At 34.7% G+C, this 129830-nt stretch overlaps 13 protein-coding genes and 1 long non-coding RNA gene across 20 annotated transcripts in view; 8 read left to right on the top strand and 6 right to left on the bottom strand.

Annotated features, from left to right (window-relative positions):
- The window catches only part of LOC126695652 (putative disease resistance protein RGA1), a 39015-nt gene extending 30758 nt beyond the window's left edge, over positions 1-8257 (top strand). The window contains exon 2 of the mRNA XM_050392480.1: positions 6874-8257. Coding sequence (XP_050248437.1) covers positions 6874-7875 — 1002 coding nt within the window. The 3' untranslated portion in view covers positions 7876-8257. The remainder of the gene's footprint in view (positions 1-6873) is intronic.
- Positions 1-28835, top strand: part of LOC126695651 (putative disease resistance protein RGA4) — a 46986-nt gene extending 18151 nt beyond the window's left edge. Inside the window, exon 2 of the mRNA XM_050392479.1 lies at positions 28515-28835. The gene's annotated coding sequence lies outside the window, so the exon portion shown is untranslated. The remainder of the gene's footprint in view (positions 1-28514) is intronic.
- On the top strand, positions 18909-20712 carry LOC126695653 (uncharacterized). Its single transcript, XM_050392481.1, has 3 exons — positions 18909-19451; positions 19540-20018; positions 20096-20712. The coding sequence occupies exons 2-3, from the start codon at positions 19551-19553 to the stop codon at positions 20540-20542; spliced, it is 915 nt and encodes a 304-aa protein (XP_050248438.1). The 5' UTR covers positions 18909-19451; positions 19540-19550; the 3' UTR covers positions 20543-20712.
- Positions 28836-31686: 2851 nt separating the features above from the next.
- Positions 31687-35540, top strand: LOC126695650 (putative disease resistance protein RGA1). The gene is made up of 2 exons (XM_050392478.1): positions 31687-34428; positions 35130-35540. Exon 1 carries the CDS (start codon positions 31889-31891, stop codon positions 34325-34327), a length of 2439 nt encoding a protein of 812 aa, XP_050248435.1. The 5' UTR covers positions 31687-31888; the 3' UTR covers positions 34328-34428; positions 35130-35540.
- Positions 35541-55457: 19917 nt separating this feature from the next.
- On the top strand, positions 55458-62231 carry LOC126695649 (glutamate receptor 2.5-like). Its single transcript, XM_050392477.1, has 5 exons — positions 55458-56612; positions 58232-59529; positions 59961-60273; positions 60810-61207; positions 61750-62231. Exons 1-5 carry the CDS (start codon positions 56336-56338, stop codon positions 62086-62088), a joined length of 2625 nt encoding a protein of 874 aa, XP_050248434.1. The 5' UTR covers positions 55458-56335; the 3' UTR covers positions 62089-62231.
- A 4428-nt stretch (positions 62232-66659) lies between these two features.
- Positions 66660-68835, top strand: LOC126696336 (uncharacterized). Its single transcript, XM_050393094.1, has 4 exons — positions 66660-67190; positions 67327-68292; positions 68404-68616; positions 68728-68835. Exons 1-4 carry the CDS (start codon positions 66660-66662, stop codon positions 68833-68835), a joined length of 1818 nt encoding a protein of 605 aa, XP_050249051.1.
- Positions 68836-69532: 697 nt separating this feature from the next.
- Positions 69533-71106, bottom strand: LOC126695648 (uncharacterized). The gene is made up of 2 exons (XR_007646063.1): positions 70032-71106; positions 69533-69928 (listed from the first exon to the last, which is right to left on the bottom strand). It is a non-coding gene; the product is annotated as an uncharacterized LOC126695648 (long non-coding RNA).
- Positions 71107-78880: 7774 nt separating this feature from the next.
- LOC126695646 (basic leucine zipper 61-like) lies at positions 78881-82611 on the bottom strand. Its single transcript, XM_050392474.1, has 4 exons — positions 81507-82611; positions 80957-81047; positions 80745-80871; positions 78881-79633 (listed from the first exon to the last, which is right to left on the bottom strand). The coding sequence occupies exons 1-4, from the start codon at positions 82088-82090 to the stop codon at positions 79482-79484; spliced, it is 954 nt and encodes a 317-aa protein (XP_050248431.1). The 5' UTR covers positions 82091-82611; the 3' UTR covers positions 78881-79481.
- Positions 82612-89272: 6661 nt separating this feature from the next.
- LOC126695647 (ervatamin-B) lies at positions 89273-90693 on the top strand. Its single transcript, XM_050392475.1, has 2 exons — positions 89273-89727; positions 90104-90693. The coding sequence occupies exons 1-2, from the start codon at positions 89289-89291 to the stop codon at positions 90691-90693; spliced, it is 1029 nt and encodes a 342-aa protein (XP_050248432.1). The 5' UTR covers positions 89273-89288.
- A 182-nt stretch (positions 90694-90875) lies between these two features.
- On the bottom strand, positions 90876-94888 carry LOC126695644 (pentatricopeptide repeat-containing protein At1g06270). Of its 2 annotated transcripts, XR_007646062.1 has the most exons (3): positions 94673-94888; positions 92540-93860; positions 90876-91436 (listed from the first exon to the last, which is right to left on the bottom strand). XR_007646062.1 is itself a non-coding variant. In XM_050392473.1 (2 exons), the coding sequence occupies exon 2, from the start codon at positions 93797-93799 to the stop codon at positions 92771-92773; it is 1029 nt and encodes a 342-aa protein (XP_050248430.1). In that variant the 5' UTR covers positions 93800-93860; positions 94673-94888; the 3' UTR covers positions 92413-92770. The 2 variants fall into 2 exon arrangements, 1 of the variants encoding a protein (XP_050248430.1); XM_050392473.1 differs by lacking the exon at positions 90876-91436 and having other exon boundaries at positions 92413-93860.
- A 1459-nt stretch (positions 94889-96347) lies between these two features.
- On the bottom strand, positions 96348-100386 carry LOC126695643 (glucosidase 2 subunit beta). Of its 6 annotated transcripts, none has more exons than XM_050392472.1 (6): positions 99989-100386; positions 99700-99813; positions 98368-98463; positions 97228-97410; positions 96974-97091; positions 96348-96897 (listed from the first exon to the last, which is right to left on the bottom strand). In XM_050392472.1, exons 1-5 carry the CDS (start codon positions 100101-100103, stop codon positions 97039-97041), a joined length of 561 nt encoding a protein of 186 aa, XP_050248429.1. In that variant the 5' UTR covers positions 100104-100386; the 3' UTR covers positions 96348-96897; positions 96974-97038. The 6 variants fall into 6 exon arrangements, with proteins under 6 accessions (XP_050248429.1, XP_050248428.1, XP_050248427.1 ...); XM_050392471.1 differs by having other exon boundaries at positions 96348-96806; XM_050392470.1 differs by having other exon boundaries at positions 96348-96787; positions 99989-100385.
- A 5493-nt stretch (positions 100387-105879) lies between these two features.
- Positions 105880-106536, bottom strand: LOC126696334 (LOB domain-containing protein 2). The gene has a single exon (XM_050393093.1). It carries the CDS (start codon positions 106534-106536, stop codon positions 105880-105882), a length of 657 nt encoding a protein of 218 aa, XP_050249050.1.
- A 7187-nt stretch (positions 106537-113723) lies between these two features.
- On the top strand, positions 113724-116530 carry LOC126695642 (rac-like GTP-binding protein RAC2). The gene is made up of 7 exons (XM_050392466.1): positions 113724-114058; positions 114189-114276; positions 114507-114616; positions 114715-114778; positions 114897-114961; positions 115084-115149; positions 116129-116530. The coding sequence occupies exons 1-7, from the start codon at positions 113960-113962 to the stop codon at positions 116225-116227; spliced, it is 591 nt and encodes a 196-aa protein (XP_050248423.1). The 5' UTR covers positions 113724-113959; the 3' UTR covers positions 116228-116530.
- An 11166-nt stretch (positions 116531-127696) lies between these two features.
- LOC126696333 (uncharacterized) lies at positions 127697-128305 on the bottom strand. Its single transcript, XM_050393092.1, has one exon. The coding sequence runs from the start codon at positions 128303-128305 to the stop codon at positions 127697-127699; it is 609 nt and encodes a 202-aa protein (XP_050249049.1).
- Between the last annotated feature and the right edge of the window lie 1525 nt (positions 128306-129830).

Raw genomic sequence — 129830 nt, 5'->3', positions numbered from 1 at the left:
ATTGCCACAGGCCCCAAACTGGATGGGAATACCTTGCACATCAAGGCCTCATTTTTGAAGTGTATGGCCATCCTCTAGTTGAAGTGGCTTACATGTTCCACAGGGTCCGTACGGCCATTGTACATGGTAAATGTTGGCTGAGTGAAGTGCCGAGGAAATTTTCCTCCTTCAATCCTGCATGTGAAAGGTGATTTGGAAATTTGGTTCAACGCCTACTCATCACGTCGTTTCCCAGACCTTTGCAGGATGGGCTTTTACCCCTGCGCCTACGGTGGTGATCTTTATCGCATAAGAAAGACTCACTAGGGGGAGTCCTCGATCTGGGCCTGTAACTGCCATCTCCTTCCCCATCAGAGGAAGAATCAGAACTTGAAGGAGTTCTCTTTTGTCGTTCGCAGCGCAGCTTCCTCCACAAATGATCAATCTCCAGCTGCATGTTTCTAGCATTTTCCTCATGAAAGATGTGGCTCCCACTTTGAGATTGGATCCTACTAGTATGGGTGGTATGCACGCTTCCCTCGCGGTCCCTCCTTTGTTTAAGATGGAGGAAATGATCTTGACGTTAGGACCCCATAGATTCCGTCTGGTTTAGACCTGAACCTACCATAATTGAACATTAAACTCACTACAACACTAGAATTTCCCACAGACGGCGCCAATCGTAAGGACTCAATTTAGTTTCCAAGCCCAAAGGATGGATGGATTTAGGCCTAAAAAGCCTAATACAATGAATTTGTAGAGAGTGAGTTGGAAAACTAGGCCCTGATGGGTTAAAACAACAATTAAAATGGATCCAGATGACAAGGAAACAAAGATAAAATGGTTTTTTCCTAAGGAAAGTCGTCCTCGGCACAGTCCGAGGAGATTAATTCTAGCATATCTTTCTTTGAATTTTGATTACAAGTTTAGTTCTTGTTGCTACAGTGTTTTTCTCTCAAATCTCCGATCCCCCCTTCCTAAGGGACTCCCTTCTATTTTATACTATCTTCTTTCTTTCATCTCCACTCTCCACGTGTGGATTGGATTGCTGGTGTTGATCCTTGTCCCATTAGCCTCTTCCTGAAGTCTTTGGGAGTAGCTGTAAGGCTAAAAATTACTGTTCAGGTATCACTTCCTCATTAATGTGGCCAAAGAGTTAGATATAGAGCATTCAATGCAGTGGTAGCAGCTTTTTCTTAGATATTTATAACTTTCCTTTGTCCTGTGCATCCATGATGTATATCCTTATTAATAGAATCTCCTGAAACATTACTTTTAGGCAGCAAACCGCACCTTCTGACTTCTACTTTACTCAGCCGAGGAAGCATCCCTTTTCGGATCATCTTCTCAGACCACCATGGCCAAATACCTTTCTTTATTCACTAATGCCGACTTCCATAACAACGTTTACCCGTTCTCGGACTACTAGATGTCCTTGGATTGGGCCTATCACCCCTATAGTAACACCTACCTACCCTAGCAATAAATAATGACAACTGTAATTTCAAAATTTGAAAACTCTTAGAATGAAATTGTAAAGGCTCATATATTTGCGGTTTTTTTGTCAATAACTCGATATATTGAAATTCATCTTTTATTAAATTTAATTTAATTTAAGTTTTTTAATGACCCCCTAAAAGAATTCCTAGATCCATTGAGATTACAATTATGTTGTATTGCCTCCTTTCACATTATTGTGGGTTCCATCAATTGAATTCATGGTAATTCAACCAAAAAAAAAAAAAAAATTTAATTTATGTTAGGATCTAACATTCATATGAAATGAGAGAATACCATGTAACTAAGATCTAGGAGTATCCAAAAGTATTCTCTATACTGTGTATACTTGAGATCCAATTCCAACTCATTATAGCTTCATAATCTTTTATAGGGGTGTGCATGGGTTGAGTTAAGGGATTTTTTTAATCCAATCCACTATATTTAGGTTGAAACAAACTCAATCCAACCCAATCTATCATAGAGTTCAACCCAATCCACGTGGATCGGATTGGACATTTAAAATAACAACATATTTACTAATTAAACCTGAGCAGAGCACCAAACTAACACAAACTATATGATTAGTGCATCAAACTAACACAAATAAAAGAAAATTTATATCTTATAATTATGTTGGTATTTCATCAAACCAAAAGAGTAAATAATAAAATCATATAATATATATTTTAAATAAATATCAAATATAGGTAGGTCAGGTTAGGTTAGGCGAATTTGTAAATTTGCTAACCCGCATTCAACCCAACTCACTATAAAATAAAATTTGGCAACCCAACCCAACCCACCAACTCCTAAATATCGACCCAACTAGTGGGTTGGGTTGGATTGGATTGGTTTTAGCGGATTAGTGGGTTAGCTGCACACCCTACTTTTTGACTTACTATACTGATGTATGTGTATACTCCTTTGACTAGAATTTTTGGCTATAAGATAGTTTCAGTAACCCTGTCCATGAGTATAATATAGCTATGATCTGGATTATGTCATATAGAGGGGGTTGTGCAAATTCATAATGTGATTATGTTGATGATAATTTTGATAGTAGAGATATATTTCATTGACCCAAACCTTGAAGATAATAATGTGACCATATCTAATGGAGCAATACACAAGACACGCAATTTTAGATTATCAAACTTGTGATATGTTTATTAAGTATAATTTATCTCTTGAGTGTCATTTCCATTATATAAAACAAGATCTTGCTCTCTTTTGACTTGTCTCTGATTTCTACGCTATTACCCAGTGAGTCTTTTGACATTTTTGAACTCATTGTGAAACCAATAATATTTTTCTCACCTCTACTATTCTATTTACACTTTGTTTCAATACGAATCTTATAGTTCTATTTTTACCTCTAGATGTTAGAGCGCGATTTATCACTTACAATGTTTATTTAGCGCCTTATTTGTCGTTTCAATATTTTTTGTAGATTAGCTGATTGTGTTTACAGTTTTACAAGATCATTAAGGACGCGATGTTTTGAGCTTCAAGTGGACTATCATTGAAATCTTGAGTGCATTGTTAGTTTCAGAGATTTTCTTTTTGTATTTGAAATTCAATCTTTTTTTTCTTTTTTTTGGGAGTTTACTCTATCATGAGTTATTTGAAATTTTTATCTATGTTTTATCATTAGAAGTTGGATTATAATGTTATTTTGGAGTTTATGAATATTAAATCTTATTTTTCTAACGGTAAGCTTAGCCTGACATGTGAGACAATGAGAATATTTTGATTTTAAGACGCACAATGTTATGGCATTACATATTTAATGCCTTTAAATCTAGAACATGTATAATATCTATGGATTGCTCATACACTAGAGTAGTGCCTATGGCTTGCTCATGACTCATGAGGCTCGACGAGAAGGAGAACTAATGGGTATGGAGTTTAGTTAACATCATCTGGCCAGGTAATGAAGAACACATCCATTCGGCTTGATAACTAGTATTCTTAAAGGACCTCTGAGTTTTTGACAATGGTTTGAGAACTTTTGTCTCATGATTTTGTTCTATATAATGCTAATGTCTTTAAGCTCAATGATTGGTTGTGTCCAGCAAGTTACAATGATTTTATATATTTATTGCAAACAATGTTGGTTCCTTCTAAGCACATCCTAATTTATTTAATTTATTTGTTTTTATGCTACTTAATATCCTTAAAGTAATTCACCAAAAAAGAGTAGAGGCGGTTAATCCTCTCAAAATGAAAAAAAAAAAAAAACAAAAAAACAAAAAAAAAAAAGAAGAAGAAGAAGAGAAATACCGGGCCATGAAACACAAATCAATAAGAAAGAATAAGAAATACCAGGCCCAAGATCCTTCTGGCCTCACAACCTCTGGTCCAGTGACATAGAAAAGGGCCAATGTGTCTGTCACAATGCATGACTAGGATGCCTATAATGTTGCTGATAAATAGTATGGATGTTCCATGCAACAAGACTTAGACCCTCAAATCAACTGCAAATCGACTTGTTTCATAGAGTGAACATTGGGTGTCTTCCTACTAAAGCTAATCTTCATGATCATCAATCATCATATTCTCCTTGATGATTTTTATTTTTTATTTTTATAATCAGAATGTTGCGTACATTTTCAATAAGTTTGAAAGGAAGTATTTTACAACTAATAATCCTCGTCTGAGCCCATGTTTTCTCGGGCCCAAATGGATGCCTTCCTTTCTTAGGTCACCATTGTTTTTGTTCAAAATGCAAAAGCTATTACACGAACATAGCAATTTAGGCCTATCAACAATCCGGGCTCATATTAGACAAGATTTTTTTAATCCAAATTCATTTTTAGGTAAATTAAATTTTTAGTCTTTAGCATTTTCACCGTGTCAATTCGATCCCTAACATTTCAAATATGTCATTTCAATCCTCAACCTTTTGGTATTGTGTTTGTGTCAAAATTTTAAAATAGTTTCTATCGTTAAGTGATTGATGAAAAATACTGATACTATGAGGCTTTTATATATATATAAATTAAATAAAATACCCAAAAAGAAGGTAGGCGACATGTCTAAAGGTGGTGGTCACTCGAGAGTAGAGCTTGAAGGTCACTAATAGTTTTAATTTTTTTATAAGAAAAATTAAGGTCACATGGCAGCCCATGTGGCATTACACATGGTATAAAAATAATATTTTAATATCTTAATTAACCACATTAGTATCTTCTATTTGTCACTTAACGGTTTTGACTCAATATCAAAATGTTAGGAACTAAAGTGACACATTTGATATGTATGGACCAAATTGACACAGAGAATAAAGGATAAATACCAAAAATATAATTTACCCTAATATGGCAAAATTAGCATTGTTGGGATTGCGTGTCCGCTGATTTGGAGTCAACCTTAGCATGCACCCTCATCCTTAGGTTAATAAGCGAATACTTATGTTGAAAAAAAAAAAGGACAAGCTTAACGTGCATATCAAACAAGATTTTAATCCAAATTCAATTTTATATATAGGACTTGAATTCAAATTCGAATACCATGAACATAGAAATCGTAATTGAGTTCAGAACTTAAATCAAAATAAGAGCTTGTAAATGCCAAAAGCTTTTAATTCCTTTTTAATATTTTTTATATAAATATATTATATGATGGGATTTTAGCTTATGACATTTAGTAAATGATGATTCATATTTATCATCATCATAGAGTGGTAAGCATTTCCATATTTATAGTGATTATGCAAACACATGCATGCCTAATTGTCACTCAATTAATTGAAACCCAGTCATCATTTCTTCAAAGCGCCCAGTTATGCACCCAGAGCCCTACTAAATGCTAAGGGAAGTATGAGAAAATACTAAATGAACTAAAAGTATTTTTGTCTCTGTCAAATCTGTCACTTACAACTGATTCTTCAAGGTTGCGCTTGCTAACAGTTACCCAGCATCCCCACAGTAATATAAGAAATATAACAGAACTTCCAGCCAGTTAGCCCATCCCGACTAAAAACTAACTTTGAGCATTTTTCCTTTGTCTCAGTTAGCCCTAATCTATAGGGGAAAAAAAAAGGTTCATTAGCATTAGTCAATTTTGATTTAGTGCAGTTCACTATAACAAGTGTTGAATTCACGGATATTTTATTGAACAAATTGATTCAGATGGCAAGATTTGACATTAAAACAGCAATAGGTCAGAAGCTTCCAAGTGACCTGAGTGCCAATCATCATTTACAAGCTACATTTCTTGCATTTTAGAGCAACAATAAGGAAAGATTTTGCCTTTTGTAGCAGGAAACAGACAATTAAAACTCATACAACAATTTTTACATTCAGATTGAAAGTTAAGACAAGAACTTTTTGGTTTGGAATACAATTCTCATGACTGAAGTAAAAGGTTTGATGTAGTACATAATTGATGTCCAATAATGCAAATGTGAGCAACGTAATACCTACCGAGTGCTTAATTTAAACAATGCCAATAGAATGAGTGCAAACTTATTGAGTATGACAATAGTATTTAGAACTGAGTTGAATATGGGCAAGAAGTAATCGCCAATTATCCCCCGTCCAAGGAATTTCAATTCAAGCAAAATCAATCAAGATTATGCACAGTAATCACATACAAGAAAAGAAATGCATTTCCTAGGATAGAGTTCTTGCAAGGCACAGCACCATAGCACCATGTGTTTAGCCAAAAAAAAAGGCATAGCCCCATGTGTCCGATAATAATATCAACCGGCCAACATTTTTTTTTCTCCCCAAAAATAATCAACCAGTCAACATGAAGAAAAGTTGGTAGCTGAACATGTTGACTCTCTGTTTGTGAGTTGGCTCCAGCACGTGTAAAATAGACTAAAAGCAAAAAAAAAAAAGTGGGTCCACTTGGAGCTTGTGCGTTAATGTAAAGCCAAGATTCCCTCTCGATCTGAAATCCCTAGACTTTCCTAATCTCCTCTCTCACTTTCATTCTATTACCCATTTCAATCTCTCTCTCTAGAAAACTCCATTTCTCTCTCTAAAAATGGCAGTAGAGACATTTGTGTTTAACATCGCAGGCAAATTGCTTGGGGAATTAGCGTCCCCGGCTTTCCAAGAAGCTTGCTTGGTATGGGGTGTGGAAAGCGATCTGAGAAGACTTGAAAACACCCTATCTAACGTCAAAGCTGTGTTGTTGGATGCAGAAGACCAGCAGGTTCATAATCAGGAGCTGACCGTCTGGCTTGGGCAGCTCAGAGAAGTGTTTTATGATGCTCAAGATGTCATTGATGAGTTCGAGTGTGAAGCGCTGCGAAAGCAAGTGGTGGAAATGCAGGGGAGCACCACCAGGAAGGTACGCCGTTTCTTTTCTTCCTCTAATCCACTTGTATTCCGAACCAAGATGGCTCACAAAGTCAAAGAAATTAGAGCACGTTTAGATGAGGTTGCAGCCGATAGGGCTAAGTTTCATCTCTCTCCACGGTCGGGTGATAGGCATGTGGTGCGTGGAAGGGAGATGAGTTACTCCTTTGTCCAGCCTTCAGATGTGATAGGAAGAGACAAAGACAAAGAAAAAATTGTGGAGCATCTAATGGATCCTAGTGATGATCAATCCATCTCTGTTGTTCCTGTAGTTGGGATTGGAGGTCTTGGCAAGACTGCGTTAGCTAAACTGGTGTTTAATGATGAAAGAGTGAAAGAGCATTTTGAGTTGAAGTGTTGGGTGTGCGTGTCTGACGAATTCGTTTTAAAACAACTACTGGTTAAAATTATCAAATCAATAACTAGTGAAAATCGTAGCGATTTGGATGAAGAGCAGTTGCAAGTGCTACTTCGAAATAATTTGGAAGGCAAGAAATTCTTTCTTGTCTTGGACGACGTATGGAACGAGGACAGGGGAAAATGGATTGAGTTGAGGAATTTGTTGATGGGGGGTGACAATGGAAGTAAGATTCTTGTGACTACACGCAGCCCAACAATTGCTTCCATGATGGGCACCATGTCCCCATACAACTTGGAAGGTCTTTTGCATCAAGATTGTCTGTCCCTATTTATCAAATGGGCATTTGATGAAGGAAAAGAGAGGCAGCACACAAACCTCGTGGAAATTGGGGATGCGATTGTGAAGAAATGCAAAGGGGTTCCCTTGGTAGTGAAATCGTTAGGAAGCCTACTATATTCAAAGCTTGATGAACGTGATTGGCTATTCGTAAGAGATAATGAATTGTGGAAATTGAATAGAAAAGAAGGGGATATTTTGTCGGTCTTGCAATTGAGTTACAATCAGATGCCATCTTACTTGAAACAATGTTTTGCATTTCTTTCACTTTTTCCAAAAGATTATGAATTCGATACTTTTGATTTAATTCCATTTTGGATGGCAAATGGGCTTCTTCAATCACCAAGTGACAACAAGAGCCGGAAGATATTGGCAACCAATATATAGATGAGCTCTATTCAAGATGTTTCCTTGAAGATTATATTGATATTGGTTACGTGCGAGAATTCAAAGTACATGATCTTGCACATGACCTAGCACTATCATCAGCCCAAAGTGAGTGCTTAATTATTAATCGTCAGATTCAAAAAATCTCTAAAAAGGTTTGGCATTTGTCATATACTGACAATACTTGGCAGAATGAAAATGTTTTCAAATGTTTACAAAAATCAAAGAGTTTACGAACCATTCTTTCTCCGGTGGATGGAGTTGGACCTTCTACTAAATCCTTTGTTGATTCATGTCTCTCAAAATTTAGATACCTGCGATTTCTAGATTTAAGTGACTCAAGTTTTGAGGTGTTACCCAGCTTCATTGGTACCTTGAAGCATTTAAGGCTGTTGGATGTGAGTAGAAATTGTAGAATTCATAAACTCCCAAACTCCATTTGCAAGCTTCAAAATTTGGAAGCTTTAGGACTTGATGAATGTGAAAAACTAGAAGAAATACCAAAAGATATAAGATACCTGATCAGACTCAGAGCCTTGGCATTGACAACCAAACAGAAGTGTCTACCTGGGTGCTCTAATTCCCTGCGACTTTTGTTATTAGCTAATTGTGTCAATATAGAATCTTTGGTTGAAACGATGCAAGTCTGTACAAGCCTTCGGTTGTTGCGCATTAACAATTGTGGGGGTCTGATCTCTTTGCTTCCTACCCTAAAATTCCTAACCATGTTAGAGGCCTTGATTATTGAGAATTGTGAAAAGCTTGATCTGACTGAAATGGAAGACAATCAAGATGATTTCCCAACGAACCTTCGAGTATTAGGCTTTACTGGATTACCACAGTTGGTGGCTATGCCCGATTGGATTAAACGCTTTGCAAAATATTTACAAGTCCTTGTTATTAATAGCTGTCCTAACTTGACAGCATTGCCAGAGTGGCTGGGGAATCTTGAATCGCTTAGACGACTTGAACTTTGGGATTGCCCCAAATTGTCTTCTCTAGCGGAGGGGAAGCTTTGTCTCCCAGCTCTAAGATCTTTCCAAATTGCGAACTGTCCCGAATTAATTAGAAGATTCCAACCGAAAATCGGAGAAGATTGGCACAAGATTGCTCATGCCTCAGATATTTATCTTGACCGCAAGCGGATTAAATAAGTTGATAGTTAGGTATGGAATAATCGCTCTCCCTCTCTTTTATTTATTCTTTCTTCCAAGAGTTTAACATTTATAAAATATTATTCTATTTCTGGTGGTGTGATCATTGCAAATCAATATATACATTAATACATATAAATATGCATAATATGTCCACTGTACATTAGTTTGGTCAAAGTTGGAATTCTTGTTATGTTAATTAGATGTTGAAATTGGAAGTATTAATGGACTAATGGAGATATTATTGATTTGTTAAATTGCTTAATCTGTACAAGTGCACTTAATTGGTGGAGATACTTATAGACTATATTATAGAGTAATTATACAAGTGCTCTTTTCTATCATTTAATAAGGGTCCATTTGGTTTGGTTGGAGGGGTTGAAAAGTGGGATGATAGAAGATGGGGAAGGGATAGAAAATTGTGAGGATAGAAGAGATTTAATTTTCTTTTATATATGTTTGGTTGGTAGGATGGAAAATGAAGTTGCTATAAATTTACAATTATATCCCTATTAAATTTATTGACGCTTCAATTAATATAAAAAAGACCACGGGCCAAAAGATCCAAAACAGATGAGAAAAAAAAAAAGGTGGGGAAAAAAAAATGAGAATGTATGAAATGGATAAAAGCAAAAAGAAGAAAAAGACAAAAAATGAATTTTGTGAGTGTGTCTGATACTAATTTAAGATACTTATAGAGTATATTATTGAGTAATTATCAGTGGCGGCTCTACATGCAAGTCAGGTGCTCACAAGACCACCCTAGCTTGCAAAAAAAATGTATATATACACTTGCCAAAAAAAATATTATATGCTAAACTAATCTATTGTGACCACCTTAATAAAAATTTTGAACACCCTAACTTGAGAATTACAAAAATTTAGGTTCAACAAAAATAATAGTGCTACTACATTCACAACATTTTCACAATAATTTTACAACAAATCTAACGTAGCAAACTGTTACTGATTCTAATTTGGGCCAAATACTAATATTATTTTTTTACCCACCAATAATAGCTTTTTGCATAAAATTTATTGTAAAAATGTTGTGGACGTAGGATTGCTCCAAAATTAATTCTTAATCCCTATTTTTTTTTAAATTTAAATAAAAATAATAAATATTAGCTCAAATAACAACAAACATAAACCAAACAAAAACAAGATAAGACCAAACAATAAGCGAAAAAATTATTCAACAAAAATCCTATTATAAAACAAAAGATAAAATTTGTAGCTTGTTCAACCTATTCAATAAAAATAATTTCTAATTTCATTTTTCTTTAAAACATGGTACTAAGAAAAATATTGTGGTAATTTAAATTTCTTAGTGACCTCCCTAAAAAAAATGGCTAGAGCCGCCATTGGTAATTATACGAGTGCTCTTTTCTATCCTCTAATAAGAGTCCGTTTGGTTGGAGGGATTGAAAAGTGGGAGGATAGAAAATGAGGAAGTGATAGAAAATTGCAAGGATAGAAGAGATTGAATTTTCTTTTATATATGTTTGGTTGGAAGGATGGAAAATGAAGTTGTTATAAATTTACAATTATATTCCTGTTAAATTTATGGGCACTTCAATTAATATAAAAAAGACCACAAGCCAAAAGATCCAAAACAGATGAGGGGGAAAAAAAATGAGAATGTAAGAAATGGATAAAAGCAAAAAGAAGAAAAAGACAAAAAATGAATTGTGTGAGTGTGTGTCTGACACTAATTGTACGCATTATTTTTATTTTTATTATATTGTTATTTGTGTGCATGTACTGTATAAATATAATTTAACTTTATATAATTTAATAATTATGAAATATAGATGATTTGTTCACTGTATATGTATTTTTATCATGTTATAATAATTTTTTGTTATAAAGTTAAAGATTCAAGAAAAAAAATAGTAAAGCTAGTGATTGTTTAAGCATTTGATTGGTTAAGTAGACATTTAGTATATTATTTATGTATGGATGAGTGTGGCTGTGTAGGTCAATAATTAATACAGTGTTAGAAGGTTTTGTCATTTAATTTAAAATATTTTTATAAAAACAATGACGAATAGATAATGACAACTGCATAAAAATAAAAATATTATTTAAACTTAACAAAATAAAATAGTAACACCTACCTACACTAGCAATAGATAATGTCAATTGCGATTTCAAAATTTGAAGACTCTTGGAATGAAATTGTAAAAGTTTATATATTTGCGGTTTTTTTTTCAATAACTCGATATTCTAAAATTCATCTTTTATTAAATTTAAATTTTTTAATGACCCCCTAAAAGAATTCCTGGATCCACACATTGAGAGTACAGTTATGTTGTATTGCCTCTTTTCACATTATTGTGGGTTCCATTAATTGAATTCATGGTGATTCAACCAAAATAATAATTGTGGGGCCCAGCAAATTATGGGCCGGGCCCACTTATTCATGGGGAGCCCTAAGGCCCAAGCCGAAGAAGGTTATAGTCCAAACTCAATAACGTAAAGCACAAATTGGCCCGGAGAAGCAGCCGAGAACAGTGCAGTCCTCGGCTGACCCAAAGCTCCACCAAGAAGAGGGGCAAAAACGGTATAGGGACAAACTTGAAAGAAAATCTAAAATATCTAGGAAAGGCTGCCCTTACTACCTTCCCCATACCTAGCTCTGCACCTAACAGAGCCGTATGATTTAGCTTTATCAACCACTCCCAACGACTTTGGTCTTGGACTGACGGGACAAGTATCAGTGTTGGAAAGGTTGACTCTACACGTAGACGAAGGAAAGTGAACGCAGGCTAATATAAAAGAAAAAATAAGTAATCTGGAGAGGGGGGCGGGAAGACTGGCCAAAAAGGAAGGGCCTCCCAGTCCACCTCCAGGAGAAAGACTCCAAGGGCGAAGACACCTCAATCACATATGAGCACCACAAAAACTCACCGCTGGGTAGCCGAGGCCTAGCCTTTCGAACCCACTCTCTACAAATGATATTGTCTGGGCCCATTCACGTGCGAACCCAACACTATTGCGGTTCGTTGCGGAACGTGTCCCCACAATTGGCGCCGTCTGTGGGAAAGGTTTGCGCGTTAGCTCGAGCGGCGGTGGAGTTGAGTTTCTGTCGAACAAGGGTCTACGACGATGCCTTTATGACCGGCGATACATTGTTGTTATTCCGACACAATTTCCTACTAGGGGCTACGCCTCGTAATGCCAGTGGCATGGCAAGTCTAGGGGCTTTAAACATCAAGCTAGTTTCCCCCACCTTATTCGAGGAGCTAACCTTAAGGAAGTAGATAAATTAAGAAACAGAATACAAGTTTTGGACAGAACCAAGGCCTTGTATGGTCCTCGGACCCAAGCCTCTGGGGAAACCAACTACTTACCAAGAAAATACAAGTTTTGGACAGAATCAAGGCCTTGTATGGTCCTCGGACCCAAGCCTCTGGGGAAACCAACTACTTACAAAGAGAATACAAGTTTTGGACAGAACCAAGGCCTTGTATGGTCCTCGGACCCAAGCCTCTGGGGAAACCAACTACTTACAAAGAGAATACAAGTTTTGGACAGAACCAAGGCCTTGTATGGTCCTCGGACCCAAGCCTCTGGGGAAACCAACTACTTACCAAGAAAATACAAGTTTTGGACAGAACCAAGGCCTTATATGGTCCTCGGACCCAAGCCTCTGGGGAAACCAACTACTTACAAAGAGAATACAAGTTTTGGACAGAACCAAGGCCTTGTATGGTCCTCGGACCCAAGCCTCTGGGGAAACCAACTACTTACAAAGAGAATACAAGTTTTGGACAGAACCAAGGCCTTGTATGGTCCTCGGACCCAAGCCTCTGGGGAAACCAACTACTTACAAAGAGAATACAAGTTTTGGACAGAACCAAGGCCTTGTATGGTGCTCGGACCCAAGCCTCTGGGGAAACCAACTACTTACCAAGAAAATACAAGTTTTGGACAGAACCAAGGCCTTGTATGGTCCTCGGACCCAAGCCTCTGGGGAAACCAACTACTTATAAAGAAAATACAAGTTTTGGACAGAACCAAGATCTTGTATGGTCCTCGGACCCAAGCCTTTGGGGAAACCAACTACTTACAAAGAGAATACAAGTTTTGGACAGAACCAAGGCCTTGTATGGTCCTCGGACCCAAGCCTCTGGGGAAACCAACTACTTACAAAGAGAGTACAAGTTTTGGACAGAACCAAGGCCTTGTATGGTCCTCGGACCCAAGCCTCTGGGGAAACCAACTGCTTAAAAGGAAAAACTACGTTACGTGGACCTTAGAATCTCCCCGAGGAAAACTCTCCATTAACAATTGGGTTAATTCCTGAACTACATGGATTCTCTAGTTTGCCCTCGGATCCTCAACACCAAAGGGACCAGTACAGAATGGAGCAACGTGTTTCCAAAAGCATAATCGAAGTCATTCAATGCTCGGTCACCCCCTCGGATGAATTATTTAGAATTTGTCGTTCTCAGACAGTATTCTTGCACTTATTACAGAACGTTCAACCGTTATCTCGGTTAGTTTCCTAAGTTCAACTTACTATGAATTATTATTATTATACCTGGTAGTGTCGGTAAATTAGAATGAGTTGGATTGTGTTTCAAGGGTTCTTGCTCTAAATATCGCTGAGGAGAAACACACACATGGAGCACACCCACTCACAAAGTGGTGTTGCCAAAAGAACAGTATTCAAAACAAGTAAATAAATTTCTATTTTTACTAAAACAAAGAAATAGTACAGCATACAATGAAAAGCTGGAATCAGCTTATGTCAGAGCTCACTACATAATTGAAAAGGAAGATACAAGAGAATAAAACAAAGCCGAGGAAGCGGCACAGAGGAGAGGTTGGCTACTGCTCCAAGACCTTGTTCTTCCTCAATGCTTTTACATGCCCACAACTCAGGCAGCAAAAGAAACCCAACTTGAGCCTCACACCGCTGAAGGAAAGGTGCAGAGAGCCGGAAGTTGAGGAGCTTTCACCAAAAATTTGCCTGCGACAGGGCAGAGGCGATGATGGCGGAGAATCTTTCTTCTGACACACCAAAATTCTGGCATGAATAGAACCTGCTTCGGATTTTGACTAAAAGAGGGAGAAACACCCTTTCCCCTCTGTCGAAGCGGAATATTTTCTTGAATTTATGCTTCCTTTGCTCGTACCTCACTATTCTGAGACTCAGGAGGACACGGCGCCTCTGTGGCAGAGAGAGTTCCTTCTCCCCAACCCTCGCCTCAAACATGTTATGCTAAGGGGGGATAGCACTGGATGTGGGAGTTGTGATCTGGGAGGAAACCGAAGGATTGATGCATAGGCGAAGCAACTTTCTCTCCTATTTATTTAAAAAGATAAGGTGGTGGCATTTAATTCACGCAACGTCCCAAGGAACGCTACAGACAAAATGGCTCCGGCTCAATCTCCAACGCCACCTGCAACCATGGGATTAATGGAGTCTCGGGAAGGTGCACCTCGAACATTGGGACGCCAAAAAGTACCGCGTGACCAAAGACTACAGAAATACCTCTTAACTTGTGGGCCTAGTGAATTCGCAGCCCAGGCCCATTCTGCATGGGGGCCCAGGGACAACGGCCCACGCCGAGGAATAGCCGTTGCCGAGGACAACCTCCTGCTCGGCACCTCGCGAAATACCTAAGGAAAGGGAGAAACTGAACTACAGCCTTCAGACTCAAGCCTATGGGGAAACCAACTACCTGGATGACAAAACTAGGTTTTGGACAGAACCAAGGCGTTGCGAAGTCCTCGAACTCAAGCCTATTGGGACGCCCACTACTCGGATGGGGAAAGCCCTCGGCTCTAATACTGTAAAAAGTTAAGGCCGATAAAAGTGTTAGGATGATGGCGAGACACCCCACTATTCGGTAGCCTATGGGGGCTGTTCATTCTTGCGAGAGATATGTCTTCGGATGATTACCTCCTACACTGCATAGAGCATCCAATTCTGATCTCGGCATTGTTTTGGGTAAGTATCGTTATTCACAGATAGGCATTGCTGTGTCAAATAATTCTGTTAAAGTTATGGTGACATCTTTTTATTAGCAAGTGTTTTGGCCATAGTTGTCATTGGTTCAAATGCTATATTATTGTGCCGAGCAGCGCTTGTAAACTTGTAAAAACATAGAAATAGAACATGCGAAATAAAATAACAACAATTTTTATTAATATGAAAAATTATTACAACGTACAAAGAGGGGCTTAAATAAGCCTATACAAAAGGTAAACTGCCGAAGCAACAATACCATCCGCAATACAGATAAGTAAACAGTCAGGTGTCTTTTAAACTCGTCTTCAAAGTCTCTCCAATCTCTGCCTTAGTACTGCTCATATTGAGAGAAGAACCTTCTTTAGAAAAAGATGAAGGAGAAGGTAGAAGAAGATGAAGGAGAAGGAAGAAGAGGATGGAGGAGATGAATGAGGAAGATGGAGGAGATGAATGAAGAAGATGGAGGACATGAGTAAAAGAAGGAGGAGAAGAAGAGGGAAAAGATGAGAAGGAAGAAAGAGAGGCAAAAGGAGGCGCCAGTGAACGAAGAGAGGAAGAAGCAGGGGCACTTAGTCCCTGCCCCAGTCCTGACTCCTAACACACTGGTGCCATATTAGATATACTCATGAGAGAGCGGGTAGTACTGATGATGTGTGTCCTCGGCTCAGTCACGCCGAAAGTGTGACGTGACGAGTCCCTACTTCGGATTTTGGCTGAAAGAAAGGCGAGACAAGTCTTGAGTCTCCGCCATCCTTGCCCTGACCGAGCCATTTCGAGCTTCGTTAGAACATGGTGTTTCTGGGAGGGGAATGGTTTTTTCATTGCTTATTACTATGGTGAGTATATTTCAGGTTAGGGAATAACCAGAGAGTAAAAGTAAACTCCGGAAGGAATTTGAGGGTTTCAAATTTTGGTGGGATTAAAGGGATTCATCTGTGGGAGAAACAATTCTTGTTTCTTCTCTTTATATAGGGGACAAAGAGGAGAGTACTTAATGTGTTCAGATCTCCAAGGAAATCTACAAACATGAATACGCCCGTTTCATTCCCCCACGCCATCAAAAACCGTTAAATCTGGGAGGTCTCGTAAAGGGAAGATATTAAAGACGCGCTTCAGATAACCAAACGGCATAAACGCATCGTGCGCAAATCAAGGGGAACATCTTGTAGACCGGTACATTCCCTGGGCAGGTGAAGAGTCGTCAGCGTCAGTCAAGGGCTGAATTAAATGAGCCATAATAAAGGCTCGGTGTTACCAAAACCCCCCTCTCCAACCAGGAAGTCGGACAGCAGGGTTTTGAGGGGCTATTGTGGGGCCTAGCAATTTATGGGCCGGGCCCACTTATTCATGGGGAGCCCTAAGGCCCAAGCCGAAGAAGGTTATAGTCCAAACTCAATAACGTAAAGTACAAATTGGCCCGGAGAAGCAGCCGAGGACAGTGCAGTCCTCGGCTGACCCAAAGCTCCACCAAGAAGAGGGGCAAAAACGGTATAGGGACAAACTTGAAAGAAAATCTAAAATATCTAGGAAAGGCTGCCCTTACTACCTTCCCCATACCTAGCTCTGCACCTAACAGAGCCGTATGCTTTAGCTTTATCAACCACTCCCAACGACTTTGGTCTTGGACTGACGGGACAAGTATCAATGTTGGAAAGGTTGACCCTACACGTGGACGAAGGAAAGTGAACGCAGGCTAGTATAAAAGAAAAAATAAGTAATCTGGAGAGGGGGGCGGGAAGACTGGCCAAAAAGGAAGGGCCTCCTAGTCCACCTCCAGGAGAAAGACTCCAAGGGCGAAGACACCTCAATCACATATGAGCACCACAAAAACCCACCGCTGGGTAGTCGAGGCCTAGCCTTTCGAACCCACTCTCTACAAATGATATTGTCTGGGCCCATTCACGTGCGAACCCAACACTATTGCGGTTCGTTGCGGAACGTGTCCCCACAATAATAATAATAAATTTATGGTAGGATCTAACATTCATATGAAACGAGAGAATACCGTGTAACTAAGATCTAGGAGTATCCAAAAGTGTTCTCTATACTGTATATTCATGAGATCCAATTCCAACTCATTATAGCTTCATAATCTTTTATATGGGTGTGCATGGGTTGAGTTAAGGGATTTTTCAATCCGATCCACTATATTCGGGTTGAAAAAAACACTCAATCCAACCCAATCCATCATAGGGTTCAACCCAACCCACGTGGATTGGATTGGACATTTAAAATAACAATATATTTTCTAATTAAACCTGAGCATAGCATCAAACTAACACAAACTACATGATTAGTGCATCAAACCAACACAAATAAAAGCAAATTTATATCTTATAATTATGTTGGTATTTCATCAAACCAAAAGAGTAAATAATAAAACCATATAATATATGATAGTGTTCGAAATCAGTAAGGTAGAATGGCCTGGCTTCGGTGGGCTGTTCAAGCGGTTGATGGCCTGCAAGGAAGAGAATGCTATCAAAAGAGGAGACCGGAGAAGACCGGTCGAACCCCCTCTGATGAAGAAGTTAGATTTGTAGGAGAATAAGTTCCAAGTGTTTTGGAAATGTGTCTGAGAGAAAAGACTTACCTCTGTCGGGTCCAGACCGGTCTCTTATATAGGGAGCCAGGGGCGGTTATTTGTTCGATAACCTCCCCAGGTTTTGTGGAATCCAACAACTCCGGAGTAACCTCCCTCAACGGATATAAAATGGTAACTGCTAAATGGAGGTTAATTTATTCGAAGGGTTTGTCGAGATAGTTGAGGGTTGCTGAAAATCTAAGTGTTGAGGTTTCGTCCGTCTGGTGTAGGGTGGTTTAGTCGTCCAAGGATATTTGACGACTTCTCATGGACGAACCTCATGGACGATCTTTTCGTCCATGGGAGACTTAAACTTATGGAGTGGTGCTATTATTTAATGGACGTCTCTCCTTCTTCTGGGTTGACTCTTGGATCAATCTGCGCTGTAGGCTCTGGACGAACCCTTTGGACGAGTTGGAGATGGATTATTTTCCGCTTCTCTATCAGTTGCCCCTTTGTTCAAAGGGTCGTCCAGGACATCGTTGTGATTTTGGCTAAATTTCACTTTTTCGTACGCCACGTGTCGCGAGACTGTTGGTTGGCCAGTCCTGTCGATCTCGTTTCCCAAAAGAATCGCCACGTGTCTGTCTCTGAGTGGCGAACGTCGTTTCGTTGACCCTGTTGCTGGGGCCTATAAATAGTACATTCTCTTTCATGCCCCTCACTTTTTTCCTCATTCTCTCTTCTGCCAATTCGTCCAAGATTCTCGTCTAGCTCTCGTCCTAGTTTCATCAGGTATTTCTTCTTTTCTTTTCTTTTTTTAGGCTCTCATTTTAAGTCTTCTACATTCCAAACATGTCTTCATCGTCTAGTTTAGAGAGAGAGATAGACGACTACCTGGACGGCTCTGAGAGTGAGGGTAGTATAGGTAGTTCGTCCTGTAGTGATTCCTCAGACGAGCATTACTCGTCTGGGGTTCCTGGCATTCCTTTAGAGGAATTTCAGGAGCAACGACGTAGGGCAGCTTCTGGATCTAAGGCTAGTTCGTCCAGAGAGCCATCTAGTCCTCCTCAAGACGAGGAGGAGGACGAAGAGGATGTAATCTATAGTTGTGCCCCAGAGGTAGTATCCACCTTAGACGGCACTAAGTTAAAAACTCTTGTAGATAGATACCAAATCCCTAAAGAGCTTAACCCTCGTCTACCCCAGCCTGGTGAATGGTGTTGTTCCCCTTCCTCTGGCTTAGGGGTATATACTTCTTACCTATTAGCTGGCCTTAGGTTTCCCTTAAACTCTTTCTGCAGAGAACTCCTCCAAAGATTGGGTATTGGGCCAAACCAGCTCAACCCCAATGGCTGGAGGACGATTGTTGCCATGCAAGTATTATGGCGTGAGGCATTGGAAGGGAACCGTCCAATTACAGTGGACGAGTTCCTTTACTGCTATAAGCCCTCAGAGATCAAAAAATCTGCTGGGTTCTACCAGTTTTCGTCCAGAGGTACATATTACAGTTTAATAACGGGCCGTAGTTCGTCTGACCGGCTTTGGAAAAAGAATTTTTTATTATTTCTGGAAATTGGGCTGGGGACCCAGCTGATGTGGGTATTCCCCTCTTCCCACCTTTTACCAGCCCTCTAGGTCGTCTTCGTCCTGAGGGTATGTCTTTCTTTCCATTTTACCCTGTTTGTCCCTTAAAATTTCTTATCTGTTACTCGTCTAACCATTTATCTTGGTGATGCAGCTGTTGTTCGTCCACGCTTGGACAAGTTTTCCTTGGACCGGATAGACGTGGTTCGCACCTTTCCAGGAAGGACTTTCCACGACTTAGTTACTCTTAGTCGTCTAGCAACTTGGGGACTTGGTCCACTTCCTACGGCTGAGAACCTAAGTCACGAGGAGGTCACTCGTCGAAGTAAGTGTCGTCCATTATATTCTATTATTTCAGCTCTCTTTTCTTTTCTTTTTTTTTTAATTTTTCTGATTAATTTTTCTCGTCATAGGGATAAGCACAATGAGGGAAAACAAGGAAAAAACAGTGGCTAGCGGGGACGAGGATGTTGCTGCTCCAACTCCCAAAGTGGCTTCCGTCCAGGCTGGGAAGAGGAAGTCCAAGGGTATTTCAAGCAATGTGGACCTGGACGACCTTCCCAGTCGTCGTGGCCACAAGAAGCAAAAACCAAGTAAGACTTCCCTTCCCAAGGTTCCAAAGTTCGTACCACCAACAGTGAACTTGGACGAGCCTGTGGACGTGGAGCCCGTCCAAATAGTTCATCCTGTCCAGTCTGATCCTCCCCCTGCTCCCAAAACTTCTTACAAGCCTAGCCCGTATGAGCCCTCTGATCGTCCCTCTAATTTGGTTCTGGACGAGGGTTATGCATGGAGGACGTTCAAAGGGATCGTCACTGATCATGAAGTTAACGAATGTTACAACATGTCAGTGAAGGAGTTTGAGCGTTCTGGCATCCATGACCTTTTCAAGGTAAGTTTCTTCCTCGTCCTTGTGTGTAAACATTTAACTTTGAATGAAATGTCTAACTCCTTTTCGTCCAAATGCAGGCTATGTCAAAGTTTTATACAGCGACTTGCCAGGCCAAGGAGCTTGCTACAGAGGCCAAGACTGCCAAGGATAAGGCTAAGGAGCTAAGCCATGAGGTCTTATCCAAGAAGGGGGAGGTCATTAGGTTGACCGAGGACTTTAATCGTCTGCTGGGAAGCGAGACGAAGCTGAAGAACGATGTTGAGGAGCTCAAAGCTGACAACTTAGAGAAGGATACCCGCATCGTCCATCTAGAAGGACAAGTTGCAGAGCTTACCTCGTCCTTGGAGAAGGCACGTGAAGAAGCAATTGCTGCTTTTAAGAAGTCTGACGAGTATAAGAATCGTCTAGACAGTCATTATGCAGCTGGTTATGAAGACTTCCGTGCTGATGCCAAAGACGCGTATCCTGATTTGGACTTTAACTCGTTCAAGCTTCCTCTTGCTACAGAGAGTTCTGTGTTGTAGACGAGTTCCGAGGACGTCAACATCATGGACGATGCTAACACTGAAGTTACTCAGGACGAACCCAAGTGAAGTCTATTTCCTTAGAGAATTTGTTTTTATTTGCTTTTCATGGAAGTGCCCGTTGTTTTGGGCTTTTTACTTCTTTTTTTTTTTTTTTTTTTTAAAGCTCATGCAAGTACAATCATCTCGTCCAGGATTGTGGACGAGCTTTATATACATATTCAAAACTAAATGGGTTTTTGGACGTTGGTCGTCCACCCTTTAAATGAAAGAAATGAATAATTCTATTTTCACTTCCATTGTTGTTTGAATATATATGTTTTCAGCTTTATGTATGAACTTTTTATTATCATATCAGCAATGTGGTTCGTCCATCTAGGAATTCAGTTCACCTCGTCTTGGTCATGGGGGTGAATTTTATTACATCACCAAGATAAAGTATGTTGATTCCTTTGGCTAGATTTTCCATCATTCCGAAATTATGGACGATCATTTTGTCGTCCTGGATGATTAGACTTTTAGCGTTTCTCGTCCAAGGTAATGGATTGTTAAGCTAATTTTGAAGTCTTGGCTCGTCTGCGTTTCGGACGAATACTTTTGGGAATTCATCTCGTCTTGGGGTCTAGACGAGTATGCCCTTTTCATCTCGTCCCATGTTCTGGACGGATGAATCATGCTTTATTTTTCGCTTGGGTTTCATCTCGTCCTGTGTTCTGGACGGATGGACCTCTGTATTTGGGTTTCATCTTCGTCCTATGTTCTGGACGGATGGACCTCCGTATTTTAGCTTGGGTTTCATCTCGTCCTATGTTCTGGACGGATGAAACTTAGTTTCATTTTCAGGTTAGGTTTCACCTCGTCCCATGTTCTGGACGGATGTACCTTTTCATCTTTCCTTTGGAGAAAGGTTTATGGACGATATATCCTTGCGTCCAAGGATTTCATTCGTCCATGCTTACTTTCTTTTTGCGGATCAATCTGAATGAACATATAAGGATTCCAATAATATATTTGAAAACAATATATATATATTTGAAAACCCAAACTTATGTAATCATTCGTCCACAGGCATGGCACATGCTTATTAGCTAGTGCCTTATTGAATTTAAAAATACAAACCAATTCGTCCATGAATAGCACAAAAGTGAAAACACTAATGTACTTTCTAGGGGATTATTAAAATACTTAAAAACACTTAACAGTAGTAAAATACTTCTTCTCGTCCATACATCTCGTCCAAGGACATCGGTGAAGAGTCAGCACTTATTGATGGTACTTCCTGAGGTGCTCAACATTCCAAGGGTGTTCCAGCCTCCGCCCATCCAAAGCTTCCAAATAGTAGGATCCTTGCCTTTTGCAGTTGACAACCCTATAAGGTCCTTCCCAATTTGGGCCAAGTTTCCCGTAGGCTGGGTTTCTTGTTGCCAAGGTAACCCTCTTCAAGACGAGATCTCCAATGTTGAAACGCCTAGGCTTTACCATAGCATCATATTGTCTTGCCATGAGATTCTTGTACCTTGCTGTCCTTTGTTCTGCATCCATCCTGACCTCGTCCATAAGGTCAAGGTTAAGACGGAGCTGTTCGTCATTTTCTTCAGTTTGGTACTTTCTGACCCTGTGGCTCGTCATGTGTACTTCTGCTGGTATAACTGCCTCGCTTCCGTAGGCTAGCTTAAAAGGAGTTTCTCCTGTTGGAGTTCTCGCTGTCGTTCTATAAGCCCATAAAACACCTGGTAATTCATCCGGCCATATCCCCTTTGCCCCTTCGAGCCGAGTCTTGATGATCTTCAGCAAGGATCGGTTCGCTACTTCTGCCTGGCCATTGGCCTGTGGGTGGGAGGGTGAGGAGTAATGGTTCTTCATTCCCAGTTGTTCACAAAAATCCCTGAAGGGTGTGTTGTCAAACTGTCGTCCATTGTCAGACACTAGTACTCTAGGTACTCCGAATCTGCATACAATGTTCTTCCAGACGAAGTTCTTGACATTCTGCTGTGTAATTTTGGCTAAGGGTTCGGCTTCCACCCATTTTGTGAAGTAATCTATTCCCACCACCAGAAACTTCATTTGCCGAGTTCCAGTCGGAAAGGGCCCCAAAATATCTAGTCCCCATTGTGCGAAAGGCCAAGGGGCCATCATTGGCGTGAGATATTCTGCTGGCTGTCTGGGAATGTTGCTAAAGCGTTGGCATTGATCACAGACTTTGACATATGCTTTAGCATCAGTTTGGATGGTTGGCCAATAGAATCCACTTCGGATGACTTTATGGACGAGTGATCTGGCTCCCGAATGGTTCCCGCATGCTCCTTCGTGAACCTCCCTCAACATGTAATTCGCCTCGTCCGGAGCCAAACATCTTAAGAGAGGCTGAGAAAAACCTCTCTTATATAACACCTCGTCCATAAGCACATACTTGGCTAACTTGACCCTGAGCTTCCTAGCTTCGTCCTTCTCTTCTGGAAGCCTTCCGTCCTTTAAGTATGACACTATCGGGGTCATCCAATTTCCTTCTCCCTCTATCTGCATCAGTTCTGGAAGGTCTATGCTTGGCATGTAGTGTACATCATTCATCTCGTCCAAGGCCTCATTCGCAGATGCTTCCTTCGCCAGAGTATCTGCCTCCACATTCTCTTCTCTTGGGATTTGAACAAAATCTGCTTTTTTGAATTTCTTCACAAGGCGTACTACCTTCCTTAGATATTTCTTCATTCTGTCTTCCTTGGCTTCACATGTCCCATTGACTTGGCCTATGACCAGTTGAGAATCTCCCAGGACAAGTATTGAGTCTGCTTCTACGGACTTGGCCAATTCCAACCCCTTTAAAAGGGCTTCATACTCCGCTTCATTGTTAGTAGTCTGGTATTGCAGACGGGCCTTGTATTTCAATTTGTCCCCTTCTGGCGACTGCAAAACAACTCCTATTCCTCCAGCATATAATGTAGACGATCCATCAACATGGACGACCCATTTGTTGTTGTCATCACCTTCCCCCAGGTCTTCATAACATGGAGTGAACTCCGCAATGAAATCTGCCAAGGCTTGAGCCTTTATTGCACTTCTCGGTTGATACCGAATGTCGAATTCACTAAGTTCAACTGCCCATTGAACGAGTCGTCCTGCGGCTTCCAGCTTGTTCATTGCCTTCTTAAGCGGATGGTCCGTCATGACATTAATGATATGAACTTGGAAGTAATGTCTTAACTTCCTAGAAGCCGTTATTAGTGCGAAAGCCAATTTCTCCATGAGCGGATATCTTCCCTCTGCTCCTCTGAGTGCCCGGCTAGTGTAGTACACCGGCTTTTGTATTTTCCCTTCCTCTCTGATTAAAGCTGAACTTACGGCATGTGGGGACACCGCTAAGTATAGGTACAGTTCTTCTCCTTGCACAGATGGACTTAATAATGGGGCCGTTGTAAGATAATCTTTCAGGTCTTGGAAGGCCCTTTGGCATTCGTCCGTCCACTCAAATGCCTTCCTGAGGACTTTAAAGAAAGGTAAACACTTATTTGTGGCTTTCGAAACAAACCTGTTCAAAGCGGCAACTCGTCCTGTGAGGGATTGGACTTCCTTGATACCCTTCGGTGGCTCCATGTTCAATATAGCCTGGATCTTATCCGGATTTGCTTCAATTCCCCTTTGCGAGACCATGAACCCCAGAAACTTTCCCGACGACACTCCGAATGCACACTTGCTTGGGTTCAACTTCATCTTATATCGCCGAAGTGTTTCAAAGGTTTCCTGTAGGTCATCTAGATGGCTTCCTTCGTCTATGCTTTTCACAAGCATGTCGTCGACATAAACCTCCACATTCCGTCCTATCTGTGGACGAAACATGTGATTCACTAACCTCTGATAAGTTGCCCCTGCGTTCTTCAAGCCGAAGGGCATTACTTTGTAGCAAAACAGGCCTTGGCTGGTAATGAAGGAAGTTTTCTCCTGATCAGCTTCATCCATCTTGATTTGATTATATCCTGAGAAGGCATCCATAAAACTCAGCAACTGATGGCCGGCAGTAGAGTCCACCAATTGATCAATGCGTGGTAGAGGATAACTATCCTTGGGACATGCTTTGTTCAAGTCCGTGAAGTCTACGCACATTCTCCACTTTCCATTAGCTTTCTTCACCATCACCACATTGGCTAACCAATCCGGGTAATAGACTTCCTTGATGAACTTTGCTGTGGTCAGTTTTTGAACCTCTTCCTTGATTGCTTTGTCCCTCTCGGGAGCGAATACCCTCTTCTTCTGACGGATGGGCTTAAAAAAGGGGTATACATTCAACCGATGAGTGATCACACTTGGGTCGATTCCTGGCATGTCGTCATGACTCCATGCAAAAACGTCGATACTTTTTCTCAGGAACTGGATGAGGTCTTCTCTTGCCTTCTCCTTCATACATGTTCCAATTCTGGTAAATTTCTCTGGATCATCTTCCTGCAAGATAACATCTTCCAACACTTCCGTGGGCTCTGCAATAACTCTTCTTTCTTCGATGCTCATTGTCTGCACCTGTTCGTCCAAAGCCACCATGGCTAAGTAGCATTCTCTAGCTGCCAACTGATCTCCTTGTGCTTGTCCTATCCCGTACTCCGTAGGGAATTTGACTGATAGATGGTAGGTCGAAGTTACCGCCTTCCAACTATTAAGAGTGGGCCTTCCAATAATGGCGTTGTATGAAGATGCACAATCTACCACAAGGAAATTGACTTCCTTGGTTATCTGCTGCGGGTACGACCCTACCACAACTGGTAATGTAATGGTACCCACAGGCTGCACCTTCATTCCTCCAAATCCTATCAGTGGCGAGCATACTGGACGAAGTTGATCTCGTCCAAGCCTCATCTGTTGGAAGGCGGGGTAATACAATATGTCTGCTGAACTTCCGTTGTCAACTAACACTCTCCTGGTTGTATAATCTGCAATGAGCAGTGTAATGACGATCGCATCATCATGCGGGTGATGGATCCTCTCAGCATCTTCGTCGGTGAAGGAAATGGTTGGCTCGTCCATTGATCTCGTCCTTGGTGATCGTCCAGAGAGCTGGACGCTTTGTACCGCTTTGAGATACGTCTTCTTTGACTTGGAAGACTGCCCCGTCGAGTTCCCTCCAACGATAATCCTTATTTCTCCTAGTGGGGGCCGGGATGATTCCTCCATTTTGCCTTTCAGCTTCTCATCTGTACGATCCCTTCCAACAAAGTGCTTCAACTTTCCTTGTCTGATAAGGTTCTCTATTTGCTGTTTTAGGTCATAACACTCATCCGTGTCATGCCCATGGTCCCTGTGAAAGCGACAATATTTGTTCTTATTGCGCTTGTTGGGATCCCCTTTCATCTTCTCTGGCCATTTTAAAGCAGGATCGTCTTTGATTTGCATGAGCACCTGATTAAGTGGAGCATTCAGGGGCGTATAGTTCTGGCTTCTTCCCGAGGGACCTGTCTTCCTGCCATCTCGTTCCTTCCTATCTTCCGTCCGTCCCTTCTTTGGACGAGGGGCTTGTTCTGAGTGTCGAGTTGGGTGCGCTTCCATCCTTTCAGCTCTTTTCCTCTTCTTGGCTATGATTGCATCTTCTGCATTCATGAAGTTCTGAGCCGAATGGACGAGCTCGGCCATGGTTTGAGGCTCCTTCTCATATAACTTGTGGATAAATAAATCCGAATTAATCCCGTTGTGGAAGGCTGCCAGTAGAAGCTTGTCGTCCACCTCGTCCACACTAAGGGCTTCTCTGTTGAAGCGAGTGATGAATGACCGCAGGCTTTCGTTCTCCCCTTGTTCTATGGTCAGTAAGCTGGACGAAGAGCGCTTGTGCCTCTGTCCCCCGATGAAATTGTTAACAAACAATTTGCTTAACTCTTCAAAAGAACTTACGGAACTTGGGGGGATTTTACTGAACCAAACTCGTGCCGGGCCTTTAAGGGTAGTAGGGAAGGCTCGACACATGATTTCATCAGGGACCCCTTGAAGGTGCATTGTTGTCTTGAATGTTGCAATGTGATCGAAGGGGTCACGCGTCCCATCATATGAGTCCAGGGAAGGTAGTTTGAACTTTGATGGTAGAGGGTGGCCATTGATGGAAGCCGTAAAAGGAGAGTCAGTTCTGTGGATCAAATCCTCTATTGGATTCGTTCTCCTCATGTTCTCCTTCATCTCCTCCATGACTTTTTTCATTTGGTCCATCTCCTCTTTCAAGTGTGGCACTGTCCGTGAAGTGGTGCCTCTAAACTGACTTCCAATCTCAGTATTCTGTGTGTCACCATGGCCTTGTGTCTGCCCTGCATGTTCCTCACGTGTCTGTCTCCTGTGAGTGATCTCCATCCTTAACTCCTGGTTTTGGCGAGTCAATTCCGCCATTGCAGCCGCCATGGATTGCATATTCTGAACGGATGACGTCTGCATGACTGGTGCAGATTGGCGATCACGCTGAGGATCACTTGAAGCACCTCTACTTCCCTGACGGCCAGGGCTAGTAGCCCTCGACCTGGTCCTGACCATCCTAACTCTTTTGTCGCGGAAAAGAAAGTCGCAAAACAACCTTCGCTTCCCACAGACGGCGCCAACTGATAGTGTTCGAAATCAGTAAGGTAGAATGGCCTGGCTTCGGTGGGCTGTTCAAGCGGTTGATGGCCTGCAAGGAAGAGAATGCTATCAAAAGAGGAGACCGGAGAAGACCGGTCGAACCCCCTCCGATGAAGAAGTTAGATTTGTAGGAGAATAAGTTCCAAGTGTTTTGGAAATGTGTCTGAGAGAAAAGACTTACCTCTGTCGGGTCCAGACCGGTCTCTTATATAGGGAGCCAGGGGCGGTTATTTGTTCGATAACCTCCCCAGGTTTTGTGGAATCCAACAACTCCGGAGTAACCTCCCTCAACGGATATAAAATGGTAACTGCTAAATGGAGGTTAATTTATTCGAAGGGTTTGTCGAGATAGTTGAGGGTTACTGAAAATCTAAGTGTTGAGGTTTCGTCCGTCTGGTGTAGGGTGGTTTAGTCGTCCAAGGATATTTGACGACTTCTCATGGACGAACCTCATGGACGATCTTTTCGTCCATGGGAGACTTAAACTTATGGAGTGGTGCTATTATTTAATGGACGTCTCTCCTTCTTCTGGGTTGACTCTTGGATCAATCTGCGCTGTAGGCTCTGGACGAACCCTTTGGACGAGTTGGAGATGGATTATTTTCCGCTTCTCTATCAATATATATTTTAAATAAATATCAAATATAGGTGGGTCGGGTTGGGATAGGCAAATTTGTAACTTTGCTAATCCACATTCAACCCAACTCACTTTAAAATAAAATTTGGCAACCCAACCTAGCCTACCAACCCCTAAATATCAACCCAAACTTGTGGGTTGGGTTGGATTGGAATGGTTTTGGTGGATTGGTGGGTTAGCTGCACACCCTACTTTTTTGACTTACTATATTGATGCATGTATACTCCTTTGACTTGAATTTTTGGCTATAAGATAGTTTCAGTAACCCTGTCCATGAGTTTGATATAGCCATGATCTGGATTATGTGATGTAGTGGAGGTTGTGCTGATTCAACATAATGTGATTATGTTGATGATAATTTTGATGGTTGAGATATATTTCATTGACCCAAACCTTGAAGGTAATAATGTGACCATAACTAATGGAGCAATACACAAGACACACAATTTTAGATTATCAAACTCGTGATATGTTTATTGAGTATAATTTATCTCTTGAGTGTCATTTCCAATATATAATACACGATCTTGTTCTCTTTTGACTTGCCTCTGATTCTTACGCTATTATCCAGTGAGTCTTTTGACATTTTTGAACCCATTAAGAATAAGAAACCAATATTATTTTTCTCACCTCTACTATTCTATATACACTTTGTTTCAATACGAATCTTGTAGTTCTATTTTTACCTCTAGATGTTAGTGTGTGATTTATCACTTACAAGGTTTATTTAGCGCCTTATTTGTTGTTTCAATATTTTTGCAGATTAGCTGATTGTGTTTACAGTTTTACAAGATCATTTAGGACGTGATGTTTTGAGCTTCAGGTGGACTGTCATTGAAATCTTTAGTGCATTGTTAGTTTTGGAGATTTTCTTTTTGTATTTTGAAATTCAATCATTTGGGAGTTTACTCTATCATGAGTTATTTGAAATTTATATTTATGTTTTATCATTAGAAGTTGGATTATAATGTTATTTTGGAGTTTATGGATATTAAATCTTATTTTTCTAACGGTAAGCTTAGCCTGACATGTAAGACAATGATAATATTTTGATTTAAAGATGCACAATGTTATGGCATTACATATGCGATGCCTTTAAATCTAGAACATGCATAATATCTACGGATTGCTCATACTCTAGAGCAATGTCTATGGCTTGCTCATGACCCATGAGGGTAGAGGAGAACTAATGGGTATGGAGTATAGTTGACATCATTTGGTCAGGTAATGGAGAACACATTCCTTTGGCTTGATAACTAGTACTCTTAAAGGACCTCTGAGTTTTTGACAATGGTATGAGAACTTTTGTCTCATGATTTTGTTCTATATAATTTTAATGTCTTTAAGCTGAATGATTGCTTGTGTCAAGCAAGTTACAATGATTTTATATTTTTATTGCAAACAATGTTGGTTGCTTCTTAGCACATCCTAATTTATTTAATTAATTTTTTTTTTTATGCTACTTAACATCCTTGAAGTATTTCATCAAAAAAAGTAGAGGAGGTCAATCCCCTCAAAAGAGAGAGAGAGAGAGAGAGAGAGAGAGAGAGAGAGAGAGAGAGAGATACCAAGCCATGAAACACAAACCAATGAGAAAGAACGATAAATATCGGGCCCAAGATCCTCCTGGCTTCACATCCTCTAGTCCAATGACATACAAAAGGGCCAATGTGTCTGTCACAACTCACAAGGCATGACTAGGATGCCCTATAATGTTGCTAATAAATAGTAAGGTTGTTCCATGCAACAAGACTTAGAGTTTGTTTGGATTGAGGGAGAGAGAGAGAGAGAGGGAGAGGGAGGGGGAGTAGAGTAGAGTAGAGTAGATTTAGCACAAAATTAATTTATTTTGAACCAACACTACTCTACTCCCCTCTACTCCTCCTCCTTCCCCCATTCATCCAAACAAGCCATTAGACCCCCAAAAATCAACTGCAAATCGACTTGTTTCATAGAGTGAACATTGGGTGTCTTGCTACTAAAGCTAATCTTCATGATCATCAATCATCATATTCTCCTTGATGATTTTTATTTTTATAATTAGAATGTTGCATACATTTTCAATAAGCTTGAAAGGAACAATTCTACAACTAATAATCCTTGTTTGAGCCCATGGTTTCTCAGGCCCAATTGATGCCTTCCTTTTTAGTGGGACAAATTGAATAAGGATTCCTAGGTCGCCATTGTTTGTGTTCAGAATACAAAGCTATTACACATTTATTTGTACATGGCAATTTAGGCCTATCAACAAGACGGGTTCAATGTCCATATCAGATAAGATTTTAATCCAAATTCAATTTTAACTAAATTACATCTTTAGTCCTTAGTATTTACATTATGTGTCAATTCGATCCCGAACATTTCAAATGTTGTCATTTTAATCCCCAACCTTTTGGTATTGTGTTTGTATCAAAAATTTAAAATAGTTTCTATCGTTAAATGATGGATTAAAAATATTAACACCATAAGGCGTTTTTTTTTTTTTTTTAATAAATTTAAAATAAAATACCCAAAAGGGATGAAAGTGACATCTCTAATGGTGGTGGTCATTGGAGAGTAGCGCTTGAAGGTCACTAGCATGAGAATTGAAAGAGGGAGGGGGGGGGGGGGGGGGGGGGGATGGACAGGTCGCTTGGATTGGCAGTTTTTAATTATCAAGTTTTAATAATTTTAATTTTAAAAAATAATTATGACCACATGGCAGCCCATACAAAAATAATATTTTAATATTACAGTTAACCATATTAGCATTTTTTATTTATCACTTAACGGTTGAACCAAATTGATATAGAGTATAAAGGTAAAGTATCAAAAATATAATTTACCTTAATATGGTGAAATTAGCATGGTTGGGTTGCGTGTCTATTGGTTTGGAGTCGACCTTAGCATGCACTTTCACCCTTAGATTAATGGGTGAATATATATGTTGAAAAAATAAATAAATAAAAGTCGGGCTCAACGTGCATATTAAACAAGATTTTAATCCAAATTCACTTTTATATATAGGACCCAAATTTGAATTTGAATACGATGAATATAGAAACCGTAATTGAGTGTAGAACTTCAAATCAGATAAGAGCACGTAAATGTTGAAAACTATTAATTCCTCCTTTTTTTAATTTTTTTTAATAAATATATTATACGATGAGATTTTAACCTATGACATTTAGTATATAATGATTCATATTTATTATCATCATAGAGTGGTAAGCATTTCCAAATGGACAAAATCCATGAACCATTCTCTTAACCTTGCTGTGCTAGTCGAGGGGACTAAAACTAGTTCATTCAATAGAATGGAGGCTTTTTACGTGTTTGGGTGCTCTCAGATTTACTCTCAGCGCTGTTTAGTCAAGCGTCTAGTGTTTAGTTTACTTTCTGGGGCCTCGGCCTGACTTGGTTTTAGTTGAGGTAGTTTATTCTCCGATGTATCTATGTTATATGTGGCCCTCGTGCTCTGCACAGGATGTGAAATGGCCAATTTTGTAGTACTTTAGCCCGTTTACATCAATAATATTTCTATCAGTTATCTCAAAAAAATAAAATAAAATAAAATAAAAAGCAGCTAGTACTGTGATAAGCGTTCTTTTGTATAAGAATTTTGTCTTCATTAGTCATTTACATTGTTTTTGTGTATTGCAACTTGCAAGCATGCTATGATTTTTAGGGTTTTAGTTAAAATCATTATTTGTTATAGCCATTTAATCTATTTAATATCCAATTAAATTGTGACATTTGTTTATGAGTATTCTTATCTCTTTCACACAATACATACAAGACACAAAATTGCTTGTCGCTTGTTTTGCCCTGTTCTCACACTGTTCCAGTCGAAAGGTGCAAATGGCACACATGAAATAGCCCATAGCCACCAAAAGAAATATAGTGAGTAATACAGTATATATATCATGTCAAATCAAAGCAAAGAACTCAAAAACAAAACAAAGAAATTGTATTTGGGGCCGGCTGGCAGCCATGTGAATATACTAGAAAGTCAATGGTTAGGTGGGAACACTAGGAACCAGCTCATACTTTGAAACTGAAATCCCTTTACTTTTCCTCATTTTCTACTTTCAACCTCACACAAATTAAGAAACTCCGTTCATCTCTCTCTCTCTCTCTCTCTCTCTCCCTCTAAGATGGCTGCAGAAACATTTGTCTTTAACATCGCAGCAAAAGTGCTGGGGAAAATAGGGTCCCCGGCTTTCCAAGAAGCTTGCTTGGTATGGGGTGTTGAAAACGATCTGAACAGACTTGAAAACACCCTATCCACCATCAAAGCTGTGTTGTTGGATGCAGAAGACCAACAGGTTCATAATCAGGAGCTGACCGTCTGGCTTGGGCAGCTCAAAGAAGTGTTTTATGATGCTCAAGATGTCCTTGATGATTTCGAGTGTGAAGCGCTGCGGAGGCAAGTGGTGGAAATACAGGGGAGCACCACCAGGAAGGTACGCCGTTTCTTTTCTTCCTCTAATTCAATTGTATTCCGAACCAAGATGGCTCACAAAGTCAAAGAAATTAGAGCTCGTTTAGATGAGGTTGCAGCCGATAAGGATAAGTTTCATCTCTCTCAACGGTCGGATAATAAGCATTTGGTGCGTGGGAGGGAGATGAGCTACTCCTTTGTCCAGGCTTCAGATGTAATAGGAAGAGACCAAGACAAAGAACAAATTGTAGAATGTCTAATGCATCCTACGGATGATCAAAAGGTCTCTGTTATTTCTGTTGTTGGGATTGGAGGTGTTGGTAAAACTGCATTAGCTAAACTAGTGTTCAATGATGCAAGAGTAGTCCACCATTTTAAGTTAAAAGGTTGGATGTGTGTTTCTGATGAATTCGTTTTAAAACAGCTATTGGTAAAAATTATCAGATCAATAACTAGTGAAAATTGTAACGATTTGGAGGAAGAGCAATTGCAAATGCGCCTTCGAAATATTCTGGATGGTAAGAAATTCTTGCTCATCTTGGATGACGTTTGGAACGAGGACAGGGTGAAATGGATTGAGTTGAGGAATTTGTTGATGGGGGGTGCCAATGGAAGTAAGATCCTTGTAACTACACGCAGCCCCACAATTGCTTCCATGATGAGCACCATGTGCCCGTACAATTTGAAAGGTCTTCAACAAGAAGAGTGTATGTCTTTATTTATAAAATGGGCATTTGATGAAGGAGAAGAGAGGCAACATGCAAACCTAGTGGAAATTGGGGAAGAGATTGTGAAGAAATGCAAAGGAGTACCTTTGGCAGTGAAGTCGTTGGGAAGCTTATTATATTCAAAGCTTGATGAGCGCGATTGGCGTTTTGTTAAAGACAATGAAATCTGGAAATTGAATAGAAAAGAAGGTGATATTTTGTCAGCCTTGCAATTGAGTTACAATCAAATGCCATCTTACTTAAAACAATGTTTTGCTTATTTTTCATTTCTTTTAAAAGATTATAAGTACAATACTTTAGACTTAATTCCATTTTGGATGGCACAAGGGTTGCTTCAATCACCGGATGAAAATCAAGAGCCAGAAGATATTGGCAACCAATATGTAGATGAGCTCTTTTCAAGATGCTTTCTTGAAGATTATAGTGATGCTGGTTACTTTCGACTATTCAAAATACATGATCTTGCACATGATCTAGCTCTATCAATAGCCCAAAGTGAGTGCTTAATTATGAATTGTCAGACCCAAAACATCTCTAAAAAGGTTTGGCATTTGTCCTATTATGACAACACTTGGCAGGATGAAAATATTTTGAAATGTTTACAAAAATCAAAGAGTTTACGGACCATTTTTTCTCCGATTGAAGGGGTTGGACTCACTTCTGAATCCTTTATTGATGCGTGTCTCTCAGGATTTAAATACTTGCGAGTTCTAGATTTAAGTGACTCATGTTTTGAGGTGTTACCTAGCTCTATCGGTACCATGAAGCATTTAAGGTGGATAAATTTAAGCAAAAATGAAAAAATGAAAAAACTCCCAAACTCCATTTGCAAGCTTCAAAATCTGCAGACTTTATTACTCGATGGATGTGAAAAATTAGAAGAACTGCCAAAAGATATAAGATACATGATCAGCCTCAGATGGTTGTCAATAACAACCAAACAAAAGTCTCTACCTAGGGCCTGGAATTCTCTAAGAAATTTGGCATTATTTAATTGTGGCAATCTAGAATCTTTGTCTGAAATTTTGCAAGGTTGCACAGGCCTCCTTCGGATGTTGATTATTGACAGTTGTGGGGGTATGATTTCTTTGATTCCAACTCTAAAATTCCTTACTAGTTTAGAGGTTTTGGCCATTGAGAATTGTGAAAAACTTGATCTGACTGAAGGGGAAGACAATCAAGAAGAATTCCCAACAAGTCTTCGAGCATTAAGCTTCTCTGGATTACCACAATTAGTGGTTTTGCCTGAATGGATTAAACGGTCTGCAAAAACATTACAGTCCATATCAATCCAGAGTTGTCCCAACTTGACAACATTACCAGAGTGGCTACTGAATCTTGAAACACTTAAAAAACTTATAATTTTGAATTGCCCCAAATTGTGGCTCGAAGATCATTCAGAAGTGCCGAATGTCCCGAGTTAAGTAGAAGATGCCAACCGGAAATCGGAGAGGAATGGAACAAGTGTGCTCATGCATAAGAAATTTATCTTGACTATATGCGGATTAAATAAGCTGAGAATGAGGTATGGAGTAATCAGTTCCCTCTCTTTTAATTATTCTTCTTCTAAGAGTTTAATATTGTTCTATCTCTGTTGTGTGATCATTGGTGTTGCAAATCCATATACACATATAAATATATGCAAATTAAATACTCATTAGTCCACTTTACATTTGTTTAAAGTTGGAATTCTTGTTATGCTAATTAAATGTTGTATAATGTTGATCAAGTTGAACAATTTTTTTTTTAATAAGTTGAACTTTTTAACATTTTATCGATGTTTTCTACTCATATTTGCTACTGCATTGCAAAAATAAAGGAATATTTTTAAAACAAAATAAGATAGCTTGTGTAATTTGTGTTATATTCCCTACTACATAAATTTCAAACCACTGATTTATAATTAGATAACAGCATCTAAATCAGTATATTCCAAGACAAATATCCGAATTTGTTTTATGAGCTTCTAACTCTGGCTAAGTGTTTTTTTTTAATAAAGTAAACGAAGTTTTAAAAAGAGAAGAAATTTATACATTCTACAAGCTGTATGCATATAACTTTTTTGAAAAACCTGCGTAAATTATACTTTGGTCATTCAAAATTGAAAATCTGAATTTGGTAATTGAAATTTCAAAAGATGGACAATTTCTTCCCTTCGTGTATGAGGTAGGCTTGATTTTGGTGCCTTTAATATCGGTACATTTAATTTTGGTCCTTTATATATAGGATGGGTTTTATTCGGTGACACAGGACAGGAGTGTCCATTGTGAAGTGCGCAAGCCCAGCCCATACTGTATTGCTAGCCCAGCCAGAAGAATTATGCAACTTGGACTTGGATGCCCACTTCCAGGCCGATTACGTACACAAGATTTTGAAGTGTCATTTTAAACTTTTTAATGTCAATCTAACTTCATGTGTTTATTCTGCGTTAGTATCAGCTATCTATGTATTGGAATCGCAAGGTTTTTTTTCTTTTTATGTTTTGCAACTATTATATTTTGGAACTAGCCTGGCTTTTTATTTCTCCCATGCTTAGAGGGCTGTTCTAAGCAAATATTTATATGTGCTTTTGTAAGTGAAGAAGACAAACATTGAATAGTTTTGAATGCAATAACAAAACTTGTCTGATTTAAAAATTTTGTATCTCTTTGGTGAATTCTACTGAGTGATGAATTTATTCAAGCCTTGTATCCTTGGTAAAATTCTCTTTGGTGGTGATAATTTGTATCCTATTGAATTTCTACTTGTTGGTGAGCTTCATATCATTTTATTGCACTAGATGATGTCCCGCACAATATGTGGACTACTTTATAATTTCATTTTAATTCATTTTTATATATATTAAGACCTACATATTATACATTTTTTGTGTATAATAATATTTATGTTTGCCTACAATATTATTGAATACTTTGAAACTTGATCTTATTAATTTTGTTAGGACATATGTGATTTAATTGTTAGAAACATGTCACAACTTTATGTAATTTACTTTATGTAATTGGTTAATCCTTTGACAAAACGCACTTTACTTGTAATTGGGTAGATCTAGGATATGTTTAATACTTCAAGAAACCGTGTTTCAAAATCAAGTGTTAAAGCCATGCAAGTCTGTCCAAGATTCAAGTGTGTAAAGTGTTGTTCATTAAATCTCGACAGCTAGCTATCTATTGAGACCTGTAAAACTGTTGAAACCCGTATCTCGACAGCAACTCAACAGATAGGCATCTGTTGAGATTTATGAAAAACAGAATTTCAGTTTTGTTTTAACTCCAATCCATGATTGTATGTTTGGGCTTTCTTTTCTCACAACCCTAGACATATAAAATGATTATTTTAAGGGCCATCAAAGTGGACACAAGTTGCACAAGTGTTGAGCAAAATTTGCTATCGAAGACAAAATTTTCTCTAGTTCATCTTTCTTATGAAGAAGTTACTGTGTTTTGTACACCGTAAGGTTTTGTGACCAAGCATCTTCACGATCTTCATCGTGTGATGAACTGAAAAATTTTGCAACCAACAACCTTCTCTAATTGGTGATTGAAGTCACGTACTGGGATCCGCGTAATTGGTTAGTCACGTACTGGGATCCGCGTAATTGGTTAGTCACGTACTGAGAGTGATGTCACAGAAGCCTAAAGAAAGCACACACGATGCTCTCTTGATGGAACAAAAACTAAACAGTTAGTTCATGGTAGTAAACCTCGAATCCACAAGGGGTTTCCCTGAATCCACAAGGAGAATAAAACTGGAATCCACTAGAAGAAAATTTGGCAAAACGTCTGTATTTATTGATAATAGTCTAATTTGCCACTAATGGCTACAAAACATATAAATACTGAGAAAAACGTCTAAAAACCCTAATTCGCACTAATTATGCGATTAGGTGACAAAAATACCAAATTTTACCAAAAATGGCAAAATTGAGTTAAATGCAGAATCATAAACTACTGACCTTAAGGGGTCATTCCAAAAAAACGGAGCTTTATTCTGACTTTTAAACTAAAAGATATTAAGGAAAAACAAATATTACTATAAATAGCAAAAACATTGTTTTTAGGGCCTTAATGAAGGAATTCGACTAAACAAATATTACTATTAAGAACGCTGTTTTCCTTCAACCTGCCAAATTTCATGCAATTCCGACACTGTTACCCCGATGGCCCCTATTGGCACCCCCCTTTGATCTTACGTTGTGACTTCCTGCGCCCTTACTGCTCCAGGAAGATATGTGCTATCTGTTCTATATGTGTTGTATGTTCTACATCAGAGAGTCATGCATTACAAGGAGAGATTGTCACTATAAAACAAGTCCAATTGGGTATTGGGGTAAGGGTTCAACTGTAACTTGGTATAAGGTACTAAGATTTCTTTACTTGTAACCACTTGTTGTGATAATAGTGGATTCTCGGGAGTGGTGACCTTAAAATCAACCTGTGAGGTTTTTGCCATGTGGGTTTTCCTCATTCATAAACAAATCACCGTGTCAATTTATTTTCCGCTACATATTTATCTATTTGGTGATTTGTTACCACACACTTTGCATATTAATCAACTTAATTAATTCACTTGGCTAAATTACTTAGTTAATTTATCACAAGGGGTCAATACATTCTTGGCTTATCAAATTCATTTTTTTATTTTTAAAAAATTTTATAACACTATAAGACTATAAAAAATTATAATATTTACCGTTAAAAATAAATTTTATTTTTTAAATTGATTAAATGATTTTGTGATCTTTAGATAAGAATTTAAAGAATAAAATAAGATTTGATCAAAATTTAACGGTCTTTAGTTAGGATTCCTTATCCTTTAAAAAAAAAAGCAAAAAATTCATTGAAATTATCATCAATTTTTATTTTTTATCACTATGGCTCATACTACACAAAATAGCAATAAAAAACCTACAAAGAAACCTACAAATTATGAGTTCTAAAAATAGCTAACTTCATTAATAATCAATTAGAATTTTTCTTTTTCTTTTTCTTTAGTTCTAAAACAAAATACAATTATGACTTTCCCAAACCAAAATCTCAAACATCCAAAGACTAAAAGCGAATCACAACCTTCACAAAATCCAAAATGTCCGACGATAACATCAAAACTGTAAGCTACCGTCACTAAATAAAAACCCAAGCCCCTTTCCTTGGTCAAAGCCTACACATACGGGTTAGGATCAAATAGTATTGCAATGTTGGTGTTATGTAGGTGTCGTTGAAAGGTTGAAGGTAAATGATATCATTTTTTTTTTTTTTTTTGTCTTAGTGTATTTGAGAAGGGAAGGCATGAAGTCAAGGGCTATGGGCATGTGTATATAAATGAGTAGAAGTTAGAAGGGTGAACGGAAATACAAAAAGTTTTTTGAGTGTGAGAAAGAGGAAAAGTCTTGAAACAACCAAATGAAACAAATAGTAGTCTTAAAATATTGAATAAAAAATGTAATAAAAATTAGTCTTGAAACATTGAACCAAAAGAAATAAAGAGTCCTTATTTTTAAATTTATTCTTATCTCTGATGCGACTTAAGACTATTTCAATTCTTTCATAAAGTAAACCACATGGCAAAACCTCATGTTCTCTCGCATAAGGACTCTGCTTTTATATACTCCCTCCATCTCATTTTGTTTGTCCTCTATTTTATTTTCGGATGTTCCAAAATATTGTCCTGTTTCTAAAAATAAAAGCTATTAGTTTACTAATGTTCCTATTATACCCCTAAGCCTCATTAAGAACAACTCTTTTTAAAAAAAGCTGATAAGTTTATTTAAAGGTAGTTTTGTAAACTTATATATTTTTATAAGGCAGATAAGATAATAAATGATGTTCCCTTAAAATGTTTGACTTTTCAAACAGGACAAACAAAGTGGGACGGAGGGAGTATATATATATATATATATATATTGATATTGATTAGAGTTTGAAACGTGAACTCAATTTCATATATATTATGACCTACATATAATACTTTTTTGTTGTATAATAATATTTATGTTTGCCCACAATATTGTTGAATACTTTGAAACTTTATTTTCTTAATTCATATTATATTTTTTAAAAATTTTATAACACTATAAGACCATAACAGATTATAATATTTACCGTTAAAACTATATTTTATTTTTTAAACTGATTAAATGATTTTGAAATCTTTAGATAAGAATTTAAAGCATAAAATAGGATTTTATCAAAATTTAATTGTCTTTAGTTGGGATTCCATAGCCTTTAAAAAAAAAAAGAGGAAAACTTTGTGAAATTATCATCGATTTTTATTTTTTATCACTATGGCTCATACTACACAAAATAGCAATAAAAAACCTACAAATTATGAGTTCTAACAGAGAAAAAAAAAAAAAGCTAACTTCATAAATAATCAATTAGAATTTTTCTTTTTCGTTGTCTTTAGATCTAAAGCAAAATACAATTATGAATTTCCCAAACCAAAATCTCAAACATCCAAAGACTCAAAGCGAATCAAGACCTTCACAAAATCTACAATGTCCGACTCTAACATCAAAAACGTATGCTACCATTACTAAATAAAAATCCAAGCCCCTTTCCTTAGTCAAAGCCTACTCATACGGGTAAGGATCAAATAGTACTGCAATGTTGGAGTTATGTAGGTGTCGTTGAAAGGTTGAAGATAAATAGTATCATTTTTTGTCTTAGTGTATTTGAGATGAGATGGCATGAAGCCAAGGGCTGTGGGCATGGGTACATAAAGGAGTAGAAGTTAGAAGGATAAATGGAAATACAAAGAGTTTTTTGTGTGTGAGAAAGAGAAAAAGTCTCGAAACAACAAAATGAAACAAATAGTAGTCTTAAAACATTGAATAAAAAATGTAAGAAAAATTAGTCTCGAAACATTGAACCAAAAGAAATAAAGAGTCCTTATTTTTAAATTTATTCTTATCTCTGATGTGGCTTAAGACTATTTCAATTTTTTCATAGAGTGCACTACATGACAGAACCTCATGCTCTCTTGTATAAGGTCTCTGCTTTTATATATATATATATATATATATATATTGATATTGATTAGAGTTTGAAACTTGAAATCAATTTTATATATATCATGACCTACATATAATACTTTTTTTGTTGTATAACAATATTCATGTTTGTGCACGATATTGTTGAATATTTTGAAACTTGATTTTCTTAATTCATATTTTATTTCTTTTAAATTGTGTAACACTATAAGACTATAACAGATTATAATATTTACCATTAATAAGAATTTAAAGCATAAAATAAGATTTTATCAAAATGTAATTGTCTTTAGTTGGGATTCCGTATCCTTTAAAAAAATAAGCAGAAAATTCTTTGAAATTATCATCGATTTTTATTTTTTATCACTATGGCTCATACTACACAAAATTGCAGTAAAAAACCTACAAAGAAACCTACAAATTATGAGTTTTAAAAATAGCTAACTTCATAAATAATCGATTAGAATTTTTCTTTTTCTTTTTCTTTTTCTTTAGTACTAAAACAAAATTCAATTATGACTTTCCCAAACCAAAATCTCAAACATCCAAAGACTCAAAGCGAATCACAACCTTCACAAAATCCACAATGTCTGACTATATCATAAAAACCATATGCTATCGTCATTAAATAAAAACCCAAGCCCCTTTTCTTGGTGAGAGCCTGCTCAAACGGGTTAGGATAAAATAGTACTACAATGTTGGAGTTAAGTAGGAGTCGTTGAAAAGTTCAAAGTAAATGATATCGTTTTTTGTCTTAGTGTACTTGAGATGGGATGGCATAGAGCCAGGGGCGGTGGGCACGTGTATGTAAAGGTGTAGAAGTTAGAAGGGTGAATGGAAATACAAATATTTATTTTTTGTGTGAGAAAGAGGAAAAGTCTTGAAACAACCAAATGAACAAATAGTAGTATTAAAACATTGAATAAAAAATGTAATAAAAATTACTCTTGAAACATTGGACCAAAAGAAATAAAGAGTCCTTATTTTTAAATTTATTCTTATCTTGGATGTGGCTTAAGACTATTTCAATTCTTTCATAAAGTGCACCACATGGTAGAATCTCATACTCTCTCGTATAAGGTCTCTACTTTTATATATTTATATATATATATATATATATATTGATATTGATTAGAGTTCGAAACTTGAAATCAATTTTATATATATTATGACCTACATATAATACTTTTTTTGTTGTATAATAATATTTTTGTTTGCCCACAATATTGTTGAATATTTTGAAACATGATTTTCTTAATTCATATTTTATTTTTAAAAAAATTGTATAACACTATAAGACTATAACAGATTATAATATTTACCATTAATAAGAATTTAAAGCACAAAATAAGATTTTATCAAAATGTAATTGTCTTCAATTGGGATTCCGTATCCTTTAAAAAAATAAGCAGAAAATTCTTTGAAATTATCATTGATTTTTATTTTTTTTTCACTATGGCTCATACTACACAAAATAGCAGAGAAAAAAAAACCAACAAAGAAACCTACAAATATTGTGTTTTAAAAATAGCTAACTTCGTAAATAATCAATTAGAATTTTTCTTTTTCTTTTTCTTTAGAACTAAAACAAAATACAATTACAATTCCCCAAACCAAAATCTCAAACATCCAAAGACTCAAAGCGAATCACAACCTTCACAAAATCCACAATGTCTAACATCAAAACCGAATGCTACCGTCACTAAATAAAAACCCAAACCCCTTTCCTTGGTCAAAGCCTACTCATACGGGTTATGATCAAATAGTACTGCAATGTTGGAGTTAAGTAGATGTCGTAGAAAAGTTGAAAGTAAACAATATCGTTTTTTGTCTTAGTGTACTTGAAATGGGAGGGCATGTAGCCAAGGGCTGTGGGCACGTGTATATAAAGGCGTAGAAGTTAGAAGGGTGAATGGAAATACAAAGATTTTTTTTGTGTTTGAGAAAGAGGAGAAGCCTTGAAACAACCAAATGAAACAAATAGTAGTCTTAAAACATTGAATAAAAAATGTAATAAAAATTAGTATTGAAACATTGAACCAAAAGAAATAAAGAGTCCTTATTTTTAAATTTACTCTTATCTCTGATGTGGCTTAAGACTATTTCAATTCTTTCATAAAGTGCACCACAGGGCAGAACCTCATGCTCTATCGTAAAAGGTCCCTGCTTTTATATATATATATATATATATATATATTGATATTGATTAGAGTTTGAAACTTGAAATCAATTTTATATAAGTTATGACCTACATATAGTACTTTTTTGTTGTATAATAATATTTATGTTTGCCCACAATATTGTTGAATAATTTGAAACTTGATTTTCTTAATTCATATTTTATTTTTTAAAAATTGTATAACACTATAAGACTATAACAGATTAAAATATTAACCATTAATAAGAATTTAAAGCATAAAATAATATTTTATCAAAATGTAATTGTCTTTAGTTGGGATTTCGTATCCCTTAAAAAAATAAGGGGAAAAAACTTTGAAATTCTCATCAATTTTTATTTTTTATCACTGTGGTTCGTACTACACAAAATAGTAGTAAAAACCCTACAAAGAAACCTACAAATTATAAGTTTTAAAATTAGCTAACTTCATATATAATCAATTAGAATTTTTCTTTTTCTTTTTCTTTAGTACTAAAAAAAAAATCAATTATGACTTTCCCAAACCAAAATCTCAAACATCCAAAGACTCAAAGCAAATCACAAACTTCACAAAATCCACAATGTCTGACTATAACATCAAAACCAAAAGCTACCGTCACTAAATAAAAACCCAATCTCCTTTTCTTGGTCAAAGCCTACTTATACGGGATAGGATCAAATAGTACTGCAATGTTGGAGTTAAGTAGGTGTCGATGAAAAGTTGAAAGTAAAAGATATTGTTTTTTGTCTTAGTGTACTTGAGCTGGGAAGGCATAGAGCCAGGGGTTGTGGGCACATGTATGTAATGGTGTAGAAGTTAGAAGGGTGAATGGAAATACATTTTTTTTTTTTTTTTTTTGTGCGAGAAAGAGGAAAAGTCTTCAAACAACCAAATGAAACAAATAGTAGTCTTAAAACATTGAATAAAAAATGGAATAAAAATTAGGGAGATTCTAGCTTTTTGCCCTTAATTTTTTAAAAATTTAGTAATATGCCCCTATTTCGAAACTATATAGGGATATGCCCCTGTTTCGATACTTGATTACCTTAAAATTGAGTTTCAATGAAATACTCGATTCATAGAAAATCAAGTTATGCCCAATAAAAAAAAAAAAATGCATGGAACTCGATTTTAAGGAAGTCGAGTTCCAAAACGCCGCTATAGGGCTTTAAAATGTCACTATAGGACTTAAAAACGCCACTGTAGGACTCCATGAACCTGGTATGGGGACTTATAAAAAAATTTGCAGGAAAACGCCACTATAGGGCTTTAAATCGTCACTATAGGGCTTAAAAATGCCACTATAGGACTCCCTGAACGGGCACTTATAAAAATTTTTGCAAGAAAACGCCGCTATAGGGTTTTAAAACGTCACTATAACGCTTAAAAACGCCACTATAGGGCACCCTGAATATGGGGCAATCACACATAAAAAAAAATTTGCAATAAAACGCCGCTATAGGGATTTAAAACGTCACTATAGGGCTAAAAAGCCACTATAGGGCTCCCTGAATATGGGGTGATCACACTTATAAAAAATTTTTTGCATGGAACTCAATTTCGTGAAACTCGAGTTCCATGCAATTTTTTTTTTTTTTTTTTTTTTTTAAGTTTGATCGGACATAACTCGATTTTCTATGAATCGAGTATTTAATTGAACTCGATTTTAGGGTAATCGAGTATTGAAACAGTGGCATGCCCCCATATAGTTTGTAAACAGGGGCATATTGCCAATTTTTTAAAAAATTAAGGGTAAAATGCCAGAATCTCCAAAAAATTAGTCATGAAACATTGGACCAAAAGAAATAAAGAGTCCTTATTTTTAAATTTATTCTTATCTCTGATTTGGCTTAAGACTATTTCAATTATTTCATAAAGTGCACCAAGTGGCAGAACCTCATAGTCTCTCGTATAAGGTCTCCGCTTTAATATATATATATTGATATTGATTAGAGTTTGAAACTTGAAATCAATTTTATATATATTATGACCTACATATAATACTTTTTTTGTTGTATAATAATATTTTTGTTTGCCCACAATATTGTTGAATATTTTGAAACTTGATTTTCTTAATTCATATTTTATTTTAAAAAAATTGTATAACACTATAAGACTACAACAGATTATAATATTTACCATTACTAAGAATTTAAAGCATAAAATAAGATTTTATCAAAATGTAATTGTCTTCAGTTGGGATTCCGTATCCTTTAAAAAAATAAGCAGAAAATTCTTTGAAATTATCATCGATTTTTATTTTTTTTCACTATGGCTCATACTGCACAAAATAGCAGTAAAAAACCTTCAAAGAAACCTACAAATTATGTGTTTTAAAAATAGCTAACTTCGTAAATAATCAATTAGAATTTTTCTTTTTCTTTTTCTTTAGTACGAACACAAAATACAATTATGACTTTCCCAAACCAAAATCTCAAACATCCAAAGACTCAAAGCGAATTACAACCATCACAAAATCCACAATGTCTAACTATAACATCAAAACCAAATGCTACCGTCACTAAATAAAAACCCAAACCCCTTTCCTTGGTCAAAGACTACTCATACGGGTTAGGATCAAATAGTACTACAATGTTGGAGTTAAGTAGATGTCGTAGAAAAGTTGAAAGTAAATAATATTGTTTTTAAGTTGAAAGTAAATAATATCATTTTTTGTCTTAGTGTACTTGAAATGGAAGGGCATGTAGCCATGGGATGTGGGCACGTGTATATAAAGGTGTAGAAGTTAGAAGGGTGAATGGAAATACAAAGATTTTTTTTGTGTTCGAGAAAGAGGAAAAGTCTTGAAACAACCAAATGAAACAAATAGTAGTCTTAAAACATTGAATAAAAAATGTAATAAAAATTAGTCTTGAAGCATTGAACCAAAAGAAATAAAGAGTCCTTATTTTTAAATTTATTCTTATCTCTGATGTGGCTTAAGACTATTTCAATTCCATAGGGCAGAACCTCATGCTCTCACATATAAGGTCTCTACTTTTATATACATATATATATTGATATGTATTGATATTGATTAGAGTTTGAAACTTGAAATCAATTTTATATATGTTATGTCCTACATATAATACTTTTTTTGTTGTATAATAATACTTATATTTGCCCACAATATTGTTGAAAAAATTGAAACTTGATTTCCCTAATTCATATTTTATTTTTTAAAAATTGTATAACACTATAAGACTATAAGAGATTAAAATATTAATCATTAATAAGAATTTAAAGCATAAAATAAGATTTTATCAAAATGTAATTGTCTTTAATTGGGATTTCGTATCCTTTAAAAAAATAAGGGGAAAATTCTTAGAAATTCTCATCGATTTTTATTTTTTATCACTGTGGTCCATACTACACAAAATAGCAGTAAAAACCCTACAAAGAAACCAATAAATCATAAGTTTTAAAAATAGCTAACTTTATAAATAATCAATTAGAATTTTTCTTTTTCTTTTTCTGTTTCTTTTGTACAAACACAAAATACAATTATGACTTTCCCAAACCAAAATCTCAAACATCCAAAGACTCAAAGTGTATCACAACCTTCACAAAATCCGCAATGTTAGACTATAACATCAAAACCATAAGCTTCTGTCACTATATAAAAACACAAGCCCATTTTCTTGGCCAAATCTTACTCATACGGGTTAGGATCAAATGGTACTGCAATGTTGGAGTTAAATAGGTGTCGTTGAAAAGTTGAAAGTAAATGATCTCGTATTTTCTCTTAGTGTTCTTGAGATGGGATGGCATAAAGCTTGGGGCTGTGGGCACGTGTATGTAAAGGTGTTGAAGTTAGAAGGGTGAATGGAAATACAAAGATTTTTTTTTTTGTGAGAGAAAGAGGAAAAGTCTTGTAACAACCAAATGAAACAAATAGTAGTCTTAAGACATTGAATAAAAAATGTAATAAAAATTAGTCTTGAAACATTGAACCAAAAGAAATAAAGATTGCTTATTTTTAAATTTATTCTTATCTCTGATGTGGCTTAAAACTATTTCAATTCTTTCATAGAGTGCACCACATGGCAGTATCTCATACTCTCTCTTTTAAGGTCTCTACTTTTATATATTGATATTGATTAGAGTTTGAAACTTGAAATCAATTTTATATATATTATGACCTATATATAATACTTTTTTTGTTGTATAATAATATTTATATTTGCCCACAATATTGTTGAATATTTTGAAACTTGATTTTCTTAATTCATATTTTATTTTTAAAAAATTGTATAACACTATAAGACTATAACAGATTATAATATTTACCATTAATAAGAATTTAAAGCATAAAATAAGATTTTATCAAAATGTAATTGTCTTTAGTTAGGATTCCGTATCCTTTAAAAAAATAAGCGGAAAATCCTTTGAAATTATCATCGATTTTTATCACTATGGCTCATACTGCACAAAATAGCAGTAAAAAACCTACAAAGAAACCTACAAATTATGAGTTTTAAAAATAGCTAACTTTATAAATAATCAATTAGAATTTTTCTTTTTCTTTTTCTTTATTACGAAAACAGAATTCAAATATGACTTTCCCAAACCAAAATCTCAAACATCCAAAGACTCAAAGTGAATCACAACATTCACAAAATCCACAATGTATGATTATAACATCAAAACCATAAGCTACCGTCACTAAATAAAAACCCAATCCCCTTTTCTTGGTCAAAGACTACTCATACGGGGTAGGATCAAATTGTACTGCAATGTTGGAGTTAAGTAGGTGTCGATGAAAAGTTGAAAGTAAATGATATCGTTTTTTGTCTTAGTGTACTTCAGATGGGAAGGCATAGAGCCAGGGGCTGTGGGCACATGTATGTAATGGTGTAGAAGTTAGAAGGGTGAATGGAAATACAATTTTTTTTTTTTTTTTTTTTTGTTTTTTTGAGAAAGAGGAAAAGTCTTGAAACAACCAAATAAAACAAATAGTAGTCTTAAAACATTGAATAAAAAATGGAATAAAAATTAGTCTTGAAACATTAGACCAAAAGAAATAAAAAAGTCCTTATTTTTAAATTTATACTAATCTCTGATTTGGCTTAAGACTATTTCAATTCTTTCATAGAGTGCATCACATGGCAGAACCTCATAGTCTCTCATATAAGGTCTCTGCTTTTATATATATTGATATTAATTAGTGTTTGAAACTTGAAATCAATTTTATATATATTATGACCTACATATAATAATTTTTTTGTTGTATAGTAATATCTTTGTTTGCCCACAATATTGTAGAATATTTGTAAAGTTGATTTTCTTAATTCATATTTTATTTTTTAAAAATTGTATAGCACTATATGACTTTAATTAACAAATTATAATATTTACCATTAATAAGAATTTAAAGAATAAAATAAGATTTTATCAAAATGTAATTGTCTTCAGTTGGGATTTCGTATCCTTTAAAAAAATAGGCTGAAAATTCTTTGAAATTATCATCGACTTTTATTTTTTTTCACTATGGCTCATACTACACAAAATAGCAGTAAAAAACCTACAAAGAAACCTACAAATTATGTGTTTTAAAAATAGCTAACTTCGTAAATAATCATTTAGAATTTTTCTTTTTCTTTAGTACTAAAACAAAATTCAATTATGACTTTCCCAAACCAAAATCTCAAACATCCAAAGAATCAAAGTGAATCACAACCTTCATCAAATCCACAACGTCTGACTATAACATCAAAACCATAAACTACCATCACTAAATAAAAACCCAAGCCCTTTTCTTGGTCAAAGCCAACTCATATGGGTTAGGATCAAATCGTATTGCAATGTTGTAGTTAAGTAAGTGTCGTTGAAAAGTTGAAAGTAAATGATATCGTTTTTTGTCTTAGTGCACTTGAAATGGGATGGCATAGAGCCAGGGGCTGTGGGCACATGTATGTAATGGTGTAGAAGTTAGAAGGGTGAATGGAAATACAAAGATTTTTTTTTTTGTGTGAGAAAGAGGAAAAGTCATGATACAATCAAATGAAACAAATAGTAGTCTTAAAACATTTAATAAAAAATGTATTAAAAATTAGTCTAGAAACATTGGACCAAAAGAAATAATGAGTCCTTATTTTTAAATTTATTCTTATCTCTAATTTGGCTTAAGACTATTTCAATTCTTTCATAGAGTGCACCACATGGCAGAACCTCATACTCTTTCGTATAAGGTCTTTGCTTATATATATATATATATATATATATTGATATTGATTAGAGTTTGAAACTTGAAATTAATTTTATATATATTATGACCTACATATAATACATTTTTTGTTGTATAATAATATTTATTTTTGCCCACAATATTGTTGAATATTTTGAAAATTGATTTTCTTAATTCATATTTTATTTTTAAAAAATTGTATAACACTATAAGACTATAACAGATTATAATATTTACCATTAATAAGAATTTGAAGCATAAAATAAGATTTTATCAAAATGTAACTGTCTTTAGTTGGGATTCCATATCCTTTAAAAAAATAAGCGGAAAATCCTTTGAAATTATCATCGATTTTTAATTTTTATCACTATGGCTCATACTACAAAATAGCAGTAAAAAACCTACAAAGAAACCTACAAATTATGAGTTTTAAAAATAGCTAACTTTATAAATAATCAATTATAATTTTTCTTTTTCTTTTGTACAAACACAAAATACAATTACAACTTTCCCAAACCAAAATCTCAAACATCCAAAGACTCAAAGTGAATCACAACCTTCACAAAATCCGCAATGTTAGACTATAACATCAAAACCATAAGCTTTTGTCACTATATAAAAACACAAGCCCCTTTTCTTGGCCAAATCTTACTCATACGGGTTAGGATCAAATAGTACTGCAATGTTGGAGTTAAATAGGTGTCGTTGAAAAGTTGAAAGTAAATGATCTCGTATTTTCTCTTAGTGTTCTTGAGATGGGATGGCATAAAGCTTGGGGCTGTGGGCACGTGTATGTAAAGGTGTTGAAGTTAGAAGGGTGAATGGAAATACAAAGATTTTTTTTTTGTGAGAGAAAGAGGAAAAGTCTTGTAACAACCAAATGAAACAAATAGTAGTCTTAAGACATTGAATAAAAAATGTAATAAAAATTAGTCTTGAAACATTGAACCAAAAGAAATAAAGATTGCTTATTTTCAAATTTATTCTTATCTCTGATGTGGCTTAAGACTATTTCAATTCTTTCATAGAGTGCACCACATGGCAGTATCTCATACTCTCTCTTTTAAGGTCTCTACTTTTATATATATATATATATATATATATATTGATATTGATTAGAGTTTGAAACTTGAAATCAATTTTATATATATTATGACCTATATATAATACTTTTTTTGTTGTATAATAATATTTATGTTTGCCCACAATATTGTTGAATATTTTGAAACTTGATTTTCTTAATTCATATTTTATTTTTAAAAAATTGTATAACACTATAAGACTATAACATATTATAATATTTACCATTAATAAGAATTTAAAGCATAAAATAAGATTTTATCAAAATGTAATTGTCTTTAGTTAGGATTCCGTATCCTTTAAAAAAATAAGCGGAAAATCCTTTGAAATTATCATCGATTTTTAATTTTTATCACTATGGTTCATACTACACAAAATAGCAATAAAAAACCTACAAAGAAACCTACAAATTATGAGTTTTAAAAATAGCTAACTTTATAAATAATCAATTATAATTTTTCTTTTTCTTTTGTACAAACACAAAATACAATTACGACTTTCCCAAACCAAAATCTCAAACATCCAAAGACTCAAAGTGAATCACAACCTTCACAAAATCCGCAATGTTAGACTATAACATCAAAACCATAAGCTTTTGTCACTATATAAAAACACAAGCCCCTTTTCTTGGCCAAATCTTACTCATACGGGTTAGGATCAAATAGTACTGCAATGTTGGAGTTAAATAGGTGTCGTTGAAAAGTTGAAAGTAAATGATCTCGTATTTTCTCTTAGTGTTCTTGAGATGGGATGGCATAAAGCTTGGGGCTGTAGGCACGTGTATGTAAAGGTGTTGAAGTTAGAAGGGTGAATGGAAATACAAAGATTTTTTTTTTGTGAGAGAAAGAGGAAAAGTCTTGTAACAACCAAATGAAACAAATAGTAGTCTTAAGACATTGAATAAAAAATGTAATAAAAATTAGTCTTGAAACATTGAACCAAAAGAAATAAAGATTGCTTATTTTTAAATTTATTCTTATCTCTAATGTGGCTTAAGACTATTTCAATTCTTTCATAGAGTGCACCACATGGCAGTATCTCATACTCTCTCTTTTAAGGTCTCTACTTTTATATATATATATATATATATATATTGATATTGATTAGAGTTTGAAACTTGAAATCAATTTTATATATATTATGACCTATATATAATACTTTTTTTGTTGTATAATAATATTTATGTTTGCCCACAATATTGTTGAATATTTTGAAACTTGATTTTCTTAATTCATATTTTATTTTTAAAAAATTGTATAACACTATAAGACTATAACAGATTATAATATTTACCATTAATAAGAATTTAAAGCATAAAATAAGATTTTATCAAAATGTAATTGTCTTTAGTTAGGATTCCGTATCCTTTAAAAAAATAAGCGGAAAATCCTTTGAAATTATCATCGATTTTTAATTTTTATCACTATGGTTCATACTACACAAAATAGCAATAAAAAACCTACAAAGAAACCTACAAATTATGAGTTTTAAAAATAGCTAACTTTATAAATAATCAATTAGAATTTTTCTTTTTCTTTTTCTTTATTACCAAAACAGAATTCAAATATGACTTTCCCAAACCAAAATCTCAAACATCCAAAGACTCAAAGTGAATCATAACTTTCAGAAAATCCACAATGTCTGACTATAACATCAAAACCATAAGCTTCCGTCACTATATAAAAACCCAAGCCCATTTTAAGGTCTCTACTTTTATATATATATATATTGAAATTGATTAGAGTTTGAAACTTGAAATCAATTTTATATATATTATGACCTATATATAATACTTTTTTTGTTGTATAATAATATTTATGTTTGCCCACAATATTGTTGAATATTTTGAAACTTGATTTTCTTAATTCATATTTTATTTTTAAAAAATTGTATAACACTATAAGACTATAACAGATTATAATATTTACCATTAATGAGAATTTAAAGCATAAAATAAGATTTTATCAAAATGTAATTGTTTTTAGTTGGGATTTTGTATCCTTTAAAAAAATAAGTGGAAAATCCTTTGAAATTATCATCGATTTTTAATTTTTATCACTATGGCTTATACTACACAAAATAGCAGTAAAAAACCTACAAAGAAACCTACAAATTATGAGTTTTAAAAATAGCTAACTTTATAAATAATCAATTAGAATTTTTCTTTTTCTTTTTCTTTAGTACTAAAACAAAATTCAATTATGACTTTCCCAAACCAAAATCTAAAACATCCAAATACTCAAAGTTAATCACAACCTTCAGAAAATCTGCAATGTCTGACTATAACATTGAAACCATAAGCTTCCGTCACTATATAAAAACCCAAGCCCATTTTCTTGGTCAAAGCTTACTCATACGGGTTAGGATCAAATAGTACTGCAATGTTGGAGTTAAATAGGTGTCGTTGAAAAGTTGAAAGTAAATGATATCGTTTTTTCTCTTAGTGTACTTGAGATGGGATGGCCTAAAGCCAGGGGCTGTGGGCACGTGTATGTAAAGATGTTGAAGTTAGGAGGGTGAATGGAAATACAAAGATTTTTTTTTTTTTTTTGTGTGAAAAAGAGGAAAAGTCTTGTAACAACCAAATGAATCAAATAGTAGTCTTAAGACATTGAATAAAAAATGTAATAAAAATTAGTCTTGAAACATTGATCCAAAAGAAATAAAGATTCCTTATTTTTATATTTATTCTTATCTCTGATGTGGCTTAAGACTATTTCAATTCTTTCATAGAGTGCATCAGATGGCAGTATCTCATACTCTCTCTTTTAAGGTCTCTACTTATATATATATATATATATATATATTGATATTGATTAGAGTTTGAAACTTGAAATCAATTTTATATATATTATGACCTACATATAATACTTTTTTTTTTGTATAATAATATTTATATTTGCCCACAATATTGTTGAATACTTTGAAACTTGATTTTCTTAATTCATATATTATTTTTAAAAAATTGTATAACACTATAAGACTATAATAGATTTTAATATTTACCATTGAAAATAGATTTTATTTTTTAAACTGATTAAATGATTTTGAAATCTTTAGGTAAGTATTTGAAGCATAAAATAAGATTTTATCAGAATTTAATTGTCTTTAGTTGGGATTCCGTATCCTTTAAAAAAATAAGCGGAAAATTCTTTGAAATTATCATCAATTTTTATTTTTTATCACTATGGCTCATACTACCCGAAATAGCAATAAAAAACCTACAAAGAAACCTACAAATTATGAGTTCTAAAAACAGCCAACTTCATAAATAATCAATTAGAATTTTTCTTTTTCTTTTTCTTTAGTACTAAAACAAAATTCAATTATGACTTTCCCAAACCAAAATCTCAAACATCCAAAAACTCAAAGTGAATCACAACCTTCACAAAAGTGTTCATCCAATTATTGATGTGGGTTTTCATCTTCCAAAAGTGTTCATCCAACTACTGGTGTCAACTTTGGTATCAGAGCTTTTGTTCTATATATGGTTAGTTGTCTTCAACATGGCCAAAACGTTGAGGAGCCACGGGCATCCGAGAGAGATTGGCAAGATATTGAATGGATGAAATAAGGAGACAACTAAAGTACAAGTGTGTCTAGACTCTATAGAGTTTTATGAGTTCACAGGATATGTGGTGTTAGGCATCTTGATTCGGAGATTGAAGCTGCTAGTTATGAATCTTATGATGAAGATGATGTCTACCGATTCCACTATGCTCATAGCCAAGGATCTCATAACACCCGTGGGGGAGCCACGTTGGGGCCAAAGGGGGTCTTCCCACCCACCCCCCCCCCCCCCCTAAATTTTTGAAAAAAAAAAAAAAAAAGAGTATATACATTAAAATGTGTTATTCTGACCAATTTAACAATTTTCAAGGACTAGATATGCTTCTGCCCCCAAATGACAGATAAATATTTGGAAAATGCTATTTACGCATTTTTATAATACTTTTACAACGAACCTTTATTTTCACAACAAATTCTAAATAGCGTTATGTTATTCTCTATTATAGATGGACAAAAAAATAATTTGTTGTAAAAAAATTGTGCAAGTAAATAAGTCTAAAATTACTTTTTAACTTTCATTTTACTTTAGTGATAAATGTATATATCAAAAACTTTAAATAATTAGATGATCACCCAACAAACAAAAGAGAGAATTTTTTTTTTCTAATTTTCATCCTAGGTTTTACTATAGAGCAAGCAGCGTTGCAATGGTAGGAGATAAGATTATGATTCGCCTCTAAAATATTCATAGAAAGGGCAACTATTTGCACGCCACCACACTGTTGCAGCACCATCAGTTCATGTGACTCTTTGATATTTTATCTCTCTCAAATGTCTCAAGACTCAACTTTCAAGATCTGAATGTTTTTGTTCCTATGTTTTTCTTTCCTTTACTTCTTTGCTTCTTGCGTTATTTACGAAGCTATTAGCTGTGTAACATTTAAAGTTTTGATCCAACCATCCAAATAGATATATTATTACCTCCAAAAGGAAGAGTCTAATTATGGTTAAAAGGAAGAGTCTACAAAAGCAAGTGTACTGGTGTAGAATTTCCAGGTACGTTTTCTTCTCATCTTTGTTCTGTTTAGACTTTTCTTCTCATATATTTATTTGTTATTAAAATATACTAGTACTATATTTAGATTTTTGTATTGCAAATTGGTTGTTTCTTATTAGATTTTTATTGAAATTTGAGTGATTGTTTGTCTAATTTATTTTGAAAATTTAGGTTTATAGTCAAATTAAAAACTATTGACTCATTCTTTTTCTCAAATTTGTCTTCTCTTGATTGTTTAATTTAATAAAAACAGATTTTTAGCACACATTGAATTATAAAATATTTAACTTATATATTGAATTGCATTTACATTACCATTTGAAACTATTATACATAATAGGAATATAATTGATATATATATATATATATAAAGAAAAAAAATTATTTTTTGTTTGGCCTCCTTGAAGATAAATTCTTGGTTACGCCACTGCATAACACTACCCCGCCCTATCCTCAAAGGTTCAAAAACTTCCACTTCTTGCAAGATTATGGTCTAAAGATGGATATTCCAAAATTTGAAGCAAAGTTGCAGTTGGTAGAATTCATTGATTGACCTAACACTATTGAATGAATCTTTGATTATACAGATTTTTTTTTTTTTTTTTTTTTTTTGAGAAATTTTGATTATAAAGATTTTCCTTGGGTAAGTAAAGTAATATTTTTCAAATCACGGATAGGAAAAAAGAAACCAACCAAAACACAATTGGGTAATGTGTAATTATCTCAAAAAAGTTAATACTATAAACTATAGGAAATATCCCAAAAATAAAGATATATTTTCAAACTTACAAAGAAAAGTTATAATAAATGAAAAATTACTATAAATATACAACTCATCAAAATGGAGGCTTAAATGAGTGAATTTGGGTCAAAAGTGACGTATGACACACCATTTTGCTACCGACTTTATGAAGATTTACAGTAGTACCTTCTCAATTTCCAAATTTCTTGAATTTTGATTTATGACAATTTTTTTACATTATTATATCATTCTTCCTATTCTCCTACATAAAATATAACACTGCTGCTTTTTTTTAACTGTTCGTGTAACAGTTTGTGTTTTTTGATGAATGAAATATTCATTCGTATTATAATTCCATGTGAGAGAAACAAATAATGGTTGCAGCTTTATTTGGAGGTTGACACAAAACGATCTCAATATCTCCACAATGAGCTAGTTGGCAAAACCTGAAGTTGTACATGATGCAAACCATATCCGCAGGGAAGGAAGCAGCAAACAAGCTTGCCAAAGATAAGATTTTAAATTCAAAGGCATATGATTTTCTATAATGTTGCCCTTGCAGAAATACCGTAACCGTGTGACATATGTTTTTGCGATTAGAATTACAAAGAATATTTTCTAGATTTTACTTCTTGCATTGCCTACCAAAATTATTATGAAATCAAATTCATATTCTTTGAACAGGTCCATGTTAGACCAGCAATAATAATACTACAACTACTATTAAAATAAAATACTAAATAATAATCTTTGTCCAAGTTTTCCCATTAAAGTCAGCACCATATGGTTGCTCTATTATAATTTGCCATACTACGCAATCTAGGCATTGACATTTAAAGAAAAATTAGCACGGTAAAAGTGGAGTAGTGGTGGCCATCAGAATCCCTGCTGCACAACCCCAAGAGGGGTGGCCTAGCAGTAAGGGGCCTGTGTGCATGCGCAATGATTCCTCGTTCAAACCCTGATAGGTACTAGGGATGGTAGGTGGGAGCACTCATGCGTTGTGCCTTATTGCTAACTCTCTTAGGGTGCTAAGGTGAGATCTATGGTATCTTAGTCACAGTAGTTATGACTCAATCCAACATTCTCTAGCGGGAGGTGTCCCTATGGTCACACCCAAGGAAGTGAGTCACACATAGTCGCCCCCGCCCCTCTTCTTATTCCAAAAAAAAAAAAAAAAAAAAAAATCCCTACTGCTCATGGATCAATCTTCCACCAAAGACTATTAATAATCATAATTTTTAGCCAAGTCTTTTTTATTTTTCTTTTAAGTCAATAACCCTATTCTAAGTCTACTAAATCAACAGCACAGTTGCTGTATTAAAATTGACATACTCGGCAATCTAGGCATTGACATTTCAAGAGAATATAACACCGCAAAAGTGCAGTCACGTTGGGGATTAGAATCCACCAATGTCCATAGCACATGATCAATAATTTTCAACGAAAAGCTTGAAGTCAAATTATTATATTAGCATTCTATTCCCCTCCCCGTATAGGTTTGAATGGTTCTCCATGCATATATATAATGTTTAGTCAGTATAACATAGCATACAAGAACTTTCCTCATGTCCTTTTTTAGGCGATAATGGAGACGAATCAAATCAACTTGCATTTATATATGCAACCTTCACAATTTTCTAAAGCCAATATATGCATCTGAGTCTCTTAAGCCCGCATGAAATGCGCCCAAAAGGGCAAGCAGAATGTTTACATCCCACTGTTTCTCTATGTTTTTGTTCCTCTTGCTACTATGTTCATCAAGTCGCATGTCTAATGCACTGAATGATGCTTTGAAGAAACAACATTCTGACATGCTCAGTTTAGGTGCAGTTGTAGATTGCACCTCTCTTGCTGGCAAAAAAGAGAAGGTAGCGATAGATATGGCAATTGAGGATATATATGCTCATGCCAATCACCAGAACTTCCCCACCCTACATGTGGAAAACTCTCGAGGAGACCCTTTCCGAGCAGCCTCTTCTGGTGAGAACTTTTTTATGTGTTGCTTCGTAACTCATTCAGAATTGTGTCCATTGAAATTGTTTCCCAATAATAAGTGAAAGTATGCCAGGCAGGCTAGATCTAGATATCATTAGGTATTATTTAATTACAGTTGTTAAAATTAACTCAATCTTATGGCAACAAGCCAACAAGAACTAATATTAAGTTGTGTTAGGTTCTAAGTACTTAGGAACTAATGTATTAGAACTCTAATTTTTATTGTTGGCAAACCATGATCAAAACAAGTTTTTAGTCTTGTTTTAGACTTGCTCAAAGTTTGTGTTTTATGTAAAGTTGGAATCGAGCTGCTGCAGAATTCATTGTGCAATTCGGTCTAGCTCGATCGATCGAGAATTAGGTTCGACCGATTGAAAGTCGGGCAGAATATTTTTTCTGCAGAATTTCCAACTCAGCCCTAAGCCCATATGACGTATAGGATTTTATGTTTTGTCCTAGGTATAAAAGGGAAACTCTAGCCATGTTTTTGAGGTGGCTCTATTTGCTGTGTGTGTAAATCTTTTGTTAGATCTAAGAGGTGGTTGCCTTCACACATGCTTAGGGTTATCAAGAAGGAGATTTCATTGAGAGCTTGATGATCATTTAGTTGTTACACTAAAGAGCTTAAAGATACACAAGCGGGAGTGCTTGTACTTGCTAGAGAATCCAAGAAAGAAGGAGTCCGTGGTCTTAGAGTTTGCACGTGGTTGTGTCAGTAAGTTTTCTACTGGTAGGTAGTAATAGGATGTTAGTGGTCTAAGTCGCTATTATAAAACTTCGATTCTTTCATAGTGGATTCAAGTTTACCTTAAAAATAGTTAGGTTAAATCCTCCCCAGGTTTTTACCAGTGTGGTTTCCTAGGTCATCATATCTTTGTGTTCTTTATATTCCGCACTTTACATTGATATGATTATATGATTGTGTTAACCTAGATCTAAAATTTGGACTAAGTAATCACTTGGCTAATTAACTAGGTTAGTCCAATTGTGTTTTAAGGGGTCTAAAAATGTACAGGATGTTCCTTTTTCATTGTTAAGTGAAGATTTAAACCACTAAGATGACCAGAATATATTGTAAACACCAATACTAAAAATATTAATTTTCATAAAGAACTTTCCTGTTTAATGAGACCAGAGATATTTTATCATCCCTCTAGTAAGGTTGCATGAAAATTTGTGTCTTGCAATTAAACTAATTACTCTTCCTCCTGATTCGATCAATGAGATTCTATCACCTTGGTAAGATTGAAAGTCAACGGGAATCTATGACTTGGGTAGCTAGATGGAATCATGGAAATTTATATCAATGCATACGATGCAGTAAATTTACTCTTTCCTACGTTAATAGGACCCCACATATACGTTCGAAATAAAATTTTAATAGTTAGTCGGTAGAGATGTGATCTTTAATTTCTCACTACAAATCTTATTAGGTAACTGCTTTGAGTTATCTTGACAGATTTTGACATGGATATATGAATATAGGACACGAACTTGTTTATCGGTTCTAGATTAATAGGTATTTGTCTGCATAACGGATTTAAATTAAATTTCAACTGAAGTAAGCTATATTAGACTTATAGATGATAAAATTTTGATTGCAGTTAAGACCCTCATTGAGAAGCAACATGCGAAAGCAATAATAGGATTTGGAACATGGCAAGAGGCTGTGTTTGTTGCTCAGCTTGGCAATGAATCCAAAGTCCCTATCCTGTCATTGGCAAATGAAGTCCCACAGTGGGCCTCTTGCCACTGGCCATTCCTTGTAAATGCGGCTCGCAGCCAAAATGCTCAAATGAAAGTTGTCGCAGCTATAATTCAAAGTTGGAAATGGAGGAAAGTGAACATTATCTATGAAGACATGAACCCAGCTGTGACTGGCATTAGCCCTGAACTCATTGCCACTATACAAGAAGTGGACGCGGAGATTAACGACCTTTTGCCTCTCTCTCTCTTTCCTCCATATCATTCTCTCTCAAAAAAGTTGGAGCACCTGAAAAATGGGTCGTGCAGAGTTTTCATTGTTCACACTTCCATTACCTTAGCCACTAAAATCTTCATGGAAGCGAATAGTATAGGAATGATGGATAAGGATTATGTTTGGATCACCACCAATGCCATTACAAGTCAAATTGATTCACTCAATGCATCAATTATCTCCTCAATGCAAGGTGTCTTAGGAGTCAAGAGCTACTTTTCCACCACACCTAAAAGCTACAAAGATTTCCACTTTAGATTTCGGGCCATGTTTCATTTGCAATATCCTGGTGAGCCAATACCGGAACCAGGGACTTCTGCCATGCAGGCCTATGATGCTGCACGGGCTGTGGCTATCGCATTGATGGAAAAGCCTAATTTGAAAAGCTGTACAAATTTGACAGACGATGTTGCCTGTATGCATGAAATGAATGGACAACAGTTGCTTGGAAAAATCTTGCAAAGCAATTTTGAGGGGCTAACTGGTGCATTCAATTTTAAAGAGGGAAAATTGGCTCCAATACACATTTTTCGAATAGTTAATGTGGTTGGGAAAAGTTATAGGGAACTTGGATTCTGGTCGGAGGGACTAGGCTTCTCAGAGAGCATCCATAAGGCTAGCAAGTACAACAGGTCAATGAGTATTCTAGGACAAGTGTTTTGGCCGGGAGGGCCTTGGTCAGTGCCAAAAGGGTGGGGGGTACCAATTAATGCTCAACCTCTGAAAATAGGAGTACCTGCAGTGACCACTTTTAGCGAATTTGTGAATGTGAGATATAATCGTCCTGGGGACAAACCAATCGTTAATGGATTTTCCATTGCTGTATTTAAAGCTGCCTTAGATCTTCTACCATATCACTTGCCATATGAATTTATTCCATCTGACGGCACATATGATTCTCTGGTCCAGCAAGTATATGTTGAGGTAATATTAATCAACTACAGTACTTTTTTGTAGTACCGATTTAGAAAGTATACTATAGGTTTGTCCTATTTTGCCACCCAAATTGTTTTGAATCAATTCATTTGCAACATAAAAAATTATTATAGTGTAAAATATATAAAAGCAACTTATGAAAATTGAAGGAACTACCATATTCTAATTAGTTTGTTCCACATTCATTCAATAAACTAGCTAGTTATATTTCGCTCAAAAAAAAAAAAAAAAACTAGTTATATTAATTTGACTTAGGGTTATAGCATATGAATATGTCATCTTAGGATAATTTCAATTCAAGTTGTAAACTCTCGTCTTTAGAAGCTAGGGAGAATGAAATGCAAAACTTACCACAAAAGCACTAACCTTGTAAGTATTACTAGAAACCTCAACTGATATGTTACTTTGTGTTTGAGAAGACTTTTGATGCAGTTGTTGGAGATACTGCCATAATTGCCAATCGTAGTGAATATGTAGAATTCACGCAACCCTATTCTGACTCAGGTCTAGAGATGTTGATATATTTCAAGCCAAAAAGGGTAGAAAGAGCTTGGTTGTTCAAGAAGCCGTTCACCACCTTTATGTGGGTTTTTACAGTGGTCATTAATGTTTATAATGGATTTGTTGTATGGTTGATAGAGCGGAATCACAACCCAGCTTTCAGGGGCAGTATATGGAACCAAATTGGAACCATGCTTACCTTAGCCTTCATAACGCTATTCTCACAACAAGGTAACTATATTTCGTTTCTTAACTACTTGGATTAAATCATGAAGGATTCTTCAATCGACATTTATTATGAGAGTTTTTAACAAATTTACTCTTATCATATCCCTTCTTAAAGATACCAACTAAAGTCTTTGTGGCCAAGATTTTGTAATTTAACTAATATCTCATAATATTTTTAATAGAGATATCTAAAGTTCAAATCACACATCTTCTTCTGACTATTAAATTATCAAAAAAACAAAAATCTTTTCGTTATGCATGCATGCAATGCAATGCAATTTAAACAAGTTAAATCATATAGGAGAATCCATAAATAGATTCTTCCTGTCCATGCTATGCAGTGCGTAGGATACCCCTTTTCATATATGTTTTATCTAACTGCATTAGCATAGGAACATGTGGAATACTATTGTTAGAATATAAGACCAACGGGCCTAAGTTGTATATACTCTCTTTACTTGGAGGTCACTCATATATATATGTACAAATATATAAACCCAGAAAATTGTTGTTAGTAACTATTGTGTGTTTACTTGCAGGAGCGAAATTACACAGCAACCTGTCCCGGATGACTATGGTTGTATGGCTATTTGTGGCGTTAGTTATCACACAAAGTTTCACGGCCAGTCTAACATCACTGCTTACCGTTCAACAACTTCATCAAACAACGATCGACATTGAGACACTTAAAAAGAGTGGAGCCAAAGTTGGGTGTGATGCGAATTCATTTGTTGGAGCATATTTGGAGGTGGTCTTAGGTTTTCAACCCAACAACATCAGGAGAATAGGTTCGGGAGATTATTATCCACAGGCTCTTAAAAGTGGAGAGATTGCAGCAGCCTTTATTGAGGCCCCATATGTTAAAGTGTTTCTCGCTAAATATTGTGATGGTTTCATCACTTCAGGACCAGCATTTAAAGTTGGAGGTTTTGGATTTGTGAGTATCTATTGACTCATTCACAGTTTAACCTTACCTTTTCAAATCATCATTCTAGATTGTGTTTTCGCATTTGATTTTTCTCAAGAAGATGTATTCTGTCGCGTTAGTTCGTGATTATTAAAGTTTTTTTAATTTTTATTTTATTTTTCTACGACATTATTTCGTTGAATATCACTAGAACTTTGCATTGAAGTAGCCACTAGAGGAGACATATAACTCTCTTTTAGAAAGACGGCTTTTTTTTTTCTTCTTTCATGTGAAAATATTATAGTAGGAATAGGAAAAATATCCTCATACACTCATTTCTATCTACTATTTTGCACAATTATACACAATTTATACAAAAATATCCACATTTTTAAAAGTTAAGAAAAAAAATTTTAGATGTCCACATTTTTAAACATAAAAAATTGATGTAAAACTATGATTATAAAAGAGCGGATGTGAGGGTATTATTTTATTCAAAGGTACAATACTTTAACGGTTAAAAGTTTTATTGATGTAGAGCCTAAATGATAATTTTCATTTCTCACTCTCAGGCTTTCCCACGGAGCTCCCCTTATCTACCTGATATTTCTGAAGCAGTTCTAAAATTATCTGAAAGTGGAAAATTGCGACAGCTTGAGGATTTTTTAACCTCTTCCCACAAGTGCTTAGCATCTAATTCTGACAATAATCTTGATAGTCTTGGACTGAATAGTTTCTGGGGTCTCTTTGTCATCACTGGAGGAATGTCCACCATTGCTCTTTTGGCCTTTATTTTTCGTTATGTTCGTGAAAGATGGTATCGACCTTTAGGCCAAACCCAAGCACAACAGCATCATGCCCCATCTGTCGATGAATTATGGATGTTTGCCCCTGAAATGGAAAACCAATAACAATCTTATCTGTAATAACCATGTATGTAAACCTGCTGGCAAAAGCACACATTGTACTTAGCTGCTAGTAACACTCTTTTTAATGTTAATAATTTGTATCCTTTAGATTAGATATTAAATTCATTATGTGAATTTCATTTGAATCTACATAGTTTGATTTAGATGAATAGTTAATGGCATGTATACAATTAGATATTCAAGTATCCAAATCTATTGATTCAAAATTCAAATTCAAATTCAAGTACTCAAACACAACCTTTGAGATGAGTCCAATATATCAATCACATACTTGTCTTGTTCCTTTTGATTAGGAATTAGAAATTTCAAATTCCATCAATCAGAATACTTGAGATGTTGTTGGTGGGCATGTGATACAAGGCAAAGAGACACAAGGAGAGGGCAATGGAGATAAAGATTCAAGAAGGATGAGTCTCCTTTCTTACCATCATCATCCAAAGGTTGGTGGTGGTAATGGTGGTCTCTTGCCGGCAATTGGTGGTGGTGGGAGTGTTGTATATATAGTATATACATGGATATGTTGTAATAATAATGTTTGAGTTTAAAGAATATTGTTTCATAAAGTTGTTAAAGTGAAAATTCAAGTTCTGAGATTTTCTAAGTGAAAATTCGAAATTTAGCATTTTCGATCACTCGAAACTTTGGTTCAATCAATCGAAATGATAAGAAAATAATCCTGGAGCCTCTAGATGAATCGATCGTTATTTGATTCCTGTTCGATCGATCGAAAAAAGTACTCGATCGATCGTAAGGAACTTTCAACCGATCGAAAGTCGAAAAATATAACTTTCTACAGAATTTTCTAGTAACTATTCTGAATGTTTGAAGAGGTATCAAGCTTTGTAAACGATTTTATGAAACATTTTGACCCTCCATACGTACTTTTTGATGAAATATAACTCTATAGGTATAAATAGAGGCTTATGTTCATTTAAAGAAAAAACACAAGAAATCCTGTAATCATTCTCCAGAATTGTTATTTGTAGAACTCAATATCTTGGTTGTATCCTGAGGACAAATTTTTGCGATAACCTTTAAGCAATAATAGTGTGGGGGCAAATATTGTCTAAGAAAAATGAAATTGTGCCTCCAAGTTATCTATTTTTCGTTTGTCTTTTGTGTTAATTTGTTCTTCCATTATTACTTTGTGTAATATCCCCAACAAGAAGGAATATGGGTTGATTTTTATTTTTCTTTTATTTTAGGTTAATGAAATAAAATAGCAAATATTTAGGCATTAATGGACTAGTGGCATAGTTTAATTTGTGGAGCATAGTGTGGTACAGTGAAAGTGGGATAAAAGATTTTCGTTACAAGGCTCTTAGACTTAATTTTCCAAATTTAATCTCTAATTTCTGATCTTTCTTTTAACTTTCAATTTTTTTATATAATGAGAAGTAGGAATGACAACAAGGTAGGTACTAGCGAGTTTCTTATTCCCTGCCCCTACCCCCCAACACTTCGAGGTGGGTTTTTTACCCCACCCTCGAGCTAGAGGGCACCCGCAACCTTAGGTACCTATCCCACCTTGTCTCACTCAAATTTTTATTTTGTAAATTATTAAAATTTGATTTAAAATATATTATAGGTTAACTAAAACTCATAAAAGATTGAAAATCAAGTTATAACATTACAAAACCTTCTAAAAGTATAACAATATAACCATTCAAGCATTAAAAACTTTAAAACAAAAATAACAAACATAATAGTACAAAATTTTAAAATAATAAATAATTTAAATATTAATTAAATATAAAAATATAAATTCAATAGTACAACAGCAAAGTATATCATAATTTTAAGATTAAAGGTTAAAATATATATACCTTATAAAAAAAACCTATAAAAATATTATAAAAAAGTATTTTCTTTAATATATAACTATAAACGGGGCGAGTATGGAATTGGTTCCCCAATACTTGCCTAAACCCTAAAGTCACTTTAGGAGAAGAAGTTAACCCCCATCCCCACCATTTTAGGAGGCAAAGTGGGCGGGTACTAGGGGCGTGCATTGGTTAGGTTGGATTGGGTTGAAGAGTTTTTTCAACCCAACTCAACCCATCATAAGGGTCCAACCCAACCCACTTGGATTAGGTTGGGTTAGGTTGGACCCATGAGTTGGATAGTCTTTTTTTTTAAAATTACTACTACTACTACTACTACTACTATTGATCCTCAAAAAAAAAAAAAAAAAAAAAAATTACTACTACTACTACTATTATTAAATTGAACATTAGAACAATACAACTACAAATAAAAACAAATTTATAACCAAATAATCATGAGCATAACACCAAACAAACACAAACTATATGAGAAGAACTTAGGGTTTGAGTTTTATTTAGGAAGAGGGGCAAAAAAGTAATTAATAAAATTATATTGGGATAATTACACATTACCCACCTGTGGTTTACCTCTAATTCTAAGTGCCTACCTGTGGTTTGAATTTTGACACTTTGCCCACCTGTGATTATCTTCGTCTATGTGCCGTGTGCCCACCTCTCCCTCACCGTTACTCTAACATAGGAAATAGATCAAAGGTTACTCCCATCCAGATCAAAACACCCTCTTTTCCAAAAACTACTCAGTCACTCTCATCCCGCTTACTCACCAAAAATCACTCAGTGTCACTCCCAAAAATCACTCAAAATCACTCACTCACTCCCCCTTCACCGTTAACGTAAGAAATAGTTGAAAAGTCACTCTCATTTCCCATTCGTTCAAGATTGTCCACGAAAAATCACTGAGTGTCACTCCCAAGAATCACTCAAAATCACTCACTCACTCACTCACTCCCATCGTTCGTGCAAACCGAACCAACGAAGACGGCTTCTCCGTTCAGCTGTGGCAGGAAGACTCACTCCTGGGTATCGCTTTCTCTCTGCCGTGATTTGTATTGTTTAATTGTTTTTGTGGAATGTTATCAAATTGAAATCAGTTTGATCATTGGTTACTGCTTCTGTCAATTTGAAATCAGTTTGATTTACTGCTTATGTTACCAAATTGATCATTGGTTTTGATTTTCAGATTAATTAGAATGTTACTGGTTGAGTCTGTTGTGGACAGCATGTTATAGTTACCCTCCATTCCCTTTAAAAGTTGAATAATGCTCATGATTTTATTGAAATAATTATTCAGTCAATTATGATATAAGCTGGATGGTTATATATGCATTTTTAAAATAAGTCCAACTGCATTCTGAGTTCTCTTGTTTGCTCAATTCTGTTTTGAAATAAGTTTGTGATAATAATCGACCAGTTAACTAATGGTGCTGCTCTTATTACTACTCTTATCCATATAGGTATTGAGTCTTTATTAACAATAGAACTAGATGCCTCATTTTTATATGTATGCTTTAAGGCTTTGAACAACCATTTGGTAATGTGGATGCTGACTTAGAACTAGATGCCTCAGTTTTTATCATCTTCATTTATTCTGTTGTGTTTTACATGCAGATGGCTGACTTAGTATTCAATTTTGAGATTCATCATGGTGGGCAGTTTGTGTGGAACCCAGATTTGGAATATTTAGGAGGTAGTACTTCTTTTGTTGATAATGTTGACCCAGATAGACTTAGTTATTTTGAAATACAAGATATTTGTTGTGATGTGGGGGCACTTAGTACAAGTAGATATCATTATCTTATTCCTGGAGGTAATTTGGAGCAAGGGTTAAGGCTTATAAATGAAGATGATGATGTTGTTTATATGTGTGAGATCCATGCTGCATGGCCTACAGATAAGATAACACTATATATTGAGGGTGGTGAGGAGCCACTTGCTGTTGAACAACCATTTGGTAATAAGGAAGTAGCAGATGATGATGATGATGTGCATGAGGTGGGTGAGAGTGATGATGATGTGCATGAGGTGCATGAGGGAGGTAATGTGGATGCTGAAGAAGGTGATAGTGATTGGTTAGAGGAAGGGTTTGAGGGGCCAGATTTTGATGATGATGTTTTTGGAAATGTAGATGATGGGCCATCTACACGTGCAGCCCCACATAGGCCCTCTGAAGGAGATGATGGGTCATCTACACATGCAGCCCCACATAGGCCCTCTGAAGGAGATGATGGGCCATCTACCCATGAGGATGTACATGTGTATGCAGCCCCACATAGGAATACTGCAGCTGACAATGACCCACCTCTTGAAGAGGGTGAATGGATTGACCCACCTCTTGAAGATGACATGGAAAGTCTAGTAGGGTCTGATGATGATCAGCCAGCACCAGCTGCAAAAGAACCTGAGTTTAATGTCCAAACTGACATGAGAAAGCCAGAGTTAAGGAAAGGAATGAAGTTTCCAAACTCTAAAGTATTTAGGGAGGCATTGAGGGAATATGCGATAAAGAAGCCAGTAAATATCAAGTTCAAGCTGAATGAGAAGAAGAAGATATCAGTTTATTGTATCAATGAATGTGGATAGAGGTGTTATGCATCTCAACTACCTGAAGAGTTGACATTCCAAATAAAGACATTCAATCCGGAGTGCACTTGCCCTAGATCCTTCAAAAACAGCCAAGTGACTTCAACTTATGTTGCAAAGAAGTTTATGCAGGAGTTTGACAAAAACCCCAATTGGAAAGTGGCTAGTGTTCAACATCATGTGAAGCAAGCACTTGAAGTTGACATAAGTTACAGTCAAGTGTATAGGGCAAAAAGGAAAGCTACTGACTTGGTTACTGGGGATGAACAGCTGCAATATGGGAAACTTAGGGATTATGCAGAAATGATAAGATTGACTGATAAAGGAAGTAGGGTTATTTTGCAAACTGAAATGGAAGATGAAAATGCACAGCCGAAATTTAAGAGAATGTATATTAGGTATAATGCACAAAAACTTGGGTTTTTGGGAGGTTGTAGACCAATTATTGGTTTAGATGGGTGCCACTTGAAAGGCAGATTTGGGGGGCAAATACTTTCTGCCATAGCTAGAGATGCAAATGACAACATTTTCCCAGTTGCATTTGCTGTTGTTGAGCAAGAAAACAAAGATTCATGGGTATGGTTTCTGCAGCAATTTTCAGATGACATTGGGGATCCACAGCAACTTAATCTGGTCTTCATCAGTGACAGACAAAAGGTATGATAATTGAGATGCTGTTTTGTAGACATTTTTAAAGTTCAATAATAATTGAGATGCTGTTTTGTAACAAACCTGCTGTTTTGTAACAATTGTACTAACATATTTACTTGTTCTGTTTTGTAACTTGTATAAGGGCCTTAGACCTGCAATTGAGATGCCGTTCCCAACTTGTGAGCATAGATATTGTGTGAAGCATATCTATAATAATTTCAAAGTGGATCATAAGGGCTTGGAGTTGAAGGATGCACTGTGGAGATGTGCTGGAGCCACAACAGTGAGGGAGTTTGAAAGAAGAATGCAGGAAATGAAGGATTTGGATGTCAAGGCATGGGAGTATCTTGCTGACATCAACCCTGCACAATGGTCTAAGTCTCACTTTAGTAGTAGAGCTTTGTGTGATTGTTTAGCTAATAACTTGAGTGAGTCTTTTAATGCCATGATTTTAGAAGCTAGGGATAAGCCAATTTTAGCAATGTTGGAGTGGATTAGAGTTAGGCTCATGACCAAACAATACAAAAAGATGAGAGGTATAGCAAAATACACTGGAAAAGTTTGTCCTAATATTCAAGACAAATTAGAGAAGTTAAAACATGATTCTATACCTTTCAGTGCTACTCCAGCAGGCAGCTTCATGTATGAGGTTGATAATGGTCATGAGAGACATGTGGTTGACTTGGCTAAGAAAGCATGCAGCTATAGGATTTGGGATTTGACAGGACTTCCCTGCAAACATGGGATCTCTGCTATTGTTAAGAACCTGGAGAGAGTGGAGGACTATGTGCATCCTTGTTACTTAAAAGAGACATTTGCTGAAACATACAAAGAGATAATACAGCCAATGCCTGGCCAGTCTGAGTGGGTTAAGACTAACCAACCTGCTCCTGTTGCTCCTCATGTGTATAAACCACCTGGCCGACCACCAAAGCAAAGAAAAAGAGATCTTGAAGAGCCAAGGAACCCTTATAGAGTTTCTAGGATGAACAAGGCAATCAAGTGTGGGAAGTGCAAGAAAGAAGGACATAATGCAAGAGGGTGCAAGGCAGGCATCACTGGTGAAACTCCATGGCAGAGAAGAGATAGACTTGCTAAATCAACAGCTGTAAGTATTTCCATGCTTTGAACTATATTCATTTCCTCAAGTATTTCGAGTGTGTAACTTGTACTACCCTCTTTGTCGGCACAAGGCAGTAAATCTACAAAAACAAAGCAGACTGCAACACCTCAAACTGCATCCCAGCCACCAAGTGCTAGATCTCAGAGTGCATACAGAGCTTTTGATCAAACTGCATCTCAACCTGCACCAAACAATAGATCTGAGGCTGCAACTCAACCTGCAACTAGATCTAAGGCTAACTGGTTCTCTTCACCCTCACAACCAAGCTTCCATATCCCTAGAGAGACATGGGATTCTTTACCATCTCAGGCACCTCTGACTTGTTCTATTTTGTTTATTTTTTTCCTCTTACTTGCTATTGTTTGATCATCTTGCTAATTGTTGGATCATCTTGCTAACTGTTGGATTTTGGTTATGCAGCCAAGTGCATCTGCTAGGGGGTTTAAAGGCAGAAAGTTTCAACCAGTTGGTGGAAAGGGCAAGAATGCAGCTGGCAAGGGCAAGAATGCAGCTGGCAAGGGCACCTAAAGTAGTAAATGACAACTTGGAAGATGTTAAAGTTTCAACAACTTTTTTGTTATAGTTCACTTGTTTAATGTATATGTCAAGTGTCAAAAACAATATTGGCAATTTCGGTTGGAAATATGTATGTCTGAGCACTAGTGGACTAGTTGGTGGGTTTTAATTGGAAGATGTGTAAAGTCACAGGATGTGCCAAAAACAATGTTGGCAATTTTGTATGCATGTGACATAAAACTTTATTAATGTCTCCACTTTTATTTTGTAAAGTCACTGAATAGGTTGCTCTTCTTTTATTTTGTGAAGTCACATGATGTGCTCAATGACTCTTCACTTTTATTAATGTTAATGTGCATTGAAATAGGATAAAGTATTTTGTTGTGTTGTGCTTGTCTTGTGCTTTTGGTGGACTCTGTTTTTCTTGTCTTGTTCTTTTGGTGGATTTACACAGGTGTATGTATTCACACAACAAATCATGTGTCTGTGTAAAACATGTTCCATTTATAGCAGGTGTGCAACAAATCATGTATATGTGTAAAACATGTTCTATTTATAGGCAGGTGTGCATTGACACAGGTGTATATATTGAACCAACATGTTCCATTCAAGTTATTATGTTATTAACATTTCCACATAACACTTTGTGCCAATATATATCAATCACAGGATGAAGTAAAAAGGAATAAAAAAATTATACTAAACAATATTTGCACAAAAACAACACTTTCCATTTCAATTACCCAATAACATTTCAACATCCCACCAAGCATCATGGCAGATTAAGGTTCCTCGCTCTTACATTATTGTTCACTGAGGCAAAACACAACAACAACATTACAAAAATGAAAAATAACCATGACAAAACTAATGCCATCTTGTACAATCTCTCACTCTCTCTAACTCTCTTAAGTTTCTCTCTAATTTCTACATAAAGCTCATGAGTTTCTCTTTCCCTCCGGTTACATCTTTCTTCCATTTCCTTAGTTGTCATTTCTCTCTGATTTGCAAGCTGCAATTCATTCTCAAGCATACTTATCCTTTCACGGTCACTCTTACAAGTTTCGTTATCCACCCACTAAAAGAAGCCACATTTGGAACCAACCTGAGCATTACAATTATAACAATTAATTTCACAGTTCACAATTAATCACAACTAATAATTCAATTCAACTCAATTCAAATACAACAATGTAATTGTTACTTACATTAAATTGACTACAACCAACGAATCTTCTTCCATAGTTACCAGCTTTTCGACTTGTTCTTAGGGCACAATTCTCAAGGGTACATAAATGACCATCTCCAGCACGGTAGAAACCACTAGTTGTAGAGCCATTACCAGTTGATGAAGACATAGCAAAAATTTGTTACAAGCTTATAGACCAACAAATCTGTTACGAGTGGCAAGAATCAACTCATCTAAATTTAGTAACAATTACTCATGCTACAACCACATTGTTAAAAAAGTTGATGGGCCACAGACCTTTATTTTAAAGTAATAAGAAAATGCAGATATATATTCATAACTGTTAAGCCAGTAATAAGAAAATGCAGATATAAACCAGTTCCATGGTTAAGCAAGAACCGAATTTGGAAGAAAGAATTTGGAAGAAAGACTACCCAATTTTAAAACCCACAGGAATTTTAACAAAGTGACCGTGCATATTAAGTGAGGAAGAAAGAAATACAATTATCACCGGGCATTTTAAAACCCACCACCGGCAGAAATGGGTTTTTAAAACCCACCACCGATGACAACATTTTAAAACCCACCACCGGCACCGGCATTTTAAAATCCACCAGCATTTTAAGACCCAATTCAGAACCCTAGATTTCAAAGATTAAAACGCAAAATCCTAATCTACCTGCAACGGCTGAACAGAACAGCAATAAACTCCCAGTCAAGTGAAGCGAAGCGTGATACCCAGTCAAGCTTTAAACTCCCAGTCAAGTGAAGCGAAGCGCGATACCCATGAGTGAGTCTTCCTGCCACAGATGAACGGAGAAGCTGTCTATCTCGGTTCGGTTTGCATGAACGATGGGAGTGAGTGAGTGAGTGAGTGATTTTGAGTGATTTTGAGTGATTTTTGGGAGTGACACTGAGTGATTTTTGGTGAGCAAGCGGATGAGAGTGACTGAGTGGTTTTTGGAAAAGTGAGTGTTTTGATCTGGATGGGAGTGACTTTGATCTATTTCCTATGTTAGAGTAACGGTGAGGGAGAGGTGGGCACACGGCACATAGACGGAGATAATCACAGGTGGGCAAAGTGTCAAAATTCAAACCACGAGTAGGCACTTAGAATTAAAGGTAAACCACAGGTGGGTAATGTGTAATTATCCCAATTATATAATATATTTTTAAAATTTTAAAAATATATTAACTATTGGTGGGTCAGATTGAGTTAGGCGGATTTGTAAATCTCATGACTCAAACCCAACTCGACTCACAAGTTGGATTGGGCTGAAGAGTTTTTTCAACCTAACCCAACCCATCACAGAGGTCCAACCCAACCCAACCCACTTGGATCGTGTTGGGTCAGGTTGGACCCATGGATTGGATAGTTCTTTTTTTTTTAAATTACTATTATTATTATTAAATTAAGCATTAGAATAACACCATCACAAATAAGAACAATTTTATAATCAAATAATCATGAGCATAACACCAAACAAACACAAATTATATGAGAAGAACTTAGGGTTTGAGTTTTATTTAGGAAGAGGGGCAAAAAAGTAATTAATAAAATTATATAATATATTTTTAAAATTTTAAAAATATATTAACTATTGGTGGGTTGGGTCAAGTTAGGCAGATTTGTAAATCTTATGACCCGAACCCAACCAGACCCACTTAAAAAAAATTTATAAAAAAAAATCATGACCCAACCAAACCTACCAACCCTTAAAAACTGACCTAACAAGATGGGTTGGGTTAAGTCGGATCAATTTTGGTGAGTTGGCAAGTTTGTTGCACACCCCTAGTGGGTACCCATGGGACGAGTTTAAATTTTCATTCTTAATCATAAGTTATAAAAATTATAAGAGTTGGTTTACAACTTAACCAACTGAATAGACTAACCTAATTTGATTAAATAAAATCATAATTTTAAGCTTATTCAAACACGAACTAAAATTATCTTTTTTATTTTATTTTTTTGTGGATTTTGAATGATGAAATAAGGTTAAGGATGTTGTAGACTCAATGGTAAATTTTTTTAAAAGTGCATATTAGGAGATAAGCTAAGCGGGTTCAATCTTTACTAGGAGTTTCCTGGGATTACTTGATATAGATTCTAATAGGTAGGGTCATATATCATGGGTTTACTCCTCAGGGATGGGTCCAAAAGATCTTGCCTTGGTAATTAGGTTTCAAACTTTTCCATCATTAAAAATAAATAAATAAAGGAAGAAGATAAGGTATACGGTTGAAGACAAACAAACAAATTACAACGGCTCATTAAGTCCCATTCTTTCATTCAAGCTACTCAGTTTCATAGGTCAATAGTAATAGAAATAGAGAGGTTCACCTGCTAGTCAAATGAGCTTCTGTATGTTAACACTGTAAATGGCTTAATTTGGCCAAGATCCTGTCTAGAAAGGATTACTATAGCCAGGAATAGCAAAGGCTAACCTCTCGTTTCCCTTATATTGAAGGAATTGCTTTTAACAAAGAAACAAACAATGGTTAGAGAGAGCAACACAGGTACGTGGGTCTCTTTGAATTTGAAGGCTTTGCTCTTTGGGGGGGATATTACGCAAATACATGTCCAAAATTTATCACATGTATGTTTTGTGTTGGGTTATTGCACTTGAACAGTGGACCCAAACCATGCGCATTTAAGTTTTATACTAAGATAGTGTTAGGGAGATCGGGGTTGTCGTGGAATTTAATTAATAGGGTGTGCACACCTTATTCAATAGTCACGGAATCACGGTTTTGGATCCATTTCATGGGATATATGCCCTTAGCTCAGTTTAGCTGTCATTTTATGGCTATCGAGATTTTACTTTTGGGCTTTTGATCTCAGGCTAATGTGTTCCTCAATATGACTCATTTCTTTTTGGGGAATTTATGCAAGATGAATAGTAGAAGAAATATATGCTTAGGTTTATAGGAAGTCAGGCCTCTGTACTTCACCATGCTATGTTTCTACAATCTCGAGTGAATGAAAGATGACAAATCATCATAATCAAGTGATTCTATGCTTTAACTTTCTTTAATTTATGCATTAAACTATAGTCCTTAGTACGAAATCGTTTTTAAAAAAAATTGTCTAACAATAATTGTTCTGTTATCAAACTGTTTTCCTAATGCATATGTTAACTCAATGACTAGGAATTTTTCATGTATGGGGACAGTACTGAACCTAAGATCGAATCCCACACCAAGGCCTGCTCACCTCCTAGACCTAGGGTCTCCGAATAAAAATAATTTTTTTTTTTTTTTAAAAAAAGTCTCATAATATACTTATATAATAGCCTAAAAGAAAATATTTTTCACAATTATTTACATTTTCTTTTTGGAAAAAGTGTTTATATCTAACTAAAATTGAAAAAAAAAAATCCATATTCATTTTTTTTCTTGGTGTTTTCAATAGAGATTCCTAGATTTCAAATCTCATCATCCCACCAATAAGATTATAAAAAAATAATTCAAAGATTAAAAAAAAAAAAAAAAACTTTTATCATTTGCCAAAAAATATATGTTTCCATCTACCCATCAAAAGTCTCTTCTTCCTCTCTCCATCTAAAAAACTTCACTCTTATAACTAGTGACCAATTAACCACATATGCTCTCTCTCTCTCTCTCTCTCTCTAAATTTATGGATAATTAATTGTGTGGACGCAATTTGTAACGACCCTTAATAATATTGGATTCGCACGTAAAAAGGCCCAAACAATATCATTTATAGAGCGTGGGTTTGAAAGGCTAGGCCTTGATCACAAGACGGTGATTTTTTCATGGCGTTCGTACGCAACTAACTCGTGTTCACCTTAGGAGTTTTTCTCCTAGAAGCGGGCTGGGAGGCTCTGGTTTTTGGCCATTTTTCCCAGCCCCTGCTTTGGATTGCTCACTTTTCCTTTTATACTAGCATGCGTTTCTTATCCTTCGTCCACGTGTAGGATCGACTTTTCCAAGACTGATACTTGTCCCATCAGCCCATATCCAGAGTGGTTGGGGGTGGTTGTAAAAGCTGGAGAGTGTGGCTCTGTCAGGTGCAGAATATTGAATGGCAGTGAAGGCAGCTTTCCTTGGTTGATATACTTTCCAGCGTATACTTCTCTATTGACCTAGATATTTAAGATTTTTTCCAAACTGTTCCTATACCGTTTTTACCCTTCCTTCTTGTGAGACCTCGGGCATGCCGAGGACTGAATCGTCCTCGGCCATGTCACAAGACTATTTTGTACTTGTATTACCGATCCTGGGCTATAACCTTCCTCGGCTCGGGCCTTGGGCCCCAATGAATAAATGGGCCAGGGCCACAAATTATTGGGCCCCACAATAGCCCTTCAAAATCCTGCTGTCCGACCTCTTGGTTGGAGAGGAGGATTTTGGTAATGCCAAGCCTTTATTACGGCTCGTTTAACTCTGTTCTTCATTAATGTTGGTGTCTCTTCATCTGCCCAGGAAACATACCGGGTTACGAGACATTCCTCTGAATTCATTCACGATGCGTTCCTACCGTTTGATTATTCAAAACGCGCCTTTAATGATTTCCATTTACGAGACCATTTAAATTTGACAGTTGTTGATAGTGTGGGGAAGTGGAACGGGTACATTCTCGTTTACAAATTTTATTGGAAATCTGGACAGATTAAATACCTTCCGTTTTGCCCTTCATATAAGAAGAAAAGCAAGAGGTTATTTCTCTTGTACAGAGACCCTTTTAATCCTTCTGAAATCTGAAACCCTTAGCCTCTTCCAGAATTTACCTTATCCGCTAGTTACACCTTAAATTGTGATACGTTTGAGATAGGAGTAAGTAATGAAGGAGTCATACCCTTCCCAGAAATACCATGTTCTTATGAAGCTCAGAATGGCTCGATCAGGGCAGGGATGGCAGAGACTCAAGATCCTTCTTACCTTTCTTTCAGCCAAAATCCGAAGTAGGGGCTCGTCGCGTCAAACTTTTGGCGTGACTGAGTTGGGGTCACTCATTATCAGTACCAACCGCTCTCTCATGAGCATAGCTAACATGGCACCAACGTGTTAGGAGTCAGGACTGATGCAGGGACTAAGTGTCCCTGCTTCTTCCTCTCTTCGTTCACTGGTGTCTTCTTTTGCCTCCCCTTCTTCTTCTTTCCCATCACCAGATCCATCCTGGTGCTTTTCCTTCTTCCTCTTCTTCTCCTCTTCCACCCAGGAAGGTCCTCCTCTCAATATGGGTGCTATTGGGGCAGAATTTGGAAAGACTTAGGAGCAAAGCTTAAAAAGATTTCTGACTGTTTTTTTTTTTTTATTGTTTTTGTAACTTGTTTTCTATATAGGCCTGTTTAAGCCCTTCATTGTACTTTGTAATACCTCTTTATATTAATAAAAGTCGTCATTGCCTTACTTCATATATTCTACCTCTTCTTTTTGAAATAGTTATGCCGTGAATAGACGTACTATCCTGTGACTTCTCTTTTATTTTTATATTACGAACGATACTTAGGGCCGAGGTCCCAGTTAAGAAAAAAGACTTTGTTCTATGCTTATTGAAACTATCCGGCATAATAATGCCAATTTGAACAAATGATACTTTGGGCGGAAATCTTTACTAAGAAAAACAGAAAAAGATATTTATAATGAGCTCATTAGAGCTGTTTGACATAATGACGCCGACCTGAGAGAGCAATACTTAGGGCCGAAATACCCTACTAAGAAAGAAAAACATTATTATGAATTTATGAGAGCTGTTCGGCACAAAAATGCTAACTTGAACAAGTGATACCTAGGGTCAAAGCCCTTGTTAAGAAAAAGATATTATTATGAACTTAATGGAGTTGCCTGACACAATAATGCCGACCTGAGAAAACAATACTTACCCCAAAAATAACCGAAATGACAACTGAATGCTCGGTGCGGTGTAGGAAACAACCTGCGGAGGATATGCAACAAAAAATGAACAGCCCCTGCAGGTTGTTGAGTAATAGGGCGTTTCGCCATCTTCCTAATAGCTTTCCTAGCCTTAACCTTTTCTGGTATTTGGTCTGAGGACTGGGTGATTCAGAAATCTTCTTAAATAGCCGACCTTCCCAAAATTCTAAGTCCGAGGACCATGCAATACCTTGGCCCAATCCAAAACTTGATTTTGATAAGTAGTTGGTTTCCCCATAGTTTTGAGTCCGAGGACTACACAATACCTTGGTTCTGTCCAAAACTTGATTTTGATAAGTAGTTGGTTTCCCCATAGGTTTGAGTCCGAGGACCACACAATACCTTGGTTCTGTCCAAAACTTGATTTTGATAAGTAGTTGGTTTCCCCATAGGTTTGAGTCCGAGGACCATACAATACCTTGATTCTGTCCAAAACTTGATTTTGATAAGTAGTTGGTTTCCCCATAAGTTTGAGTTCGAGGACCATGCAATACCTTGGTTCTGTCCAAAACTTGATTTTGATATTGATAAGCAGTTGGTTTCCCCATAGGTTTGAGTCCGAGGACCATGTAATACCTTGATTCTGTCCAAAACTTGATTTTGATAAGTAGTTGGTTTCCCCATAAGTTTGAGTCCGAGGACCATGCAATACCTTGGTTCTGTCCAAAACTTGATTTTGATATTGATAAGTAGTTGGGGGAATTAACCCCTTGGCTACGGCATAAGACCTTGGTTTGTAGGGGAATTAGCTCCTCGGCCAAACCCCTAGAACCATCCGTGCTGCTGACGCTACGAAGCGTAGCCCCTAGTAAAGAAAACATAGCCCCTAGTGGAACTTTACGCTAGAACACTACAACCGGCTGTTAGAAATGACAAGAGGACTGTCTCGACCTACCGCCTGTGCCAACACACAAGCCTTTCCCACAGACGGCGCCAATTGTGTGGACGTAATTTGTAACGACTCTTAATAATATTGGGTTCGCACGTAAAAGGGCCTAAATAATATCATTTATAGAGCGTGGGTTTGAAAGGCTAGGCCTTGGTCACAAGACGGTGATTTTTTCATGGCGTTCGTACGCAACTAACTCATGTTCACCCTAGGAGTTTTTCTCCTGGAGGCGGGCTGGGAGACTCTGGTTTTTGGCCATTTTTCCCATCCCCTGCTCTGGATTGCTCACTTTTCCTTTTATACTAGCATACGTTTCTTATCATTCATCCATGTGTAGGATCGACTTTTCCAAGACTGATACTTGTCCCATCAGCCCATATCCAGAGTGGTTGAGGGTGGTTATAAAAGCTGGAGAGTGTGGCTCTGTCAGGTGCAGAATATTGAATGACAGTAAAGATAGCTTTCCTTGGTTGATATACTTTCCAGCGTATACTTCTCTATTGACCTAGATATTTTAGATTTTTTCCAAACTGTTCCTATACCGTTTTTACCCTTCCTTCTTGTGAGACCTCGGGCATGCCGATGACTGAATCGTCATCGGCCGTGTCACAAGACTATTTTGTACTTGTATTACCGATCCTGGGTTATAACCTTCCTCGGCTCGGGCCTTGGGCCCCAATGAATAAATGGGCCAGGGCCACAAATTATTGGGCCCCACATTAATCATCATCAAACAATTTATTTTCTCTCTTACTCTTAAAGTTATTCTCCTATGTCTTTCTCAAAAAAATAAAAAAAATAAAAGTATTCTCCTAAGTCATATTTAAAATAAAAATAATGTTTTTTTTAATATACTTTTTATATATTGCTTTCCAATTGGTTGTTTTTGTTTAATTGTTACTTCATCAATCTTACATAAATTATGTGGATAATTATATTATAAATCTCATTTTATGGCCAAGAGGCTTGTAATTTTAGTCTTAAAAAGAAAATATTTATAAAAAATAAAAAAATAAATAAAAACTTTGTAGATTAGCAACATTGCCTTCTCCTTCTTTTGAGGAAAACTAGGGTTCAAATTATCAAAAATCAATTAAAATAGTTTTAATTGAATTTGGTCTTTGTGTCTTAAGGCTAAGGTTATTGAATGATTCTAATGTTCTATAAAAATATTATGGTATATTTGATCAATCAAATTCTAGTATTAAGGACATTAATGTATGGATTAGGACATTTTTTATATATAAAAAAAAAAAAAAATACTCTCTATTTATTTAAAAGAAAATATTAACAGATAGTGTAAAACATTCATTACGAAAAGATAATGGGATATCGTGCTATATTTAAAAGTAAAGAGGAGATCTTGCAACTGTCATTGTCCTATATTCGAAGGCATGTATTTCTACATAATTTTAATGACAATATCCATTAAATTTTCTTCCACATAATGAAGTTTTCAAAATTAAAATTGATAAAAATCACTTTTTCTTCTTTAAGTTTAGGATAGATGCAAATTACGCCTCTACTTTTTTAAAAACAAGAACAAAAAACACATTAATATCCTTAATACCCTCAGATAATAAACACATCACGTAGACAAGTTAACGAGAAATGGCTTTTAATGTTCATGATGTGTTTGTCATTTGAAGGTATTAAAGACATTTTCTATTAAAAAAATTGAATTTTTATTAATTTGTTCATGTTTAGATTTTTTTTTTTTTTTTTGGAAGTTCTTCACGTTTAGAATTGATCTTTTGTCCATCCAAAATAAAAGATTCAGGACCCATATTTTATGAAATTCAGTGTTTAGTGTGCAATTGGCATGAATTATTTTTATTAACTTATTTTACTATTTAGCTTATTTTTGTTATTATTTATAGATTTCATTGTACTTTTTGATATTATTTATGGATCTCATTGTACTGTTTCAATTAATTTTTATATTAATCTATAATATTTTTAATAAAAAAATTAATTTTAATAAAATAAATGAATCTCTGCTCAATATTTAATATTCACGTTCACAAATGGATCTTTACATTTTTTTTTTTTATTCAAGAAAAGAAAATTCATAATCAATATGATGAATAAAGTTTATCATACAACCAAGAAAAACACTGGAAAAAGTACAATAGATCTGACCTGAAAGTACCCAACACCACTCTGACAAACCCTTCCTTTCATACATCCCAACACAAAGTTACAAACCCACTAACCTTTGCCTTCCAAGATTAAGATATTGGAAACAAGAAAAAAATATAAAAAGAATTTTTTATGAGCTATAAAATACTAAAAAGAATCATCACAACACCCTACCTAATCAGTTAAAAGCAATACAAAGCTCAAATTGTTTTTTTTTTTTTTTTAATTATTCTGCCTGGCTCAAAACCACAGATGCACATGTTCTTTCCTGCAATCCAATCATTCAACCTTTGAGTGGTCCCATTCTTAAAGGTAAACACATCACGTGAGAGCGCTCAGGTTAGCCACAGAGAGCACCAAACCAAAGTCCTCCCCACCCAGAACGTGACTGATTCCCAATAACACTTCCTTTGTCATTCTCTAATGAAAAATTAGCCAACATTTTGATGGGTCACATGCAATATATTAAAGCACCCCTAGAAAAATCAAGCTGATTTTTTTGTACTTGGACTTTCTACTTGGAGTCTGTGGGAGAGAGAGTCAAACATGGAGAAGCTGTTCTTTATCGATTGAAGCCTTGGCATCAGAGTGTGGTTGTGATTGTGGTGCACCATTTTCCATCTTCTTGAGGTTCTGTTGGTGATAGACTTGCCTCAATCTCTCTATTTCCCTCTTTAGTGCTTCTTGATGAGCTGCATTGTTTTACAAAATACAATATATTTGGTTAAAGCCCATTCCAAGGTTTTCTGACAATGGCATATGTTTTGCACGGTTATGCATGCATAACTTTATCCCAAAACTAATTTTGTTGACCCTCCAATCACTTTCATCCCCTCTCTTAAGGTTGTATGAAATCTAGACATGCAATTTTCAAGAAAACACTATATGGTCATTTAAGAAAGATTTCATATTTGATCCATTGGCCACGGATACAGAGGTGACCAAGAATTTGAAGCTAAGAAAGATTTCATTGTTGGTTAAGTTCTAGTTGAATGATTTGCTTAGTTTGCAATCAAATGTCACCAAAATGTTCCCCTCATCCAAAGAATGAGAGAACATTTTTTTTCTGTTTTCTTTTTTTTATATTCATACAATCATGATAAATAACTTTTTATTTTATTTTTTATTTTTATAGCAGTAATGATAAATAAGTTGCAAATTGAGATTTGCTACTTCTCTATGATGACATTCTGAGATTTAATAGGTCCGTGGACCATTTTTTAGAGTGTAAACTGAGAGGCCCACCTACTCTTTGGTTATATTTTCTTTCAAATCTTGTTAATTCAACCCGGGCATGAATTAAAGAAATGTTTGCATGTTTCATGGAAAAGGAATCTTTCAATAATGAATTCCACAGCTAAAAAAAAAGTCATGCATGATACCCTGTCCTATACTCCTATCATAGTCCTACGAAATCAGTCGAAGAGTATATTTTCACCAGTTTATTGGACTTAAAAAATAGATAAATAAAATAGAACAAAAGTACAACTGTACTTAAAATGTTAAAAAATAAAAAGTTATTCATATATCAAGTGAGCTATGGTAAATGGATAATTCAACAGATTCTATCCAAATGAACCTGTCAATTCTTGAAAATCTTAGACACGATTCTGTACATCATATAGAATATATTCTTTGGGGGTGAAAAAAAAAAATGCAACCAGAAACAACTTGGACTGAGCATCACATCCTATTCATTGCGTGGTGTGAAATATGTTCTAACAAGTCAACACTATTCATTCAACTATGAACATGTTATTGGAAAATAAATCTTTGTTAATTGGATAATTAAGGGCTAATTACCATCTTTAAAAATCTTATCTTGCGCAAGGGCCGCGATTCTTTGCTTAAGAGCACTGTTATCAACATTTAGAAGCAAGCGTTGATGGTCTAAAAACGCAACCCGTGGTGACAGCACCGAAACCTCAGCCTTCAAACAAAATTGTGAACATTTTAAAGCATGCAATAACAACAATTACAACTCTTACAGAAAATCCATAGATAAAAACACATACTTGTAATGAGGTGACACTACGTTCAAGCTCTGATATGTATTGTAGCTTCCTCACCCTTGATCTTTGCGCAGATTGTCTGTTTGCCAAGATTCTAATCCAAACCCAAAAAAAATAATAAACAAATATTAATTAATCAGCGCAAGTTTTTGGAACCATTGTTGTTTCTTGCTACATAATTGTAAACCATAATGTAAACCAATATAAGACGTGGGATTTACTTCTCATCATATATATTAAAGCATAAATTATATATATTAATATCTCATTTGATGCTAATCAGAAATTAATTAAAATTGTCTGCTACTCATGCCAAGAACTAGAAAGAAAGAAAAATGAAAAGGAAGAGATTCATATTTCATCATTCATATATAAAGTTTTTATTTTGTAGACGCATTATATTGTTAAAAAGTGATTCATTTTGCCAAGAATTATAACTATGGTCTATGGAATTATAAAAGAAGAAAAAATAACAATTCATTTTTTTTTTTTTTGTCAATTATTGACATATTCAACGACACCCTCTTAGAAAAAAATGTTAATGCATGATTACCTTTTGACCCTTTTAGGATCAGTTATCCTATCGTTGGACGAGTTTGGCATCATGTTAGGTGGAGTTTGTGAGTCTGAATTGCATTGGCTTTCAACCTCCTCGGATTCATTCTTTAGTTGCTGTTGCTGCTTCAACTGATGATCTTGTGCTGGTGCTTCTTTCTCATCATTAATGCTGTTATGATCAGATGGTGTGGAGGGGTTCGAGGACGACACAGTAGGGGCCACAGCAGTTGATATTTCATCAGTGAACATGGACAAGAATTGCTCATCATCAAACCTATCAAACTCATTGCTTGCAACCCCAGAGCCAGGAGGTGCATTCGAGCCGCGACATTCATCTAGCATTGGCACCTCTAGGAAGGTTATCGAGTCACTAACGGATCTCCGGTGAGATCCCCGCCTCGACGACGAGAAGTCTAGGAACTCATCCACCCAAGAAGGGTTTTGGGTGGTGGCATTGGTGGGGTTGGAATTGGTGGTGGTGATGTTTGGTGTCATACTCCCAATTGAAGGTATTCTTTGGTGAGAGAAGTCATGCCAATTTGGGGAGAGGTTTGGGATTTTTGGAGGCAATTGTGCCATAGCACAATGATGTAAGGAAAAGAAAGAATTAACTCAACCCCAACAAACCCACCAAACCAAATTGAATGACAATTAATCTACAACAAAGCTTCTTGTATAATAAACTCAATCCAACACACATACACACAATGTTGAAACTTGGAAAAGTAAAACCAAAATGACAATCTCTTTTCACAAACCAAATGCCTCAAACATACCCAAAAGCAAACTAGAGAATGTTTAGAAGTAGAAAGAAAAACCACATGAACGACAACAACTACTATTGCAACAACAACATATCATTCATTATAAGAGGAGGGATTTAAAGCTTTTTCTTACACAGCTCCTTTTCAAAATCCTAATAAATGTTATATGCAATGTGTGTGTGTGTGTGTTTGTGCAGTGGGGTCACATGGGGGAGGATCGGACAGCTATGTACAGCTGGGAGGAGGTTGGGACTCAACGGTATTACTGGAAAGTCGCCAGTAGTTTAATAACTAGCGGAATCAGCCACCACGTGCCTTTGTGACCGCCTCTTTAGTGGGAGAGAGAGAGCTTATTATAGTCTCATTATTATTATATACATCCAAAAAAAAAACATTCCCATGCTTCTCTTACCACTTTATCAAAACCTTTTTCAAGTTTGCTTTTCTAATCTACAGCCGTTGGATTGGAATTTTTGATCGTTTTGAAACGTCTCCATCAAACACTCACATGGGTCAAGATTTATTTGCTACTTATAGCCTCCTAATCTTTCTACAATTTATCTAGAAACTGAGGGGATGAGGTTTTTTTTTTTTTTTGGGGGGTAATTTTTGAGTCTTTGGTTGCAAGGGAATATGAGAAAATAGTATTTGAATTAGTGATCTTTGCTTAATCAAACACGGTTCCTAACTTATTGTAAGTTATAGTAAACGGATATTGAAGATTTTTCGGAAATATATATTTGAATAGGACATAAATGGATAAAAATGATGAGCAATGTTACAACCACAAACTATTTTACACCATTTTTATAAACTGTTGATGTATCCAACTTCTTATTGGTTTTCATCTAGGCCCATTATTAACATCACTACCAATAATTACCCACCACATAAGTAGTTTGTAAAAAAAATTTGTAAAAAAATTTGTATCTCTAACATTATTAAAAAATGATTCATGTGACTCCGATTTATAAGACAAGTGGGTTCTTAACTAATTGTCATATATTTTAGGGAAGTTAGGGAACAATTATTGAAGATTTGTCCGAAATATATATTTGAATAAGTAATGCTAGGATCACATAAAATGGTGAGTTGTGAGTGGAAGAATGTGTCTCCACATGGATCCATCATTACATCTCTACTACTCATAACTCACCATGCGGCAAGTTTTGGAAAAAGTTGTGTCATTTTATATAGTCCTAGCATTACTCTATTTGAATAGGACATAAATGATAAAAATGAGTCATGTAACTCCACTTAATAAGACATGATTCTTGACTAATTGTAATATATTTTAGGGAAGTTAGGAAACTATTATTGAAGATTTGTCCGAAATATATATTTGAATAAAGACATAAATGGATAAATATAATTTATGTAACCGATTCAAGTGATAGTTTGTTTGTTTGGAGTTTGGCTTACCTCCAGTACTTTTTTTAATTAAAATCTCTTTTTGTTTTAATGAGAAACAATCACATCATCCACTAACTAAATAAAAGGTAGAGATTAAAATCCACTATCACTTGCCATTGTATATTTAAAATAAAAGGACATATAGAGTTAAAAAAGTATTAGAGGTAAGCCAAATTCATTTGTTTGTCTTCTTCTTCTTTTTTCAAATTTTATCGATCATTCGATCTTAATAGCTTGTTTAAATAGATTAGAATTTTTTTTTTTTAATACAAAATAGAAATTCTACTCTAACCTAATCTAAGTGTATATGTACGTGAAACTCACTCCTGGAGACTTGAATCCCGGCCCTTACCCCCCACACCTCACAAGCACTTATACTTGTGAAGTGATCATCGCACCAAGGGTGTGCGGTGGTAAATAGATTAGAATTATAAAATGTAGAGAATTTGGTTCTAAATAGATAGGTTTTATGATGAAATAAATATTATGTAAATGATTGTAAAGTGGTAGATTTAAAGTCTCTTTTATTAATTGAGTTTCTTGACAAGCTTCAATGACGGATGTAAAAATTTAATCACTCAACTGATACTTAGCACTCTAGATCATCAATAGATTCAATACTACTTAACCAAAACTTCACATTAATAAAAACAAAACCTCACATTAATAAAAACAAGAAATTCAACAATTAAAACAATACTCTAACTAACCCACACTAGTTTCACTTAATAAAACGTAGCAATGATTACACAAACTTTGATGTGGTAGATATGGATGGGAGGCAAAGCATAATGGTATGAAAAGAGGAAAATGGTAGTAGTAGCTAGGATGAGTGGGAATAGTTGTACGTGGGATAAGATTTGGGGAGTGAGCTGTAAGAGAAAGGGGAAAGGAGCTAGGATTATAAAGGATCGGATCATATGTCATGCTCCCATGTGAATTGCTTGCACGCTCGATCTAAGGCTTTCTTTGCTTTGTCCCCAAACCATACCCACATGTAGGGCATATTTATGTCCTTAATTTTATCTCTATGTTTCTACGTATCTTCCTTCTTCTATCTCATCCCTCCGGAATTCATGTTGGTTTTTTTTTTTTTTTTTTTTTAAGTGTTTGCCGCACTAATCATTATTAGACAAATGTTTAGAATATATTTGCCGCCTTCCATCTAGAGGCAAATGCCTGGCAATGAAGCATCTTCGTGGGTGTGTGTTCTTCAAAATTAAATTCAAGTACTTCTCTCTCTCTCTGAGAGTAAATAATTTTTAAGAATTACACTTTTCTTGAGTAAAGCATGTGAATAATGAAAGTTTTGGGCTTAGTTGTGTAATTATGATATTGCAAGGATTAAAAGTCCAACCCCCCCCCCCCCCCTCCCCCCCGGGGCCTCTCTCCTTTTAGCCTCTATATATTGGTAGTTGTGTAACAAATAGTCTTCTACCATCTGTCACCATAAAATATTTAGAGGCTCGTTCCTTGAATTTCTTTGCTCTATCGAACAAAGAACTAGGCTTTGTGCGGCAAAATTTGATTCATCCATATAAGCAAGTTTCTATGAATCTGCTAGTCTGTCTTCAGCAAATTCCTCTTCTTACATGAATCATGAAAATGCCAAAAAAAAAAATTAAAAATTATGATTCATTTTGCCCAATTCAAATTCAACTCATATTTAGAACCAAACGAATTGATTTTTTGATCTATAAATTTAATTGTCATTAGAAAAAGATAACACTATTTGTGTTTATTAATCAGTACAATTATATGTTTAAATTTAACTAAGGAACTTACTGTAAAGCACTTAAATTATTGTATCTAAGTTTTGCCATAAACTTAACGTGGCCAGTATTATCATAGTACTTGTCTTAATCACAAGGAATGTTGGAACAAACTTCCCACACGTAAGTAATGCTTTGCATATTATATCAACACCATGTTTATGCCCCCACTTTCATTAGCATGGTATCATGTGTTGAGGCCCATTTTGGCAAAAAAGAAAAGGCCCAATGGCAAGAAGAAGCCCAACAATATAACAAAGGGTGAAGAAAGAAGAATTAGCAAAGTAAGAAAAACCATTAGACCCAAATGGCAGAAACAATGATACACAAGCCCACAAAATAGTAAAAGGACCTCAAAGAAAGCAAATAGGCCTAAGGGAGCCCCAAAAAATGAAGAAGTAAGCCCATAAAAATCGTAAGAAGTAGAAAGCAAGCAAAGATGGGCCGGAGGAGCCCAAAGAAATGAATTAGTAAATGGGGTTGGTTTAAAAGCCAATAAACCCAAAAATAAAGGATATGGTAATTGGGTCAGGAAAGCTCGAAAGGTTTAGCAAAAACCCATGGGAATGTAAGAAGTAAGAAAGAATATGATGGGCCAAGGATGCCCCAAGGAATGAAACAGGCCAAGGATGTCCAAAAGAATGAAACTGGCCAAGGATGCCCAAAAGGAATAAAAATAGGCCAAGGGAGCCCAAGATGATGTGAGAATTAACCAACAGAAATACTGGGTAACATAAATTGAGGGAAGAAATAATACATGGCAAGCTCAGAGTAAGGCCATCAAACGAAAGTTAAACAATGTCATGGCAGGAAAAATGCAGTGGCATGGCAGGAGTATTAGTCAGCCCACAAACCAAGGGTGAAAAAAGATAAGGGCCGAATTGAAAGAAGCAAAGGCCCATATCCACACAATACCTAGCCCAAAGAAGAAATAAAATGAGAAGAATGAAGACCCAATGACTCACCCACGCCACAAAAGGTTAAGCAAGCGGCAGAACACACAGCAATACCAAACAAACCCACAGGCAATAGCAAACGCGTGAACGCCAGACAAGCAATGGACTCATATAGGAGTGAAGCACGCACAAGACTCAAGCACCACCAACCAACTTGTACCTAGCCAATACAAGGACGATGGGCCATGGGTCAGAGGTAAGAGAGAGTGTAGTCTGACGGTGAGGAGAAGGGAGAAGCCTATTTTGGGGTTCCTACTTAAACTTTTTTGGGAGAAATGTCCTGTTGTAATAACATACCACTCAAAAGAGGCAAAGATGAGCTGGAATTACTAGGTGCATGCTATAGGAGTTAGTATGAGAGAATGCCCGACCCTTATCCAGATGGGAATGCCACGGATAGCAAGAAAATAAAACAAAATTCCCTTTGTCTAGGAATGGAACGTGGTGCAGCCAGTACAGGGTAGTGATGGTGGCTAGGCAACTAGCAGACCAGTGGGTAGTTCGGGATGGACACCCACAACAAGCCAAAAGTGGTTGAGGGGTAAAACGGTAAATCTAACCATGACAAACAGTATAAATAGGCCTTAGCCATGCATAGTGAAACAACAACAAGGAAGGAAGGCAAGAAACATAGGAACAAAGAGAGAAACAGGAAGCAAAAGAAAAACAGAGGGAAAAAACAAAAAGAAAGAGAACAAAAGAGTAGTAAGGAAACAAGAGTGTGAGGAATGATAGAGCATGCACCAATAGGCTACTTACTTCTCTCCCTCTCAATAGCCCACTCTTTAGCAAGCTAAGAGTTTGAGATTAAGCCATTTAGGCTCATTTTCCAAAGTAGGCAATTTCTATGGCAAAATCTCCCTGTGAGGTTACCTACATTGGAAATCGGTTCCCTTCTTGGACTTAAATTTGCCAAAGGGCCAAGTTTAGTAAATTAACCTCCTTCCTTCTTTTATCATAGTTGTTCAAGTACTAACGTTATTCTTCTATTGCTTATTCATTCTTGCCATACTCATATTATTGTTTACTTTTCCTATTGAAAAATCGCTTAAACATTATCTTTGATACTTTAGTTAAAATATTTTAACTATCCTACTGTATTATGTTTCTCTTGCCATAACGTTTTTGTAATAGTATTCCTTGTCATGGGCATGTGACCAAGATCTTTGCCAAGGGTCTTAGCTTGTGCACAAGCTAGCTTAAGGTGAGCTTCAGTTGAGTTAGTCCCAACTCTCCTACCCTAGAATCATTAGGCCATAGTATGGCAGGTGTAGTCCAGCCTAGGATACAAAAAAAGGCCCACCACATCGTGTTGTTGGCCGGCTCTTGCATAACAATTGGCTTGGCAAGATCTTATAGCGAGTTTGGCCTCTGACCTTAAAATCCTAGAGAAATTGGAATCCGTAGGTTTGGTTTCGACATGTTGTAGATGTATTGGCCGTAAAAGCATTGTTATTAATCCTAGACTAGCCCAACCGGTCAAACTGAAAACCCAATGACCCAACATTGAGACTAGTTCAGGTGTTTAAATGAACTATTTTTGCATAAGACAGTCAAACCCAGTCAAACTTGATGGGTTTGTGGTGACCTATAGAACCCAAATGAGTTTTTATTACCCGATTAGGTTTGTGAAATTTGTAAAATTACATTTATATGTTCACTTTATTGATTTTTTTTTTTTTTTTAATTGTTTGATGTGTTATAATATGGTAATTTAAAAATTGAAAAAACCTAAAAAATTCAATAACAACAAAAATGCAATTCCCTATATGTTTGCCTACCTTCAAATCTCTCATTCTATCAAAAGATTATTCTATTATTATGAAACCCTAATTTTGAATTATAATGGCTAGTTTAATTTAGTTATATGACTATTTTTAAAATTTTACATATTTATCTTATGATTTTTCATACTTATTTATATATATATTTATTTTTTAAAAATTATTTGACCTTGCAGTGTTTAACCAATGACCCACTAATTGAACCAATAACTTGACTACCTGAGTCAGGCTTAATAACTATGCCTAAAAGCAATATAATTTCTTGTATTGCAATGTCTCGTGGTTGATTAAGATGGTCGTCCAATATTGTGTATTGATGAAATGAACCAAGTTCAGGCTCAAACTTGGAAGCACTTGGAAGCTCAATTTCTATATGAAGTAAGTTTGAAATTTAAATAAAGCAATGCTCATGGATATGCTCGGAAACACTATGATACTATCTATAATTATAAAAATTATTACTTCTGAATTATAAACAAATTACTTATGGCTATGAAGTAAGAAAGGTAAAAAGTAATATTACAGGCAATATTTTTCACAACAATTAAGTTGACAGTTTTTACCAATTCTCACATAACAATTTGTCAGCCTAACAATTGAATTTTTTTTTTTTTTTTTCTCTGGACTTATTGTGAATGAAACTTGAACACCATAGTGTTCAACATTTCGACTTAGCTCCTCTCGTGACTCGTGTACAGTCCCATATGCGCAAACATTGACAATATAATTACACCCAACCCACCAAAATGTCGTACTGCTTTATTACAGAAATCTGCAATTGATTCTAGTTTGAGACCTTGGCCAGTTAGCCGTCTTAAGCTTACCATATATATAACCCAACCTGGAAACTGAATACAACAAATTACTTGCTTTTTTTATTATTATTATTTTTTGCTAAAACAAATTACTTGCCTTAGTAAAACTCTCAAGCGCAAAAAACATGAACGAAAAAAAGGCAAGCATAAATGATGACTGCGAGACGTAGCCAATTTGAACATGAAATCGAACTCATTTTAAGGCTTTTTCTTTAGTAAGATAATGCTAGCTAAACATAATATTTCATTTTCCATCTACATTCTGAGCTACACATGGAGACTCCAACTAAATTAAGAAATGCCTGCTTGACTCTTTTGATCATGTGGATTTTTTGGGCAAGGGCATGTTGTGAGAAGTATACGCTGCCTCTAACATATAACCCAAAAGCCATGAGGAAGAGATATGAAAGCTGGGTTGCACGGTATGGCCGAAGATACAAGAACAAAGAGGAAAAGGAATTGCGTTTTGGCATTTACCAAATGAACTTCGAGCTCATTGACCACTTCAATTCTCAAAACCATTCATTCAAGCTCACTGACAATAGATTTGCAGACTTGACAAACAGGGAGTACCGAGCTGCCTACTTGGGATTTGGAACCAAGTCGCATCCAATGACAAACTTCTGCCATTTCAATAATAAGAGTTTGCCAACTAGTATGGATTGGAGAAAAGGAGGTGCTGTTACTCCAATGAAGGATCAAGGCGAATGTGGTAGGAATTTGTGTTTTCCCTGGTGTAAATTTGAACATTTAAGTGCATCGTTAAAGACCATAAAGAGAATTGACTACTAACAACAATTTCTTATGAACTTTTGAACTAGATTTTTGCTTGTATAATTAAATCAGCTTCACTGAAAGCTCCTAGAAGCTGGGAAAATAGATATTATTTTGGAGTAAATGCCTGCGCCTTTTATGACAACAACAACAACAAAAAAACTTTTAACGACAACATCATTATGGTGCCGATAATGAAAAATAGGTCATTAGAATAGTTTTTTCCGTCATTGGAAGCTCTCCAAGAAATTTATTTTTTGACAAATTCCATCAAACTTCATGATCTGACACCAACTACCAACCTTATGATTCAGGAAGTTGCTGGGCATTCTCTGCAGTGGCAGCAGTGGAAGGTATCAACAAAATCAAAAAAGGAAAGTTAGTATCTCTGTCAGAACAAGAGCTCATGGACTGTGATATTGACAATGGAAATGAAGGCTGCAATGGTGGATACATGGACAAAGCATTTGAGTTCATAAAAAAGAATGGTGGACTCACCACGGAAGAAGATTATCCTTATAAGGGAAAGGAAGGCTCCTGCAACAAAGCCAAAGAAAAAACTCATGCAGTGACGATAAGCGGCTATGAAAAGGTACCGGCCAATGATGAGAAAAGCCTACAAGTTGCAGTTGCTAACCAACCTGTCTCTGTTGCAGTAGATGCTGGCAGTTATAAATTTCAATTCTACTCTAAAGGTATCTTCTCTGGCCAGTGTGGAACTCAACTCAATCATGGAGTCACAGCAGTTGGCTATGGAGAAGATGGTGGTAAGTACTGGATTGTGAAGAATTCATGGGGTGCTGACTGGGGTGAATCCGGTTATATAAGGATGACACGTGATTCCAAAAATAAGCATGGTATTTGTGGAATTGCTATGGATGCTAGCTACCCTCTTATGGATTGAGTAGCCTTGTTAGTTCATCTGGCCATTTCTGGCTTTAAAATGACAGTAAGTTAGCTTAAAAAGTTCCTCTAAAATGGTATTTATATGTAAACTTCAAATATAAAGTGCAATTATGAAATTGAAATAAATAATATATGAGATATGTGGGTCACAGACTAGGGAAAATGATGTGGTGCAAGGTATCACGAAATATGAATCTTACATAAGAACAAAGGCTCATGTGCAGATCATAATATGAATAATCAATCCATATCATGGTTTCTTGATTCAGAATCCTTTTCTAATTCTATTTTGAACTTTTCCAAACTGACTACATTTGTTTATAATCCGATTGGTTACCATGGATATATTCTGAACCTTGAAATCTCAGCGTAGTAAGCTTTTTAGGTGCAAGTTGAGATTCATCAACAAGGCATCAATTTGAAACCAGCAATCTTGATGGCCCAGCAATTGGGTTAGCATGGAATCCATAACATATCTTACTGAGATTGCTTGCTTGATGGATTTATTTGGCCAGTAATGCTGGTGTGCTTAGTATATAAGTCAGAGGTGTTGACAATATTCCATTAATAACAAACTAAAGGTTGATCTGTCACCATGAGTGAACATGACTTTGAAAAGCTATTATTGCAACACTACATGAGATCACCATGATCAGCATCAAAAGACAAATTTAGGGCTAACAAAAACATATTTTAATGTGAATGCAGGCCCTTGTCATCAACAGACGTCCATCAGTATGTCTGCAAATTTTTAAATTGACATATATTAGCAAATATTTGAGAATTTAAATATAGTTAAAAGAAAAAAAACTACTTCTATGAAGGGAAAAGTGATTCATCAACAACTGTCGGTTGATTAAGATAGAGTAATCAATACAAAATGAAGCCCTGAGCAAGGCTTTACCAAGTTAACTTCAACGGCACAACCTCATTAAGAAGCATAGGAGAACTGGAGATAAAAAGACACTCAATAGAGACAGTGAACTTTAGGATATCAAGATTTTGAGATTTAAGGATCACAAGTTCAGTGAGGCAGTTCACTGGACATAGCCAATCCAAGAGACAAGCAGCACTTAAAGCAAATATATCAGACAATGCCTTGAAGAAGCTAATCCATATGACCTTCCGTAACACAGTATGGGATGTACACTGGCACAGCTAAACTTCTTTCAAACAATAGGTCTACCTCAATAGGCAATTAGATGCAGGTCAAGGGATGCATTCCCACATGAAACTATCATAACCATCAATTAGTTGTCGAATTCTAGTAGTAGTTTGCTTAAAGCACATCCTAGCCAAAAACATGGAACTTTTTTAAAAATTCTTGACATTTTTATGAATAAAATAACAACTCCAGCCTCTACTAATCATTAGCTGAATAATGAATGCTATGATACAAAATCTCCAATATTAATAAAACTATTTGAGAGAAAATAAAATATTCCCAGGCAGAGTAGTTCTATGAAAACTAAAAGGAAAAGGTTAAGATGAAAAAGAACTGAAATAAAGAGAATTGTGATACAACTGATTTGGCAGACCACAAGAAGGTGGGCTAAGGGTTGGGTTAATTACAGATGGACATCTGAATTGGGAAAGAAGTCCACAAAAACCAATAAAAGCTGTGTACTTATGCCAATATATATATATATATATAAGCTATGCACCAATTGATGTGCAGAACCAGAAAGAAGATAAATTGGACAAATTATCAGAAGCATTGCATTGAAAACTCTTGATTCTTTATTTCTACTTAAATTTTCATAACATTTGTATAATTTTCATGTTTTCTATCTTTGCAATTTTATAACTGCCCTATAACGAATAGAATAACTTCAATACACAACCTTGTTCAGCTGTAACTGCAGAGGAGACTGGCTTTCAACTCTAACACCCTCTTGAGCATTGTATGAAGATACGAGTGTAATAAATTTTTACTACAATTGGCTATGCGACTGAGTGGCTAACAAAACTACATTGACCTGGTAATTTTCAGATGCCAACTAGATGTTGCAGTATGTACTTAGTCCTTTTGACATTGAACTTTAATCAACCCACTCCCAGAAGAATTGTGAGTGCTAAGACTTTAAATCTGCAAATCTTTGCCTCACAGCACAAGCAAGTTCCCATTCACCTATACCAGCAAGTCTCTCAACCACCTTTTGCCTGACCCTGATATATGGAATAAACCCTCTCTCTGTCATCCCCATTACCACCTTTCCTGCCAAAATATACTCACTACACTCCAAGCACCCCTCAACCACCAACTCATAGCTTTCAAACCCAACAGCGTAACCCTCTCTCTCCAAGAAATCAATCATCTCAACTGCCTTCCATATCTCTCTGTTTGACCTCAATGCCGCTGCCACCTTCACCACTGTTCCCTGCCTTGGTGTCAATCCCATTTGCACCACCATTTGCTTCAACATCTCTGTTGCCTCTGCAGTTCTTCTGAGTGTGCACATTGTACTGATTACAATGCCATAACTCTCCAGATCAGGAACACATCCGGCCCTACCCATTCCCTTCAACACTTTAACGGCCTCTGCCAATTGATCAACAGCACATAGAGATGATATAAGATAATTGCATGTGCCACAGTCTGGACAATATCCAATTGATTGCATCTCCAACAGGATGTTAGGAACTGACTCAGAATGGTGCCGGCGCTCAAGCCATGCAGAAGAGAGGAGGAGGCGAGTTTGAGGGACAGGAACACAGCCAGAGTGAAGAACTCTTTGGAGGATAGCGAGTCCAAGAGGGAGGGGATTGGGGCTTTGGAGAGTGTACGAGAGGAGGCATGTATAGGCAATCTGGGGGCGAGAGCGGGGTCTGAGAGGAATAAAAGACTGTAAAATTTCATCAACGATTTGTGTTCTGAGGTTGAGGGGAAAGGTCGAGAGGAATGAGAATGGATTTGGGTTTTGGCAAGCTTCTTTTGAGGAAACAAGGTCAGGAATTTGTTCGTAGGTTTTGGCTTCAACTGCAGCTTTAACAGATTCTTCTAGCCGTTGCTGCGATGAGAATGGATGAATTGAAGGAAACCGGAAGTGACAATCATGAAAATGCAGAAGAAATCTGCAAATCTTTGCTGCTCCAACCATCATTTTCAAGATCACAAAACATTAATAGACTACTAGTGGGGAATCATGTGTTACAACATGAAACCTGCAGAAATTGGTCTTTGTTAATGACAAAAGCTGGAAAAATGTATGATATGAAAAATAAAACAGAAACTAAGAGGTAATCCAATAAATAGAAAGATAAAAGAAAACCTATGGTACCACAAAGAGTAAGCTATACTTCATCAATATGAAGGTTGCAGAGTATGGCATTAAGTAAGGTAACCATTACCGAAAATCCATATAGAAGACAAGCAGGACTTGAGTGATCAAAGCATGAGGGGGTTGCAACAATAATTTTAATGTGATTAGAAAAGCTAAAAAGATGAATTCCCGCAAGTGATCGTACTAGCAAAAAGGAAAACAAAACAGGTTTTTCAAACTATGATTTCAGGAAGTATCTGTCTCAGACAATTAAGATATCCCAACTTGGCACTTTCAGTGATACTAATACATATACATGAACATATTCTAAACCTCTTTACCCATCATTGTTATAAGACTACTGCTCATGTTAAGCTAATTAATACTCACATAACCAACAACCAAGATTTAATCTCAGAGAATGAGAGAGGGAGAGAGAGAGAGATTAAAATATAAAAAATTCCTTCATATGCACAAGAAACCTTTTCCATCAAAGATAAGTGCAGTAAAAAATTCAAAGTTATATTATGAAAACACAGCCTTGCAGCACAGCCTGCCATGAAAGTTTTGGTTGTAAAATTATGAATCATATAACACATGTATCTCAAAATGGTAAGGTAGAACTCAATAAACCAGGTTTCTCTGAGGAATATTGTCAAACAAGTAGAGCGCACAACATTTTAAACGCACGCAGGAGAGACGAAAAGAGCATACTCTGAAGTCTGGACAAGATAGCATCCTCGACGGTTCTGAGATATTGATGGCCAGGACGAATGTCCCTTGTCGTGATATTTAGAGAGCGCTGCACTGTCTTTTACATGTGTGTCTATCCTCTTCCACCTAAGTTGCCTTTTGAGTATTGAAAGGGAGAGTATAGAATTACCAAAGACAGGCCGGCTTGCGGCTTGATACAATTTTAGGCATGATAACTTTATTTTATTTTTATTTTCTTGTTATAATTAGTTTATTCAATATGTAATATTTTTAGTTTTTTACATTAAAAAATAAATTGTGCTATTCATATTCTTCCCATTAAAAAAAAATATTTTGATATTTTTCCCTTTTTTATAGGTATATTTTTACAAGTAGAGATGGATTAGCATAAACACAAATTAATAACAATTATTTTTTTAAATCAAATAAATATATGACATAATATAGAGAAAAAAATTTGAAATAAATATTTATCTCAAATGTGAGCTTTGCGAATAAGTTCAAAGAAAAGAGAGGAAAAGTATGATTTGACAATAACATGTTGATAAGATATGCAAATGAGTGAAGCTTTTGTCTAATGCATTGGACACGATACGATGTGGACATGTGTCCAATTTTGGACTCGTATTCGCATTGTATTGTGTCCAGATCATAAATGCACTAGAAGAAGAAGCTGTGTCCTTTAAAAATAGCAAGAAAATGAATGGTTTATTGTGACACATTACAAGAAATATTTTTTGAGAAAGAAATATATAATTTTTTTTTTTTTTTGGTAAATCTTGGACAAATGTTTTTATGTTAAAAGAGATAAAAAGAAGAAAAATTAATATATTATTATGCTAAGTATGAACATTTTTTTTTATTTTAAAAAGTCATTTGAGTATGAATTTTTTTTTTTATAGGTAGATAATAAGAAAAAAGGGAGATGTAGTTCGAAGCACAAATATGTAGCACCTCAAAAAATATCATTATCATTGAGTTATTACTTAAATTTCTTATTTCATATTTTTATATATAAAAGTGTAGTATGCGATAAAATTATACTTATTGAGGGCTCTTCCATTTTGGGACTTTAGGAAATTGCTAAAGTGTTCCACCCTGTTGTAATCTATCAACCATAGTTTGATACATTTTTTTTTTCTTTTCTTTTAAAATAACCAAAGTTTAAAAATAAAATAAAATAAAAATTAGACACATGACACTGTAATTTGTGGAATATAAAGGATTTTTCATTCATAAATATGTACTTCGTATAATTTATGGTGAAATATTGATTTGTTTGGCTCATGATTTTTTTTACTCGTAAATGGTTTTCTACGAAAATGATTGATTTTCATTCTTCTCTGCATGAGCATGTTTTTACACTTGACTAGGTCCTTCTTTTCGTTGCAGAACTCGCACCATTTAAACACTTGCTTCATGGGCACTGATTAGGGTAAACCGTAAACATGTCGGTTTTGCCAGGACTTAACTCAGTCCCCCCAACGTGCAAGTTAATGTAACTTGTAAGCTTTCATCATAAATAGTTAAGCCTTGTCAAGGTTCCCAAAAAACAATTCAGTTGAACCTTGTCAAACAAAAATCCTCACGCATTACCAATGAGCTTGAACTCAATTGTTACCTTCTTTCCACACAAAACAGGGGTCAACACTTAAGAGATTGTGGGTCTGACAAGTTGAAATTCTAACGAAGGGTGTATATTCAACAACTTTGTAAAGAGCACCATGCTGTATATTAATTTGGATATGTGAATGTGATAGATCATGTCCAAGGTAAAATCAGAACGAGTAGCATAACGAGCAGAAATGATAATCTTCCTCGTGGTAAAAAAAAGTAATTTTTACAGATAAATCGGAACTCTAACCAAACTCCCCCTGCATCCGTATCAATCCTATATTATTATGTCTTCAAAAAGCTGAGGCAAGTTATTGTACTTCATGTACTATCCATGATACCAAGCCAAAGTATGCACCGCTTACATTTGAAATGTAGTTTTCAGCAGCAGACATCCATACACTATATTGCTCCTTACCCAGCAGCAAATACTTGTACAGACCCAATGAACTCAAATTTAATTTGGAGCTTGTCAGGCTTGAAAATTAAGAATAGTCCAATCTGAGGAAGGAGGGAAAACCTGCAAAAAAAAGCAATTTTTGAATTAGAGCCATACACATATGCCAAAGAACCATAAAGAAATCAACCAATCTCTGTTAAAGGGTCTGAATCTGAAAGAGGAGGGGGTTGATATGATAATTCAATAAATTATGCTGACTTTAAAAATGAAAAATTGCATTTTATTACCAGAATATAGCTGTCAGCTACATGTGTTTGGTGGACTCCTTCAACGATAACGCCTTATTTTAGATCTAGTACGGCGATGGAAAATTCGAAAAATCACCGCAAAACAAATGAGAACCACCTGTAGGATAATTAATACCTTCAGACCTGGAATCACAAATCCCCAACTTATGTCTATCAATATACATTTTCCAAGCGCATAGAAAATACAATAAACTGAAGAATACCTTTTTTTTTTTCAAGAAACAGAAGAATACCTTTAAGCTTTTGGATCAAGTCCTCCATAAAAACTTCACTTTTTGTTTGTTTTACATCAATAGAGCTCATGTCAAGGCTTGTTGAGAAATTACTGCTGGTCATGTACTCAATATTCCCACCCATAACGCATGTGTTGGTACAATGGACGCTACCATCATGTTCATCACTTCCATCACAGCAATCTAGAAAGATATTGAATCCATAACTAGAATTAAAAGTAGAAGGAATAAGAGCAAACCAATTATTCGTTCATCCCAACAAAAAAATGGACTTCAAATTTTATGTAAATGGACTAATAAGTGGTATAGACAACTCTAATTAAGTCTCAAATTTTTTTTACAATGTTAGCATTGAAATTTCAAACAAAAATCACTGTTGGAAATTTGCACAAAGCTATTTTAACTTGGTTTCAGTTTTCTTGGTGTGGAAGGGAAGTCTATTCCTTGTACAAGTAATTTGATAATTCCCGTCCACCAAGTAATAGATATTGAAGCCTTATATAGAAAAAAATTGTAAAGGATTTGGTAGCTTATGCCAATGAGATCCTCTCATTGGTAACTTTAGTTTATTTCAGTTGGCATTTCCTGGGGATGTAAACACAGATGTACCAAACCACATTAAATATTGTTGTTTTGTAAGAATATTTTATTTCTTGTATGTCTGTATGCGCTAGTCAATAGCCTTTTAACTCAGTGGCATTGTCTGATCTCCCTTATGAGTGGAACCAAGGTTTGAATCCCCCCTCTCCCACTAGTTGTAACATTACATTATCCCAAAAAAAATGCAATCTGCTAGCCCTAAATTCCAACAAGTTGGTATAACAACTTCCATTGATAAAAAAAATGGATGAGAGTCGCTTAATATGATTTGATAATGTGCAAAGGATCGTAGATGTGCAAACTACTAATCAACGGGTCAACAAAAGGGCTTCAGCTTTATGAAACTCAAAACAACCACGTCTCTCGCTAGGGAGCTCATTAGTCAATCATATTTCGGGGTCAGAAGCATAATTCCTGACATATAGGTTATTGCCCACTAAATTTAGCATCTACAAATTGCAAAGAAAAATTAAAGAAGCCCTAATGATTACCCAGATCAATGGGAAGCAAAAGGTAAGTAATTTTTGAGATATTACTTACCACAAAATCGATCATTAATGCGAGAAGAAAATATAAACTGAGGTTTACTTCCTACATTCCTGCAATAAAATTTCCCTGCCTGACAGGCTGAAGTTCCTGCAAATGCAAGATAGAAGTTCAAAAATTGAAATTACTTGCAAAGATATAAACATCATTGAATGCAAGGTAAATAGGGAATCCTTGGTTTTCAACATGAAGCCTACTATCCATATTAGTAAATTTACTTGTATCATTTCGCAAGAATCAGGATTACTGAAAACAATATCATCCAAGGAAGACTACCAAACTGTCAACCTAAAATCAGAGATCAACCCAGTGCTGAAGGGAGGAGGAGTAGGGGGGTAAAGAGACATAGAAAATGGAGTTTTTCGTGCATAATCTCCATCTTGACATCCAAGAATTAAAGGAATCTGGCAAAAATTGAAACTTCTAAAATAAAACAGTTGTGGGGGCAAACAACCAACACCAGAAGAGTAAAAAAATGTTGGCTTTTATGGAAAAAAAGACATTTGTGACATTTCAACTTAAAGGATGACTAGCCTGTCTTCTTTCAAACAAAAGCATTTATGATTGATCATTAATGCGTTCTCCATGGTCATTAAAGATAAAGATGATCCATAGAAAATGCCAGTAGTTTGTGACATTTCAACTTAAAGGATGACTTTCCTGTCTGCTTTCAAACAAAAGCGTTTATGATTGATCATTGATGTGTTCTCCATGGTCATTACAGATAAAGATGATCCATAGAAAATGCCGGTGAAATCCTTGGATGTTCAGATGAGATTCCAATCAATACACATAAAATCAGACTTCTCCCAATTAGAATCTATCTTCTCTAATTTGGACCAAAATATCTCTCAAGGAGCATGATTACAACAAGCAAGTACTATTTTCTATTTCCCTTGTTAAGTGTATACAGACAAGTACACGTGCAGTATGAGAAATAATTCTCTTGAGAATTCCAAATTTTCTCCATAAGCATGAACCCTTAATTGCTAAACATAAGTTCACGAACAAGATTTAGCTCCCAATATAATGATGCCATATCCGCAATATCAAGGAAAGGCAAAACATCCATTACCTGACTTCTCTAATTTATTCTATCATACCCAATAAAATTCTAAATTTGACAACCTTAGCAATTCTTTTCAACCATAATCTACCATGGTGGAAAAGAAAATTAAGCGGAAAGCGCATTAAATACAAAAAATAAAATCAAAGTTCTGAGAGAACTATAGTTAGCATTAATTATTCACATCCATAACGCGTTGACATTTCTACAAGTATAGCAAAAAATTTAAAGCGTAATTAGAAAGTGGAATGAGGACCTACCGGGCTCATCAGTCCCGTCAACACAATCACAGAAATTGTCATTGACACGGTCTCTGGTGAAGGATTTGGAGCCATCCTTGCACTTGATCACCTCTGAATCAAAGTACTTCTCATCTGCAAGGCAAAAGGGGGCAACTTCAAATTTCAAGAATTCAAAGGAAATCGTTGAAGAACATGACGATTGGGCATATGGGTATTGCTCTAATATGAATTTCCCTGAAAACCCAGTTGATAAAAACCAAAAAAAAAAAAAAACCATTTGGAGTACGAGAGAGAAAGGGTACCGTACCAAGAGGGTGGAGTCCGAGGATATATCCGTAGGAACAGGTAAAGAAGAAAGAGGCAGAGAGGAGAGAAATTAATTGCGTGAGCAAACTACGATGATGTCTGGTCTCCAACGCCATGCCCAACAGTATGGGCTTGTGTCTGTGTATAGGCCCTGCTACAAATAACAAGAAGTTTTTAGTCAGTCAGTCAGTCTACTCTAAAGTTGGTTTGGCTTGCTTGACCCCAAGTCAATGGTTTGAATTCGATTTAGTGAGTTTCAATTTGTTAAACTAATAAAGCCTTTTTATTTGGAAGTGAATAAAGTCTCTTGTTGTAATCGATGGAGAAATTTGGATTTGAATCCGATCATGTTTGCAATCTGCATCAAAAGTATGAACCGGACATCATACTTTCAAATGCTATCATATCTTAAAAAATAGGAATGAGAATACGTGGGGTTTTATCCCCCATTCTACCTTCTTCTTCCTTTTTTTTCTAAAAAAAAATGTTTTTAAACCAATTAGAGTTTAGAAAGGGTTTTCATCTTTAATATTAAAAGTACAGAACTTGATCTAATTATGCATTAAAGTTAGTAAAATAATTGTATTACTAATTTATTTACATAACAAGACTAGGGTTTCTATAACAATTAGGTGGTAGTTTCTATGATTTAAAACCCTTTAACACACGTGTATTGGATTTTTTTTTTGTTGGTTTGAATGTTATGAATCATAATACCATTAGTCTTTATATTGTTTGATTTTGTATAGACTATTAGTGTAATAGCAAAATTTATAGCCTAACTGGCACCATTTAGCGTGTCTAATGAAGATATTTAGAGTTCAAATCCCTCTTCCCGTTGTATCTATTGAATTTATCAAGCCAAAAATAAAAAGCTAATACTTAAATTTAGCTAAACATTATATGATATGTTTCAAATCATAACTTGTTTGACCAGACACATAGCAAGATAAATAAGTAAATTCTCAAGATCTTTGTAGTTTAACTGATTAGCACTTTATAGTGTTTATTTGAGATGTTTAATTTTAGGTCAATTCGTAACTTGTTTGACCAAACACATGGCAAGATAAATAGGACCTTATAGCCCAATTAGTTGGCATCTCTTGGTATTTTTTAGATATCCATGGTTTTGTAACTTGTTTGACCAAACACATGGCAAAATAAATAGCAAGATTCTCAAGATCCTTGTAGCTCAACTAGTTGGTATTTCTTAGTATTTTTTAGATATTCGTGATTCAAATTTTCCTTTCCCATTGTAGCTTGTAACTATTAAATTATGTATAAAAAATGGGCAAATTTGATTTTTTTTGAAATATAAATGAGATGAGTTTGGTAAACAAGATATTTAGAGGGTTTGTGCCTGGAAAGACCTTTTTTTTTTTTTTTTTTTTTTTTTTTTTTTTTAATCTCAAATATGATCAGTTGTCATTCCTAAAATTCATGTTGCTTTTTTATTGACAATACTTGTAATAAGCCATAGAATAACTCTAGTAAAACAATGTTTTTTACAACTTGTTTAGGTGGCAGACTTTGATTGATGCACAATTAAATTAGTGTTAGTTATGGATCAATGTAAAATTGATTTCCCATCATTCCTAACTTGTCATCTTCACAAGCCGTGACAAAAACATTATTATGGTAATAACTTATAACATTGTAAGCTATATATGAGTCAAAGGGATAAGGATATCACTTTTGTTTTTATTAGCAATATATATCCATGGATGCATGCCATGTAAAACCATAATTAAAATTGAACAATGAAATAGATATATAGTAAAATATTACTTTAAACTATGTGATGAAAGGCAAAGCTCATGGTATAAGATCTAAGTTTTAGCAAAACCAAAAATTACAAATGATTTTTTTTTTTTTTTTATAACTTGATAGTTTCAATGAATGTCTCAATTGAAAACACCAAAGAAGTATCAATTAGGTTACAAAGCTCTTGACATAATAGATTATTTAAAAAATTCAAAATAAATAATGAAACTTTAATAATTAAATTTTTATTTGGATGAAAAATAAGAAGATATATATTAAGAAGTCATCCACACCAGATACCTAACTGATTTGCAAAAAGAACATTGAATACTCAAACAGATAATTCATATTCTACATGTTTTTTTTTTCTTTTTCTTTTTCTTTTTCTTTCGCATGACTTGAAAAAAAGTACAATATCTAGAATAATTTAAACAAGGAAAATGAAAATCCCTATACTATAACTGTCTGATTTCTTTTTTGATTTCAACTGTCTGATTTCTAGGGAAGCAATAACATTACTATAAAAAAAATATGTATATATAATAATCTTCCTAATGAGAGATTGTTTCCGCTTCGAATTTAGAAATGGAATAAAAACGAATCCACTTCGAATAAGAGATTGTTTCCAAATATATAACTTGCTAAAATTAGAAAAAAGTGAGATGATTATTCATATGTTTCTCATATTCCATAAATAGTTGGGACATTGAGGAATATCCATATGTTCTCTAAATTTTTTCACAATTCATAATAAACTAAATTTTACAATGACCGTTAACTCACCACAACTTTCTTCATTTTTCCACAATTAGAGTTGGTTTGGGATCTTCTTTAAATGAAAAAAAAAAAAGTTTTTTGCTTTTTGTCTTAGCTTTTTCACAAATAATCTAACTTTTTTTTTCTTAGCCTTTTATAACATAGTCAACATAAAATTACCAAAAATCATATATTTTGATAAACATTATGTAAATAAGCTATTGAAAATTATCCAATAAAACTACATGAAACGTCTCATTTGTAGAAACTACATTTTTTTTTTAACTAAGAGGCGAAAGAATAGTCTACTCTGTACGCACAGCGTGGTTGCGTTGTAGAAGGTCATTGAATACACAAACAGATCATCTATATTACGTGTATATATATATATATATTAAAAAAAAAAATCTATATTTTACATGTCTTGAAGGAGATGCAATATCTAATAATAGTCCTAAAGAATCATTTAAACATGGAAAACAAAAATGACTATACTTTAACTGCCTGAGTGTTAAGGAAGCAAGAGCAGTCGACCAAAAAATAAATATGTAATGATCTGCTTGCAATATTTGATTTGTGTCTTTGATCAGAATGAACTAATTGTATGGATTTCCTGCAATATAACAGAAACAAAAAGAGAACGTCATTAGTTAGGTTCTTAAGCAATTGAGAAATCGAAGTTCAAAAAAGAGAAAAGAAGGAAAAATAAAACCATATAGAGTATGATTATTGTCTTGTTAATTAGCTACAAGTTGCTTTGCTAGTGGCCGAGGCCTTGGCTCATTCAGCAGATCAGTACTACTAAAGTATTTTTTTTATTATTTCAAGTTTAACCCATATTTTTAAGCAAGTATTACAGCTTAACTTTTGTAAGTTCAAGACATATGATAAAGATCAACAGTTACGTACTTATTATGGGGCTTTAACAGCCTAATCTACTTTATTGAACTATCAATAGGTTGTGCATTGCAGATAGTAAAGGTGCTCTTATATTGCATATACGAAAAAAGCAAATAGATGAATGACATTCAGATGGTAACATCAAATAAATCTGGAAAACTGGTTTCAATAATTCAGCTTGGCATTGCCGATCTTGTGCAACCACCCTAAGAGGAACTACCACTGCCCTATTATTCCAAATTTTGTAGTATTCTAGATTAGATTTTACTACACACTGTCAACAACATTTAAAAAACGTTGATTATAATAATTTTGGTAATCTTTTTTTGTAACATTTTCATATTTATTTAAATTATTGATAATGTGGCAAAATAGAAAACACAAGCGAAAGCAAAGAGAAAATATAAAAAACAAAGCACAGCAGGATTACATGGTTTGGTGTTGACGGCCTACGTTCACAATGTAAAACTTAGGTGACCCAACCGTTACACTATTTAGGCAATGGCCTAAGTCCTCTAAAGCTCTGTTTGGATTCGCGGCACATTTTGGACGTCTGCGTTTCAGGCACTTTTTTTTTTTTTTTTTTTTTTTAACCAACGCGTTATGCACTGTTCATTGGTCATGAACAGTTAGGCTAATGATTTTAGGCTAATGAACAGTGTCAAACAGTAAAAAAAATATTTTTTAATGTAAGAAGTCTCCTAAAAGTGAAGTCTCTCCCCTAGCCAATAAAGAAAGACCTCTTCTATTGTCTAATAGAATGTCTCTTTTCTTTTCTTTTTCTTTTTCTTTTTTTTTTGAGGAAAAATGTCTCTTTTCAAATGTTGTGCATTCTATTAATATATTTTACCATGTTTGATGTAGTTTAAGAGAGTCAAAAATTTTAATCTCCCAAAAATTTTACTCTTTATTTCTTTTTTTATCAAAATTATAATTATAATTAATAGTTTTTCGGATAAATTTATTTCTAAAATCCATTGTTCATTACTTAAAGTCCAATATTGCCCAGAGAAACAAAAATAATCTCAAACATGATATTTATTCTTATAATGATTGTTTAGATTTATTTTTAGAATTAAATATTAAAAATATTTTTTATAAATAGATGAAAATAGTCCAATTAACATATTAAGTTAAATATGTAAAAAGGCTATCGCTTATAAAATATAAACTAACCATACATTTACATTTGCATATGTAGAAAGAAGTTATTCAAAATTAAAATTGATAAAATTCTATGTAAAATCAACTATGTCATAAGAAAGATTAAATGAACTCGCGATATGAAATTTTAAAGGACATAATTAGTAGTAATCTTAGTATCTCAAAAAATATGAAAATGGATTTTTAAATGAAAAAAAAAAAACATAAATATTATTCAATTAATATTTAAAATAAAAGAATGTCCCACTAAAATGATCCTAGACTAGGATCTATTATATTGCGTAGGTCAAATTTGAGCATGAATTTGTCTGGAGTTGAATTGAGGTATTTCATATATGACAAAAACGACACCATTTAGGGGGAAAAAAAATTTATTTTATATTCTTTGTAGCAATGTGACCATATTTTGCATGAAAGACATTTAACATATAACAACACACAAACAACAAAGAACTGTTTGAAAGACATTTAACATATAATAACACACAAACAACAAAGAACTGTTTGAAAGACATTTAACATATAATAACACACAAACAACAAAGAACTATTTAGAAGACTAGGATAATGGAAGAAACTAATTATCTCATTTTAAATTGTCACCTTAAATAACTCACTTTAAATTATCATGTTAGGCCCCAAAATGTGTTGTTGAACCATTCCCAAAATGTGTTAAGTCAACTCTGCGTCCTGCGGCAGAAATAGAATACATGAATACATGAATTAGGCCCATAAAATTTTAAAAACTCTAAAATTAACTAGTTCACATAGGTTTATTCCCAACTAAACTAGTTCACTTGGGGTTCATTCCCAAGTAAAGATAAGAAAAGAACTAATTGTCTACGAAGTTATTAGATCATGCCTCTAAATAAGAGAATTATAGTAGCAATTGTTTATTGTTGTGTTTTGGAATTAGGGGAAGCAAAGTTTCAACAAGTAGAAGCTTCCTAGCAAAGCTTGAAGGCTTTTTTAGTAGACAATAAGTGAGCAGCAAGTTACGGCTCTGACGAGCATCAAGCACCTACTCCTATCAAAATGAAAAGTAGCAAGCTTCGCTTGAAGAAGTGATCCCCTCTCCATTGCACGCTAGCTATCAAAAAGAAAAGCAGAAAGCTCCGCTTGAAGAAGCTAGCCTCTTTATCAGAGAAAGCCAATGCGCCCCTTGTATAGGGTTCCCAAAACCTGTGTGCCCCTAAACTACAAGCTTTGAAACCCCTTTCTACAAACCGGGAAGCTTGAAGAGCTTAACAAGTTAGTTATTAACAAGTTATTACATCTTGTTTCTAAATAAGAAAAATAGTGATCTAACTACAGAAAATTCCCCAAAAACAATGCACTGAGATTTAAGTAATTACCTGGATGATAGTATTGCTGGTGGTTAAATCCATTGATTGAGTTCTGCTGCAATGGAACACCTCCTGAAGCAACAGTTGCTTCTCTAATTACTTTATCTTCGTAATCTAAAGAATAACCATATAGGTTAGAATCAACCATACCATTCCCATTATCAGGAATGTTGTTATAATTCAATGTGTTACCAACAACTTCTCCACCATTAGCCATCCCCTTATCGTGTATCCTATTAGTCCCACTCCATACCATCAAATTCGGCTCAACAACTTTATATCCTATACCTCCTCCAGGTAATTGGCTTTTGTAATTCTTAAGTTCATCAAAAAGCCTTGTATATTCTCCATAAGGACCCAAAACTGGATCTTTTTGTCTACAAGAAGCTTCCCACACCATCGATTCCACTGCTGCTTTCCGGTCTTCCTCCATGAGATTTTTGAGGATCTTTGTCACGTTGCTAACACCAAACACTTTATGCACCGCTTGAAATTCCCTACTTCTGTTAGCAGGAAAATAAGGCGCCAATATGCACGACTCCGTGCACTTCTTCCTTTGATGTTTGCAAGCAGCACAGGCTGGATTTGCTGCTTGTGCTCCATTGTTGTTCCTTTCCATCTTTAAAAATTCAAAATTTAAATCAATCTATTATGCAACACACAAGAAAAATTATGCACCGACTTGTTTGTATTTTTAACAAAGTACAAAAATTCATGAAAAACGAAAGAAATCTTAACAAAAAAAAAAAAAAAAAATTGAAAACTTTATCAAGAAAAACGAATTGAGTAATCATAATTGTGAGGGAGGAATAAATCAAGAAATATACTAACCTTTTTAACAAGTTGTTTGATGTGCACGCCAGAGGGACGGCTTGTATAAATAATATGAAAACAAGATGTAGTACGTAGAAGAAGAAAAAAGGTCTCTTATGTATATAGACTTACACGAAAAGATTGTTATGTAACTAAATCAATGGGATATTACTCTTATATATGGTTAAATATGATTTAGGTAGCTCATAAGAAGAACCAGAGTTCTAATTTAGTTTATTTATTCAAAATTTTAAGAGGACTGTTGATAATCCAATTCCGTGGAAGAAAGAACCCTAGCCCAGCTAGGTCAAAATAAAATACATGACGTGTGCGTGTTGTGCACGCGGATAGAGTGCACGTGTGTTTAATACTTTAAATTACTTTCCCAACACATATGATACGAGTAGAGGAATTGCTGCTAAACTGTATTTGGTCTCTAGTCGGTTGGATATACACTACGCGGTTTATAGCGCGTGGATCCAAAATACAATCTTTCTGGTCCACCGTACGGGAGCCCATGACCTTGGCCCAGTTGTCTTTTAGTTATACTAGGATTTGAAAACTTACTCCTATTAAACTTTAGACTTTTAAACGAAACACTTTAAATTTCATAGTTCTAACATTGGTGATTTTGGAGAAACAAAAGGATTAAGATTGTTATTTATGTATTTGCACAAGATGCCCAATTTAGTGTAAAGCCAATCTAAGTCTAACACTAGACTCCACTGCTCCCAAATAAGCTCTGTTAGAGTTTTTTTGTACCATGTAATTTATCCTATAATAAAGATGTATATGTTTATGATTTTACAATGTGGATTAAGTCATTAGACCAAACCACGTAGCCCTTGTCTTTTACCTTTTTTTGCTTTCACCTTCACTCACTACAAAAAATATGAATTATAACGGTGGTCTTTTTTTGTAATGATTACAAAAAATGCTATTAGGGAAGGTTTATTGTAGTAGCTTTTCAAATGCTACTATAAGTCTCTTTGTAGTAGGGTTTTTCGTAACTGCTATAATACACTTCTTTTTGTAGCAGTTTCCCAACTGCTACAATATACTTTTTCTTATTCTTTTTTTCTTTTTTTGCATTTCTATAGGTGTTTTCTAAATACAAAACCACAAAGTTTTGTCCTTTTGTTTTTTTATACTCCAATGTAGAAAACTAACACCCTAATGACCAAAATACCCCTAAAATACTCATAATTACACAAAAACCCCTAGAACTGAAATTGACCAAAATATCCCATGAATGTTCATAACTAGAGAAGTATTTTTAAAATTTTCAAAATGAATAATATACCCCTAGACCTCCAAAATTACAAAATACCTTAGGAATGATTAAAATGAACAAAAAAAATCCCTAGAATCACTAAATGATAAACATACCCCCTAAAACATAGCATTACTACTAATACCTATTGGTTTAAACTGTGAAGATGTTTATCCTCAGCAATCTCAATGTGTTGTGAAACACCTATTGAGAAGGCCTTAATTTCCTAACTCATTTTAGTGCATGTAATATATATATACACGTGTGTGTGTGTGTGTGTGTGTGTGTGTGTGTGTGTGTGTGTGTGTTTGGGGGGGGGGGGGGGGACTAACATTGTAGTATTTATTCTATGTGATTAGAAAGATTACTAATAGAATAGTTTATTTTGTTGTATTAATTATTTTAAGCATAATGAAATTTTAATATTATTTTTCTAAGATTTATACAAGAAACAATTGAATTTTTTTTTATATATATGTAAGAAACAATTGATTTGAAATATGATATTCTTGCTCAAATTAAGTTGTTTTTGCAACAATTGAAACAATGTCCAACAAAAAACAAAAAAAAAAAAATTAGTTACACACAATCAAGAATGTAAAAATAATAATAATAATAATTGAAGGATATTTGCATTTTTTTTAGTAAGCATGAAACATGTCTATCTGTATTAGCTACTATATCATGCAATTTTTAATTTATAAATACATATATATAGTATGATCAAATCACTACAATATTTTCTATTGTCTTTCTATTTTGTCTAAAAAATAACTAAATATTACAATTTTTTACAAGAATAATTTTTTTTTTTATACATTGATTATTGGGGTGGGGGATTTGAACTTTGAATACCTTTGTTGGAAATGTGCCAACTAGTTAAGTTATAAGATTCTTAGCTAAAATTATTGAAATATTGAAGAAAATTAATAATAAGTTTCCCCGTCTAAAGAATCTATAGCACTAGTTACATAACCGCTGGTATAAATAATTAATTCCAAAAGGAAGGGTTGTGTGTACTAGCAGTTTTTAATTCTCTAACAACAGTTCTATGAATTGTAGCTAAAGGTATTTTCTATACCAGCGATTCCTAGGAACCACTGCTATAACCTATAATGACAAAAACTTAACGGCGGTTATTCAAGCTGTAGTAGCAATTTAGAAAACTGCTAGCATAGACCTATCTAACTTTTAGCAACAGTTTTTAATAGTTTTAGTATTGGTTACAACCGTTGCTAAGAAACAAGTTTTTGGTTGTGACTTATCTTATTTCTCTTTTTGGCTTTGGCCTTCACTATAGTATTATATTTCGCTTTGATTTTAACACTACAATCATTTCAAATTAAATGATTTTTGTTCTTAAACCTTTTCAGTCATTTTTATTTTGTAATTTGTAAATTTAGAAATTTTATATTGGATTATTAGTATAATGTTGTTAGATCTATATTTAATTGTTTAGGTGGCAATCTTTGAACAAAAACTTTAATCTTGTTTGTTAAATAGCTCTATTTCAAGTTCTAAGACTAACTCCAAAGCAGCTCAAGATAGGGAAGTGTCTAACTTCTTGACACCTACTTGAAACTTCCTTGATCAATTGAAATCTTCTCAATTGCTTGTTCTATCAGGTTCATTAATTCAACTTATCACTTGGAATTACCTGCCTGGTTATAAAATGGGTGATTAGAAGTTGGCAAATTAGAAGAAGAGAAGCTTTCACGTATACCTAGATGTTTTTGTACCTTCTCTCTCAAAACCAGAGTTTCTAAATTAGATTTGAAGATCAATTTGCTGTTATATTGTGATTTAGCTAAAGTCATGGTAATTATACCATCAAGGTTGTTGTGAAATCTTCAAGGTGGCCCTTGAAGTCTAGCAAAAAGTTTGTTACAGCAAAATTCAAAGTAGAAGAGTCCAAATAAGTTAGAGCTGCTTGTGTTTACTTGAGTAAATTATTATTGGAGGTAGCAACTAAAAATTATTTTTAATTTCAATTGTAAAGACTTAGATTTTACTTTATGGATTTTTGCATAAGGGTTGGTGGCTAAACCCTAGGTGTGGTTTTTCCTTTGGTGGTTACCATTGACTTTTCACATCATAAACAAATCATATTATATAAATATATATATATATATATATATATTATATTTATTTCTGTAATTTTATTATTGTGATTTGTTGCATTTATATGATTAAAATTGAACTGAATTCATTCTCATAATTGTTTAATTAATTAATCCAACTTGGTTAAATTTTGTTGAAATTGAGAATGGTGTCTAAACTTTAACTTAATAATTGGTACCAAAGCAAGATTCTTGAGTAAGATCCTTGACCCCCATTGTCATGGATGAAATTATCTTGATGTGCATGGCCATAATGAATTGGGTGAAGATGATGACCTTCAATAAGCCTATAGAAAAAATGTATTAAATATGCTAAAAAGGCTAAAAGATTGGAGAGTAAATTTGATTAATTCAACAAGTTAGTTGGAAATTATAAGAAAATTGTTGAAAAATCTTATGCCAACCAAATATTGTCATAGGATTGGCGATTTGAAATCACATTTGCAAGTTGAAATTTACTCTAGACTCCTAGTCTACATAAGAAAATTGTTGGAAAAAAAAATAAAAATAAAAAATTTAACCTTGCCAGTTGCCAACCAAACCTTTACTTAGTCTTTACTAACAACTAAAAATGGCTTCATTGAACTGCACCTCAAGCCAATATAGCACATGCCTTCTAGACTCCCAGTCTAGATATACTTCGCTTAGAAAATCTTCTGTATAAGATGCTCTAGTTTGGTCTCTACTCTCTTGCTTGACTTGTAAGTTCCAATCATATACTACCTCGCTTTGTGTCATTGTGCGTGTGAGAGAGAGAGAGAGTTCAGGCCATTCTTTCTCTAGTGATTTCTCTCGTCTGTGCACAGTACATGCATGTAGCGTATCTAATTGTAATCAAGTGGAACATCTTTTGGTATTTGTAGTTGATAAATTACTAATTTTCCAAAAGATTAACCTGTTAAGAATGGTGAATGAAGTGACTAATGAGACCATCTTAATCTGCTTCATCATCCATTCATAGAGAGAAATTAATGAATACTTTGCAAGAATTGGTTTCCTTGGAGACCTGCCAGTACTGGATGACAAAGGACAAACTACTATCACGGCCTCACCATTGGGTATGGGTCTCACCGAAAAGCCATTGAAGTATCAGGTTCAAATGTTCAATGGTATCCCCCATTAAGGGAGCCAATGAATTTTGGAACATGCATGGCATGATAACTTGGATGGGGAACAGGTTAATTAGGCTTCAGTCATATCTACAAACACTCATAGCACTAAAACTACACACTCTATTCATTGTCATGTCAAAAAAGTGGGGAAACACAAGTGAATATTACCTCCTTTTACAACAATTTACCCTGATTATTAATGATGTGCCTAAAAATTTTCCACTTTGTGAGTGGGCCTAAATTTGGCAAATATAATTCACAATTTGAAGTTCTTGGAATGGTCGGCCAATTGTTTCATGCTAGTGCCAAAAGTAGCGTCAGCGACGGGTTTATAGGATGATATAATTGATACAATTATTACACGGATGGACTAGCCTCCCATGCGAAATTTAGTCAGCTCTTCTCGATAGCATTGTCATTGTCCTTTTAAACATGGTCTGATTGATTTTCTATCAAGATTGTAACTGCAAAATTAGCTCGGGAATGGCTGCAAATATGATTTCTAGATCATATATAGTTCTTCACTTGGGTATTGAAGTCTTCTAAGAAATGCTTGTAATATGTATTTTCTACCTGGAGAATGCTCCCAAGCCAATCTCATTATAAAGTAACAGTTTTTTTGCGAAAAGTCTTATAGTTCAACTGACATTTTTTTTGTATTTTTAATAGGGATGTCTAGAGTCCAAATCTTCATTTCTCAACTATTGAATTATTCACAAATAAAAAGAAGAAGAAGAAAGTTTAGTTTTTCCTTTATTAAAAAAAAAAAAAAAAAAAAAAAAAAAAAAGAAAAGAAAGAGCAATTGGTATGATATTAATTGTGGAGCAAATTGTATTACGAGGTCATGCCCAAGCACCAAGTATATGTCAACATTGTAACAACCACAAGTCAGATTAAGCTTCCCTCTTTCCTTCCCTTTTAAGTCTTTTACATGTTTAAAGGAAAAGAAACTTTATTTTAAAAAAATTTATTATACCTTTATATTTATTTAAGAAGCTAAATAGCCTAAAAAACTGTATTAGGTATTTTGGTGAATAATAATAAATAAATAAAACCTTTTATTAATTTGTTTTAAGTTAGCCGCACACGTATTTCGTGTCACTTGCAGTTGAAGTTAGACCGACTGATCACTCCAATACACCAAATTACCAAAGGAGGTCAAGATGCATAATTTTTTAGGAAAAAAAAAAACATTAATTAGTGTGTATTTGTGTTGGTAAATGTCATAAATATATGCTATCATCTATGGATTTTTTTTCCCTCCATATCTAGATCACATCACTTGGATAAGACATATTAACTTTAGTTCAGATGGACCCGTTTCAAAGATCTACATCAGAGCAAAGTGATAAAAGATGTATGCTTTTACAAAGGCTACAACCTCGTAATAACCAGCAAAGCAGCAATATATATGCTTGACTGCAAGAGTTCATAAATATACCTACATATGGATAAAAGATCATACAATACACATGTTGTATTTTTTCCAACACCTACAATCAACTTGTTACATATGGAAATGCAACCACAACCGCTCAACAATTAATCAAACAATCTCTCCTTCTCGCTTGCTCATTTTGATGTTAGGTTGTTGTTAAATCCCATCACCGTACTTGATTGATGATTAGGGCAATTATACTTTATAAAATCTATGTCGAGTATTTTATGAGGATATCTATTTATATTAAAGTTAGCTTTAAAAGAAATGCTGGTGGTGGGTCAACAACGTGAACAAATTAATCTCACATCAACCAAGACCAATATCCCCTCCACTTACTAATAAATATTTCCTTAATTATGGTGAATCCCACATAAAGTTCCTATAGTCTTTAGGCTGTGATATTTTCACTGCTAACTGAATGGCTTTTTCATGCAATCAGAGTCAAATTTTGCCACCTGCATCTTTTTGGGATAGGAAGTCTAAAAGGGCATACTTATTAGGAATTGAAATGAAAGCCTAAATTACATTTTTCTCAAACTCATCATTGAGCTCTGCACGTTATACACATACATAAAAATGGGGAACAGGTGATACACATAAAATTGTGTGACAAATGACAACTTCACATCATCACTTTAAAAAAAAAAATTGATTGATGTAGCATTTTCCTTAGGATTGATGCAAAGGTTTAGAATTTTTGTCATTATATTAGGAGAAAGCATGAAAATGTCACGCCTTGGCACTCATAAGTCATAACCTCCTTTATTTTTTTAATATATGCTTTGAGTACATTCTTTCCTTATACTATCCATCAAAATGTTTTTTACAGTTAAGCAATGTTTTATATTCTAAATATTCATCATTCAATCTCTCCCTTGTACAATACTTAACCAACTAACACTAGCACCAAACACCTCTTTTGTTGATCTTTAGCCTATGCTGCTTTGTCCTTCCCCTTAAAGGAACAGAAAGCCATTGGCAATCATGGTAAAGATAAAGATACACCACAAAAGTTGGTGCTGGGCTGTTTATCTTATTAAATGCCACTGTCCCCCCCTCCATTTCTATTCAAAATTCAAACTTATAAACCTCCCCCAAGTGCCCTCCAATTCTATACCCTCCTTTGTTGCTTTCTATCTTATAGAAGTTTTTGAATTTTTCAGAGAGAGAGAGAGAGAGAGAGAGAGAGAGAAATCTATGGGCTTCTACTAATGGAGCTAAAGAATTCAGGGAGGAGCTAGGCTTTGCTAGGAGTGTGAAGAAAAGGAATTAGACTTCAAACATGAGTACTGCAAGATTCATCAAGTGTGTCACAGTTGGTGATGGAGCTGTTGGAAAGACTTGCATGCTAATATCTTATACTAGCAATACCTTCCCCACAGTATGATCGATGATGTTTCATAACAATTTATACTTGCATTATACGTATTCATGTTTGATATGCTTGACTATATTAGGCTTACAGTCTTACTTTCGTAATTATGATGTACTCTTTGTTCAAATTCTTGTAGGATTATGTACCTACCGTGTTCGACAACTTTAGTGCCAATGTGGTGGTTGATGGCAGCACAGTTAACCTTGGATTATGGGATACTGCAGGTAAGTAAAGTAATTGCTACTAGAATTCTCAGTTCTGTCTCAGAGGGTTCATAAACATTATACTTAAAAATTGTATCATAAAGTGAAAAATGGGGTAAATAATAGGCCTCTAGTAACTTGAATTGAAATAGTTTTCTTTTTTGGCAACCAAACACACTATGTTTAATAGTTTTGTTGAGATACAAAATCATGTAATACCCTAAGTACTTAACGTAGTTTGGTGAATACAGGACAGGAGGATTATAACAGGCTGAGGCCTTTGAGTTATAGAGGTGCAGATGTGTTCTTGTTGGCCTTCTCTCTCATCAGCAAAGCCAGCTATGAAAATATCTCTAAGAAGGTTTTTCATCAAAAACCCAACAATCTTTCTTCTCAATTTCTTAAACACATTTATGCCTCACATTCTCCAGTCTGAAATATCTATTTCTTGGCTCCCAGTGGATTCCTGAGCTGAGGCATTACGCCCCTACTGTGCCAATAGTGCTTGTGGGAACCAAACTTGGTATGAATTACTTACACAACTAGGAATATATGAATCATCACTAGCCAATTGACCTTCTGATTTGTATAATAGCTGATTTAAAAGTAACCTATGTAACTTTGTTTGTAATTTGCTACAGATCTACGAGATGACAAGCAGTATTTGATTAATCATCCCGGCGCTACACCAATTACAGCTGCTCAGGCAAGTCTCTACTGAGGGTGGACAAGAACCAAATACTAATGAAATGTTACAATTTCTCTTTCTAAAAAGTTAATATTGTCAATTTCATGGACTTCATGATGAGATTATCTAATGTTGGTCAGGGTGAAGAACTCAAGAAGGCAATTGGTGCTGCTGTTTACATAGAGTGCAGCTCTAAGACTCAACAGGTTTGATCATTAACTTTGTGATCTACAATTTATGAAATATGAATACGTTTTGCCAGAGGCAATAAGGGTTTGTTACAAAATTAAAGTAGGATAGCCTTCAACTGCAAAAACGAGTCTAAGATTCTAATGGCTTATGTCTGATGCCACTTTATAAAGCAAACAAGAAATTGACAGTGTGATACTTCTGCTTCAAGCTCCAAAAAATTCCCCATTTATCTTTTTATTTCCTCGAGTTTCCCTACTTCTTTTTTAGTGATTTCTTCAAGACCTGCACTTTTTCTAGGTGTACAGTGTTGTTACATCAAATTTTGATTCCTTGCTGTATTGAGGACAAGGTGCATCAACTCAATAAGTCTCCTAATAATTTTAAATTAATTTTTGCTAACTTGAGAACATGTACTTGAAATATGGATATTGAGGCGTACCTATACCAGTAACGCCCATGAAAGTTCTGTTTTTGAAATAAAATTAGTACTGGTTATTGTAATTAAGTATGACATTCTCACATGCTTAAATATTGAATAAGATACAAAATCAAATTCATACTAATAATATCAAAATTTCTTCACAACCTTAGTTTTATTTTCTCTTACTTGGTGTTTTCATTCTTTTCATTTCCTTGCCAACCCGTCGATTATAAGGCATTATTTGAAAAATTAGTCCAAAAATAGCATTATTTTGAGGTAAAAATACTCCTTTGCTTAATTTCTTGCCCCTTTTGTAAACCACCCCCTTTTCCCCGTCAAGATCCTTTGTTTACCTGACATATTGCACACTTGTTTTCTTTTCCTTATAAATATCCCCATGAAGTTACATTTACTTACATATTTGTATCACACTGGACACTTATTCTAATCTTTCAAGCTTATTTCTCTTCCACATCTATATTCAACTTGTAGCAATAATTTTAGCATTGATTTGGGAGTTCTGCTTCCCAAGTGCTTATCTAATTATGTCTTCCTTTCCTGTGATACTTCAGAATGTCAAGGCTGTGTTTGATGCTGCAATCAAGGTTGTTTTGCAGCCCCCTAAACCAAAGAAAAGGCGACGGAAGCCAAAGCCATGCACATTCCTCTAAATCAACTTCATGCATCTTCCTTGTAACAGCCACAACCCTTGCCCTAGTCTTCCTCTCCTATATATATGCCGGTCTATTGAACCTATGATGTTCTGCAGTTCTCACTCTCTCTGTCTCTCTCTTATCTTGTTAGTTTATTTTCGATGTATCGTGTTCCTATGCTTCAAATGGATCTTAGGCAAATACAAAAACCTACAAATGTAATATTTGTGATCAAACCCAATTATGATAACATTATTGTAAATTGTTGCTCCATCTAAGCTTTTGCTAGAAACTGTTATACCATGAGCTACATTTACATCATATGATTGAATATAGGAAAAAAAATATCATACTTCCTTTCATGCTTTACATGCTCTATGCACCTTAGTAGGGCAGACATTCTGTTCTTAAATTGTATCTTTTTCAAACACAGTATTAATGCAAACTGCCAATGTTTTTTATAATACAATGTCAATGCTATATGTTTTATCATGGTTGCTAATTATTTTGGTTGAGGTTGATAAAAGTCACTTGTGCACAAGAAACTTAGGATCAACTTTGTACTCTCTTCTACACGAGAAATGGAGAGGGTTACACCTCTAGTGGAAGAAAAAAATAGTCACTAGAGGTTTTGTAACTTTTAAAAGTAGTACTATAGCCACAAACTATTTTATAACATTTTTACAAATTATTGATGTGACAAATTCTTATTAGTTCTAATATTAAATTAAATTCAAACAAGAAAATTAATTGAAGAGAAAATGTTATTTGGTTGGTAAAGATAAATGAAATTGAGGCTTAGTGATCTACCCACAACACAACACATCGAATAGTAGTTCTAACAATTTTATTTTATAACTCAACTAAAATTTATACAAAAGATGATCTTAAATAGATGATTTAGCAATAAAAGCAAGTTAATTTTACAAAAGTAGTCTTATGAATTTAACTGATTTTCGGCACACGCAAAAAAAAAAAATAAAATAAAATAAAAATAAAAAGATTAATGAATTGTTAGTTTTTTTTTTTTTTTTGATAGTTCGCAAGGAATTGTAAGTGCTCGATGAGCCCCACGTCTAACAACTTTCTATAGAGATAAATCGACATAAAGAAAAAACAAAAACAAAAAACATAATAACTTCAGCACTAAAAAGCATGAAAGAATTGTTAAATGAGCTTATGGATCAAAAAGTCACTTCTGAATGAATCGATCTTGGCTTGGGATGGCTTTAGGTGGCCAATCGGTGGCTAGGTCGAGGTTTTGTGAATGATTGGGTCTTGGCTTGGGATCAATTATTATGAGTTGGTAGTGTGGGTGGGACGATTCGATGCCTTCATTTTGTGGTGTGGTAGTGGCATTTTCTTTTTTGAGGGTGACAATTTATATCAGTTGATGCAGAAGAAAAAATTGTCTAAAAAAAATCTTGAGTTTGTTTTGATACAGAGGATATATATATATATATATATATATATATATATAGGCAAGAGAATAAAATATAAGGATGATATTATATCTAAGTTGCTTTTTGTCTAGTGGTCATCCACAACATATTATTTCTAAAATTGATGTACATATATGTCTTCATTACAATGGGAGCGAAGGCTCATATATATAGGCGGAAGATGAACTAATGAAGCAACTACAAAGGGGGCAAGATCCCCTAAAGTTGCTGCACCCTTTTAAAACTTTGCCAAGGAAAAACCTAGTGGGAAAAAGAGTACAATATTCTAGTGAGTTTTTAAGTGCCTTTAGATTGCCTCATTAAAACCTTGCAAAGGAAAACCCAATGGGAAAAACCTTTTTTTTTTTTTTTTTTTGAGAGTCCAATGGGAAAAACCTAAGTGAAGGAAAAAGAGTACAATCAGTACTAATCATTTCCCCCCTTCATGATTACATATAACTTCAAAGATCTTTAAGTTGACGCATGCCAATGTTGTGTACTATCTTCTTTAACGTTGCGGCTGGTAATGACTTAGTGAATAAATCTACCAAATTGTCACTTGACCGTATCTACTTAACATCAATTTCACCATTCTTTGGAGCTCATGTGTATAAAAGAATTTTGGTGAAATATGCTTGATTCGATCACCTTTAATATATCCTCCCCTGATCTAAGCAAAACAAACAGCATTGTCTTCATATAAGATTGTGGGGTTTTCTTTGATTGATGATAAGCTGCATTTTTCTAGAATGTGTTGAATTACCGATCTTAGCCAAATGCACTCATGACTTGCTTCATGGATTGCAATAATCTTTGAGTGATTAAAGGACGTAGCAGATAACGTTTGCTTGACAGATTTCCATGAAATGGCAGTGTTGCCACAAGTTAACAAATAACCTGTTTGTGATCGGCTTTTATGTGGATCAAAAAGATAATCTACATCTCATATCCAATCAACTGTGGATTTGACCCTTTTGGATAAAACAATCCCAAGTCAGTCGTTCCACAGAGGTAGCAACATACATGCTTGATTCCATTCCAATGTTTTTGAGTTGGTACAGAACTATATCTTGCTAGCAAATTTACTGAGAAGGCTATGTCAAGCCATGTGCAATTTGCAAGATACATTAGAGCACAAATTGCACTAATATATGGTACTTGGGGACCAAGAATTTCTTCGTCATCTTCATGAGGACGAAAAGGGTCCTTTTTGACATCTAATGACCTACCTACCATTGGAGTATTCAAATGGTGAGTTTTATCCATTAGGAATTGTTTTAGGACCTTTTCTATGTATGTTGACTGATGAACAAAAATTTCATTTGGAAAATGTTCAATTTGTAGTCCAAGGCCGAGATCTTTCATCTCAAACTCATTCCTTAAATAATTTGCAATTTTTGTGAGCTCTTCTAGAGTCCCCACAAGATTTAAATTATCAACATATACCGCAACAATAGCAAATCCGAATTTTGAGTTTTTGATAAAAACGCATGTACAAATTGGATTATTCATAAATCCTTCTTTTAATAAGTATTCGCTGAGGCCATTGTACCACATGCATCCGGATTGCTTTAATTCATACTAGCTTTTGAGCACGCGCTCACACGCATGTTTAGAGGCTCTTCTATTTTTTGGGTAAGAGTTAATTTAGAGCATTTATTATAATTTGGGATTACTACATTTTTCAATCACAAAAAAAAAAAAAAAAAAAAAAAACCCTAGGGGTGTGATGAGTATTATGTGTGGTGAAATAATTTTTCATCACACCCTAGGTTTTTTTTTGTGATTGAAAAATGTAGTAATCCCAAATTATAATAAATGCTCTAAATTAACCCTTACCCAAAAAATAGAAAAGCCTCTGAGCACGCACGTGAGCGCATGCTCAAAGGCTAGTATAAAACTTAGCATTTTTAACATCAGAATTTATATGACTTGGTCTAGCCTCAAAGTCATTTGCCATTATAGTTGGATAGGTTGGAGGGAGACCTAAATTTAATATTATAAACATTAAGTTAGCATCTTTCTCTACATTGACATACAACTAACATGCCAAAAACTATAGATTTTCTCAAAATAATAAGATTCCAAGCAATGAAGAATGTTTAAAGATACAAAACTATAATCTCACCACTAACATCTTGCATAGCCCTATGCTCAACTAGCATATTGCGTGCCAAGTTATGGACATGTGTAAGCCGATGACTTCATCCAGCCTCGTGATTAGGTGGTATTAGTAATGGGTTTGTTGATGTTGAATTAGAATGCACAACATCTTCTTCATTTAAATTTGTTGGGCTTCCCACTAAAATGTGATCACCACCCAAAGTTTGTTGTCTTTGTCTAGAGTAATTGGCATGACGTCTTGCCAATTGAATATTTCTGCTTTCATTGTCTTCTCGTTGGCTTCTCAGGCGAGCATAATATCTCCATCATTCTTGATGACGTTCTATGTCATCGATATTCACCATCAATATATTTTGCGAACTCATTTCTACATAAAATTAAATTAAATTTATAGTGGTCGTTGCACATACATATACAATAAGCAATAAATCTTTCCTACTCATAGATAGCGTATATTAAAACCTTAAAAAATTGAACTAATTTTAAACAAATTAATCACATGAAAGAATTGTAATAAAATGTGCAATTGTAATAAATTTTTAGTAAAATAGGAGAAATAAGTTACACTTCTTGGAGTTTTGAGAATATATTTAAATTTAGGTTATGAATTGTTAGATCAATGTGACCAAAATATAATTTAGAAAATGTTTATTTTTTTTCCCAAACTCATTTCTAGTTAAATTAGATTAAATTTGCTTACCCATTTGACACACTTTAAAACAAAATCATGCCTTTTTGTAAGGCCATGTTCAAGTTCTAGTTAGCCAGTAAATTTGCTTACCCACTAAAGCTAATACTAACATTTAGCTGTTTACTACACATCCATAACAAAAGTAAAAAGATCTTATATTTAAAATTTAACAACTAAAATTTTTTATCTTTTATGGTAAAATACTCAAATTTTTTAAGACTTAGTTTTTTTTTTTTTTTTTTTTTTTTTTTTTGGTAAAGGAAAGACTCTAGATGTGCATCCATGTTTTTTTACTTTTTAGTGGTGTTGTTGTTGTTCTTTTATTTATGATAGTTATCAAGTTGTATTTAATCCTAAAATTTAGCCATGTACTACACATCCATAACAAAAATTTAAAAAGAGCTTATATTTAGAATTTAGCAACTACCATTTTTTTTCTTTTATGGTAAAAGACTTAAATTTTTGTTGTTTTTTTTTAGTTTTTTTTTTTTTTTTTGGTTAAGGGAAGGCGCTACATGTGCATCCACCTTTTTTTTCTTTTTAGTGGTGTTGTTGTTGTTCTATTTTTTATGACAGTTATCAAGTCATACGTTTTATCCAAAAAAAACTACCCCTATTTTGAAAAAATAAAAATAAAAATAAAACTATCCCACGTTCTATCCAAAAAAACCCTACCCAGCCACCCTTTTTTTTTTCAAATTCAAAGTTTAAAAATACCTTATCCTTATCCCACGGTAACCTACATTAATAATTCTATCCAAAACAAAAATCATCAGTATAAAATGAAAAAGAATGCGGAAAAGAATATAACAAAACCAAAAAAAAAAAAAAAAACCTCATTTGTACATAACGTGAAAAAGAAATATAAAATAAAACCTAATTTTTAGGATATTTGATTTTGAAATAAAATAAAATGCTAAATTAACGTGAGGAATTGGTGTGACCTCTATCCTTATTTAAAAGTTTATCAAAAAAGAAAAATTATATGTTCAAAAATTTCAGATTAAACTATTTTTTTTTAAATCCCACGTTCTATCCAAAAAACACTACTCAGCCACCCTTTTTTTTTTCAAATTCAAAGTTTAAAAATACCTTATTCTTATCCCACGGTAACCTACATCAATAATTCTATCCAAAACAAAAATCATCCGTACAAAATGAAAAGAACACGGAAAAAAATATAACCAAAAAAAAAACCCTCATCTGTACAAAATTATAAAATTAAAAAAAAAAAGTGAAAAAGAAATATAAAATAAAACCTAATTTTTAGGATATCTGATTTTGAAAGAAAATAAAAAGATAAATTTTAGGGAAATTTAAAAGATTAACTTGGGGAATTGGCGTGACCCTATCCTTATTTAAAATTTTATCAAAAAAGAAAAACTATACATACAAAAATTTCAGATTAAACTATTTTTTTTTTTAAAAAAAATCCCCCATTCTATCCAAAAAACACTACCCGGCCACCCTTTTTTTTTCAAATTCAAAGTTTAAAAATACCTTATCCTTATCCCACGATAACCTACATCAATAATTCTATCCAAAACAAAATCATACGTACAGAATGAAAAAGAACACAGAAAAGAATATAACAAAAAAAAAAAAAAAAAAAAAACCCTCATTGGTACAAAATAAATAAATAAGTGAAAAAGAAATATAAAAGAAAACCTAATTTTTAGGATATTTGATTTTGAAAGAAAATAAAAAGCTAAATTTTATGGAAATTTAAAAGATTAATGTGGGGAATTGGTGTGACCCCTATCCTTATTTAAAGTTTATCAAAAAAAGAAAAACTACATGTTTAAAAATTTTGGATTAAACTTTTTTTTTTTTTAATCCCACATTCTATCCAAAAACACACTACCCGGCCACCCTTTTTTTTTCAAATTCAAAGTTTAAAAACAGTACACATTTGTGGGTAAATACATGTTAAAATTTTTTGGATAAAACTACCAATCTCCCACGTTTGCTTAATGTATGATTTATACATGTGGGTTGCAATAACACTCCCCACATTAAAAACTTCTCATTCAATTCTAAAATGTTGTGTTTTAATCCTAAAATTTAGCCATGTTCTACACATCCATAACAAAAAGTGGAAACAGCTTATATTTAAAATTTAGCAACTATCATTTTTTTTTTCTTTTACAGTAAAAGGATCAATATCAATTTTAATCCTAAAATGTATTGTTTTAATCCTAAAAGTTAGTTACTTACTACACATCCATAACAAAAGTTAAAAAGAGTTTAAATTTCAAATATATTTCTTTTACAGTAAAATGATAAATTTTAATCCTAAAATGTAGTATTTTAATCATAATAGTTAGCCACTTACTGCACATCCATAACAAAAGTTAAAAAGAGTTTAATTTTCAAAGATATTAATTACTCTTAAAACTGAGAAAAGGTACGTAACATTTTTTATGGAGTAGTAAATTAATACTTATAAAAAAAAACATGTAAATTGAATTTCACATAGAATTATACAAATGATAAATATAATTTACGTTACAAAATAAATTTTTTTACAACAATTTCTTAGATAACAACCACTTCATATAAGGTTTAAATTGGGTAACCATTAACATGATACATCAAATATATAATAATACCCTCTAAAAAAAAGTAACGTAAAAAAAGTATCTTCCTTTCTACACCTACCCCTAAACCCCATACAACCTCACTACAAGCCTTCAAAATGGAACCCCAAAAATCCCTCGTCTCCTTTACCAACCCAAAAATCTCAGCCACCATACAACCAGCAAAACAAAAAGGAACGTAACCAAAACAAATCCCCAAAACATGTGAAAAATCTCACCTTTTCCCATTTTCACCAACACAAAACAGCAGCCAAACCTCTCTACAAAATCGTAAAACAAAGCCAAAATCCCAGCAAGAAAGAACCCCAAGACAGAGATGACCCATAGCACTTCCTTACCTTTTTCAAGACATTAAATGTTTTCTTATATCATCACGCGTATGAGATGAGGCTTTTTCAATTATGACTCAATCTTTGAAATAAAAACTGGTGTATAATTGATGATATGCTTTCGGTCAGAGAAGCATAATTCCTATATAAAAAATAAATAAAAAAAGAGTAAATTCCTATAAATAAATAAATAAATAACCAAACCAAGTAGCTTAATTCCCTTAAAAAAATACCGTAAATTCCAAAAAAAAAAAAATACCCAAAAAGTGTTTGTGTTTAATTCTAGGCCAAAACAAAAAGAAAGAGCCCTTACCAATATCCTTTTTCAAGCAGTCAGTTCAAGCACAAACCCTCCTATTTGAAATCTCAAAGTCAACCCCGGTAATAAGCCACCGTCAAACACCCTTGAATCCCTAATCACATTCATTCACAAGTAAGTACTCCTCAAACTATGAATACTTGGTAGCCATGGTAGTTAAGAACTCAGAGAAAGTCAATGATAAACAAAAGAATAGAAAAGAAAATAAAGAGGAATTTGCAAAAGATAGAACCTGAAAAGTTGTTGGAGCCTCTGATAGTAAATGTCTTCAATCTGAAGAAAAAGAAAGGAGGATATAGAGCTAAACTAAATGTCTTCAATTTGAAGAAGAATGAGAGATAGAAAGCGAGATAAAAATTGACAAAGTGTACGTGAGTTTATGGATCTCTTAAAATGTAGGAGTTTTAATTTACATATTTATCACCATAAGTTGAAAACTTGTAAGTGGGCATGATGAGGGTATTTTAGGCATAAAAAATAAGGAATCTAAATAAGGGAAGCCCTTTATATAGTAGTATAGATAAGGACCTTTGTAGCGTGATAGAATACATGCTTCGAGATATGGAGTCATATGCTTCAGGCATTTTATATCCTTTAGGGATTTTCATGTATATATCATTATCTAATAATTCGTATAGATATGTTGTGACCACATCCATTAAACGCATGTCTAAATTTTTTGTTACCACCAAGCTAATAAAAAATCTGAATGTAATTGCATCCATTACAAAAGCATATGTTTCCTTATAATCAATACCAGGCCTCTGTGAGAAACCTTCTACCACAAGTTGTGCTTTGTATCTCATAATTTCATTTTTCTCATTACGCTTTCATACAAATACCCATTTATATCTGACAAACACTACACCCTCAAGTGTTTTGACTATAGGTCCAAATACTTCACGTTTTTCAAGTGAATTTAATTTTGCTTGAATTGCCTCTAACCACATTGGCCAATCATTTCTACGTCGACATTCTTTGATGGATTGGGTTTCCAATTCAAGATCATTACTTTCGGTAATGTCAATGGCAACTTTGAATGAAAATACATTGTTGACAACAATTTTATTTCTATCCCATATATCCTGTACTCACATAATTTATTGAGATCTCATTATTTTTAGGTATTTGATCCTCTTTAGTGGATAACCCTTCAGTGACTCCTCTTTAGGATGGTAATTTTCAGAGGGTTTATTTTTAGGAGAATTATGAATTTTGGATAGATTAATTATTTTTGTTGCCTATTTCATGGGTATAGCTTCTTCATGAGCAACTACTTGCTTTTCGTGCATTTTTCTCTTTCTAGGGATTTTATCTTTATCCCCAACAAGTCTTCCACACTTCAAGTGTGGTTTAGACTCATTTGCTGCTGTATTAATGGATTATCCTACAGGGACTTCAATCCTTGCTGGGGTATTAGTAGCTAGAATGTGAAATTTCATAATTTTCTTACTGTCAATGAATACATTCGGTAATTGGTTTGCAATACTTTGCAAATGAATAATCCTCTGAACTTCAAGTTCACATTGATTTGTGCAAGGATCGACATGAGATAACGTCAAAGCATTCCAAGTTATCTCTCCTCGTCCTTCTGGCAACGACTTTTCTCCCCCTAATGTCGGGAAGACTGTTTCATCAAAATGACAATCATCAAAACGTGTCTTAAAAACATCACTAGTTGAAGGTTCAAGATATCTAATAATAAATGGAGAATCAAAACCAACATAAATTCCAAGTCTACGCTGAGGACCCATTTTAATGTGTTGTAGAAGTGCAATGGGAACGTATACAGCACAACCAAAGATTCAAAAGTGAGAAACATTTGGTTGTTAACCACAAACAAGTTGCATAAGAAAGTGTTTATGGTAAGCAATTGGTATAATGCGAACTAATGATGTAGCATGTAATATGGCATGTCCCCAAGTAGAAACAGGTAATCTTGTTTTCATAAGCAAAGGACAAGCAATCACTTGAAGTCTTTTGATCAATGATTCAACTAAACCATTTTGAGTGTGTGTATGTGCAACAGCAACATCAATTCCAATTGATATGCAGTAGTCATTAAATGCTTGAGATGTAAATTCACCTGCATTATCTAAGCGAATTTTCTTAATTGGATGATCAGAAAATTGTGCTCACAACCTAATAATTTGAGCGAGCATTCTAGCAAATGCAGTATTCCTAGTAGAAAGTAGACAAACATGTGACCATCTTGTTGATGCATCTATTAACACAGTAAAATATCTAAATGGTCCACAAGGTTGATGTATAGGTCCACAAATATCTCCTTGAATTCTTTCTAAGAAAGATGGAGATTCAATACCAATTTTTGATGGTGATGGTTTGATAATTAATTTTCCTTGAGAACAGACACTGAATGAATAGTCATCTGATGAAAGAATCTTCTGATTCATTAAGGGGTGTCCATGGGAGTTTTCAATGATTCTACGCATCATTGTTGATCCCAGATGTCCAAGATGATTATGCCAAAGCATAAAGATCCTTGGATCAAAGCACTTCTGGTGCACTGTAACATTTGCTTCAATTAATCTCAATGTAGTATAATATAACCTAAAAGAGAAAATAGGCAATTTTTCTAGTATGAGCTTCAGGCTTGAAACCATTGAATTAATATAAAGATATTCTTCACTGCCTTCATTATTGTTTTCAATATGATAACCATTATTTCGTATATTCTTAAAGCTAAGTAAATTTCTTCTAAATTTAGAAAAATACAAAGTATCATTAATACAAAATTTTGTGCCTTTAGGCAACATGAGATTTGCTCTTCTAGAGCCTTCCAATATGTCTGATGAACCAGATATGGTATTGACCTTAGATTTGATTAAAGTTAAGTTTTGAAAATACTTCTTATCTTTAAGTATTATGTGCGTTGTTGCACTGTCTGCTAGACAAAAATCTTCCTTAATCATCTTGGAATTAAAGTCATGAGTAAAATCCATGTCTCTTCAAGTATGCAAAACATATACTTTGAATTTTAATGCTTTGAAAGAAAATAAACACATAATGAAGCAACTTTAAATTCATTAATGATAATCAGAATACAAAGTAGAGTAATGATATTGCACAATTAACATGTAGAGATTTAAAAGGATCATAACGAGAATACAAAGGAAAAAATAGGAAAGTCATATTGCTAATACCAAATCTATATCTCTAACTTCTCTTTATTTTTTGATGTGTTTTATATATAGAGGGAAGTGGGAAAGCTTTAGCAGTTGAAAGCTTACCATTTGTGGGACAAAATTCCTTAGATCTAAAGCAAAGGATTCCTTAGGATAATGCTTTCAGATTTTTGCCCCCTTAGTGCAGTGGGTGGATGGCTAATAAGCCACTTGCGTGAACAATGAATGGGTGTGTCAGGATAATAGATGTGATTTCCTAAATCATAGGTTCTTCCTAGACTGATTAATTAGTGAGATCATATATTTGAAATTTAAATTGAACTTCATTAACTTAAACACAAACATAATTTACATAGCATAATGTAATGATACAATGAGAGGAAATACTTAATATGTATGATCATTTTGATCACCAATCAGATTCTAAGCCTTTTTATTTATATCCCCAAAGAAGTTAGAAGCTTCAAGATGAGTAATATTTACTCCATCTGAGGCATCAAGTTAATCTTCTGGATCACCAAGTTCGGCAAGGTTCTCTTCAACTCCTTTTCCTTTCTCTTTCAAGGAGGCTTGGTACAAGTCTACCAAATGCTTAGGCGTACAACATGTATGCGACCAATGCCCTTTTATGCCACACCTATAACATGTGTTTTCATGGCCCTTTTGAGATTTGTATTGTAAATCTCTGTCATTTTCATGTTGTTTTATCTCATTTTGATTCAACCTTTTGTTATAAGGTGTGTTTTGCCCCTTTGAAGGATTATGAGCACGTCTCCCCCTGTTTTGGATGTTTTTACCATGTCCACGTCCATGCCCATGACCTCTATTTCCTCCATTTATATTCCATTCACTTCAGGGAATGGTGTGGAGCTGGTTGGGCGAGATTGGTGATTTCTCAATAAAAGCTCATTATTTTGTTCAACCACTAGAAGACATGATATAAGTTCTGAATATTTTTCGAACTTACACTCTCGATATTGCTGCTGCAGGAGCTTATTTGAGGCATGAAATGTAGTAAATGTTTTTTCTAACATGTCTTCCTCAGTGACCTTTTCACCACATAATTTCAATTGCGAAGTAATTTTAAATAGTGCTAAATTATACTCACTTACACTTTTGAAATCTTGCAACCTTAGATGCATCCAGCCATAACGAGCTTTTGAGAGGATTACACTTTTGCGGTTCTCATATCTCTTCTTCAATTTTTTCCACAGGGATAGGGGATCTTTTTCTATGAGGAACTCAGTTTTTAATTCCTCATGGAGATGATGGCGAATGAAAATCATTGCCTTTGCCCGATTTTGTGGGGATTCTTCATTGTCATCTTTAATGGTCTTTGCAAGAGCTATTGCCTCTAAATGGATCTCAACATCAAGGATCCATGATAGATAATTCTTGCCTGATATTTCAAGGGCAGCAAACTCAAGTTTTGTTAGGTTTGACATAATTTATATATAATAGAGATGATATTAATAACCACAATAAAGAAGCAATTATAACATGCAAAATATTAATTTAGTAATGCAATGTTTAGTCTAGATGTAATAAACTTAAACTTAGGATCCATGATAGATAATTCTTGCCCGATATGACAAGGACAGCAAACTCAAGTTTTGTTAGGTTTGACATAATTTATATATAATAGAGATGATATTAATAACCACAATAAAGAAGCAATTATAACATGCAAAATATTAATTTAGTAATGCAAGGTTTAGTCTAGATGTAATAAACGTAAACTTATGCCACATATTAATATATATGAATGTAAGAAGGGGAGTCATAGGAATAACCTTTTTCAGGAGGCAAAATGATGATAACTCCTCTAAATCTAGCTAGAGCATCGTGTTAATAACGTGTTTGTGAAATAGAGGAAATATATATATAGGCAAGAGAATAAAATATGAGGATGATATTATATCTAAATTGCTTATTATCTAGTGGTCATCCACCACAATATATTATTTCTGAAACTGATATACATATATTTCTTCATTTACTCTCAGTGTCTCTCTAATAGAGTTGGATATTTGTAGAGGAGGAACACTAAAAAGCCTTTATTTGACTTGTCTTTACGTTATATCGAAAATAAATAAAAAATGACAACTCTTTCATTCTTTCTCTCTTAAATCAAAAAAAAAAAAAAAAAAAAAAAAAGGCAATTCTGTGAGGTTGAATAAAAATTCAATTCATTTTTTTTTTATATTGATATAATTGCTATGTAGTGTGAGACTCGTTGGTTTTTGTATGTTTAGTTGTTAAAAAAATAGATTAACTAATAGCTATCAAACTAATAACCAACTAACTGCTCCATATTATCTGGATATAAAGAACTAGTCACAATATGATACATTGATCATATCATTGTAGCAACTAATTTTATTTTATTTTATTTTATTATTATTTTTTTTTTGCATAAACAAGCCTAAAAAAAAAAAAAACCAATCTAATTATAAGTTGTGAAGCAAGCACTCGTACAGCCCTTGTATAATACTCCTATAAAAAGTATCACATTTTACTAACCAAGTTCAAAATTTATATTTATTTTGTATATAGTTTTTTATCCTTTTGTTACTATTTCAAGAATGAATGAAGAGAGTAGATGATGATTGTTGTGGGTGAAAAAAGAAAAACAATTTAAAAAATTTAAATGATATTTTAATGAAATGTAATCTAAAATAGATAATTTGATATGGTGTATTTTGAAAAGTAAGTATGTAAAATAGAAAAAATAGATTCTTATGTTAAAATAGACGATAATTTTTGCATGAGTTGGTGTAATAAACAAAAACAAAAAAAACAAAAAACAAAAAGTACTAGTGTTTTAAGTTAAAATTTGCCAAAAACTTTAGTTTAGCTAATGTTGATGCACCTAAGATCAAGTTACAACTAGAGTAACTCTTTTTAATGTTACACCTTGACTACCTCCTCCTTAAATCACATCATTCAATAACTTTTTGGTTGATTAAT

Source organism: Quercus robur, chromosome 8 (assembly GCF_932294415.1).
Source record: "Quercus robur chromosome 8, dhQueRobu3.1, whole genome shotgun sequence".
Taxonomy (NCBI): domain Eukaryota; kingdom Viridiplantae; phylum Streptophyta; class Magnoliopsida; order Fagales; family Fagaceae; genus Quercus; species Quercus robur.
The sequence above is the reverse complement of the archived record's forward strand: the minus strand, read 5'-3'. Positions and strand labels throughout refer to the sequence as shown.

Coding starts and splice junctions, on each gene's coding strand:
- LOC126695644 (XM_050392473.1), bottom strand. CDS start 93,799: ATGATGGTTGGAGCAGCAAAGATTTGCAGATTTCTTCTGCATTTTCAT.
- LOC126695650 (XM_050392478.1), top strand. CDS start 31,889: ATGGCTGCAGAAACATTTGTCTTTAACATCGCAGCAAAAGTGCTGGGG.
- LOC126696336 (XM_050393094.1), top strand. CDS start 66,660: ATGCAGGAGTTTGACAAAAACCCCAATTGGAAAGTGGCTAGTGTTCAA. Junction 67,191..67,326: donor TCATCAGTGACAGACAAAAG/GTATGATAATTG, acceptor AACTTGTATAAG/GGCCTTAGACCTGCAATTGA. Junction 68,293..68,403: donor GACTTGCTAAATCAACAGCT/GTAAGTATTTCC, acceptor AAAACAAAGCAG/ACTGCAACACCTCAAACTGC.
- LOC126696334 (XM_050393093.1), bottom strand. CDS start 106,536: ATGGAAAGGAACAACAATGGAGCACAAGCAGCAAATCCAGCCTGTGCT.
- LOC126695647 (XM_050392475.1), top strand. CDS start 89,289: ATGGAGACTCCAACTAAATTAAGAAATGCCTGCTTGACTCTTTTGATC. Junction 89,728..90,103: donor GAAGGATCAAGGCGAATGTG/GTAGGAATTTGT, acceptor CTTATGATTCAG/GAAGTTGCTGGGCATTCTCT.
- LOC126695649 (XM_050392477.1), top strand. CDS start 56,336: ATGTTTACATCCCACTGTTTCTCTATGTTTTTGTTCCTCTTGCTACTA. Junction 56,613..58,231: donor TTTCCGAGCAGCCTCTTCTG/GTGAGAACTTTT, acceptor TTTTGATTGCAG/TTAAGACCCTCATTGAGAAG. Junction 61,208..61,749: donor AAGTTGGAGGTTTTGGATTT/GTGAGTATCTAT, acceptor TCTCACTCTCAG/GCTTTCCCACGGAGCTCCCC.
- LOC126696333 (XM_050393092.1), bottom strand. CDS start 128,305: ATGTCAAACCTAACAAAACTTGAGTTTGCTGCCCTTGAAATATCAGGC.
- LOC126695653 (XM_050392481.1), top strand. CDS start 19,551: ATGAGGGAAAACAAGGAAAAAACAGTGGCTAGCGGGGACGAGGATGTT. Junction 20,019..20,095: donor GCATCCATGACCTTTTCAAG/GTAAGTTTCTTC, acceptor GTCCAAATGCAG/GCTATGTCAAAGTTTTATAC.
- LOC126695646 (XM_050392474.1), bottom strand. CDS start 82,090: ATGGCACAATTGCCTCCAAAAATCCCAAACCTCTCCCCAAATTGGCAT. Junction 81,048..81,506: donor GATCCTAAAAGGGTCAAAAG/GTAATCATGCAT, acceptor GGTTTGGATTAG/AATCTTGGCAAACAGACAAT. Junction 79,634..80,744: donor AGATAAGATTTTTAAAGATG/GTAATTAGCCCT, acceptor AAAACAATGCAG/CTCATCAAGAAGCACTAAAG.
- LOC126695643 (XM_050392469.1), bottom strand. CDS start 100,103: ATGGCGTTGGAGACCAGACATCATCGTAGTTTGCTCACGCAATTAATT. Junction 97,411..98,367: donor CATTAATGATCGATTTTGTG/GTAAGTAATATC, acceptor ATATCTTTCTAG/ATTGCTGTGATGGAAGTGAT. Junction 97,118..97,227: donor CTTGATCCAAAAGCTTAAAG/GTATTCTTCTGT, acceptor TTGTGATTCCAG/GTCTGAAGGTATTAATTATC.
- LOC126695642 (XM_050392466.1), top strand. CDS start 113,960: ATGAGTACTGCAAGATTCATCAAGTGTGTCACAGTTGGTGATGGAGCT. Junction 114,277..114,506: donor TGGATTATGGGATACTGCAG/GTAAGTAAAGTA, acceptor TGGTGAATACAG/GACAGGAGGATTATAACAGG. Junction 114,779..114,896: donor GCTTGTGGGAACCAAACTTG/GTATGAATTACT, acceptor AATTTGCTACAG/ATCTACGAGATGACAAGCAG.